Here is a 144,179-nt window from a genome sequence, read left to right as displayed (position 1 = left end):
CTTGGGTGGTGGGGAGATGAGTGAAATAGGTGAGGGAAATTAAGAGGTACAAACTTCCAGTTACAGAATAAATGAGTCACAGGGATGAAATGTATAGCATGGGGAATATAGTCAACAATAATATGATATCTTTGTATGGCGACAGATGGTGACTAGACTGACCATGGTGATTATTTTGTAATGTATATAAATACTGACTCACTATGTTGTGAACCAGGGACTAACTTAGTGTTGTAGGTCAATTATACTTCAAACAAACGCATAGAAAAAGAGACCAGATTTGTGGTTACCAAAGGTGAGGGGTGTGGGGAGGGGAATTGAATGAAGGTGGTCAAAAGACACAAACTTCCAGTTATAAGATAAATAAGTACTAGGGATGTAATGTACAACATGATTAATATAATTAACACTGATATATGTTATACATGGAAGTTGTTAAGAGAGTAAATCCTAAGAGTTCTCATCATAAAGAAAAAAATATATAAAAATTTTGTATGTATATGAGATAATGAATGTTCATTAAACTTATTGTGGTAGTTATTTCATGATGTATGTAGGTCAAATCATTATGCTGTATACCTTAAACTTATACAGTGCTGTTATGTCAATTATATCTCAATGAAACTGGAAGAAAAAAATTAAAAAATAGTAATTGAAAACTAAAAACAAAAACTTGGTTCCTTTTCTGTGCATTCTATTTCAGAGAATATCACCACTGCAATCATCTATCCAGTTGCTTTGGGCCATCCATGTACCTCCCTCTCCCTAACCTGTTTCAGAGAGGAGGAGGCCAACAATGCCAAATGCTGCTGACATTCACATTAAGCATTCTTTGTATGTAACAGCATGGAGGTTATATTAGTTACTTACTGCTGTGTAACAATACCCTAAGGTATTGTTAGGGACCTACACTTATCTAATCATTTACCAAACCTGTTCATTTTAACTCCTGTATATCTAGTAAATCTATACCATCCAAGCTGTCATTCTTTCTCACCAGGAGTATTGCAGGAGCCTCCAAACCTATTTCCTTAACGTCTACCCTAGGCTTGTCGCCAGTCTGTTCTCTACACTATTGCCCAAGGGATATTTTCAAATATTTTAAAAAACACGACACAAATCTGGTCATGTTTCCTTCCTGCTTAAAAGTCTTTAATGGTTTCCTATCACTGTTTGGATGAAGCCCTCAAATTCTTAATATGACCTGCTGGTCCTTTCATCCTTTTATCATAGCTTACGTCTCTAGCCTCATTGTGCCCTACTCCCCACTTGCTAAAATTCAGCCATTTTGATCTTTCAGCCCTTCTAATGTGCCATGTTCCCTCTTGCTCCAGGACCTTTGTAGGACTCTCTCTGCAATGTTATTATCAATGGTAGAAGTCAGCATTACCATCCCTGGGTCAGGGGAGACTCCCCACACTTTCAGTCTATGTGAGATTCTTTTTTAACCCTCCTAGAGAATTGGGGCCCTTTTCTCTAGAGCGTTACCTCAGTTAATTGGGCCGAGAGGTAAGACCCTTTGATTAATATGTGCCCCCACTCCTTCGCCCCCCCCTTTAAATTGTAAGTGCCATGAGAGTACTGAGAGTGCCTAAATTTGTACACTGTTACGGTTCAGTGCCTGGCACAGGACCCAACACCTGGTGGGCATTTAATGAACAGCATGGACTGTTCCCTAAAACTTTGGAAGGACTTGCACATAAAATTTTCTGGTCTGGTGCCTTTTTTTAAATTTAAAAAATTGGGTAAAATATGCATAACATAAAATTTGCTATCTTAACCATTTTTAAGTATACAGTTTAGTGGTATTAAATACATTCATAATATTGTGCAACCATCATTACCATTCATCTCCATAACGTTTTTTTTTTTTGGCCATGCCCACGTGGCTTGCGCGATCTTAGTACCCTGGCCAGGGATCAGACCCAGGCCCCTTGCACTGGAAATGCAGAGTCCTAACCACTGGACAGCCAGGGAATTCCCTCCATAACTCTTTTCATCTTGTAAAACTGCATCTTTATACCCATTAAACCATAACTCTCCATTGCCTCCTCCCCCCAGCCCCTGGCACCCACCATTCTACTTAATGTCTCTATGATTTTAACTAAGTATCTCATATAAGTGGAATCATACAATATTTATGACTCTTTCTGGGACTGGCTTATTTCGCTTAGCCTGATGTCCTCCAAGTTCATCCATTCTGTAGCATGTGTCAGAATGTCCTTCCTTTTAAAGGCTGAATAATATCTCATTATTCAGCCTTTATTTTAAAGGCTGAATAATATACTAAATTTTGCTTATCCATTCATTCACTGATGGACACTTGAGTTGTGTCCATGTTTTAGCTATTGTGAAATAACACTGCTATGAACATGGGTGTACAAATATCTTTTTGGGACCCTGCCTTTAGTTCTTCTGGGTATATACCCAGAAGTGGAATTGCTATATCATATGGTAATACTTATTTTTTAAATTTTTTGAGGAACTGCCATAGTGTTTTCCATAGTGGCTATACCATTTTACATTCCCACCAACAGTGCACAAGGATTCCAGTTTCTCCACATTGTTGCCAACATTTGTTATTTTCTGTTTAAAATGGTGTCTCTTAAGCACAAAAATTTTAATGTTGATGCAGTTTATCGGATTTTTCTTTTATGGATTATGCTTTTTGTGTGATATCTAAGGATTCTTTGTCTACCTCAAGGTCATGAGGATTTTCTCCTGTTCTAAGAATTTTACAGTTTTAGCTCTTTTTTAGATCTTTGATTCATTTTGAGTTATTTTTTATGAACGATGTAAGTAAGGACCTAAATTCATCTTTTTGCATGTGAATATCCAATTGTTCCAACAGCATTTGTTGAAAATATTCTTTCCCCATTGAATTATTCTGGCACCTTTGTTGAAAATCAACTGACCGTAAATGTAAGAGTTTATTTTTGGACTCTCAATTCTGTTCCATTGATTTATTTATCTATATTTATGCCAGTACACTGTCTTGATTTCTGTAGATTTAGAATTCATTTTGAAATTGGTAGCTGTAAGTCCTTTAACTTTGTTCTTTTTCAAAATTATTTTGAAATAATTCTATTCTAGGTCCTTTGAATTTTTATATGAATTTTAGGATCAGATTGTCAATTTCTGCAAAAAAGGCAGCTGGGATTTTGGTAGGATTGCATTGAATCTATAGATCAATTTAGATCAATTTATAGATCAATTTAGGGGAGAATTTTAAAAAGAGTGAGTCTTCTAATGCATGAACATGAAATGTCTCTCCATTTATTAAAATCTTCTTTAATTTCTCTTAGCAATATTTTGTAGTTTTTTTTCTTCCAGTTTCATTCAGAGATATAAGTGACATACAGCACTGTATAAGTTTAAGGTGTACAACATAATGATTTGACTTAAATACATTATATGGGTCTTATGCTTTATTCCTAAGCATTTTATCTTCTTGATATTGCTGTGAATGGAGTTGTTTTCTTAATTTCATTTTTGGATTGCTCATTGTTAGTCAATAGAAGAGCCATTGATTTTTGTATATTGATCTTATATCCTGTGACTTTGCTGAAATTATTTATATTCTACTATTTGTTTGTTTAACTGAGCTGTTTTGTTGTTTAGTGCTGGTGTTACTAGTTCACTTGGAAGCCCATCTGCTCTGGTCCTGACAAATTTCAGTGCCATTTCTGTTGTCAGTGATGAACCCCCAGTTGTCTGCAGACCACTCAGCCTGACCTGGAGCCAATTCAGGGTCAGTTAGGAGGTACAGTTTTTTCATTTATCCTGCTTTTCATCAGGGTTGAAAACACACAGCCAGGATACCTCCTACCAGCGGAAGGGCTAAGATACTGAAAGATTCAGTGGTTATAACTGAGCAGCAACCCCTCTGGCCCTGTTCCATATTTCAGAAGTCCCAAGATCTGGATCCCCTGGGGACCTGTGGATTTCTGGATCTTGTTCCAAATCCCTACTCCATCCCTGGAGGATGGGGGGCTCTGCCTAGTGCTCCAAGTTTGCAGAAGGTGATTTCTTTTGGTAAGTTATGTTTTCCTGGGGGAAGGTAAGGGCTGGACACTTTTCCTGCCTTGTCTATGACTATTTCAGATGGATTTCCTTTAGAGCTCTATTCTGCAACTAGTGGGCAAATTTGACTCCTATCTAAGTTGATGCCAGCCTGTTGTTGTTGCTTTTCTTTTCTTTGGGGAGCCCTTGCTTTTTGGTCACTGGGAGCTGCTGTGACACTTGGGCAGCTTTTTGTTTGGTAATTTAGAAATTGTGCTCTCTGAGGTAAGTAGGCCAGATGGGTAACTGTGGGCCCTCCCAGTGCTGGGTATTAGCATTGCAAATATGACTTTTCAGTTCTAGTTAGTAAGGTGACACCCAGGGAGAGAAGGAATTGTGCCAACTAAAGGAAGGTTCTCTTATTTATAATTTTCCCCACCAGCAGGAGGTTTTCAAAATATAACATCTGTCTTAGAAGGCTCTGTGCTGTCTAATCATCATCATCATTATTATAATCATAATGTGAATTTAAATTTCAGTGACAATACCAGGTGTGCATAATTTTCTTTATTTTTAATACCTCTTTTGTGTGTGTGAGATAAAACGCAAGACATTATTTATTTTTTACTTTTTTAAAAAAATTTTGATTGAAATATAGTTGATATACAATGTTGTGTTAGTTTCAGGTATACAGCAAAGTGATTCGGTAGAATATATATATGTATATGTTACTTCACCAGCATTAGCATAAATGAATTTGTCTCCTTAACACAAGTTTGTTTATGTTATGACAATCACTGCCAGGTAATGAGGGAGCAAAGGGTTTGAAAAGAAGGTGGCAGGTCTGAAGGAAAATTAGTTATAAAAATATTTTACATTTTAATAAGTAAAAAATTTTTCATTATAAAGAAAAAATTTAAATACAGAAAGTAGAAGAAAAAAGAGTCACCTGTGGTGTCATCATCTAGAGACCACCTGTAGTAATGTGCATTTCTTGTTCTTTTTCCTATGTATAAACCTAAACAAATATATTTCTCATGTAATTTAGGGAATTACCAAAATAATTATGCTTTGCTTTTAATAACCCCTGCCCAAAACAAAGCAGAACTTGAAAATGGAAAAATGGGAGAAGAGTATTCATTTTACAAAAGAATTCCCTCAAACTTATTTTTCAATGTGGTTCTATTGTTTTTGGAAATGTCATGCTCTTAAAAAATTTCAAATTATACAGAAAAATACGAGAACGTAAAACACTTGACATTCCCCTATTTAAAATGAACTACTATTGGGATACAGCTAACCCATTGTTTAGAGATGAATTCATGGCTGTAAATGTCTATGTTGAAAGGAAGAAGGAACGTAAATCAATAACTTAATCTTCTATTTTAAAGAACTGGAAGAAGAGCAAACTTAACCCCAAAGCAAACAGAAGGAAGGAAATATTAATGAGCAGAGTAGTAGTAAATGAAATAGAAAAACAATAGAGAAAATCAAGGAAACAAAAAATTGTCAACAAAGTTGGCAAACTTTTAGCTAGACTGACCAAATGTAAAACAGAGAAGACTCAAGTTACTAAAATCAGGAATAAAAGTGGGGACATTGCTATTGGCATTATAAATGAAAAGAATTATAAGGGAATTCTATGAACAGCTATATGCCAACAAATTAGATTATGTAGATAAAATGGACAAATTCCTAGAAACATGCAAACTACTGAAATTGTCTCAAGAAGAAATAGAAAACCTGAATAGATCTGTAACAACAAAAGGTATTGAATTAGTGATCAAAACCTTTTCACAAAGAGAAGCCCAAGACCATATGGCTTCACTGGTGATTTCTACCAAACATTTGAAGAAGAGTTAACATCAATTCTTCATAAATTCTTCCAAAAAAATAGAAGGAGAGGGATTATATCCCAACTCTTTCTATGAGGTTAGTATTACCCTATTGCCAAAGCCAGATGCAAACGACGAGAAAACTATAGACCAATATCTCCTATGAATCTAGATGTAAAAATCTTCAGCAGAACACTAGCAAACTGAATACAGCAACATATAAAAAGATTGTATGCCATGACCAAATAGGATTTACCTCAGGAATGCAAGGTTTATTCAACATATGGAAATGAATGTAATACACATGTTAATAGAATAAAAAAAATCCACATGATCATCTCAATAACTTCAGTTAAAGCATCTGATAAAATTCAATACCCTTTTAAGATAAAGACAATAAACTAGGAATAGAAAGCAATTTCCCCAGCCCACAAATAACATCATACTTTATGGTGAAAGATGGATAGCTTTTCCCCTAAGATCAGGAACAAGACAAGAATGTTTGCTCTATTCAACATTTTACTGGAAATTTTAGCCAGAGCAATAAGGCAAGAAAGTAGTAAAAAGTATCCAGGTTGGAAAGGAAGAAGTAAAACTATTTGCAGATGATATGATCTTTTATACAGAAAATCCTAAGGCATCTACCAAAAAAAATATGAAAGCTAATAAAGGAGTTCAGCAAGGTTGCAAGATATAAGACCAAGATACCAAAATCAGTTCTATTTCTATATACTAGCAATGAACAATCCAAAAATGAAAACAGTTCCATTTATAGTAGTATCAAAAATAATAAAATGCTTAGGAATAAATTAAACAAAAAAGTGTAAGACTTGTACACTGAAAACTGCACAACATTTTTTAAAGAAATTAAAGAAGAACTAAATAAAAGGAAAGACATCTTGTATTCATGGATTTGTAAGACAATATTTTTAAGATAGCAGTGATCTTCAAATTGATTCATAGATTCAATGCAATCGCTATCAAAATCCTAGCTACCTTTTTTTTGTAGAAATATACAGTGGATTCTAAAATCCATATGGAAATGCAAGGGACCCATTATAGTCAAAACAATATTGAAAAAGAAGAGCACAGAAAATATATTTGAAATTTATTGTATGTGAATTTTATCTCAATAAGAAATATAAAGGAAAATGTTAACTACTGTTAAGAATACCATTGTGGTGAGTATTGTCCAGCCATCCAGATCCTTTATGTAACCCTGTGTTCATGTGACACAAGTGTGCTCTCCTGCTGCACTGTGACCTGCTCAACTCCCCCGCAGTATGTCTCAACTTCTCATGGCAATGGCTACTGAGCTCTACTGTCAATTTTAATGGTCATTTAAAATTCTGTTGAACATACTAGAGTATATTTAACTATTCTCAACTAATAGATGATTTCTAATCTTTGCATATAGTAAAGAATACAGTGATGATTATCCCATAAGTACTTCTTTTTCACTTATGTTATCATCCTTTTGGGTAAATCATTGAAGTGGTATTGCTAGATTGAGAGGTATTTGCATTTTGTAGAGCAGTGGTCCCCAACCTTTTTGGCACCAGGGACCGGTTTCATGGAAGACGATTTTTCCATGGACGGGGTGGGGGAGGGGTAGCGGGGGCGGGGGAAAGGGATGGTTCAGGCAGTAATGCGAGCGATGGGGAGCAGCAGATGAAACATCGCTTGCTCGCCTGCCGTTCACCTCCTGCTGTGCGGCCCGGTTCCAAACAGGCCGCAGACCCATACCTGTCCATGGTCCGGGGGTTGGGGACCCCTGTTGTAGAGGACCAAACCACACTGTAGGAAGTTTATTTCAATGTGTGCTTTTAGCACTGGGGCATGAGTTATGTGTTTTTCTCGTGTCATCTTTGTGCAAGTTTAATTATCTACTTCACATAATACATGTGAAATGTGATTTAATTTACATACAACCCTTTAGGAATATATCAAATATGGATGCATTACTTTTTCTAAGTAGTTCAGCATAATACCATTAATATATGATTTTTTCCCCCTATAACCTAGGTTAAGAGTCAGAAAAGAAGATCCTCATAGAAGTAAAATACATGAATATCAGTCACAGCCTTGTTGAATAGCATAAATGGGAGATAGTCTAAGTTCTCATTAGAAGAGGAATAGGTAAATAAGTTATAGTACATTATATGAGGATACCAAAAGAATGAGGAAGAGTTATATGTATTGAGGTGTAAGGTCTGCAAGACATACAGCTGAATGAGAAGAGCAAATAGCAAATCAGTGTATATGATGTGTTCTAATTTAAACCAAAAAACACTAAATCTAAGTGTATAGAAAAATTTCTTCAAGAATATACATCAAACTTAATACATTAGGAGAATGGAGTAGAATGGAGGATGAAAGGTAAATATAATATCTTACTCTTATGGGAATTTTGTGCAGTAAGTATGTCTTCAAATATTACTTTAGGTAACAGAAACAGTATTTGCTCATTGTAGAATATTTATATATGTTGACAGATATAAAGAAGAAATTAACAATAACCTATAGGTTCATAACTCAGAATCATTAAACATTCTAATATATTTTAATATGTTTTTTCTATATATGTATTTTTGTCATATAGCAGGTACAATTTTGGATCCTGCTTTTTTTTTTTAATTAACAGCATACTCTGAGTATTTTTCTACTTTAATCTTAGTCATAATCCTAATATTGAAAATCAAAAGCTAAAGAAATAATATCTTGGGGAAAAATTGTATATTTTTTCAGTGAGCTAAAGAAGTAAAATTTTGGTTAAAAAAAAGTCTATTTGTGAGGCAGCATGGTTTAGTGGAAAGAATTATGGATTTGGAGGCAGATAGAACTTAGTTCAGAATGCTGGCTCTACTGCAAGGTATGACCTTAGTTAAGTCACCTATTTATTTATGTAGTGAGGTTAAAATTAATGCCTTACCAAGAGACTAATTGAAGAGATCAAAGAAGACCTAAATAAATGCAGAGACATATTGTGTTCACGGATTGGAAGACTCAGTATTGTTAATTCTCCTTAAATTGACTTACTAGAGATTTAATGCAACTCAAATCCAAATCCCAGAAGGCTTCTGTGATAAACTGAAGGTTTATATCCACCCTCCCCACCCCCCCACCGAAATTCCTAAACTGAAACCTAATCCCTAAAGTGATGGTATTTGGAGGTGGGGCCTTTGGAAGGTGATTAGGTCATGAGGCAGAGCTGTCATGAATGGGGTTAGTGTTCTTAGAAAAGAGACTCCAGGGAGCAGATTCCAGAGAGCAATCTTGCTCCATCTACCATATGAAGACACAGCAAGGAGACAGTTGTCTATGAACCAGGAAGCAGATTCTCATCAGACACCAAATCTGCTGGTACCTTGATCTTGGACTTCCCAGCCTCCAGAACTGTGAGAAATCAACTTCTGTTGTTTATAAGACACCCAGTCTGTGGTACTCTGTTACAGCAGCCTGAACAGACTAAAACAGATTCTTTGTAGATATAGCTTATTCTAAAACTTGTATGGAAAGGAGCTAGAAAGCCAAAACAATTTTGAGAAGGAACAGAGTTGGAGGACTTTTACTACCTGACTTTAAGACATACTGTAAAGCTATAGTTGTTAAGATAGTGTGATATTGGTGAAAGGAGACATATAGACCAATCAAATACATACACAATATAAAATCTAGAAAATAGACCCTCATAAATGGGGTCAACTCCCTCATAAATGGGGTCAACTGACTTTTGACAAAAGTGAAATGGAAATTTTTAACAAATAGTGCTGGAAAATCCAAATGCAAAGAGGTGAACATTTACCTACACTTAATGTTGCATACAAAAACAAACTCCAATTGGATGATAGACCTAAGTGTAAAGCATAAAACCATAAAGCTCTTAGAAGAAAACATAGGAGAAAATTTTTTCCTATTGGCTTAGACAAATACTTCTTAGCTCTGACACCACTGGCATGATCCATAGAGAAAAAAGTTGATATATTAAACCTAGTCAAAAGTAAAAACTTTTGTTCTGCAAAGAACCCTGTTAAGAAAATAGAAAGCCAGCCCCATAGTAGGGCACATTACACGTAAGAAAAAACCACTCGTATCTAAAATATATAAAGAACTCTCAAAACTCAACAGCATTTAACCAAAGAGTTTTTAAAAATGGACAAAAGATTTTTCACCATAGAGGATATAAGGATGGCAAATAAGCAACTGAAAAGATGTTCAACATCATTAGTAATAATTAAAACCACAATGAAATTTTATTATATACCCATTAGACTGGCTAAATTAAAAAATACTGACAACACCAAGTGCTGATGAGCATGCAGAATAACTAGAACTCTCATTCATTTCTGGTAGGGCTGAAAATGATACTGCCACTTTAGAAAATAGCTTGGCAGTTTCTTAAACAAGGTAAACATACATTTATCATATGGCTTAGCAATTTCACTTCTAAGGATTTATCCCAGAGAAATGAAAACTTATGTTTACACAAAGATTTGTATACATATGGGTATGTGTTTCGTATAACTCATAAGTATAAAAAAATGGAAACCACTCAAATGTCTGTCTGTAGGTGAATGGATACTGGCACATCCACACAGCGGCGTACTACTCAGCAAGAGGAATGAACTATTAATGCACACAACAACATGGAAGCATTTCGATAACGTTATTTTAAGTGAAAGAACCCTTTCTCAAAAGGTTACATAATATTCCATTTGTATGACAAACTGGAAAAGGAAAAAATACCGGAACAGAGACCAGATCAGTGCTTGCCAGGAGTTAGGGTTGGGTGTCTGAATACAAAGGGTCAAGGGAATTCTTTCCCTAGTTGGAATTATCCTATGTTCTGTATGTGGTGGTGGTTACAATAATGCATGTGTGTTTAAAATCCCATAGAGCAGTACATGGAAAAAAAATTTTTACTTTTTGTGATTCAAAAAAACCTCTGCCTTGCTGGATTGTCACTGGCATTGAGTAAAGTCTAATCCATCTGATTCCTAAAGGATTCTCATCAAATAGTAGCTGCTGTTACTAGTGGGAGTGTAGAATAGAGGTTTAGCATGGGCTCTTAAGTTAACCAGCCTATGTTGAGATCCTGCTCTGTCACCTACTGGCTTTTGACCTCTCTGTGCCTCAGTGTTCCCTCTAAAATGGGGTAGTGATTGTACCTATCCTAAAGGGTTATTAAGCAGAAAATAAGATAATATAGGCAAATATGTAATGAATTTACACGTTTATTATTAACATCATTTATTGGTTTTTCTCTGTTAATTTCTGTAGGAGACAACCTGGGGAAGTGCAGCAGGACTCCCTGAACTTATTGTGGGTTGGCATCCCAAAGGCCTCTGCAGGCATTTGTCTTTGTTGATCAAGGTGGCAAGTAGGACAGCAGTCAGAAAGCAGGAACTATGCAGCTGTTTGGGTGTCCTAATGATTACTGGTAGGACGACCTGGCATAGGGAGAAGGCCCTGGCAGAGAGAGGCCTTCCTTTGTATAATTAGTTTGTCTGTTCTCTTGAAGTTGGTGGGCATCTTAGGTGCTTGTAAATGGACTGCCTGAGTATATTTTCCAGCAGCAGGAAATTGTGGACTTCCTCTTTCCCCAGACTGAGGGAGGCCCCTCTTTTGAGATTGGTAGTATAGAGTTACTGTGGGCTGATTGGCTGGCTGCAATATTAGGCTCTGGTTGAGGACCTCTTGAAATTCTATCCCAGGGCTTTGAGAGAGTGGTCTTGTTAGTGCCTCTAACCTTTCCTTAGGAGTGACTTTGTTGGGGTTGCTACTGCTTTGATATATCAAAATTCAGTGATGTGGGAAGGGAAGGGTAGGGATGAATGTGGAGTTTTTGAAATCTAATTTTAATTTTAAAATTAACAAAGATTTAGATATAAAAATCTAAATTTATATATATATATATATATATATATATATATATAATTTGAGAATTGAGCATTTAATAAAAGTGACCAAGTTCTAGGAGTTCTAAAATTATGTTATTACCGGGAGATTTTGTGGTTTTGCATTTTTTTTAAATCTCAGAAATAGAGTTTAAAGATTACTATAATTCTGTCATTCATGTTGTAACCAAGAATTCTGTGAAATACATGAAATATGAAATGCAGTGCATGAGCTACATACAGCAAGTCTTAAAAGTCATTAGTTATTTACATGTATGTGTATGTATACCTGGCCTCATTCTATAAAGGATTTGTGGGGAATTCCCTGGTGGTCCAGTGGTTAGGACTCCACACTTCCACTGTATGGGTTTGATCCCTGGTCAGGGAACAAAGATCCCGCAAGCTGTGCATGTGGCATGGCCAAAAACAATAATAACAACAACAACAAAGAAAAAGGATTTGTGGTGGCTTATGACAAACATTGAGAAAAGTAGTAAGATATAAATAAGAAATACAAAATCAAGATAAGACAAATATAAATTAGAATAGAAATTCAAGATTGGGGCAAGCAGAGAAATTGAAGAGAAATATGCAAAAAGTAAGGGCTTGCTCTTAATTGAATGATTCAACTAAACATTTGGCTCTGAGCTTCCTTGGCAAAGTGAGGAACGGCATAAGCTAACTCTTATTATTAAAAAGAAAAGCACATACCAGCTCCTTAGAGAAAGCAAAGCTTTTGTTAGCTCTTATATCCAAAAAAAATGTCTCATGTAGGAGGTTGTTACATATGAACAACATCATTTTTTTTAATTTTTGAATTTAATTAATTTTTTTTTATACAGTAGGTTCTTACTAGTCATCAATTTTATACACATCAGTGTATACATGTCAATCCCAATCGCCCAATTCAGCACACCACCACCACCATCACCCCCGCCGCTTTTCCCCCTTGGTGTCCATACGTTTGTTCTCTACTTCTGTGTCTCAATTTCTGGCCTGCAAACCAGTTCATCTGTACCATTTTTCTAGGTTCCACATATATGCATTAATATATGATATTTCCTTTTCTCTTTCTGACTTACTCCACTCTGTATGACAGTGTCTAGATCCATCCACGTCTCAAAAAATGACCCAATTTTGTTCCTTTTTATGGCTGAGTAATATTCCATCGTATATATGTACCACTTCTTCTTCCATTCGTCTGCTGATGGGCATTTAGGTTGCTTCCATGACCTGGCTATTGTAAATAGTGCGGCAATAAACATTGGGGTGCGTGTGTGTTTTTCAATTATGCTTTTCTCTGGGTATATGCCCAGTAATGGGATTGCTGGGTCATATGGTAATTCTATTTTTAGTTTTTTAAGGAACCTCCATACTGTTCTCCAACTTACATTCCCACCAACAGTGCAAGAGGGTTCCCTTTTCTCCACACCCTCTCCAGCATTTGTTGTTTGTAGATTTTCTGGTGATGCCCATTCTAACTGGTGTAAGGTGATACCTCACTGTAGTTTTGATTTGCATTTCTCTAATTATTAATGATGTTGAGCAGCTTTTCATGTGCTTCTTGGCCATCTGTATGTCTTCTTTGGAGAAATGTCTATTTAGGTCTCCTGCCCGTTTTTGGATTGGGTTGTTGGATCTTTAACATTGAGCTGCATGAGCTGTTTATATCTTTTGGAGATTAATCCTTTATCCGTTGATTTGTTTGCAAATATTTTCTCCCATTCTGAGGGTTGTCTTTTCGTCTTGTTTATGGTTTCCTTTGCTGTGCAAAAGCTTTTAAGTTTCATTAGGTCCCATTTGTTTATTTTTGTTTTTGTTTCCATTACTCTAGGAGGTGGATCAAAAAAGATCTTGCTGTGATTTATGTCAAAGAGTGTTCTTCCTATGTTTTCCTCTAAGAGTTTTATAGTGTCGGTCTTATATTTAGGTCTCTAATCCATTTTGAGTTTATTTTTGTGTATGGTGTTAGGGAGTGTTCTAATTTCACTCTTTTACATGTAGCTGTCCAGTTTTCCCAGCACGACTTATTGAAGAGACTGTCTTTTCTCCACTGTATATCCTTGACTCCTTTGTCACAGATTAGTTGACCATAGGTGCGTGGGTTTATCTCTGGGCTTTATATCTTGTTCCATTGATCTATGTTTCTGTTTTTGTGCCAGTACCATATTGTCTTGATTACTGTAGCTTTGTAGTATAGTCTGAAGTCAGGGAGTCTGATTCCTCCAGCTCCATTTTTTCCCCTCAAGACTGCTTTGGCTATTTGGGATCTTTTGTGTCTCCATACAAACTTTAAGATTTTTTGTTCTAGTTCTGTAAAAAATGCCATTGGTAATTTGATAGGGGTTGCATTGAATCTGTAGATTGTTTTGGGTAGTATAGTCATCTTCACAATATTGATTCTTCCAATCCAAGAACATGGTATATCTCTCCATCTGCTGGCATCATCTTTAATTTCTTTCATCAGTCTTATAGTTTTCTGCATACATGTCTTTTGTCACCCTAGGTAGGTTTACTCCTAGGTATTTTATTCTTTTTGTTGCAGTGGTAAATGGGACTGTTTCCTTAATTTCTCTTTCAGATTTTTCATCATTAGTGTATAGGAATGCAAGAGATTTCTGTGCATTAATTTTGTATCCTGCAACTTTACCAAATTCATTGATTAGCTCTAGTAGTTTTGTGGTAGCATCTTTAGGATTCTCTATGTATAGTATCATGTCATCTGCAAACAGTGACAGTTTTACTTCTTCTTTTCCAATTTGTATTCCTTTTATTTCTTTTTCTTCTCTGATTGCCATGGCTAGGACTTCCAAAACTATGTTGAATAATAGTGGTGAGAGTGGACATCCTTGTCTTTTTCCTGATCTTAGAGGAAATGCTTTCACTTTTTCACCATTGAGAATGATGTTTGCTGTGGGTTTGTTGTATATGGCCTTTATTATGTTGACATAGGTTCCCTCTATGTCCACTTTCTGGAGAGTTTTTATCATAAATGGGTGTTGAATTTTGTCAAAAGCTTTTTCTGCATCTATTGAGATGATCATGTTTTCTTTTTGTTTGTTTTGTTTTTTGTTTTGCAGTACTCGGGCCTCTTACTGTTGTGGCCTCTCCTGTTGCGGAGCACAGGCTCTGGACGCACAGGCCCAGCGGCCATGGCTCACGGGCCCAGCCGCTCCGTGGCATGTGGGATCTTCCAGGACCAGGGCACAAACCCGTGACCCCTGCATCAGCAGGCAGACTCTCAACCACTGCGCCACCAGGGAAGCCCAATCTTATGGTTTTTCTTCTTCAATTTGTTAATGTGGTGTATCACATTGATTGATTTGGGTATATTGAAGAATCCTTGCATCCCTGGGATAAATCCCACTTGATCATGGTGTATGATCCTTTTAATGTGTTGTTAGAGTCTGTTTGCTAGTATTTTGTTGAGGATTTTTTGCATGTATATTCATCAGGATATTGGGCTGTAATTTTCTTTTTTTGTAGTATCTTTGTCTGGTTTTGGTATCAGGGTGATGGTGGCCTCAAAGAATGAGTTTGGGAGTGTTCCTTCCTCTGCAATTTTTTGGAAGAGTTTGAGAAGGATGGGTGTTAGCTCTTTGCTAAATGTTTGATAGAATTCACCTGTGAAGGCATCTGGTCCTGGACTTTTGTTTGTTGGAAAAATTTTTAATCACAGTTTCAATTTCATTACTTGTGAATGTTTTCTATTTCTCCCTGGTTCAGTCTGTTCATATTTTCTATTTCTCCCTGGTTCAGTCTTGGAAGGTTATACCTTTCTAAGAATTTGTCCATTTCTTCCACGTTGTCCATTTTGTTGGCATAGAGTTGCTTGTACTGGTCTCATAGGATGCTTTGTATTTCTGTGGTGTCTGTTGTAACTTCTCCTTTTTCATTTATAATTTTATTGATTTGAGTCCTCTCCCTCTTTTTCTTGATGAGTCTGGCTAATGGTTTATCAATTTTGTTTATCTTCTCAAGGAACCAGCCTTTAGTTTTATTGATCTTTGCTATTGTTTTCTTTGTTTCTATTTCATTTATTTCTGCTCTGCTCTTTATGATTTCTTTCCTTCTTCTAACTTTGGGTTTTGTTTGTTCTTCTTTCTCTAGTTCCTTCAGGTGTAAGGTTAGATTGTTTATTTGAGATTTTTCTTGTTTCTTGAGGTAGGCTTGTATTGCTATAAACTTTCCTCTTAGAACTGCTTTTGCTGCATCCCATAGGTTTTGGATCATCGTGTTTTCATTGTCATTTGTCTCTAGGTAGTTTTTTGATTTCCTCTTTGATTTCTTCAGTGATCTCTTATCTATTTAGTAGCATATTGTTTAGCCTCCACGTGTTTGTGTTTTTTACGTTTTTTTCCCCTGTAATTCATTTCTAATCTCATAGCATTGTGGTCAGAAAAGATGCTTGGTATGATTTCAATTTTCTTAAATTTACTGAGGCTTGATTTGTGACCCAAGATGTGATCTATCCTGGAGAATGCTCTGTACACACTTGAGAAGAAAGTGTAATCTGCTGTTTTTGGATGGAATGTCCTATAAATATCAATTAAATCTATCTGGTCTATTGTTTCATTTATAGCTTCTGTTTCCTTATGTATTTTCATTTTGGATGATCTGTCCATTGGTGTAAGTGAGGTGTTAAAATTCCCCACTATTATTGTGTTACTGTCGACTTCCTCTTTTATAGCTGTTAGCAGTTGCCTTATGTATTGAGGTGCTCCTATGTTGGGTGCATATATATTTATAATTGTTATTTCTTCTTCTTGGATTGATCCCTTGATCATTATGTAGTGTCCTTCCTTGTCTCTTGTAACATTCTTTATTTTAAAGTCTATTTTGTCTGATATGAGTATTGCTACTCCAGCTTTCTTTTGATTTCCATTTGCATGGAATACATTTTACTCCCCCTCACTTTCAGTCTGTATGTGTCCCTAGGTCTGAAGTGAGTCTCTTGTAGACAGCATATAGATGGGTCTTGTTTTTGTATCCATTCAGCAAGCCTGTGTCTTTTGGTTGGAGCGTTTAATCCATTCACATTTAAGGTAATTATCAATATGTATGTTCCTGTGACCATTTTCTTAATTGTTTTGGGTTTGTTTTTGTAGGTCCTTTTCTTCTCTTGTGTTTCCCACTTAGAGAATTTCCTTTAGTGTTTGTTGTAGAGCTGATTTGGTGGTGCTGAATTCTCTTAGCTTTTGCTTGTTTGTAAAGCTTTTGATTTCTCCATCGAATCTGAATGAGATCCTTGCTGGGTAGAGTAATCTTGGTTGTAGGTTTTTCCCTTTCATCACTTTAAGTATATCATGCCACTCCCTTCTGGCTTGTAGAGTTTCTGCTGAGAAATCAGCTGTTAACCTTATGGGGTTCCCTTGTATGTTATTTGTCGTTTTTCCCTTGCTGCTTTCAATAATGTGTCTTTGATTTTTGCCAATTTGATTACTATGTGTCTCAGTGTGTTTCTCCATGGGTTTATCCTGTATGGGACTCTGCATTTCCTGGACTTGGGTGGCTATTTCCTTTCCCATGTTAGGGAAGTTTTCTACTATAATCTCTTCAGATATTTTCTCTGGTCCTTTCTCTCTCTTTTCTCCTTCTGGGACCCCTATAATGTGAATGTTGTTGCATTTAATGTTGTCCCAGAGGTCTCTTAGGCTGTCTTCATTTGTTTTCATTCTTTTTTCTTTATTCTGTTCCACAGCAGTGAATTCCACCATTCTGTCTTCCAGGTCGCTTATCCATTCTTCTGCCTCAGTTATTCTGGTCTTGATTCCTTCTAGTATAGTTTTCATTTCAGTTATTATATTGTTCATCTCTGTTTGTTCTTTAATTCTTCTAGGTCTTTGTTAAACATTTCTTGCCTCTTCTCGATCTTTGCCTCCATTCTTTTTCCGAGGTCCTGGATCATCTTCACTATCATTATTCTGAATTCTTTTTCTGGAAGGTTGCCTATCTCCACTTCATTTAGTTGTTTTTCTGGGTTTTTTTCTTGTTCCTTCCTCTGGTACATAGCCCTCTGCCTTTTCATATTGTCTATCTTTCTGTGAATGTTGAACAATATCATTTTAAAAAGTATTTTGGTAGGGGCTTCCCTAGTGGCGCAGTGGTTAAGAATCTGCCTGCCAGTGCTGGGGACATGGGTTTGAGCCCTGATCGGGGAAGATCCCACATGCCGCGGAGCAACTAAGCCCATGTGCCACAACTACTGAGCCTGCACTCTACAGCCCACGAGCCACAACTACTGAGCCCATGTGCCACAACTACTGAAGCCCACATGCCTAGAGCCTGTGCTCTGCAACAAGAGTAGCCACCAGAATGAGAAGACCACACACTGCAACAAAGAGTAGCCCCCAGTCACTGCACCTAGAGAAAACCCTCATGCAGCGACAAAGACCCAACGCAGCCAAAAAAACCAAAAAAAGTATTTTGGTATAAAAAAGAAGGCAAAACTGAAACATTTCATAAGAGAAACGTGTAAAAAAGTTTGAAAAGGCAGGTAAGCAAATATAAAACAAAAATCATCCATAATCATAGCTCTATCAACACATTTTGGTGTATATCTTTTCAGGACTTTTTCTGTACTCATATTTGCATATAAAATATGTATTAGTTTGCTTTATCTTCATAAAAATCTTTTGAGGGATAGACAAAGCAAGTATGACATGATATCATGCAAAGTACTCAATACAGTTGTTAGCAATATTGTAGGCAAAATGTAAGCAAAAAGCCAGTAAGTGTTAATAGAGCATTTTCATTTATTAGGCTGGTACTTTATGTAAAGTAGTGTAATAAGTGCTTTATATAAGTTGCTACCCAGTTGTCACAGCAGCTTTCTCTCAAACTGGGTTATTACCATCATTTTATGGTTTCAAGGAAATTAAATAACTCAAGGTTTTTCAATGACAGTGTTCAGATCCAGATTCATCTAAAAACCTATATGCCTTCTATTGCAATGACCTACTCTGTCTCTGCAAGTCTTGCCATTCTCATTTTACAGATTTACATTTTACATGGCTCTGACAAGTTGACTATTGGCCTAGGTTAGCGAGAGATGGACCCAGGTGTTCAGTGTTAGATTCCTGACTTGTGCCTTCCGGGGAACAGCCCCTTCCCAGCTTCCCTGAAGAATGTTGCAAACCAGCTTGCTACCACTTTTTGTTGGCAGGATATTGCTCTTCAGATGCCTAGGGAGCACTTATTCTCAAAGTTTCTGAGAAAGGTCAATGAGAATAAACTTGGAAGTATTTGCAAGTATCCATCATTCTAATGTTTGCTTGTGGCTCCATTTCTGTGAATATTCCCTTGGCATTGTGACCAAATGCAAAGGGTTTTGTCCAGGTATTATTTGACCTATTAACATCCCTTCCCCATCAATATGGGTTCTTTTATTTTCTCCTCTAGATGTGTGAAAAACAAAAGTAGCAAACTTTGCCACTGATCACTTAAACAGGAAGAGGTTCACTACTTTTAACTAAAAGAACAACTGTTGCAATAGGAAAATTATTAATACACACATCAGTGAAGAAGGCCCGGCTTGTGGCAGCTTAGCTGATTGGCAAGATCATGCTCCACCACCATCTTTCCTTGGCTACACAGTCCTAGATGGCTTGCTGTCCAGCCCTAGAGAGCAGGTAAGAAAGAGGGTTTAGAGCTTGGGGCTCTGCCAGTGACTCGGAAGCAGAACTTTATGGTTTGGTTTGTTCTCTAGTTTTTCCGGTCGCATCTGGCCATTTATTAATTGGTCAGTCCAGGCATATCCTACAGTTTCGCCTCTAAATACCAGTAAATTGGGAGGGGTGGTGAGGTTAGCAAGGGGATAGACTGGAGTTGGCCTGGAAAGGCTGAGAAAGGCTGTGCTGATGCTGCATGGCTGTGTTGACTGGCATTTCAACACAGGCATTGCAACACAGGGCTGAGAAACAGTTACGATTATAGTATCATCCAAAGAACAGAAGGGGTCTAATGCAACCTGTTCCTTTTTGGTTGTCTTTGTTCCTAGTTTTTTGCTGATTCCCAAAGTATGTTTGTAGCTTTGGATCTGGGAAGGATGAACTTGTTTATCATGCCAAATATTAAGTTGTGAGGTATATGTGTGTACCTTGTGGGTTACTTCCTTCACCTTAACCTGTGTGGGGTTAAGGCTGTGCGGCGGAGGTCCTGGCTGAGGGCCCTGTGTGGGCAAATGGAAGGCTACGGGAGAGAGTCCTGGCCAGAGGCAGTTACATCCAACGAGCCAGAAGCAGTTAGTTTGAAGGAGCAGGATCAACCGAAAGCAGGCTGAACTCTCTGCAGCAGGAGACTGAAGTATGGAGTACCAGAAGAGAAATCAGGAACTGGCCAATTCTGGGAGTCCCCAGAGCAGTGTGTGTGTGTGTGTGTGTGTGTGTGTGTGTGTGTGTGTGTGTGTAGCTGGTTGGGGCGGGCTCCGTTTAGAATGACTAAATGGGGTAGCCCTTAAGCTCTTTTCTGTTCAGAGATGTTTGTTTTCTACTCTCTAAGGATTTTAGTCACAAAAGGGACCATGAAATGTCTACCTTCATTGGAAGGAGAAAAGCCCACAGATGGAATTAAGAGGTAAGCCCTATCTTTAGAAGGAGTAGAGGGTGTACACATGGAAGTGCAGTGCACCCTCAGGAATCCCATATGTAGGTATCGTTGCACCTTCTTTCCTCCCTCCGACACTGTGCTGCACTGGAAATAAGGCGGCTTCACACTTGAGCAGAATGGGATTTGAATCCTGGCTCCAGCAGTGATTTATCTGAGCTCACTTTCCTCATCCATAAAGTGGGGATGATTAATTCTCTTCTCCTTGGGTCTTTAGGAGAATTAAAAGAGATAAAGGGTTTGTGAAGCATATAGCACAGCACCTGGCACATGGAGATGCTTCATACATCCCTGCCCTGTGAGAAGGACCAAGACTCTTTTTTCTGGCCATGCCACATGGCTTGTGGGATCTTAGTTCCCGGACCAGGGATTGAACCCGGGCCCTTGGCAGTGAAAGCGCCAAGTCCTAACCACTGGACTGCCAGGGAATTCCCAGGAGCAGCTTTTAATGAAAACATGGGCTGCCTGCAGAGACAGGCCATGGAGTCCACCAGGTTTCTCAGCTTTAAATGCCACAGCTGAGCTAGCCAGTTCATCATTCCAGGAGTAGGTGCTGTGCAGGGAGGAGACTTATCCATCACATACCCTGGGCGTGGTGGGAGGTCCAAAGGAGAAATGTTAGATCTGCTATCTGTGGCATCTGTTGGGGCCCATGATGCGCCTGTGAACAAATGGAGCAGAAGCCAGGACTGTGTGTACGAACGGGGGAAGGAAGAGCAGGAGGTGGGTAAAGCTCTTGTTAGCTGAGGTTTCTGGGAAGGGACTGGATGGAGAGGAGGTGGACGCAGCGCAAGTCTTGAATATGGAGGGTGTGAATATTGGGCAGAGGGCGTGGGAGAAGGTGTGCTGGGGGTTGGAGCAAAGCCAAGGTGGCGGCAGGGTCCTGGGATGTGGAGAAGATCAGGTGGAATGTGAGATGGGCTTGGGGAGAAAAGGAAGGGAGGGTGTCTGGATAATTTCAGTTTGGACTGGTTGGTAGTGTGGCTGGATGAGTAGGGCAGAGTCTGATAGACCTGGGTTGAAATCCTGTTTCTGGAAAAATTTGGCCAAATTACTTCACCAGCGTTATTTTTCTTATCTTTAAAATGTACATAATAATAGTGCAACTTATGATGGCCAAGTTGACATATGTAAGGGATCTGGCACATTGTGGACGTTCAATAAATATTGTTTATTGTTATATTGTTATTGTTTATATATTTATTGTTATATAGGTGTTAGTATTATATTTGTGTGCTTTATAAACCTTCTTACTTTATGAGGTTTTCATTGTCCTCGGGGTTAATCACACTGTGTACAAAAGGGAGAGTTGTAGAGTTGTCAGTAAGATAGTATAGCCTTCAAAAAAAAGGAGGTGGTAATTGGACAAAAGAATATTCAAAACTTTTTTTTTTAGTACCCATTTATGGGACTAAGACCCATTGTTAGCATTTAGGGACACTAACTTGAAAAATATTCAGACAATGATTACAAATTTACTAGCAGTTCACATGTTTGAATTTTTGCTTACATGGAGCCATAAACCATGATGCTTAAACGTCATAGCATCCATCACTTCAGTCTTTCACCCCATGGGAGAAGCAGGCAGAGTGTGAAAATATGCCCACCTGACCAGCAGTGTCATAGCAACAAAGTCACTGGGTAGAATTTACCTGGCTGAAACATCACGAGGTTCCTCTTCTGGTAATTAATTGTTTTTGAAAGGTGCTGTAGCTAAAGGGAACAGTGGTCATTGGAGCCACCTTGAGTTTGCTAAGAACAAGTTGCTAAACTCACCTTTTCCCTTCTTGGTAAAGTTACTAGAATACAGGTCAGGCAATGGTGCAGATACAGCACAGAATCTGTCAAAACATCTCAAGATGTCCTTGAGGACCAAAGGAGATCTGGGCAGGGCAAAGGCCAATTAGTACCTGGTCATCAACTGTACCGAGGGGGGATTAAAGTCAACTTGGAGAAAAATTTCTCTCCTGAAGTGAGATATCACCATGGTGTTCGGGTTGAAGATGACCAGGCCTATGATGATTTATTGGACATTTATGATAGACTGTGTCTCCAAAATGGCAGTGGAGATGCTGTGTTCAACACACAGTAGAGGGGAGGCCCTTCTGCCCTCTTTGTAGAAAGGAATCGTTGTTCCTTGATCAAATGTCTGAGATTCCTCTGAGTGCTGGGCCTGGTACAAGAGAGAGGGGAAAATCAGATGGCTGTACTTTGGATCCATTTTATAGATGAAAACTGAGGTTCAGGAAGGTTAGGGAACTTGCCCAGGGTCCCCCGGTCAGTATATTAGTTTGAAGGTTATGTTCTTCCACATGTTATGCCCTGCATGTGGGTCCACAATCCCAACCGTTTAGGTTCAGCCCAGTCTAGATGTATCTTCACAACCACACAAATGTAAAGGTTTGGGAGTCTTTTAAGATTGTTATCCATCAACACAGGGATCTGTCTGGAGCTTCGTGGCAAAGTTGTCAGGATGCTGATGGGCAGAAACCAGAGAAGAGAAGGTTTGGCTTAGTGAACTGAAGGGAAATAACACACGAAAGGGCAAGAAGATCCATTCACTGAGTCACTCATCACCCACTCTGTGCCAGGCCTGGGCTTGGTCCTGAGGGTACAGATGTGAAGATCAGCCAATCTCTGCCCCAGGAACCCACAGCCTGGTATGGAGATGGTGACAATACAATGAGTGGTTTCATAGAAGAACTTTCCCCAGATCTGATCTTCCCAGACCATGTCCTTCTCAGCATTCAGGTCTTAGTTCAGAAGGCACTCCCCTTCCCTTAAAAAAATAACAGCTTTATTATGCACATACTGTGTGATGCTGAATGATGGCCCCCAAAGATGTCTACATCCTGATCCCTGGAACTTGTGAGTATGTTACCCTGCCTGGTAAATATGACTTAGGGTGTGTGATTAAATTAATGATCTGGAGATGGAGATGTTATCCTGGATTATTCAGGTGGGTCCAGTGTAATAATAAGGGTCCTCATAAGAGGGAGGCAGGAGGATGAGAGAGAAAAAGGAAATGTGATGTTAGAACTAGAGGTTTAAGTGACACACTTGGAAGATGCAGTAAGGGGTCAAGAGCCAGGGGATACAGGCAGACTCCAGAAGCTAGAAAAGGCAAGGAAACGGATTCCTCCCTGGGCTTCCAGAATGAACACAGCCCTGCCAACACCTTGATTTTAGCTTTTGACCTCCATACTGTCAAATAATAAATTGGTGTTGTTTAAAGCCACCTGGTTGTGGCAATTTGTCAAAATAGCAATAGGAAACTAATGTGCATGCCACACAATTCAGTGGATCTTCATATATTCACAAACTTGTACAACCATTACCACAATCAATTTTAGGACATTTTATCACCCTCCCCCCTCAAAAAAGCTTATCGCCATTAGTGGCCACTCCTCTTTTCTGCTTATAGTTGGTCATGTGGCTTTGGTTAAGTTTCCTTACTTGTATGAGCCTCAGTTTTCTCATCTGTAAATGGGATACTACCCAATTCCAAAGGATGTTGTAAGAATTCAGTGAGACCATGTGTGTAAGCATTTAGCACAGTGCCTACAGCCAGCGTTCAGTAGGTTGTGTTATTATTCTTGTAAGTACCAGTGAGGAGGCTGTTGCAGAAGCACAGAGGAGAGCTGAAGGAGGGGCTGGACCAGGCCAGTGGCTGAGGGGTGGAGAGGAGGGGATCTGGTTTCTCTCACATGCTCCAAGCTCTGTGATCCTCCCTCATTGGAGAACAGTTTTACCTTCTTTTAGCACTTGGAATTCTATTAAAGCCGGCCTGCTGGTCCCTGTCCGGTCACTAGAGGGCAGTAGAGCCAAGGACACATAAGGAAGGCGGCGTTGGTGCTGGTCTGTGCGTTTATTCCTGTTCTGACGCCTAATTGTGTTATTTGCGTTGGACTGTCCCCTCCCTCCCTCCTTGCTCTGTGTACTTGCTGACATTCTTTTTTCCAAACACTTCACATCTCAGGGCACCTCTGAGTCCCTATACCATCTGTGGCCTGGGATTAGTCATGGCTGAAGCCTCTTACTGACAGCTGTGTTTATTTCTCAAGGGCCCAAGTGGCTGCAGAACATGGGGGCCTGTGCACTGCAGCTCACCAGATCCTAGGATGAACAACAGTTGCTCTTCTGCCAGTTCAAAACTTGGGGCCTGTTCCATCTTGCATTCGTCCTCTGCAATCCAAGGCATATTAATTTCACCCAAATCACACGGACTGACATGGTGATGGTGGGCTGTGGTGGATGTGATTCCCTAAAGAAAATTCAAGTGAGGTCACCAGAGGGAGGAAGAATTGATGTTTATGCAAAATGCACAGATGTCCACTACAGCTACCACATGGGAACAGAATAATCCACCAGTTAACAGTCCTGGCTTGGCATTCCAGTTCCCAGGGATGGAATCCCATTTCCACCATTAACAAGCTGTGTGACCATGGTTGGGTCACTTCACTTGTCAGTGAGTCTGAGTGTCCCTGTCTACAAAATGGGAGTGATGGTCCAGCATTGTGGGCTTGAACCAGTGTGAAAGCACACTGCAAAGGCACCAAGCAGACACAGCATGTGTTACTACGAGTTGGTGTGGCATGAAGTCAGAAGTCTGTGATGCAGCAAATCAACTTCTGGGTATTTAATCAAAGGAAATGAAAAAGCTAACTCAAAAAAGGCATCTGTACTCCCATGTTCATTGCAGCATTATTTACAATAGCCAGGATATGGAAACAACGTAAGTGTTCATTGATGGATGAATAGATAAAGAAATGTGATATATATATATATATATATATATATATATACACCATATATACAATATAATTCAGCCATAGAAAAGAATGAAATATTGCCATTTCCACAACATGGATGGACCTTGAGGGCATGCTAAATGAAATAAGTCAGATAGAGGAAGACAAATACCATATGATCTCACTTATATGAGGAATCTAAAAAATAAACCCCAAACCAAGCTTATAGATACAGAGGACAGATTGGTGGTTGCCAGAGGTAGGGGGTGGGGGAGTGGGAGAGATGACTGAAGGTCAAAATGTACAAACTTTCAGTTATAAAATAAGTGGGTCCTGGAATGTAATGTACAGCATGGTGACTATAGTTAGCAACAGTGTATTGCATATTTGAATGTTTCTAAGAGAGTGGATCTTAAAAGTTTATCACAAGAAAAAAAATTGTAACTATGTATGGTGACAGATGTTAATTAGACTTACTGTGGAGATTATTTTGCAATGTATACAAATATTGAATCATTACATTGTATACCTTAAATCAATATAATGTTATAATATAACAATAACGTATATATTATAAAATTATACGTAAATTAAAAAAGTAAATGAAATCTGAAGTCTCTGAATTGTTACCTGACCAGTTCCAGGGCACCTGTCCACAGACAGGCAGCCAAACTGCCCTGGGTTCAAGTCCTCAATCTGCCACTTACTATGTTATTCTCCTCTATGAAGTGAAGATCAGCATTACTGCCTCCCAGGGTTATTGGCAGAAATGATGAGGTGATATATAGACAGTGCCTGGCACATATTGTTCTGTAACTAATGATAGATGCGTTCTCAGTACAATTATTACCCCAGAGCACACTAGGAGTCCAGGAGAGACTCTGGCAGGACAGAACACGTGCTCTGTGAACAAGCAACCATCCTTCTGGATAAAGGGTGCATTTGGCCAGCAGCCAAGGAGGCTTTGTGTAGCCTGGCCCTTCCTGCCTTCCTTTCAACTTGGGCTGGGTACAGCCTTACGGAGGTTCATCTTTCACTCTTAATTACCCCTCAGGCTCTCCTCTCAGCCTGTCTTTCATTTCCATCACAGGCTTTCAGCCAGACAGTTTGAACAGAATCTCATCTGGAGTGTGTTAACTCTTCTCCACCGTTGCTGGCAGAGATCTGGGATCAGCTCTGCATTAGGACAAGTTGTAAGTAAACACACATTTGCTCTAATGTGGCCTCTCCTCCCATCCCATAGGCTTATCTTATATTGTGAAGCTTCAAATCAGGGAACACAAGAGTGTTTGGAAAAGACCTTAGAAATCATTTAATCCAGTCTACCCATTTTACAGGAGAGTAAATTGAAGATGCTGAGTTGCTCATGTTCACATAGATAACTTGAGGATACGAATAGAGATGGAAATCAGGTCTTCTGACTCTCAGTTCTAAACTCCACAATAACACCGTACCTCAATCTTTCACTCATTCCTTCAAAAAATATGTATTGAGCAACTAACATCTTATGACTGGTCCTTTTGTGGGCACTGGAACAACAGCGATAAATAAGAAATGATCTGCTCTTATGCTTATGAACTCTTCCTCTATTTGTCCATCCATCCATCCATCCATCCATCCATCCATCCATCCATCCATTCATCCAGTGCTTCTATTTGTTCATCCATCCATCTCCCTTTTTTCCTGTCCATCTCTCATTCATCCCTTCATCTTCATCCTTTTGTCCATTTGTTTCAGTCCATTCATTTTGCCATTCATCTCACTATCAATTTGTTGGCTAATCTATTCATCTATTCATTTATCCCCTACCCATCCATCATCTGTTCCTGTTTCCATGAGTCTGTTTCTCTTTTGGTCCACACATTGGTCTCTTCATCCATTCACAATTTCTTGTGTCTGTACAGCTCTAGGTTTTTGGCTGGTGCTCAGGACTTAGATAAGTAAGAAGTATTTGTATTCGAGTCTTTGTATGAACATATACCTTCTTGTCTCTTGGTTAAATACCTAGGAGTAGAATGGCTAGATCATAGGGTAGACATCGGTTTAACTTTTTAAGAAATTGCTAAAATGTTTTTCAATTAGTTTTTACTCTTTTATATTTCTACCAGTTCCTCCACACCCTTCCCAACTTTTTGCATGGTCACACATTAAATTTTATCCATTGTAATAGGTATGGTTTTAATTTTGTTATTCCCCTAATGACAGGTGCTGGTGAGCTCCTTTTCATGTGCTTATTAGTTACCCATATATCATTTTGGCAAAGTGTGTGCAAATACTTTGCCCATTTAAAAAATTGAATTGTTTGTTTTCTTATTATTGAGTGGTATTTTAAAAAATGTACATATATTCTGCATTGAAGTCCTTTATCAGATATAAACTTTGCAAATATTTTTTTTCTCCAGCTGTGGTTTGTCTTTTCATTCTCCTAATAGTATTTTTAAGAGGGCAGAGTACATTAATTTGGGTGAACTCCATTTTATTAATTTATTCTCATATGGATCTTTCTTTATGTGTCATGTAATAAATTTTTGCCTAGCATAAGGTCACAAAGATTTTCTATTTTTTTCTATATGTCTTATTGTTTCAGGTTTTACTAGGTATATGATAGATTCTGAGGTAATTTTTTTTAATTTCTTTTTTTATTGGAGTATAGTTGCTTTACAATGTTGTGTTAGTTTCTACTACTGTACAGCAAAGTGAATCAACTACACATATACATACATCCCCTGTTTTTTGGATTTCCTTCCCATTTAGGTCACCACAGAGCATTGAGTAGAGTTCCCTGTGCTATACGTTCTCATTACTTACCTATTTTGTACATAGAATCTATAGTGTATATATGTCAATCCCCATCTCCCAATTCATCCCACCCCTCCCTTCCCCCTTGGTATCCATACGTTTGTTCTCTACGTCTGTGTCTCTATTTCTGCTTTTCAAAGAAGGCAATCCATACCTTTTTTTTTTAGATTCCACATATATGCGTTAGTATATGATATTCATTTTTCTCTTTCTGACCTACTTCACTCTGTATGACAGTCTCTAGGTCCATCCACGTCTCTACAAATGATCCAATTTCATTCCTTTCAATGGCTGAGTAATATTCCATTGTATATATGCACCACATCTTCTTTATCCATTCCTCTGTCGATGGACATTTAGGTTGCTTCCATGTCCTGGCTATTGTAAATAACGCTGCAGTGAACATTGGGGTGTATGTGTCTTTTTGAATTATGGTTTTCTCTGGCTACATGCCCAGTAGTGGGATTGCTGGGTCATATGGTAATTCTATTTTTAGGTTTTTAAGGAACCTCCATACTGCTCTCCATAGTGGCTGTATCAATTTACATTCCCACCAACAGCACAAGAGGGTTCCCTTTTCTCCACACCCTCTCCAGCATTTATTGTTTGTAGACTTTTTGATGATGGCCATTTTGACCTGTGTGAGGTGGTACCTCACTGTAGCTTTGATTTGCCCTCCTCTAACAATTAGCGATAATGAACATATTTTCACGTGCCTCTTAGCCATCTGTATGTCTTCTTTGGAGAAATGTCTATTTAGGCCTTCCGCCCATTTTTTGATTGGGTTTTTTGTTTTTATGATATTAAGCTGCATGAGCTGCTTGTAAATTTTGGAGATTAATCCTTTGTCAGTTGCTTCATTTGATAATATTTTCTCCCATTCTGAGGGTTGTCTTTTCGTCTTGTTTATGGTTTCCTTTGCTGTGCAAAAGCTTTTAAGTTTCATTAGGTCCCATTTGTTTATTTTTGTTTTTATTTCCATTACTCTAGGAGGTGGGTCAAAAAGGATCTTGCTGCATATTATGTCAGAGTGTTCTGCCTGTGTTTTCCTGTAAGAGTTTTATAATGTCTGGCCTTCCATTTAGGTTTTTAATCCATTTTGAGTTTATTTTTGTGTATGGTGTAGGGAGTGTTCTAATTTCACTCTTTTACATGTAGCTGTCCAGTTTTCCCAGCACTACTTATTGAAGAGACTGTCTCTTCTCCATTGTTTATTCTTGCCTCCTTTGTCATAGATTAGGTGACCATAGGTGTGTGGGTTTATCTCTGGGCTTTCTGTCCTGTACCATTGATCTATATTTCTGTTTTTGTGCCAGCACCATACTGTCTTGATTACTGTAGCTTTGTAGTATAGTCTGAAGTCAGGGAGCCTGATTCCTCCAGCTACGTTTTTCTATTTTTTAAAAAATTATTTATTTACTTATTATTTATTTTTGGCTGTGCCAGGTCTTAGTCGTGGCATGTGGGATCTTCGTTGCAGCATGCGAGATCTTTAGTTGTGGCATGTGCTATCTTTAGTTGCAGCATGTGGGATCTTTAGTTGCAGCATGTGGGCTCTTAGTTGAGGCATGTGGATTTCTTTGTTGTGGCATGAGGACTCTTAGTTGAGGCATGCAGACTTCTTAGTTGCAGCATGCAGGCTCTTAGTTGCGGCATGAGAACTTTTAGTTGTGGCAGGCGTGCTGGATCTAGTTCCTCAATCAGGGATCGAACCTGGGCACCCTGCATTGGGAGCATGGAGGCTTACCCACTGGGCCATCAGGGAAGTCCCCCGTTTTTCTTTTTCCAAATTGCTTTGGCTATTTGTGGTCTTTTGTGATTCCATACAAATTGTAAAGTTTTTTGTTCTAGTTCTGTGAAAAATGCCACTAGTAATTTGTTAGGGATTGCATTGAATCTGTAGATTGCTTTGGGTAGTAGAGTCATTTCCACAATATTCGTTCTTCCAATCCAAGAACATGGTATATATCTCCATCTGTTTGTGTCATCATTGATTTCTTTCAACAGTGCCTTATTGTTTTCTACATATAGGTCTTTTGCCTCCTTAGGGAGATTTATTCCTAGGTATTTTATTCTTTTTGTTGCAGTGGTAAATGGGATTGTTTCCTTAATTTCTCTTTCTGATTTTTCATTGTTAGTGTATAGGAATGCAAGAGATTTCTGCGCATTAATTTTGTATCCTGCAACTTTACCAAATTCATTAATTAACTCTAGTAATTTTCTGGTGGCATCTTTAGAATTTTCTATGTATAGTATCATGTCATCTGTGAACAGTGACAGTTTTACTTCTTCCTTCCCAATTTGGATTTTTTTTTCCTTTTTATTCTCTGATTGCTGTGGCTAGGACTTCCAAAACTATGTTGAATAATAGTGGCCAGAGTGGACATCCTTATCTTGTTCCTGATCTTAGAGGAAATGGTTTCAGTTTTTCACCATTGTGAACGATGTTGGCTGTGGGTTTGTCATATATGGCCTTTATTATGTTGAGGAAAGTTCCCTCTATACCCACTAGCTGTAGAGTTCTTATCATAAATGGGTGTTGAATTTTACTGAAAGCTTTTTCTGCATTTATTGAGATTATCATATGGTTTTTATCTTCAATTTTTTAATATGGTGTATCACATTGACTGATTTGCGTATATTGAAGAATCCTTGCATCCCTGGGATAAATCCCACTGGATCATGCTGTATGATCCTTTTAATGTGCTGTTGGATTAGGTTTGCTAGTATTTTGTTGAGGATTTTTGTGTCTATGTTCATCAGTAATACTGGCCTGTATTTTTCTTTTTTGTGATATCTTTGTCTGGTTTTGGTATCAGGGTGATGGTAGTTTCATAGAATGAGTTTGGGAGTGTTCTGCCCTCTGCAATTTTTGGAAGAGTTTGAGAAGAATAGGTGTTAGCTCTTCTCTAAATGTTTGATAGAATTCACCTGTGAAGCCATCTGGTCCTGGACGTTTGTTTGTTGGAAGATTTTTAATCATGGCTTCAATTTTATTACTTGTGATTGGTCTGTTCATATTTTCTATTTCTCCCTGGTTCAGTCTTGGAAGGTTATACCTTTCTATGAATTTGTCTGTTTCTTCCACGTTGTCCATTTTATTGGCATAGAGTTGCTTGTAGTAGTCTCTTATGATCCTTCGTATTTCTGTGGTGTCAATTGTAACTTCTCCTTTTTCATTTCTAATTTTATTGATTTGAGTCCTCTCCCTTTTTTTCTTGATGAGCCTGGCTAAAGGTTTATCAATTTTGCTTATCCTCTCGAAGAACCAGCTTTTAGTTTTATTGATCTTTGCTATTGTTTTCTTCGTTTCTATTTCATTTATTTCTGCTCTGATCTTTATGATTTCTTTCCTTTGACTATTTTTTTTTGTTTTTTTTCTAGTTGCTTTATGTGTAAGGTTAGGTTGTTTATTTGCAATTTCTCTTATTTCTTGAGGTAGGATTGTATTGCTATAAACTTCCCTCTTAGAACTGCTATTGTTGTATCCCATAGGTTTTGGGTTGTTGTGTTTTCATTGTCATTTGTTTCTAGGTGTTTTTTGATGTCCTCTTTGATTTCTTCAGTGATCTCTTGGTTATTTAGTAGCATATTGTTTAGACTCCATATGTTTGTGTTTTTTACAGTTTTTTTCCTGTAATTTATTTCTAATCTCATAGCATTGTGGTTGGGAAAGATGCTTGATATGATTTCAATTTTCTTAAATTTATTGAGGCTTGATTCATGACCCAAGATGTGATCTATCCTGGAGAATGTTCCGTGTGCACCTGAGAAGAAAGTGTAATCTGCTGTTGTTGGATGGAATGTCCTATAAATATCAACTAAGCCTATCTGGTCTAATGTGTCATTTAAGGCTTATGTTTCATTATTAATTTTCTGTCTGGATGATCTATCCATTGGTGTAAGTGGAATGTTAAAGGGTGTAAGTGGAATGTTAAAGTCCCCCACTATTATTGTGTTACTGTAGATTTCCCCTTTTATGGCTGTTAGCATTTCCCATATGTATTGAGGTGCTCCTATGTTGGGTGCATAAACATTTACAATTGTTATATCTTCTTCTTGGATTGATCCCTTGATCAGTATTTAATGTCCTTCCTTGTCTCTTGTAATAGTCTTTATTTTAAAGTCTATTTTTTCTGATATGAGTATTGCTACTCCAGCTTTCTTTCGATTTCCATTTGCATGGAATACCTTTTCCTTCCCCTCACTTTCAGTCTGTATGTGTCCCTAGATCTGAAGTGGGTCTCTTGTAGACAGCATATATATGAGTCTTGTTTTTGTAAAGCCAGTTTGTGTCTTTTGGTTGGAGCATTTAATCCATTTACCTTTAAAGTACTTATCGATATATATGTTCCTATTACCATTTTCTTAATTATTTTGGGTTTGTTTTTGTCGACCTTTTTCTTCTCTTGTGTTTCCTGCTTAGAGAAGTTCCTTTAGCATTGGTTGTAAAGCTGGTCTGGTGGTGCTGAATTGTCTTAGCTTTTGCTTGTTTGTAAAGCTTTTGATTTCTCCATCAAATCTGAATGAGATCCTTGCTAGGTAGTGTAATCTTGGTTGTAGGTTTTCCCCTTTCATCACTTTAAATATATCCTGCCACTCCCTTCTGGCTTGTACAGTTTCTGTTGAAAAATCAGCTGATAACGTTATGGGGAGTCCCTTTATGTTATTTGTTACTTTTGCCTTGCTGCTTTTAATATTTTTTCTTTGTATTTAATTTTTATTAGTTTGATTAATATGTGTCTCGGCCTGTTTCTTCTTGGGTTTATCCTGTGTGGGACTCTCTGCACTTCCTGGACTTGATTGACTATTTCCTTTCCCATGTAAGGGAAGTTTTTGACTATATCTCTTCAAATATTTTCTCAGACCCTTTCTCTTTCTCTTCTTCTTCTGGGACCCAGAGGTCTCTGAGATTGTCCTCATTTCTTTTCATTCTTTTTTTCTTTTTTTTTATTCTGCTCTGTGGAAGTTATTTCTAACATTCTATCTTCCAGGTCACTTATCTATTCTTCTGTCTCAGTTATTCTGCTATTGATTTCTACTAGTCAATTTTTAATTTCAGTTATTGTGTTGTTCATCACTGTTTGTTCTGTAGTTCTTCTAGGTCCTCATTAAACCTTTCTTGTATTTTCTCGATCCGTGCCTCCATTCTCTTTCCAAAATTTTGGATCAACTTTACTATCATTACTATGAATTCTTTTTCAGGTATACTGCCTACTTCCTCTTCATTTATTCGGTTTTATGGGGTTTTGCCTTGCTCCTTCATCTGCAACATATTTCTCTGTCTTCTCTTTTTGTCTAATTTACTGTGTTTGAGGTCTCCTTTCTGCAGGCTTCAGAGTCGTTTTTCCTCTTGCTTCTGGTGTCTGTTCCCAGTGGGTGAGGTTGGTCCAGTGGCTTCTGTAGGCTTCCTGGTGGGAGGGACTGGTACCTGCATTCTGGTGGGTGGAGCTGGTACTTGTCCCTCTGATGGGCAGGGCCATGTCAGGTGTGTTTTGAGGTGTCTGTGAGCTTAGTACAGCTTTAGGCAGCCTGTCTGCTGATGGGTGGGTTTGTGTTCCTGTCTTGCTTGTTTTTTGGCATGAGGTGTGGCAGGTGGGTGGAGCTGGGTCTTGGATTTGAAATGGAGACCTTCGGGAGAGCTATCACTGATTAATATTCCCAGGGGCTGGGAATTCTCTGGCGATCCAGCATCCTGGACTAGGCACTCCCACTCCAGAGGCTCAGGCCCAACCCCTTGCTGGGGATCCAAGACCCCACAAACCTCATGTCATGGCAATAAAGGGATAAAAAAGGGGCGGGGAAGAAAACAAATGAAAACAAACAGAGAAACAAATCCCAAGACAAATAGTAAAGAAAGAAAGAAACAAACAACAACAACAGCAAAAACAAACAAACAAACAAACAAACAAAACGCCAAATGGTAAAACAAAACCAACCAAACAGAAAAGAAATCAAAGAAACACACACACAGACCCAAAAGAAACAAAAACAAAACCAAAGAAAACAAAAAAGAAGAGAACAACCAGACAAACAAAAGAACCCAGAAATGAAATCAAAAGATTAAAGACAAAACTAACAAAAATACACAACACAAAACCGAAGCAAATGCAAACGAAAGAATAAAGTGAAGAAAACAAAACAAACACACAAAAACGATTTAAAAAAAGGAAAAAACACAGAACAACGAAAAAGCAAAGTACAAATAGAAATATTAAAAACAATATTGAAAAAATTAAAAAAAGAAAATAAAACAAAAAGAAGAAACCCAAACAAACCAAAAAACCCCAAAAAACTAAATAAAATTTAAAATAATTAAAAAAACCAAACCCAACAACAGAATGAATCAAAACATAATAAAAATAATAGTAATAATAATATTTTCCTGGGGTCTCAAGTGTCAGTGTTCTTGCCCCCACTGTGAGCCACAGCCCACCTCCACCTCCCCAGGAGGCCCTCTAATGCCTCTAGGTTGGCCTCTGGACCCGCTTTGGGTACTGTGGGGGTAGCTTAGACTCTGATCTGACCCAACTCCCACATGTGCTTGCCCCCGAAGTCCACAGCTGCCAGAGCTAGACTGGTTTCATTTGTGGGAACACATTGTCCATTCAGATATTCCATAGACGCAGGGTCTACCAAGCTGATCGCGGGGATTTAATCTGCAGTTTGTGCAGCTAATGGAAAGATATTTGTTCCTCTTCCTTAGTCGCCCCACTCCTGGGGCTCAGCTGTGGTTTTAGCCTCACCTCTGAGTGTGGGTCACCCCCAGGAGTCTGCTCTGGAGGCTGCCCTGGAGCACTCAGGTCTGCCCCGGTGAAGACAGGGCACGGAGGCAGCACAGCTGCCTGGGTTACAGGAGCCGCAGCAGCAACAGGTGCGCGGGGAAGCCGGTGGCCATGAGCATGAGAGATCCAGCCCTAGTCAAGCCTATTCTAGTGCCTGGCAGCAGGCGCATGAGGGCCAACCCTGGCGGGACCCTTTCCTAGCATCTGGGGGGGGGCAGGGGCTGGTGTGTGAGGGAAGAGAGGCTGTAATGTCGGCTCCACCCTCTGCACATCATAAAACAGTGGCGCCTTGCTTCCATGGCAGTCTGGGTTTCTTCCACAGGTGAATGCTGGTTGTAGATTTCCTCCCTCCCATCCCCTCAGGCTGTCTTCTTCTCACCCAACAGAAGTTCTCCTCCCAGGTTTGGTCTCCAATCCCCATGCTCCAGCTCCTGTGCACACCAGCAGACACACATCCCAGTCCAGGGCATGCAGGGCCGTGGCACAGACTGTCTGTGTAGTTCTCACTCTATCCTGTCTGCCACAGACCGGCCATTTCACCCTCCTCCAATAGCTTCAGATGCTTCCCTTCTGTCCCACCCAATTTCCCCATCCATGAGGGGGTTTCCCCGGATGTGAGACCCTCTCCTCTGCTTCAGCTCCCCCCAGGGGAACATTTCCTGTCCTGCTTCCTCTCCTCTTCTTTCTTCCTTCTTTCTTTCATCCTACCTGGTTATATGGGGATCTTTATTGTCCTTTCCAGTGCCCAAGATCTTCTGCTAGTGTTCAGCTGGTGCTCTGTGAGATTTGTTCCATCTGTAGATGTATTCTTGATGCATTTGTGGAGAGAGATGAACTCCACGTCCTCCTACTCCTCTGCCATATTGAAAACCCCCAAGGTAATTATTGTATATGGTGCAAGGCATGGATCCAACATCGTTTTTTTGCATATGAATATCCAGTTGTTTTACCATCATTTGCTGAAAGACTGCTTTCTCCACTGAACTGCCTTTGTACCTTTGTTAAAATTACTTGTTAATTCCTATAGCAGTGAGCACACCTAGTGCCCAGATCTTGGTTTTTAATATCATTCTTCAATAAAAGGACCTAGGGCTCCTGGGCTGGTTTTGGGACTGTGGCAGGTAATATACAAGATGAACTTAGAGCATTTTGTAGCACCAGAAAGTAAGGAAGTACTGAAAAGAGACAATCCTATATTGATGGGGGTTTGTCCAAAGAATGTAACAGCCAACTGACAGAGCTCCCAATGGCCAACTTGAAAAATTTAAGCAACAGTATATAAATAAAGTAGTATTGGATTATAACCCAAAATATAAAATAAATATCCATGAGCCTATACTGATATAAGTGACTGAATAAATAAATGGGGGAGAAGAGAAAAATCCCTCTTGTAGAAGAATTTCAAATAATTTATGTATCTATTCCACCTTTAAGGAAGTGGAGCATAACTTCCCACTTATTAAGTGTGGGCTGTGTAGAGTGACATCTTTCTGAAGAGTATAGTATAGAAAGTTGTGTGTGTGGGAGAATAATTTTACAGTGGAAAAAAGTGACAGACACTATCTCAGCCATGTGATCCAAGTTAACTTGAACAGATAAATCATATTGATAGTATATACCTTTGTTAGGCTATGATGAGAATGGCACTGTATCTCTAAAATCTTCCTTCTCCAAACACATACTCCAGTCTAATTATAAAAACTTCAGATGAATCCCAAATGAGGGATATTCTACAAAATACTCAACCAGTACTCAAAATTGTCAGGGTAGTCAAAAACAAGGAAAGTCTGAGAAAGTGTCACAGCTAAGAGGAGTCTATGGAGACATAACAACTAAATGTAATGTGCATAGGATACTGGAGCACAAAAAGTTGTTGGTTAACACTAAGAAAGTCTGAATAAACTATGGACTTTAATTAATAACAATGTATCAGTATTGGTTCATTGATTATAACAAATATACTAATGTATGATGTTAATAGTAGGGGAAACTTGATGAGGGGCATATGAGAACTCTATGTACATCTTCTCAATTTTTCTTCTAATAATGAAGTCTATATTTAAAAATCCATTGTTTATATATGTATGGATCTCTCTATTCTGCTTTATCGCTCTATTTGCTATTTTTATAGTGATACCACATTGTTTTGATTACTACAGCTTTATAACAAGTCTTGAAATCAGATAGCATTAGCTTTCCAATTTTGTTCTTTTTCAAAGTTGTTTTGGCTATTCTAGTTTTTTTTTTTTCCATTTCATATACACATAGAATAATTTTGTCAATTTTTGCAAAAAAAAGCCTGCTGGATCTTCATTGCTATTGAAGTGATAAAATTGGGGAGAAATGACATTTTATCAATATTGGGATTTCAAATCCCTGCACTATCTCTTTTTTTAGAATCAATTTTATTTATTTATTTATTTATGGTTGTGTTAGGTCTTCATTGCTGCATGCGGGCTTTCTCTAGTTGCAGTGAGCAGGAGCTACTCTTCTTTGCAGTGCGTGGGCTTCTCATTGTGGTGGCTTCTCTTGTTGTGGAGCACAGGCTCTAGGTGTGTGGGCTTCAGTAGTCATGGCACGTGGGCTCAGTAGTTGTGGCTCGTGGGCTCAGTAGTTGTGGCTTGCGGGCTCTAGAGCACAGGCTCAGTAGTTGTGGCACATGGGCTTAGTTGCTCCATGGCATGTGGGATCTTCGCGGACCAGCAATCGAACCCATGTCCCCTGCATTGGCAGGCAGATTCTTAACCACTGCACCACCAGGGAAGTCCCCTTGCACTATCTCTTTATTTATTTAGCTCTTTAATTTTTTTCAGCAATATTTTGTAGTTTTCAGCATACGTATCTTTCCCATCTTTTGTCAGATTTATCCCTAAGAATTTAACATTTTTAATGCTATAAAAAGAGTATTTTAATTTCAATTTCTGGTTGTTCATTGTTAGTATATAGAAATGCAGTTGAGTTTTGTATATTGATCTTGTGTCCTGCAACCTTGCTAAACGCACTTACTAGCTCTAGTAGCTTTTTTGTAGGTTTCAGTAAATTTTCTACATAGGCAATCATATTGTCTGTGAATAAAGAGAGTTTTACTCTTTCCTTTCCAATCTGTATGCCTTTTCTTTGTTTTCCTAGTCTTACTGTACCATCTAGAACTCCAGTACAACATTGGGTATAGTGAGAACAGACATTTTTGTCTTGTTCCTGATTTTAGGGGTAAAGTAGCTAGTCTTTCATCATTAAGTGTGACATTAACTGTAGGTATCCTTAGAAGCCCTTTGTCAGGTTCAGCAAGTTCTTTTCAATTTCTAGTTTGCTAAAAGTTTTTATTAGGAATAAATTTTGGATTTTGTTGAATGATTTTTCTGTGTTTATTGAGCTGATTATATGGCCTTTTTTTTTAGTTTTTTAATATAGTGAATTATACTGACTAATTTCAAATGTTAAAGCAGCCTTGCATTCTTTAGATACATCTCACTTGGTCATGAAGTATTATTGTTTTAAAATATTGTTGGATTTGCTGAAATTTTATTTAGAAGTTCTTGCATTTCTATTCATAAGGGATATTGGTCTGCACTGCTCCTTTAATATCTTTGTGTGATTTGCTGTTGGAGTAATGCTTGCCTCAAAGAATGAGTTTGGAAATATTTCTTCCTCTTTAATTTTCTAGAAAAGTTTATGTAGAATTAATATTATCTCTTCCTTAGATGTTTGGTAGAATTCACTGGGGAAACCATCTGGGCCAGGAGTTTTCTTTGTGGGAAGACTTTTAGCCAAAAACTCAATTTCTTTAATAGATGGGGGCTATTCTCATTAACTAATCCTTCTTAGGTGAGCTTGGGTAGGTTTTGTCTTTCAGTGAATTTGACTATTTCATCTAAGTTGTCAAATTTTTTGGCATAAAGTTGTTCACAAAATTCCTTATCCTTTTAATATATAGAGAGTCTTTAGGGGTATCATCTCCAGTATTCTTGATATTAGTAGTGTGTATCTTCTCTTTTATCCTAATTAGAATTTCTAGAGGTTTATCAGTTTAGTGGATCTTCTCAAACAGCTCTTGGTTTCATTGATTTTCTCTTTTGCCTTTCTGTTTTCTATTTTAGCAATTTCTGCTTTGATATTTAGTATTTTTTTTCTCCTGCTTATTTTGGGTAAGCACTTATTTTTTCTAGTCTCTTAGGTAGAATTTGAGGACACTTATTTGAGGCCTTGCATCTTTTCTTACTAAAGGCTTTTGGTGCTTTAAATTACTCCTTAAATACTGCATTGGTAGCATCCCACAAATTTGGATATATTGTATTTTCATTCAATTTAAAAACTATCTAATTTCCATTTCTATTCCTTTATTAACCACGTGGGTTATTTAGAAGTATCTTATTTATTTTTCTAATATTTGGGGAATTTCCCTATTTATTTATTTATTTATGCTGGATCTTAGTTGTGGCATGCAGGATCTTTTAGTCGTGGCGTGCAGACTCTTTTTAGTTGCGGCATGTGGACTTCTTAGTTGCAGCCTGTGGACTTCTTAATTGTGGCATGTGGGCTCCTAGTTGCAGCATGTGAGCTTCTTAGTTGCAGCATGCAAACTGTCAGTTGCAGCATGTGAACTCTTAGTTGTGGCATGCATGTGGGATCTAGTTCCCTGACCAGGGGATTGAACCTGGGTCCCCTGCATTGGGAGTGTGGAATCTTACCCACTGGACCACCAAGGAAGTCCCTCCCTATATTGTTTTGATAATTTGTTTCTAATTTGATTCCATTGTGGTCAGAGAGCATACTTTATATATTTGAATCCTTTTAAATCTATTGAGATTTGTTTCGTGGCCCAGAATTTGGTACATTTGGTAATGTTTCTCATGCATTCTTCTGTTTTTGGGTGGAGTGTTCTAGAAATTTCAATTAGGTCAAGTTGGTGGATAGCGCTGTTTCAGTATTCTATATTTTGATCATTTTCTTTATACCTGTTTTATCAATTATTGAGAGAGGGATATTGAAATATTCAGTTATAATTGTGATTTTGGCTGTTTCTCTGGGCTGTTCTATCAGGTTTTTCATATATATATATTTTTTTTTAAATTAATTAATTAATTTATTTATTTTTGGCTGAGTTTGGTCTTCGTTGCTGCACATGGGCTTTCTCTAGTTGCGGTGAGCTGGGCTACTCTTCATTGTGATGCATGGGCTTCTCATTGAGGTGGCTTCTCTTGTTGCGGAGCACAGGCTCTAGGTGTGTGGGCTTCAGTAGTTGTGGCTCATGGGCTCTAGAGCACAGGCTTAGTAGTTGTGGCACATGGGCTTAGTTGCTCCATGGCACGTCAGATCTTTCTGGACCAGGGATCAAACCCGTGTCCCCCGCATTGGCAGGCAGATTCTTAACCACTGTGCCACCAGGGAAGTCACCTTCTTATATTTTGAAGCTCAGTTATTAGATGTGTATATATTTAAGATTACTACATTCTATTGATTAATTGACCCCTTTATCATAGTCAAATGACCTTCTTTATTCCTGGCAATATTCTTTGCTCTAAAAACTATGTTGTGTGATATTAAAATAATGACTCTTGGACTAGTGTTAGCACAATGTATCTTTCTCCATCTTTTTATTTTGGTATGTATATTTGAAGTACATTTCTTATAAGCAGTATAAAGTTGAGGGTTTTTTTTAATCCAATCTGACAATCTCTGCCTTTTAATTGGGATGCTTAGACTATTTACATTTAATGCGATTATTCATATGGTTAGGACTGAGTCTACCATCTTGCTACTTTTTTTTTCCTATTTGTTCCATCTGTTGGTCTCTTTTTCTTTAAATGGTTGCTTTAGGGTTTACAGTATACATTTTTAACTTATCACAGTCTACCTGCAAATGACGTTATACCATTTCATGTATAGTATAAGAATCTTACTGTATTATAGTTCCATTTCTTCATTCTCAGATGGTATGCTATTATTGCCATATATTTTACTTATACACATATTATAATCCCCACAGTATATTGTTATTTTTGTTTACACAGTCAACTATCTTTTAAAGATATTTAAATAATAAGAAAATAATATATTTACCTATGCAGTTGTCACTTCTGGGGCTCTTCATTCCTTTGTTAAGATCTGCATTTCCATATAGTGTCATTTTGCTTCTGTCTGAAGGACCTCCTTTAGCATTTCTTATAGTACAGACCTGCTGGTACTAAATTATTTCAACATTTCTTAGTATGATAAAGTCTTTATTTCTCTTTAGATTTAGAAAAGTATTTATAATGGGTATAGAATTCTACATTGACAGGTTTTGTTTCTTTCAGTACCCAGGGATAAGTGTCATTCTCTTCTCACTTACATTGTTTATGATGACCAATCTGCTGTCACCTTTTTCTTTGTTTCTCTCTATATAGTGTCTTTTTTCCCCTCTGGCTACTTTAATGTTTTTCTCTTAATTACTGATTTTGCATTTTTTATCATATAACTTGGTTTAGTTTTCTTCATTTCTTATGCTTGGGTTTTGTTGATCTTTCTGGATCTATAAATTTCATTGAATTTGAAAATGTTTTAGTTGTTATTTTTCTGTCCTCCCTGATACTTCCTTCAGGTACTCCATCTACATATATACAGTTGGCCTCCATATCTTTAGGTTCTGTGTCTATGGATTCAACCAACCATGGATTGACTGTTCGACTGTGGTTGGTTGAATCTGCAGATGCTGAATCTGTGGAAATGGAGGGCCAATCGTAAGGGACTCGAGCATCCCACAGGTGGTCTGGAACCAATCCCCTGAGGATACTAAAGGGTGACTGTGTTAGGCTCCTTGAAGTTGTCACACAGCTTACCAATGCTCTTAAATTTTTTTTCCTCTTTTTGTTTCATTTTGGATATTAAATGTTCCCTTGTCTTCAAGTTCACTAACCTTTTCTTCTGTAATGTCTAATCTGCAATTAATCCTATCTATTGTATTTTTTTGTCTTAGACATTATAGTTTTCATCTTTAGAAGTTTCATCTTTAGAAGTTCAATTAAAAAATATCATCCATGTCTCTTCTTAACTTTTTGGGTCTATGGAGTATAGTTATAGTTATAATAACTATTTGATGTTCTTGTCAGCTTATTCTATCATTTCAGGGTCAGTGTAAGTTGATCAATTTTTCTCCTCATTATTGGCCATATTTTCCTGCTGCTTTCTATGCTATTAATCAGATTAGATGCCAGATATTGTGAATTCTATCTTGTTTGTTGCTAGATATTTTAGTTCTCCTATAAATATTAAGCTTTGTTTGGGGATGAAGCTAAGTTACTAAGAAAAACATTGATCCTTTCAGGTCTTACTTTCAAGATTTGTTAGGTTGGATCAGAGCAGCATTTTTTTTTTCCTAGGGCTAATCATTCTCCATTACTGAGGCAAGACTTTTTTGCTTACACTACCCAGGGACCCATGAGTTATTAGTTTTCTGCTCTGGTTGGTAGGATCAGGTACTCTTCTCAGCCCTCTGTGAACTCAGGCACTGTTCTCACTCTTCCTTTTAGATAATTTCTCTCTCACCTCTGGTAGTTTCCTTAAACAGGTAAACTGATCAGTTCTCTGGTGAATACCCAAGGCAGACACTCCACAGATAGCTGGAGTTTTCTTTCCAGCTTTGTCCTTTGTGTTATTCTGTCTTGTGAGCACTAGCTGCCTTGGTCTCCCCAGCTTCTCAACTCTGTCTCCCCACCTCCAGAAGCCTACTACTTCTTGTTTTCTTCTCCCTGTACCTGGACAGTGCTCAAGGCAGTAACCTGGGGCAGTCATAGAGCTCACCTTGACTGTTTTTGGTCTTCCATGGTTCATTACCCTTATTGCCTGAGGTCCACTCTCTTGGAAACTGCTGTTTCATACTTTTTCTGTTTTTCTTTTCAGTTGTGTCAGATAGGAGGTTAGCTCTGTTCCATTACTCCATCTGGCTGGAAGCAGAAGTGTCCATTACCTTTTTATTCCATTATTTTTCTTTTAAAACTCATCTTAGAAGCAATCTTCCTCTGTAACAACCGACGGCTCCAGAAAGTGTGTTCCATCATCCTATGACTGCTTTGCTTCTCAAAGCAAGCCTATGAGGTGGCGTCAGATCATCCCCACTTTACTGGTATGGGAACTGAGCCTCAGAGAAGTGAAGGGCCTTGTCCAAAGTCACATGGTCTATAAAGAATTAAGCCTATGTCCCTACTGCACTGTGCTGCCCTTGTCATTCCCAGGAGGGGAGATAGAGCCACATGAAGAAAGGGTTGGCCTTGTTAATATATTTTAAAGTATTTTGGGTGGGGAGGGAGATAAATAGGTGGACTCAGAGAGTAATATTTTCCAGGTCACAACGCTAATGAGCCTGGTGCTTAGAGAGGGTCAGGGGTCTCAGTGAGTGGTCTTCCTACTGCACCTACCCCTGACTCATTTCCAAGGAAGGGAGTATGTCTTCTGTGTAATGCATCCAGCCAGAGAGGAGAATTGGGCTTTTTTCCAGAGCTGTGGAATTGGGGATCTAAAACCCTCAGGGAAAAGAGAAAGTTACTGGCCGCTCAGTGGCAGGGTGTGTGTGGGTGAAGGGGAGGCAGGAGCACCAGACAGCTGAGGGTGGACCTGTGGAAGCTGTGGGCTGAGGGCACTGAAGTGGGGGTTGTAGGTGCAGTCGGCTCTCCACCCCTCTCCACCCATCTCCTGGCTTGCATGATTCTCCCTGCTCCTCCCCCTCTTCTGAGTGAGAAATAAAGGTGGGGAATAAAATAATTAAGCCGTGAGTAGGTGAGGTGTTAGGGAGACAGCTTTCCAGGGTGGGCAGCACAGATGACTGCAGGGTGGGGAGGGAGGTGGTGGGAGGCAAATGTGCAGATCTGAGCTCTGAGAAACTGGGTGGAGGGGGCTCAGCCTGGGTGTGCAGAGTTGCAGGTGGGGACACTAGAGGGTGACATCCCAGGGACAGGTGCTTCCTGGGAAAAAGGTAATATGGTCTTTTCCTGGCTATGGGGGAGGCTTTGGAATGTTCTTGGAGAATTTCTTTAAAGTGAGATTCTTCTTAGAATCTTTTAAAGCATGGAATGGAATGGAACCTGATAGTTTTCATGTATTCAGTGCTATTTTAGGCTCAGAACCCATTTCACATGCATCAACCCATTTCATATCACAATTATCCTATGAGGTAGGTACTATTATTTATTCCATTTCACAGAATTCGAGGCTCAGGCAGGTGGTGGCTCACTCAAGCATCCTATACACTTCTTTTAATGAGAGAGATGTGAGGTGCTAGAGCCTCACTGAACAGAACTCATGTGAGGGGGCTTCCCTCAGCTTGAAAGACTTGGAGAGGGATGAGAGAAGAAAACGAAGTATTGAAGACTGACACCAAATATGGTATTAGGTACTATATCATATATATTCTGGATGTTTTGACTACTCAATAGCAACTTCCCTTCCATGGGAAGCTGGAACTTTGATTTTTATGTGAACATTCCCAATTTTTAAATGTTGGCATCTAATTAAAAAAACCATGTGAGCCCCCAAAATGTTCTTGACTGCAGGTGAAAGGAGTTTTTGGTAATATAGCTCATATGGTGTGCCAGGCTCTGTGCTGGGCCAGAGGGACCTGAGGACAAGTCAGCCTGGCCTCAGTTCTCCCAGGGCAGCCTGGCTGCAGTTTGTTGTACTGGGATTAGATCTGCATTATTCTTTAACCCCTTGGCCTGACCTGCAGAATGCTTTTTGTTTGGAAATGGAAACAATAAAGCAATTAATGGCATAATTTGTGGCACTCAGAAACTTGGGAAATGTTTCTAGGGCTTCAGTGTTTCCTGAGGGGCTTTCACTGTCCCATTTGATCCATTCTGTTAAATGAGCAATAATCCCACTTTCCGGGTGGGGCAACCAAGGCTTATAGGAAATAAGGGTCTGAGAGTCACATGAACTGGCCTGGACCCAGGGCTCATGAGTCTGTTTCCCCCTTGCTACGTGGTGGCTCAGGTAGAGACAGGGGATGGGGACTGATGTTATTTGAACACTGGGTGTTCATACTGATCTGATTGGATCTTCCCTCAACCCTGTGAGATCAGCCTCATTCTTCGTAGCAGATTGTTCAAGGCAGTTGGATTACTTACCTGGCAGCTCAGGGCCACATTGTGAGTGTTCTAGCCAGCAAGGTGGGAGCTGTACCATCTTTATGATCACTGCTACTGTAGTCACAAGCCCTCTCAAGATTCAAGGAAAGGGAACAGACTACCTCACAATAGGGAAAGTATCCAAGACACATTGTAAGAAGAGCATGAGGGATGGGCGATATGACCTTCTTTGGAAAATGTAACATGCAACAGTGTGCAAAGTTTACCTTGCACTGTGTTCTCCAAATCAGAGGTTTCCATAAACGTTATACTTGAACTTCACATTTTAAATATGTTTAACTATTTAAACATTGTAATAAATGCAACATGAATCCTCAGATATGTTGCATGCTCAATGTTAAAATTTGGAGATGGCCAGCATATTTTTTATGTTGTTAACTCAGTTGTGTGTAAGCTTGACACTAAAGTTTCTCCTCCTATCTCTGTGTAATTAGAGAAAATCCTGAAATTCCGAAGCAAGTCTTAAAATACAAGTAGCATTTCCAACTGATATTCTTTGTGACCTGGAATTTTCTTAGTATTTCCAAAAGAAAAAAAAAAAAGGACTAAATGCAGTGCTGAGGTTGAAACATGACTGCATCTGTCATCCATAATATCTAATTTCTTTTTCTTTTTGATCTAGCCAAACAATATCACTGTTCTCAATGATTAAACCTTATAATAAGTACATGTTATAGAGTTTGCCGCAGAGGCACCAAATTTCTGTAATTTTCCTTTTACTGGAAGAGGACAACTACATTTCCCAGAGTCCTTTGCATCTGAATTGAGGCAGGTGACTGTATGCCGAGGACCACTGGGATATGGATGGAAGTGGTGTATGCTCTTTCTTCCCCTTCCACAGAGGCCAGGGCTTTATCATGGCTGAATCACAAGATTGTTGGGGGGGTGAGTCACTGGGGGGAATGGAAATCTGCTAAGAAGAGTTCCTTGACCTTCACTAACTGTGACATGTGCAAGAAAAAAACCTTTGTGTGTTAAGCCACTGTAATATTGGGGTGTATTTGTTATCATAGCAAATCCTGGTCTACCCTGACTGAATCCGAATCAAACTTTTGAAACAAAATTTCTAATAAAACATAGGTCTTATCTGTCCTATAAGTGTTCCATACATTATTTATTTCAAAGAAAAACAGCTCTCCTAATCTAAAAGATTTCAAAATCAGTAATGGAACCTCATGTCTGAATCTTACAGGTGGGGAACTCAAGGACCAAATAGGAGAAATGACTTTTCTACAGTCACACAGCCATGGCAGGGCTAGAATACAGCATAAGGATATCTGTAGTTTTAACCTGTGTGAGAACATATGGGTGAGGAAACTTCATATCTGCTGCAATTTATTTATTTAGGCTGTGCCGGGTCTTAGTTGCAGCATGCGGGACCTTCGTTGCTGCATGCAGACTTCTTAGTCGTGGCATGCATGCGGGATCTAGTTCCCCGACCAGGGACTGAACCCAGGCCCCCTATATTGGGAGCACGGAGTCTCACCCACTGGACCACCAGAGAAGTCCCTGCTGCAAATATTTTGACATAGATTAATAATGCATCAATAAAGCAACTTCTTCATAATATTTTCTGGTCAGAAGCTCTCATGGCCATTTTCTTTCTTTATTCTCTACTCTCCAGATTGTCTCTACTCCCCAGATTGTCTCAACTCCTCAGTGTTGGAGCCTGTGCTGAAGTTCATCAGATATTCCAGGCAGGGCTTGTCTAGAAGCAGAATATACTACACCAAGTATAGTTTGAGATCAAGTGAGAAAAGGACACAGAGACACTCAGAGAGAAAGTCCTGTGAAGATGTAGACAAAGATTGGAGTTACGCTACTACAAGCCAAGGAAATTTAGACACTACCAGAAACTGGGAGAGGCAAGGAAATATTCTCGCCTAGAGCTTGACAGGTACGTGGCCCTGCTGACACCTTGATTTCGAACTTCTGGCCTCTAGGACTGTGAGAAGATAAATTTGTTTTAAGCCATAAAATTTGTGGCAATTTGTTATGGCAGTCTCGGAAACTAATACAGGGCTGTACATAAAACACAGCTGCCTTGTCATGAAATACAGCTTGAGGAGGCCCCAAGATCACCTTTCTCAAAGAGAGCAATGCCATGTCTGACAATATTCATGCAGATATTGTCTTTGTGCTCAAAGATAAATCCTATACACACCTCTGTGGGAAAAGCACCTTGCCCTCAGCTGCCACAAAGTGGTGGACCTGGGTCTGGTTGTGTGTGTGTGGGTGTGGGTATCATGGTGGAGATGACGAGAACATTCTCATTCCTCCTGCTCCTGGTTCATTCTGTCTCTCCGCCAGTAATTTTCCTTATTTCCCACTCACTCTTCTACTGTTTTCCTCATTCTCTCATTTATCCCCAGGCATGTTGTGGCTTCACCATGAACATTCCCACCATTGATATCTGTCTGAGTCATCCTTCATGGAGATCTCATTATGAGTTGAATATTTCTTCCCAAATATAACACTATAGACATTAATGATCCTTGAGTAGCAACTACCCTTTTTCTGGGTACAAGTTTCTGGCTTCTGAACAGGTGTGGGACATCCCTGGAGGGAGAAGAATAAAGTGGGCAGTAAGCCCTGCATCATGCACACCCATGGGGATCCTACCCTGACTGATCTTGCCCAAGTGCCTGTTCAGGGTGTTTTCCAGTTGCTTCTTTACTAGGTTCTCCCTTGGGTGCCTTGATAAGTCACTCTCTGAGTCACTCACCAACTCCCTCTTTCTTCTCTCTCAAAGTCAGTCCCCTAATAGTGTGTTGGATAGCTTTGTGAGCCCCTTGATAGATGATCTTTTGGACCCTTCCTCAGAATATACTCTAGTTCCCATCACTAGTTTCTTCCTTATCTGGGCTCCTCACATAGAAACTTCCTGGATTCCCTAATCCAATCTTCCTGAAGTACTTGTTGCTTTAGCACTTAAAAACAGAGGGATGTTTGTTGATGAGAGTGTTCCAGGCAGGAGTGTTGATGAGACAGGGTTCCAGGCAGGAGCAGAGGCTGGGCCTTGGGGTAGGGTAGGGGCTGATTCTGGGGAAATTGTGGGGATTCTTTAAACTGCATTTGGTTTTGAGGGGCAGGGGTATTAGATATTCCATTGGATAGAATGGAGATGCTAATGGGGAACAGCTACCAAAGATCGGGACTGTAGCCATCAGGGACTTGTGCCTAGTGAGGAGATTCTAGAAGGCCCAGGCCCCATTTCTGTTGCACATGGTTCCCTAAACCTTTGAGAAATGGGAGCTTGTGATGACTGGGCTCAGGTTTGCCTCCAGTTCTAGAATAGCTGGAGGGCTGTGGTTCTTGTTCATTAGCAAGTGATTCTAAGCTATTTACAGACTTTACAAGTAATTCCTCTTTTTTTCTTTCTCCTCCCAAATTTAGAAATCCACTATCTTTAAAACGTGGATCTTCAGATGCTCCTGAAGACAGATAAGGTGGGGAAAAAGACGCTGCGAGCCTCCAAATAATTGATTATCAGGTCTACCCAGAGGAGGTTGAAGTGAAAGAGGTTCTTGCTGGAGAACAGTGTGAGGAGGTGGGGAGGAACAAGTCCTTGGCAGATGCTGGTCACCATGGGAAGGCAAAACAGGCAGGTGTCAGCGGCTCATTCTTGAGAATGTTGACATAAAGAGGCCAACCAGTAGGTGCTAGCTGGAGATGCGCTCTCTGAAATGTTCAGACTGAGAGTTGGGTGGACTCTAGCAGTGGTAAGAGTAGGGCACTTTAGAAGTGGAGGATGCCAAGTGAATGATTCAGTGGGATTCAAGGGGTGGGTCAAATTCGGTGAGATTGCTATCATGAAGCGTGTGGGGTCAGGTGAAGCCATTCTTTTCTTTACTCTGTTTACACGGGAAAACAAAAACAGAACGAACAGCTGGGAATCACACTATCCCCTCTCCAGGCAAGAGGGGATATTCACGAATAATGTGTCTTCTGCATTGAATTCATGTATCGCTGTGTTCTTTCCCTGTTATTCATTTTTACAGTGGATAAAAATATTTTCCATTGATGCTTCTTTGAAAAATTCAAATTAAAAAGTATTTTTGATATGTGTTCCTCAATGATCTTTCAGTCAGGTATCTTCTGTTTAAGAAGACCCCGAATAGCCAAAGCAATCTTGAGATTGCAAAATGGAGCTGGAGGAATCAGGCTCCCTGACTTCAGACTATACTACAAAGCTACAGTAATCAAGACAGTATGACACTGGCACAAAAACAGAAATATAGATCAATGGAACAGGATAGAAAGCCCAGAGATATACCCACGCACATATGGTCACCTTATCTTTTTTTTTTTTTTTTTTTTTTGCGGTATGCAGGCCTCTCACTATTGTGGCCTCTCCCGTTGCAGAGCAACAGGCTCTGGACGTGCAGTCTCAGCGGCCATGGCTCACAGGTGCAGCCGCTCCGTGGCATGTGGGATCTTCCCGGATTGGGGCACGAACCCATGTCCCCTGCATCGGCAGGCAGACTCTCAAACACTGTGCCACCAGGGAAGCCCGGTCACCTTATCTTTGATAAAGGAGGCAAGAATATACAGTGGAGAAAAGACAGCCTCTTCAATAAGTGGTGCTGGGAAAACTGGACAGGTACATGTAAAAGTATGAGATTAGATCACTCCCTAACACCATACACAAAAATAAGCTCAAAATGGATTAAAGACCTAAATGTAAGGCCAGAAACTATCAAACTCTTAGAGGAAAACATAGGCAGAACACTCTATGACATAAATCACAGCAAGGTCCTTTTTTGACCCACCTCCTAGAGAAATGGAAATAAAAACAAAAATAAACAAATGGGACCTAATGAGACTTAAAAGCTTTTGCACAGAAAAGGAAACCATTAAACAAGACGAAAAGACAACCCTCAGAATGGGAGAAAATATTATCAAATGAAGCAACTGACAAAGGATTAATCTCCAAAATTTACAAGCAGCTCATGCAGATCAACAACAAAAAAACAAGCAACCCAATCCAAAAATGGGCAGAAGACATAAATAGACATTTCTCCAAAGAAGATATACAGACTGCCAACAAACACACGAAACAATGCTCAACATCGTTAATCATTAGAGAAATGCAAATCAAAACTACAATGAGATATCATCTCACACCAGTCAGAATGGCCATCATCAAAAAATCTAGAAACAATAAATGCTGGAGAGGGTGTGGAGAAAAGGGAACACTCTTGCACTGCTGGTGGGAATGTAAATTGATACAGTCACTATGGAGAACAGTATGGAGGTTCCTTAAAAAACTACAAATAGAACTACTATATGACCCAGCAATCCCACTACTGGGCATATACTCTGAGAAAACCATAATTCAAAAAGAGTCATGTACCAAAATGTTCATTTCAGCTCTATTTACAATAGCCAGGACATGGAAGCAACCTAAGTGTCCATCATCGGATGAATGGATAAAGATGTGGCACATATATACAATGGAATATTACTCAGCCATAAAAAGAAACGAAACTGAGTTATTTGTAGTGAGGTGGATGGACCTAGAGTCTGTCATACAGAGTGAAGTAAGTCAGAAAGAGAAAAACAAATACTGTATGCTAACACATATATATGGAATCTAAGAAAACAAACAAACAAACAAACAAAAAGCAGTCATGAAGAACCTAGGGGTAAGACAGGAATAAAGACACAGACCTACTAGAGAATGGACTTGAGGATATGGGGAGGGGGAAGGGTAAGCTGTGACAAAGTGAGAGAGTGGCATGGACACATATACACTACCAAAGGTAAGGTAGATAGCTAGTGGGAAGCAGCCGCATAGCACAGGGAGATCCGCTCAGTGCTTTGTGACCACCTAGATGGGGGAGATAGGGAGGGTGGGAGGGAGGGAGATGCAAGAGGGAAGAGATATGGGAACATATGTATAACTGATTCACTTTGTTATAAAGCAGAAACTAACACACCATTGTAAAGCAATTATACTCCAATAAAGATGTTACAAAAAAAAAAAACACAGAGAAATGGTCAGATGACTGACAGGAAAAGAAATTTACAAGACAGCAGCCTAACTACCAATTCTCTAAAGATTGTCATTTATTAAGGAGAACTAATAAAATATGAAAATACATTGAAAATAAAAAAAATAAAATAAAATAAAGGTGCTTATTTTAGTCCTAAATATGCAGTTTGCTCCATCAGGTAGGATTCTTATCCCTGAGGCCAGAGCTGAGTTTTTGGCATCTTCTCAGAGACTTTTATAGGATCAGCATGGCTCTGCAGATTTGCCCCAACCCAAAGGCTTGGCTCAGAGACCAAGAATCCATGTGGGAAGGTAACTGAAAAACAAGTATTGTAGGGCTCTGCTCTGCTGCAGGTATCCTGAACTTTAATTATCCAGGTTTTTCTCTGGAGCTCTCTATACAACACTCTAGATATGACTGTGGGCTTTGAATAGAAACCCTAATTGCCACTCTACCCCCTGGCCAATCTATCCTCTTCCCCTAGAAGAATGATGATCTAATATTTCTGGAGAATTTCCACCTGAGGTATATGTCTCTGTAAATGATCTAATAATATGGGTAAGAACAGGCAAAACAAGATCAGTCTGTTCTGGAGGCTAGGTCTAGGAATCCATAACCTGATACATTTCTCTATTTTTCACAAATAATGATGAAAATGGATTCCTCTGGAGAGAGTGGAGAAACAGAAAGAGGATCCCACATCATAGATGATCTAGAAAAATGTCTCAAAAGTTAATCTTGAGCTCAATCCTGGGGCACTAAATTTCCTCAGAAAAAAAAGAGAGATGTCTTTATCATCTGAAGCACACTCTGCCTCAGGCAGCTGGGCACTGAGCATTCTTACTAGTAGAGTTCCATACCTGCATCACAGAGCTCTGTATGGGACAGTCACAATGGGTTCTTGAGGCTGGGGGTGGGAGCACAAGAAGCGGAAGAACCCTTAGTACCTCTCCTCACACTCGAGTCTAGCAGACCCCACCACACATCCTGGACCAACTGCATCCCCTCACCCTCCTCTGGGCTTTGTTATTTTCCACTTCCAACCTTTCTGCGTATAATAACAATAATTACCCTAGTACAATTCTCCATTTATTCCCCACATCACCAAAGCTAGGTTCAGCTTTGATCTTACCATTTCCATAGCCTCAAAAGTCTGGAGTTTTGCCAGAAGTTTTTTGTTAATTCTCAGGGATTTACAATCTCAGAATGTCTTCTATTTTCAACTCTGGCTCTGGTTTTGCTTTGCATAAAGCCATGGAACTCAGTTTCCTCCTTCAGATTTCCCCCAAAACATAGACTCTCACAGGAAAGCTTAAGTAAGCAAGGTAGTCTCTACTAAAGATAATTCATGGGTGGCAAAAAGGGAGTGTGGTGCCATGGCAAAAAATATTTTTTAATTTAAAAAATTGTGGTAAAATATATATTTACCATCTTACCCATTTGTAAGTGTTCACTTAAGTGGCCTTTAGTCACATTGTTGTGCACGCATCACCAACACCCATCTCTAAAACTCTTTTCATCTTGCACAGCTGAAACTCTGCAGCCATTAAACAATAACATCCCAATTCTCCCCTTCCTTCAGCCCCTGGCAACTGCCATTCTATGTCTGTCTGTATGAATTTCACGACTCTAGGAACTTTGTATCAGTAGAATCATACAATATTTGTCTTTATGTGACTGGCTTATTTTCACTTAGTATATGTCTTCAGTGTTAACGCAGGTTGTAGCATGTAGAATTTCCTTTTTAAGGCAGAATAATATTCCTTTGTATGTATACACCACATTCTGTTTAGCCATTTATCCTTTGATGGACACTGGGTTGCTTCCACTTTTCGGCTACTGTGAATAATGCTACTGTGAACATAGGAGTACAAATATATCTTTGAGACCCTGCTTTCAATTCTTTTGGGTATATGCCCAGAAGTAGAATTGCTGGATAATATGGTAGTTTTATTTTTAACTTTTTGAAGAAATGCCGTACTGTTTTTCACAGTGGTTGTACCATTTTACATTCCTACCAACAATGCACAAGGGTTCCAATTTCTCTATATCCTCAAGAATAATGTTGTTTTCTGTTTTTCGTGGTAGTAGCCATCCTAATGAGTGTGAGGTGGTATCTCATTGTAGGTTTGATTTGCATTGCTCTAATGATTAGTGATGTTGAGTGTTTTGGCCATTTGTAAATCTTCTTTGGAGAAATATCTATTCAAGTCCTTTGCTCATTTTTGAATTTGGTTGTTTATTTTGTTGTTGTTGAGTTTTAGGTGTTCTCCTTATGTTCTGAATATTAATCCTTCATAAGATATACAGTGTGCAAAATTTCTCCCATTCTGTGTGTTGCCTTTTTACTCTGTTGATAATGTGTCTTTTGAGGCACAAAATTTAAAAATTTTCATGAGGTCCAATTTGTCTGTCTTTTCTTTTGTTACTGGTGCTTTTGGTGTCATATCTAAGAAATCATTTCGAAGTTTAATGTTATGAAGACTTTGTCCTATATTTTCTTCAGTGTTATAGTTTTACATATAGGCCCTTGATCTATTTTGAATTAATTTTTGTATATGGTGTTAGGTAAGTGTACAACCTCATTCTTTTGCATGGAAATATCCAGTTTTCCCAGCACCATTTGTTGAAACAACTGTCCTTTCCCTACTGAATGGTCTTGGCACCCTTATCAAAAATCATTTGACCAGGGCTTCCCTGGTGGCGCAATGGTTGAGAGTCCGCCTGCCAATGCAGGGGACACGGGCTCGTGCCCCGGTCTGGGAAGATCCCACATGCCGCAGAGCGGCTAGGCCCGTGAACCATGGCCGCTGAGCCTCCGCGTCTGGAGCCTGTGCTCCGCAATGGGAGAGGCCACAACAGTGAGAGGCCCGCGTATCGCAAAAAAAAAAAAAAAAAAAAAAATCATTTGACCATACATGTGAGGGTTTATTTCTGGCCCCTCTAGTCTATTCCATTGGCCTACAAGTCTGTCTTTATGCCAATACTACAATGTTTTGATTTCTGTAGCCTTGTAGTAAGTTTCAAAATCAGGAAGTGTGAGCTCTGCAGTTTTATTCTTCCTTTTTCAAGATTGTTTTGGCTATTTGGAGTCCCTTGATATTCCACATGAATTTTAGGATGGAATTTTCCATTTCTGCAAAAAACATTATTAGGATTTTGATAGGGATTTCACTGAATTTGTAGATCACTTTGGGTAGTACTGACATCTTAAAAATATCAAATCTTTTTATTCCATGAGCATGGGATGTTTCCATTTATTTATGTCTTCTTTAATTTCTTTCAACAATGATTTGTAGTTTTCATTGTACAAGTCTTTTGCCTTGGTTAATTCCTCAGCATTTAATCTTTATGAAGCTATTGTAAATGGAATTTCTTTTGGTGAGTTCCATTTCAGATTGTTCATTGTTAGCACATAAAAATGCATCTGATTTTTGTGTGTTGGTTTTGTATGCTGAAACTTTGCTGAGTTCACTTATTAATTCTAACAGCTTGTGTGTTTGTGTGTGTGAGTGTGTGTGTGTGCATGTGTAACCTTCTACATATAAGATTATGTCATCTGCGAACAGAGATAATTTTACTTTCTTTCCAATTTGGATGCCTTTTATTTCCTTCCCTTGCCTAAGTGCTCTGGCTAGAACTTCCAGTACTATATCTTGAATAGAAATGGTAAAGGTGGGCATCCTTGTCTTGGAAGCTTTCTGTCTTTCACCATTGAATATGATGTTTGCTGTGGGTTTTTCATAGGTGGATTTTACTATTTTGAGGTAGTTTCCTTTTATTCTTAATTGTCGAGCATTTTTAAGAGGTGTTACATTTTGTGGAATGCTTTTTCTGCATCAACTGAGATGATTCTTGTCTTTCATTCTGTTAATCTCGTGTACTACTCGATTGCTTTTCATATGTTGAAATGAATAAGTCCCACTTCATCATGGTATATAAGCCTGTTAGTGTGTTGTGGAATTTGGTTTGCTAGTATTTTGTTGAAGACTTTTTGTCAGTGTTCATAGGATGTTTGTCTATAGTTTTCTTTTCCTGTAGTATCTTCTTCTGGTTTGGTAGCAGAGTAATATTGGCCTCATAGAATGAGTTAGGAAGTGTTCACTCCTCTTCAGTTTTTGGAAAAATTTTGTGAAGATTGATATTATTCTTTAAATAATTGGTAGAATTTATTTTAGTGAAGTCACCAGGTCCAGGGCTTTTTTTGTTGTTGTTTTTGGGAGATTTTTGATTATGGATTTAATCTCCTTATTAGTTATAGGTCTATTCAGATTTTCTATAACTTTGCAATTTAGTTTTGGTAGGTTTTGTGTTTCTAGGAATTTGTCCATTTCATCTAGGTTATTCAATTTGTTGGTGTACAGTTGCTCATAGTACTCTTTTATAATCTTTTTTATTTCCATAAAAGTGGTAGTAATATGCCTACTTGCATTTCTGATTTAATAATTTGAGTCTTCTTTCCTTTCTCTTAATTAATCTAGCTGATAGTTTGTTAATTTTGTGGATCTTTTCAAAGAAGCAACTGTTCTTTCTTTTTTTTTTCGGTACGCAGGCCTCTCACTGTTGTGGCCTCTCCCGTTGCAGAGCACAGGCTCCAGACGCGCAGGCTCAGCAGCCATGGCTCACGGGCCTAGCCACTCCGCGGCATGTGGGATCTTCCCGGACCCGGGCACGAACCCATGTCCCCTGCATCGGCAGGCGGACTCTCAACCACTGCGCCACCAGGGAAGCCACAAAGAACCAACTTTTGCTTTCACTGGTTTTCTCTATTATTTTTCTATTCTCTATTTCATTTATCCCTGCACTAATATTTATTACTTAATTCATTCTATTAGCTTTGGGTTGTTTCTTCTTCTTTTTCCAGTTCCTTAAATTGTAAAGTTAGGTTTTGGACTTGAGATCTTGTGGGGTTTTTTTTTTGCGGTACGCGGGCCCCTCACCGCTGTGGCCTCTCCCGCCGTGGAGCACAGGCTCCGGACACGCAGGCCCAGCGGCCATGGCTCACGGGCCCAGCCACTCCGCGGCATGTGGGATCCTCCCAGACCGGGGCACGAACCCGCGTCCCCTGCATTGGCAGGCGGACTCTCAACCAGGGCGCCACCAGGGAAGCCCGAGATCTTGTTTTTTAATGTAAGTGTTTATAGTTATCATTTCCCCTGTAGCACTGCTTTTGCTGCATCTGTAAGTTTTGGTATGTTGTATTTTTGTTTTCATTGGTCTCTATGTATTTTTAAATGTCCCTGTGATTTCTTTGACCCATTAGTTGTCTAAGAGTGTGCTGGTAATTTCCACAAATTTGTGAATTCTCCAGTTTTACTATTTTTTATAATTAAAAAAATTTTTTTAAAGTTTTATTTCTTTCTGGCTGTGTTGGGTCTTTGTTACTGTGTGTGGGCTTTCTCTACTTGCGGCCAGCAGAGGCTACTCTTTGTTGCAGTGTGCGGGCTTCTCATTGCAGTGGCTTCTCTTGTGGTGGCGCACAGGCTCTAGGTGCGCAGGCTTCAGTAGTTGTGGCTCGTGGGCTCAGTAGTTGTGGCTCATGCGCTCCAGAGCGCAGGCTCAGTAGTTGCGGCGCATGGGCTTAGTTGCTCTGCAGCATGTGGGATCTTCCTGGACCAGGGCTCAAACCTGTGTCCCCTGCATTGGCAGGCAGATTCTTAACCACTGAATCACCAGCGAAGTCCCTCCAGTTTTACTTTTGTTATTGATTTCTAACTTCATCCCATTGTGGTTAGAGGAGTCACTTTGTATGACATCTATCTTTAAAAATCAATTGTAGGGGGCTTCCCTGGTGGCGCAGTGGTTGAGAGTCCGCCTACCGATGCAGGGGATGCGGGTTCGTGCCCCAGTCCGGGAAGATCCCACATGCCGTGGAGTGGCTGGGCCCGTGAGCCATGGCCGCTGAGCCTGCGCGTCCAGAGTCTGTGCTCCGCAACGGGAGAGGCCACAACAGTGAGAGGCCCGTGTACCGAGAAAAAAAACAAAAAATCAATTGTGACTTAATTTGTGGTCTAATATATGGTCTGTCCTGGAAGATGTCCCATGTGTACTTGAGAAGAAAGTGAATGGTGTTCTTGTTGAGTAGTGTTCTGTGTATGTCTGGTAGATTTAGTTGGTCAGTTGTGTTGTTTAAGTCTTCTGTTCCCTTATCTTTTGTCTGGTTGTTCATTCCATTATTGAGAGTGTGGTATTGAAGTCTCCAACTATTCATGGAAAGCTGTCCATTTCTCACTTCAGTTTTTTTCTTTATATATTTTGATGGTCTGTCATTAGATGCATAAATGTTTAATTGTTATATCTTCTAGCTGTATTCTAGCTATCTTTTATTAATATAATGTCCTTCTTTGTCTCTTATAACCTTTTTAAAAAATTTAAAGTCTATTTTGTCTGATATTAATATAACCACCCTTGCTTTCTTCTGGTTATTATTTGCATGGACTATCTTTTTACATCCTTTCATTTTCAATCTATTTTTGTGTTTGGATCTAAAGTATCTTATAGACAGCATACAGTTAGCTCATGTATTTTTATCCATTTTGCCAATCTTTTTCTTTTGATTGGAGGGTTTAATCCATTTGTATTTAAAGCAATTACTTAGAAGGAGGGATTACTTCTGTCATTGTGCTATTTATTTTCTATATGCCTTATGCCTTTTTAATCTCTCATTTCCTGCATTCCTGTCTTCTTTTGTGTTAGATGATTTTTGCAATGAAAATTTTAAATTCCTTTCTAATTTTCTTCCTTTTTTTTGGTTTTAAAAAAATTTTTATTGGAGTATAGTTGCTTTACAATATTGTGTTAGTTTATAATGAACAGCAAAGTGAATCAGTTATATGTATACATATATCCCCTCTTTTTTGGATTTCCTTCTCATTTAGGTCACCACAGAGCACTGAGTAGAGTTCCCTGTGCTATGCAGTAGGTTCTCATTAGTTATCTATTTTATACATAGTATCAGTAGTGTATCATAGTGTATATACATAGTAGTGTATATATGTCAATCCCAGTCTCCCAATTCATCCCATCCACTGCCCTTTCCCCCTTGGTATCCATACATTTGTTTTCTATGTCTGTGTCTCTATTTCTGCTTTGTAAATAAGATTGTCTATACCAATTTTTCCAGATTCCACATATATGCGTTAATATACGATATTTGTTTTAAAAGAGAGTATTTTTGGTCTGAATTATTCAGCTTGGCTATTGACAAAACTCAACTGGATAATTAAACAAGTCTTCCTTTGACTAGTCCTATATTGGCCTAAGTTTTAGGTTTGGGATGTGAAATGTTGGCACTGGGAAAGTCAGTAAGCAGTCAAGCCCACCTCATCTGAAGGAGACTCTGGGGGTGCAAAACTTGAGGCACTATTCTCAAGTTGGGGTAAGTACACTCAGCCCTGAGCATGCCTCCTTAAATTTTGTGTCCTAGTCACCTCACTTGCCTCACCCTTGTTCTGGTCCTGAAACTGATGCCCCAAAAGGCCAAGTTCACCTGACTAAGTGGCATCAGAGCTGGAACTAACATAGATCCTCTAACACCTGATCTGGCACCTTCCCCATATAGTGGGCTGCCTCCAGCTTTGCCTATCCTTCCAAGGAAAGACCTTCAAAGCTAAGCAGGAAGTTGTCTGCACAGCTGGGCCAGTGGTCCTCAATCTAGGTGGTACATTAGATTTCCTGAGGGAGTTTTAAATATTCTAAGTCCCCCTCTCTGAGATTTTAAATCAGTTGTTCTGGGATGGACCCTGGAAACATTTTTATTTATTTACATTTTTTTAACATCTTTATTGGAGCATAATTGCTTTACAATGTTGTGTTAGTTTCTGCTGTATAACAAAGTGAATCAGCTATACATATACATATATCCCCATATCCCCTCCCTCTTTTGTCTCCCTCCCACCCTCCCTATCCCACCCCTCTAGGTGCTCACAAAGCACCGAGCTGATCTTCCTGTGCTACGCAGCTGCTTCCCACTAGCTATCTATTTTACATTTGGTAGTGTATATACGTCCATGCCACTCTCTCACTTCATCCCAGCTTACCCTTTCCCCTCCCCATGTCCTCAAGTCCATTCTCTACGTCTGTGTCTTTATTACTCTCCTGCACCTAGGTTCATCAGAACCACTTTTTTTTTTTTTTAGATTCCATATATATGTGTTAGCCTATGGTATTTGTTTTTCACTTTCTGACTTACTTCACTCTGTATGACAGACTCTAGGTCCATCCACCTCACTACAAATAACTCAATTTCGTTTCTTTTTATGGCTGAGTAATATTCCATTGTATATATGTACCACATCTTCTTTATCCATTCCTCTGTTGATGAACATTTAGGTTGCTTCCATGTCCTGGCTATTGTAAATAGTGCTGCAATGAACATTGGGGTGCAGGTATAATTTGGAATTATCGTTTTCTCCAGGTATATGCCCAGTAGTGGGATTGCTGGGTCACATGGTAGTTCTATTTTTAGTTTTTTAAGAACCTCCATACTGTTCTCCATAGTGGCTGTATCAATTTACATTCCCACCGACAGTGCAAGAGGGTTCCCTTTTCTCCACACCCTCTCCAGCATTTATTGCTTCTAGATTTTTTGATGATGGCCATTCTGACCAGCGTGAGGTGATACCTCATTGTAGTTTTGATTTGCTTTTCTCTAATGATTAGTGATGTTGAGCATCCTTTCATGTGTTTGTTGGCCATCTGTATGTCTTCTTTGGAGAAATGTCTATTTAGGTCTTCCGCCCATTTTTGGATTGGGTTGTTCGTTTTTTTGATATTGAGCTGCATGAGCTGCTTGTATATTTTGTCAGTTAATCCTTTGTCAGTTGCTGTGTTTGCAAATATTTTCTCCCATTCTGAGGTTTGTCTTTTCGTCTTGTTTACGGTTTCCTTTGCTGTGCAAAAGCTTTGAAGTTTCATTAGGTCCCATTTGTTTATTTTTGTTTTTATTTCCATTTCTCTAGGAGGTGGGTCAAAAAGGATCTTCCTGTGATTTATGTCATAGAGTGTTCTGTCTGTGTTTTCTTCTAAGAGTTTTATAGTTTCTGGCCTTACATTTAGGTCTTCAATCCATTTTGAGTTTAATTTTATGTATGGTGTTAGGAAGTGTTCTTTTTTTTTTTGAACATATTTATTGGAGTATAATTGCTTTACAATGGTGTGTTAGTTTCTGCTTTACAACAAAATGAATCAGTTATATATATACATATGTTCCCATATCTCTTCCCTCTTGCATCTCCCTCCCTCCCACCATCCCTACCCCACCCCTCCAGGCGATCAGAAAGCACCGAGCTGATCTCCCTGTGCTAAGCGGCTGCTTCCCACTAACTATCTACCTTACGTTTGGTAGTGTATATATGTCCATGCCTCTCTCTTGCTTTGTCACAGCTTACTCTTCCCCCTCCCCATATCCTCAAGTCCATTCTCTAGTAGGTCTGTGTCTTTATTCCTGTCTAACCCCTAGGTTCTTCATGACATTTTTTTTTCTTAAATTCCATATATATGTGTTAGCATACAGTATTTGTCCCTCTCTTTCTGACTTACTTCACTCTGTATGACAGATTCTAGGTCTATCCATCTCATTACAAATAGCTCAATTTCGTTTCTTTTTATGGCTGAGTAATATTCCATTGTATATATGTGCCACATCTTTATCCATTCATCCGATGATGGGCACTTAGGTTGTTTCCATCTCTGGGCTATTGTAAATAGAGCTGCAATGTACATTTTGGTACATGACTCTTTTTGAATTTTGGTTTTCTCAGGGTATATGCCCAGTAGTGGGATTGCTGGGTCATATGGTAGTTCTATTTTTAGTTTTTTAAGGAACGTCCATACTGTTCTCCACAGTGGCTTTATGAATTTACATTCCCACCAACAGTGCAAGAGTGTTCCCTTTTCTCCACACCCTCTCCAGCATTTATTGTTTCTAGATTTTTTGATGATGGCCATTCTGACTGGTGTGAGATGATATCTCATTGTAGTTTTGATTTGCATTTCTCTAATGATTTGCATTTGATCTGCATTTCTCTAATGTTGAGCATTGTTTCGTGTGTTTGTTGGCAGTCTGTATATCTTCTTTGGAGAAATGTCTATTTAGGTCTTCTGCCCATTTTTGGGTTGGGTTGTTTGTTTTTTTGTTATTAAGCTGCATGAGCTGCTTATAAATTTTGGAGATTAATCCTTTGTCAGTTGCTTCATTTGATAATATTTTCTCCCACTCTGAGGGTTGTCTTTTCATCTTGTTTATGGTTTCCTTTGCTGTGCAAAAGCTTTGAAGTTTCATTAGGTCCCATTTGTTTATTTTTGTTTTTATTTCCATTTCTCTAGGAGGTGGGTCAAAAAAGGACCTTGCTGTGATTTATGTCATAGAGTGTTCTGCCTATGTTTTCCTCTAAGAGTTTGATAGTTTCTGGCCTTACATTTAGGTCTTTAATCCATTTTGAGCTTATTTTTGTGTATGGTGTTAGGGAGTGATCTAATCTCATACTTTTACACGTAGCTGTCCAGTTTTCCCAGCACCACAAATCGAAGAGGCTGTCATTTCTCCATTGTATATTCTTCCCTCCTTTATCAAAGATAAGGTGACAATATGTGCGTGGGTTTGTCTCTAGGCTTTCTATCCTGTTCCATTGATCTATATTTCTGTTTTTGTGCCAGTACCATACTTTCTTGATTACTGTAGCTTTGTAGTATAGTCTGGGGCCAGGGAGCCTGATTCCTCCAGCTTCATTTTTCTTTCTCAAGATTGCTTTGGCTATTCGGGGTCTTTTGTGTTTCCATACAAATTGTGAAACTTTTTGTTCTAGTTCTGTAAAAAATGCCATTGGTAGTTTGATAGGGATTGTATTGAATCTGTAGATTGCTTTGGGTAGTAGAGTCATTTTCACAATGTTGATTCTTCCAATCCAAGAACATGGTATATCTCTCCATCTTTCTGTATCATCTTTAATTTCTTTCAACAGTGTCTTATAGTTTTCTGCATACAGGTCTTTTGTCTCTTTAGGTAGGTTTATTCCTAGGTATTTTATTCTTTTTGTTGCAGTGGTAAATGTGATTGTTTCCTTAATTTCTCTATCAGATTTTTTGTTGTTAGTGTATAGGAATGCAAGAGATTTCTGTGCATTAATTTTGTATCCTGCTACTTTACCAAATTCATTGATTAGCTCTAGTAGTTTTATGGTAGCATTTTTAGGATTCCCTATGTATAGTATTATGTCATCTGCAAACAGTGGCAGTTTTACTTCTTCTTTTCTGATTTGGATACCTTTTATTTCTTTTTCTCCTCTGATTGCTATGGCTAAAACTTCCAAAGCTATGTTGAATAATAGTGGTTAGAGTGGGCAAACTTGTCTTGTTCCTGATCTTAGATGAAATGGTTTCAATTTTTCACCATTGAGAACGATATTGGCTGTGGGTTTGTCATATATGGCCTTTATTATGTTGAGGTAGGTTCCCTCTATGCCTACTTTCTGGAGAGTTTTTATCATAACTGGGTGTTGAATTCTGTTGAAAGCTTTTTCTGCATCTATTGAGATGATCATGTGGTTTTTATCCTTCAATTTGTTAATATGGTTTATCACATTGACTGATTTGCATATACTGAAGAATCCTTGCATTCCTGGGATAAACCCCAATTGATCATGGTGTATGTTCCTTTTAATGTGCTGTTGGATTCTGTTTGCTAGTATTTTTGTTGAGGATTTTTGCATCTATATTCATCAGTGATATTATCCGGTAGTTTTCTTTTTTTGTGACATGTTTTTCTGGTTTTGGTAACAGGGTGATGGTGGCCTTGTAGAATGGGTCTGGGAGTGTTCCTCCCTCTGCTATATTTTGGATGAGTTTGAGAAGGATAAGTGTTATCTCTACTCTAAATGTTTGATGGAATTCACCTGTGAAACCATCTGATCCTGGACTTTTGTTTGTTGGACGATTTTTAGTCACAGTCTCAATTTCAGTGCTTGTGACTGTTCTGTTTATATTTTCTGTTTCTTCCTGGTTCAGTCTTGGAAGGTTGTCCTTTTCTAAGAATTTGTTCATTTCTTCCAGGTTGTCCATTTTATTGGCATAGAGTTGCTTGTAGTAATCTCTCATGATCCTTTGTATTTCTGCAATGTCAGTTACTTCTCCTTTTTCATTTCTAATTCTGTTGATTTGAGTCTTCCCCTTTTTTTGTTGATGAGTCTGGCTAATGGTTTATCAATTTTGTTTATCTTCTCAAAGAACCATCTTTTAGTTTTATTGATCTTTGCTATTGTTTCCTTCATTTCTTTTTCATTTATTTCTGATCTCATCTTTATGATTTCTCTCCTTCTGCTAACTTTGGGGTTTTTATTTGTTCTTCTTTTTCTAATTGCTTTAGGTGTAAGGTTAGGTTGTTTGTTTGCGATTTTTCTTGTTTTTTGAGGTAGGACTGTATTGCTATAAACTTCCCTCTTAGGACTGCTTTTGCTACATCTCATAGGTTTTGTGTCGTCGTGTTTTTATTGTCATTTGCTTCTAGGTATTTTTTGATTTCCTCTTTGATTTCTTCAGTGATCTCTTGGTTATTTAATAGTGTATTGTTTAGCCTCCATGTGTTTGTAATTTTTACAGGTTTTTTTTCCTGTAATTGATATATAGTCTCATAGCATTGCAGTCAGAAAAGACACTTGATACGATTTCAATTTTCTTAAATTTACCAAGGCTTGATTTGTGACCCGGGATATGATCTATTCTGGAGAATGTTCCATGAGCACTTGAGAAGAAAGTGTATTCTGTTGTTTTTGGGTGGAATGCCCTATAACTATCAATTAAGTCCCTCTTGTCTAATGTGTCATTTAAAGCTTGTATTTCCTTATTTATTTTCATTTTGGATGATCTGTCCATTGGTGAAAGTGGGGTGTTAAAGTCCCCTACTATTATTGTGTTACTGTCGATTTCCTCTTTTACGACTGTTAGCATTTGCCTTATGTATTGAGGTGCTCCTATGTTGGGTTCATAAATATTTACAATTGTTATATCTCCTTCTTGGATTGATCCCTTGATCATTATGCAGTGTAATAGTCTCTATTTTAAAGACTCTTGTAATAGTCTTTATTTTAAAGTCTATTTTGTCTGATATGAGAATTGCTACTCCAGCTTTCTTCTGATTTCCATTTGCATGGAATATCTTTTTACATCCCCTCAAATTCAGTCTGTATGTGTCCCTAGGTCTGAAGTGGGTCTCTTGTAGACAGTATATATACAGGTCTTGTTTTTGTATGCACTCAGCCAGTCTGTGTCTTTTGGTTGGAGCATTTAATCCATTTACATTTAAGGTAATTATTGATATGTATGTTCCTATTACTATTTTCTTAATTGTTTTGGGTTTGTTTTTGTAGGTCTTTTCCTTCTCTTGTGTTTCCTGCCTAGAGAAGTTCCTTTAGCATTTGTTGTAGAGCTGGTTTGGTTGTGCTGAATTCTCTTAGCTTTTGCTTGTCTGTAAAGGTTTTAATTTCTCCGTCAAATCTGAATGAGATCCTTGCTGGGTAGAGTAATCTTGGTTGTAGGTTTTCCCCTTTCATCACTGTAAATATGTCCTGCCACTCCTTTCTGGCTTGCAGCGTTTTTGCTGAAAGATCAGCTGTTAACATTATGGGGATTCCCTTGTATGTTATTTGTTGCTTTTGCCTTGCTTCTTTTAATATTTTTCTTTGTATTTAATTTTTGATAGTTTTATTAATATATTTCTTGGCATGTTTCTCTTTGGATTTATGGGACTCTCTGCACTTCCTGGACTTGATTTACTATTTCCTTTTTCATGTTAGGGAAGTTTTCAACTCTAATCTCTTCAAATATTTTCTCAGACCCCTTTTTTTTTTGTCTTTTTCTTCTGGGATCCCTATAATTGAATGTTGGTGTGTTTAATGTTGTCCCAGAGGTCTCTGAGACTGTCCTCATTTCTTTTCATTCTTTTTTCTTTATTCTGCCCTGTGGTACTTATTTCCACTCTTTTATCTTCCAGGTCACTTATCCATTCTTCTGCCTCAGTTATTCTGCTATTGATTCCTTCTAGAGAATTTTTAATTTCACTTATTGTGTTGTTCATCATTGTTTGTTTTCTCTTTAGTTCTTCTAGGTCCTTGTTAAAGTTTCTTGTATTTTCTCCATTCTATTTCCAAGATTTTGGATAATCTTTACTATCATTACTCTCAATTCTTTTTCAGGTAGACTGCCTATTTCCTCTTCATTTGTTTGGTCTGGTGGGTTTTTACCTTGCTCCTTCATCTGCTGCATATTTCTCTGTCTTCTTATTTTGTTTAACTTACTGTGTTTGGGGTCTCCTTTTTGCAGGCTACACGTTCGTAGTTCCCCTTGTTTTTGGTGTCTGCTCCCAGTGGGTGAGGTTGGTTCTGTGGGTTGTGCAGTCCCCTTCTTGGTGAAGGGGACTGGTGCCTATGTTTTGGAGGGTGGGGCTGGATCTAGTCTTTCTTGTGGGCAAGGCCATGTCTGGAGGTGTGTTTTGGGGTGTCTGTGAACTTAGTATGATTTTAGGCAGCCTCTCTGCTAGTGGGTGGGGTTGTGTTCCTGTCTTGCTAGTTGTTTGGCATGGGGCATCCAGCAATGGAGCTTGCTGGCCATTGGGTGGAGCTGGGTCTTAGCGTTGAGATGGAGATCCCTGGGAGAGTGCTCACAGATAGATATTACATGGGGCCAGGAGGTCTCTGGCAGTCCAATGTCCTGAACTCGGCTCTCCCACCTCAGAGGCTCAGGCCTTACACCAGGTCGGAGCACCAAGACCCTGTCAGCCACACGGCTTTTATTCTCTTACTTAAAGACCTCTAAGCTCACATTGGCAGGTTGAGTTCCCAGGGAAGCAGAATGATGCAAAGACCAGCATGTGGGATGTTTACTGGGGAGGATCTTGGAATTAACATCTTTTATTAACCAAGGGCTGGAGTCGTCTGTGCAGACAGACACAGGCACACAGCAGTCTTCTCCCACACAAGCCTGGAATGGCAACAGTGTGCTGCTGCCTCTCATGCCCTTTCTGGCCCCTCACCCCATCCCTGCAGCCTCCTCCAGCTTTGGGGAGCGTCTGCATGTTCTCTCCACGTGTGAGCCCCAGGCAGTTTTGATTTTCTTTCTTTCTTTTTTATTGTTTTGGCATATCCTCTAGCTATTTTCTTTGTGGGTACTGTGGGGATTACATTTAAAATCCTAAAGTTATAACACACTAATTTGAATTTATACCAGTTTATCCTCAATAACATACAAAAACTTTCTCCTTTATCAGCTTTGTTCTCATCCCTTTTAGTTGTTGATGTTACAAAATTACATCTTTATACATGATATGCCCCAAAACATAAACTAATACTTCTTTTAAGTGCATTAGTCTCTTAAATTATGTAGAAAACTCTACGTGGAGTTACAAACATTACAATATTAGCTTTTAGACTTATAATTTTTCAAAATGTACTAGTCTTAAATCATGTAGAAAACAAAATATGGAGTTGCAAACTGTTACAATAATAGCTTTTATAGTTGCCCATGTATTGACCTTTATTGAGATCTTTATTTCTTCATATGGTTTTGTGTTATTTTCTATTGTTCTTTCCTTTCATCCTGTAGGATTTTCCCGAAAATTTCTTGCAGGGAAGGTCTAGTGGTAACAAATTCTTTCAGCTTTTGCTTATCTAGGAATGTCTTAATTTCTCCACCACTTTCAAGGACAGTTTTACTAGATGTAGGATTCTCTGTTGACAGTTTTTGTTTGTTTTAGTACTTTAAACATATTGGCCCTTTGTCTTCTGGCCTATAAATTTCTGATGAGAAACCTGCTTATAATCTTATTGACAATCCCTTTTATGTGATGAATTGCTTTTCTCTTGAAGATTTCAATGATTCTCTTAAAGATTTTTTTAATTTAAGTATAGTTGATTTACAGTGTTCCGTGTACAGCAAAGTGAATCTGTTTCTCATATATATGTACTCTTTTTTAAAAAATAAATTTATTTATTTATTTTTGGCTGCATTGGGTCTTTGTTGCTGTGTGCAGGCTTTCTCTAGTTGCGGCGAGCGGGGGCTACCCTTCACTGTGGTGTGCGGGCTTCTCATTGCGGTTGCTTCTTTTGTTGTGGAGCATGGGCTGTAGGTGATCGGGCTTCAGTAGTTGTGGCACACGGGCTCAGCAGCTGTGGCTCGTGGGCTCTAGAGTGCAGACTCTGTAGTTGTGGTGCACGGGCTTAGCTGTTCCACGGCATGTGGGATCTTCCTGGACCAGGGATCGAACCCGTGTCCCCTGCACTGGCAGGCGGATTCTTAACCACTGTGCCACCAGGGAAGCCCCTATATATGTACTCTTTTTAAGATTGTTTCCATTTAGGTTATTACAAGATATTGAATGTAGTTCCCTGTACTATACAGTAGGTCCTTGTTGTTTATCTATTTTATATATGGTAGTGTGTATCTGTTAATCCCAAATTCGTAATTTATCCCTCCCCCACCATTTGTTTTATCCATCCTGGCATTTGAAAGTTTGATTATAATCTATCTCAGTGTGGGTCTCTTTGAGTTCATCTTACTTAGAATTTGTTGAGCTTCTTGGATATTTATCTTTCATCGAATTTGGGAAATTTCCAGTCATTATTTATTCAAATACTTTCTCTGCCCCTTTATTTCTTTCTTCTCCCTCTGGGAAACCCCCCCCCCAACAACACATATGTTGGTACACTTGATAGTGTCCCACAGGTTCCTCAGAGTTCCAAAACAGTTACATCAGACAGATTCTTCTAGTGCAACTGTTGTCTATGTGGGGAGACAGATTCGTGATTCTTTCTACTCTGCCATCTTCTCAGAATCCTCCTTAAACAGTTCATACAATAAGTAATGAGGTCATTTTTTTGGGTGGGGGGATCTGCTTTAGTTTCCAATATTACCTAGGTAATATGATAGAAATGTAATACCTTTATAATTAAAATTCTAAGCTGCTAAAATCAAGCACTGTATCCTTTCCTTAGTTTGATTTCCTCACTTCTCTGACCTTTGTAATGAGTCTATCTTGCCCAGGAGACCCAAACCTCTCCCACCCCATAATGGTCTTTTTGATGTGTCAGCTTGGCTAGGCTACAGTCCCCAGTTAGTCAATCAAACACTAATCTAGATATTTCCATGAAAGTATTTTATAGATGTGATCCATAATCAGTTGACTTTAAATAAAAGAGATTATTTTATATAATCTGGGTGGGCCTGAGTCAATCAGTCGAAAGGCCTTTAAGGCAGCACTCAGACTTCCCTGAGGGAACAAATCCCACCTGTGGAAAGTACCTTCAGCCAGTGCCTGAGAGTTCCAGCCTGTCCATTCTGATGGCCTGCTCTATGGATTTCAGACTTGCCTACCTAACCCCCACAGTGGTATAAAATAATTTCTTGCAATAAATCTCTGTAATATATATCTTTCACTAGTTTGCTTCTCTGGTTAAACTGATACACACCTATACGTTGAAGATTTGCCAGAAGTGACATGCTCCTTCCTGTTTTCTTTTGCAACAGCAGCTTCTCCAAAGTCCCCCACCAACAAAGGACTTATACTTCAAGCCCCCCTCCTTCCTTATCTACTGTTCCTTCACTGTAGGATGTCTCCCTCAGCCCCTGAAAATTCCCTCTACACATCCTGGCATTTCTGGAATTATTATCATTATTATTTTACTTTTTAGATGTTGGGGGTAGGAGTTTATTAATTAATTTATTTATTTTTGCTGTCTTGGGTCTTTGTTTCTGTGCGAGGGCTATCTCTAGCTGTGGCAAGCGGGGGCCACTCTTCATCGCGGTGCACGGGCCTCTCACTGTTGCGGCCTCTCTTGTTGAGTAGCACAGGCTCCAGACGCGCAGGCTCAGTAGTTGTGGCTCTCGGGCCTAGTTGCTCCGCGGCATGTGGGATGCTCCCAGACCGGGACTCGAACCCGTGTCCCCTGCATTAGCAGGCAGATTCTCAACCACTGTGCCACCAGGGAAGCCCCTGGAGTTATTATTTTTGATCTGATTCTGCCCTGAATGACTCAAGTTCCTATGACACCCATATATAAAAACATCCTGCAGAGTCTGAGCAAAGATCAGCTCCCAAAGAGAATTTCTGGGTTGCAGAAGGGACTATAACAATGGTCCATCGACTATATTTTTCAAAAAATGTGAAGATCATAATAGCATGGAAATGCTGGGGAATTTTTATATAGATTCAAGGAGACTAAGGAGACATGATACAGTATAAAATCCTAGACTAGATCTTGTACTGGAGGAAGAAAAATGCTCTAAGGATATTAGTGGGTAAACGGACACAATTGAAATACAGACAGTAGATTAAATTCTATGTTACTGTTCAAATTACCAAAGTTTATAACTATGCTAGGGACAGGAAACAGAATATCCTTATTCTTCAGAAATACTCATTGAAATCTTTAGGTGTAAATAATAATGATGTATGCAACTTACTCAAACATTTAGGCAAAAGAGTAATACATGTATGTATAGACACAGCAAATGGAACAAATGCTAAAACCAGGTGAACCTGGGCCATGGGAATAACAGCACTCTTACTACTCTTGCAACTTTTCTGTAAATTTGTTAGTTTTTCCAAACAAAAAGTTTTTTTAAAAATGGCCCATGCCTCTGTTCCCCTGAATTTTATCTCTTTGAGACTCTCTGACTTCAGTCTCATAGTCCCCAGAAATGTGCTATTACAACTGTCTCAGTGAAGAGCAGTGGGATACACTTATCACAACTGAGGTTCTAACATTTGTGTTTACAGAATATAGAAAAAGAACTCAGGGAAAATGAAATAAAAAACACATAACATACAAAAATACAGAATTAATACAGAAATTCAAAGAATTACATTTATAACCTAGAGGTTTCAGATACTAAGAATCAGAGTGTGGAATTTGAAGTCAGTACCTCTAATACCAGCCATGTGACCTGGAGCAGGACATTTTACCTCTTCTTTCTTCAGTGTCCTTATCTGGGACCAAGAGATATAAATTCTCAGTGTATGTAGGAAAAAAAACATGCGAGCATATGAAGAAGATTCCTGAAAATGAAAGCTAAGGAGGGAAAACTAGATACCAAATAATCTCCCACCCCAAGATCTTAGTGATGTCATCAATAATCTTGGGAGTCTAAAAAGCTTTGAAGTCTCCAAGAATTTCTAGTTTTAAAGGGGTAGGGAAGTGAATTGGGGAAAGAAAAGGGCCTCATTTCCTAAGGCCCCTCTCAGAACCTTGTGCTTTATATGTGGACTCACTTAGTATTTAGGACCTTATGACACTCTCCCATGCAGCTGGTGGAAATGTAGATTGTTAGAACTTCTTCAGGTGTTTTGGCAATATTTATTCAAATAAAAAAGTGCATATGTGCACAATGAAGTTTGTATAGGGATGTTCACTGCAGTATTGTCCTAAAAGCAAATCATGGACACAAAATGTCCACCAAAGGGATCAGTCAAATAAACTATTATGCATCTATATCATTAAAGACTGCATCCATGAAAAGAATGAGACATATGCATATACTGATATGAAATGATTTCTTACAGGTGTTTACCATAGAAAACAAGTTATGTAAGGAATGCTACCATTTTGAGGGGTGGGGTAGGATACACACACACCTATCTACCTCTCCCAAGGTGCTTATTTACACTTAAACTATCTCTGGAATGCCACAAAAGAAATTTAACAATACTTTTTGGAACGTATGGGTGTGAAGTGTGGGGAATAGTCTAAAGGGCATGACACAGGCAGACATTTACTTTTCACTCTGTATCTTATATATTTTTGCATATATAATCATGTGAATATAGCCCCTTCCAAAAACAAAGAATTTGTATATTTAAAAACATCCCCAAACCCCTCCCCAACACCTCCACCTCTTTCCTCCCCTCCCCTCCCCCTCCCCTCCCCTCCCCTCCCCCACCTCCTCTTCCCCCCTACCTCCTCCTCCCCTCCTCCTTCTTCCTCCCGCCCCTACAAACTCCTAGCCCTTTACCCGGGACAAGTTCACCAGCTCGTCCTTCTCCAGCAAGAAATTGAGAGCCTTCAGCTCAGAAATGTGGCTGACAGGTGGGGAGCAACCCTAGAAAAAAGGTGTTTCTGACTGACGGCGAACGGAGGTTTAGAAGAATTGCGTTGGTTTATTTCTTCGATTAAACAGGGATACAAATATATATACCAAGTAGTAGGTAAGGGTAAAATAAACATCCTAAAAACCTCCTAACCGTTATTTGTAAGGAAAACTTAAAGTGGAACCATGACTATTTGAAAAGGCAAAAGCGGGCGCGCGCTGCAGGCTGGGACTTGTAGTCCCTTCTGGATGGTCCACAGTGCGGCTGCGCGGAAGAGTGGGCGCTCTCCCGCGCGCATGCGTTCGGCGGCGGCGGCGGCAGGGCCAACTGCAGTCCCGCAGAGTCAACCCAGCCGGTGTCAGGCAGCTTGGCATGGCGATCCCCGCGGCGTCCATGGGGCCCTCGGCGCTGGGCCAGAGCGGTCCTGGCTCGATGGCTCCCTGGTGCTCAGTGAACAGCGGCCCGACGCGCTACGTGCTCGGGATGCAAGAGCTGTTCCGCGGCCACAGCAAGACGCGCGAGTTCCCGGCCCACAGCGCCAAGGTGCACTCGGTGGCCTGGAGCTGCGACGGGCGTCGCCTGGCCTCGGGGTCCTTTGACAAGACGGCCAGCGTCTTCCTGCTGGAGAAGGACCGGTTGGTGAGCCGCTAGGACCCGGCCCAGGCTAGGGAGAAGGACTGTGGTAAAGCGAGGTGTGGTGGCAAGGAGAGAACGGGGGTGAGGAGTGTGGAGGTGAGGAAAGGGGAGGAGGGTGAAGGGGTGTGGAGACGAGGGGCGTGTGTGATGCGAGACAGAGGAGTATGAGGGTGAGGAGGGGGTGAACGGGCTGGGGTGGTAGGGGGTGAAGATGGGGATGCTGGAGAGGAGGACTGGTGGTTAGGGAAGGTGGCCGTGTGTAGGGAGTGTAGTAGTAAGGAGGTGCGAAGATGAGCGGGGAGTCGCGGTGCGGGGATAGTGAAGACGGGGGTGAGGAGGATGGATGGATGGGCGGTGAGGAGGATGGTGGGGGTGTGGGAGAGTGGTGGGGGGAATTGTGTGGTGGTGAGGGGTGGCTAGGGGCAGTGGTGGTGGGCTCACTGTGGTGGTAAGGAGGGCCTCTCTGAAAATGATAGGGCCTCCATGGCAATGAGCAGGTGGGTTGGGACCCCTTGGTGGCAGAGTAAGGGCAGAAAACCAGAAAGAAGGAGGAAGGCCAGGGAGAGCAAAAGAGTAAGGGCATTGATGTGGAACCCATCCTCAGAACAGTTCAGACTGATTGGGGAGGAAGGGAGGGAGGATATTGGAAGGAGTTTGGGGGAAGAGGCTTGGAAGGATTCGACTCTCTAATTACCCAAACTTTTGTTGGTCACAAGATAGCTCTGTTTAAATAAGGTTGAGAAGTTACATGGGGAGGCAGGTACATATGGGTGAAGTGACATCTGTATTCTGTTCTTTCAGGTTAAAGAAAACAATTATCGGGGACATGGGGATAGTGTGGACCAGCTCTGTTGGCATCCAAGTAATCCTGATCTCTTTGTCACTGCATCTGGTGACAAAACCATTCGCATCTGGGATGTGAGGACTACAAAATGCATTGCCACTGTGAACACTAAAGGTGACTATTCAGATAGTGGGCAGTAGGAAGATAAGCTACTTATAGTCATTCAACAAGCATTTTGCAAGTATCTTCTCTGTGCATGACCCTGTAGGTATAGGACATCCTGAGCTGAATAAGACAGTTTCCAGCTCCAAGGATATTAGGGTTTAGTGCAAAGAGAGAGGCATATGTATAAAAAAAACACTAACGTAATATGACGTGGTCATCCTGTAACAGAGAAGTCTACAAAGTGGATACCCAGAATGGAAATGCTTAAGTCTGCCTGGGGGAGATAGGGAGGGCCTCACAGAATTTGAGCAAACTCTTAGGGTAGCCGTATAGATTTAGTGGTCAGGGTACATTGGGTGAGCAGCTCTAGCAGGGAAGAGCATGTGCAAAGGAATGGAGAATTTGGGAAACTGCTGATAGGCTAGAATGGCTGATCTTGGAATAAATGGCTTTGATGGTCTGGGAGAAAATGACCTGGAAGTTGTGCAGTACATTTGCAGACTGCTTTTCACCATGTATTACCTTATAAACATTGAGGCCCTTTATTAAATTTTATTGACTAAGATGTTATTGATTATAAGATGCATCAGTATTTTATGGACCATTAGGAAAGAAAATAAAGTTTTATTTATCATATAGTCATGATACACCGAAAATTTTGAGATGTATCCTGATGCATTCTAAGATACATTATAGGTAATAAAGTGTGAAAAAATATGCGTCTTAGAATCAGTAAAGTTGATGAAATTTTTGATTGATGTATTCAATGTGGGCTACTGGACTTTGTTGGCAAGACTTGTACCTGGAGGTGGAATGATGTGGTTTCCCCAACTAGACAACTGGTGATATGTGAGTGATTTAGGTGGTATATGGATGAACATTAGAAACTGATTGTGTATATATTTTAATGCCTACTAGAAAAAAAGAACTAGCCCATAGAATTTATTGCTAAAGTAAAGCTATTTAAGTAAAAATTTGGGGGGTCAATTTTAATAAAAATCTTGAGTGAAGAAAAGTATAGCTGTTACATGGATAGTACAAAAATTGTAAAAATGGCATATGAATGACTGGAGTTTGGGAAGTGCTGGTGTAAGAGAGTTAGAGGCTTTGGTGTCAAGTCTGGGTTTAGATCTTGGCTCTGTTACTTCACAGCTTTGACACTTTGGCTCATTTCTCTTCCATTTTTTCTTCTGTAAAATGGGGGTAAAAAGTGTCCCTTAAAGAAACGTGAGAACTAAAGGGGGACATTTGTAGATGAATGTGCTGGACTCCCAGTTGATCTGTAAATGGTAGTTCCCTTCTGTTGACGAGGACCTTAGTGAATGAGCTCTGGCGATAGCTCTAGTTTTTCTATGATAACAAAATAAACTTCTGGAGGATTATGGACTAACATTATCTTGCTGATTGTATTTGGGTTCCCAGGGGAAAACATCAATATCTGCTGGAGTCCCGATGGACAGACCATTGCTGTAGGCAACAAGGATGATGTGGTGACGTTCATTGATGCCAAGACACACCGTTCCAAAGCGGAGGAGCAGTTCAAGTTTGAGGTCAATGAAATCTCCTGGAACAATGACAATAACATGTTCTTCCTGACAAATGGCAATGGTTGTATCAACATACTCAGGTGAGGGGTTCTAGCTGAAGGGACTGTCATATCTTTGCACTGGGTGCTGTGGTGGATACCAAGGTGAATTAGATGTGAGTCTATTCTGAAGGACCCAAAAGGACTAATACAGTTGACCTTTGAACAACACGGATTTGAACTGCTCAGGTCCACTTATATGTGGATTTTTTCAAGAGCAAATATTACAGTCCTACCTGATCCGGGGTTGGTTGAATCTGGGATGTGGAACCTCGGATACAGAGGAACCATGGATACAGAGGACCAACTAAGTTATGTGTAGATTTTTGACTGTGCAGAGAATTGGCACCCCTAACCTTCTTGTTCAAGGTTCAACTGTAGTAATAAAGAATTCTAATCTCTCTTGAGCACCTTTGAACTAGGCCCCTTATATTTTACTGAGTCCTCAGAGAACTCCTAGGGAGTCGATGGTGTGCTTCCCACTTCACAGATGAGGATCAGGGACTCAGAGTCACTAGTCAGCTGGTGAGCACTAGAACTGGATGCACTTGGAATTATAGCTAATTCGTACCCTTAAAGTCTCCACTTAAATATCACTTCCCCTCCAGGGAAGCCATCTTCACCCCCAAGGTTAGAAACTTATTTTGTGTACTTCCTGTTGGAAGCATTTCTCATTCTACATTATAATTGCATGTTTATTTCTCTGTATCTTCCATTAGACTGTAAACTCCATGAAGGTAGGGACTGTATTTAACTTGTTTACTGTTAAATCCCTAGTGCCTAGCCGAGTATCTGCTACACAAAATTAGGATCTCAGTGAATATTCTCTAAATGAATGAAACTGTGGAATTGAAATTGAGATCTGTCTGATTCTGTTCTTTCTGTTATCTTGGGTGAGCAATGCAAGGCAGAGTGAAATAGGCTCTGTGTGAGAGGCTGGGAGTTTGCTGTAGAATCCCAAGGAAAGAAGCTTATATTGATTGTGGCAGTTGGGGGTTGAAGGAGGCAGCTTCTGAGCTTGACCTTGAAAGATTAGTTGAATTTTAAGAATCAGCAAAAGGGAACTGCACAATGGACAAAACAAGTGATAATTAGCATGATTTATTTAGAGAGTAGTTGGTAGATCAGGGTTGCTGGGAGTGGTGGCAGGTAAGGTGTCTGAAGAGAGACGTCCTGAAATGGGAAGATAAAGCTGAAGTATAATTTGAGACCAGGTTATTTGGGTCTGGAATTCTATGCATAGCAATTTGAACTTTATTCTGTAGGCAGTGTTTTTTGTTGTTGTTTTTTTTAAGCTTTTTTATTAGAAAATAAAACAGATACAGAAAACCACGAAATATAAATGTGTAGCTTAATGAACTATTATATGCTTAACACCTGTGTAACTCCACCAGGTCAAGAAATAGCACTTTGCTGGCCACCTCAGAAGTCTTGCCATGGGCTTTGTCCTTCCTAATCAAAACTCCCTCCCCCAGAAACAGTCTTGATTTTTATATTTCTTTGTAGTTTTAGCTACCAAGTGTGCATCTCTAGATACTCTAATTTTGCCCACTTAAAAAAGTTTGATATGCCTTTTAAGTCAGCTAAACTACGGAGTCCCCCTCCATCCCTTTCTTTTACTTAGAACTTAGCTGTTGAAAAAGCAGGCTGTTAACCTGTGGAGCTTGTCCCAGTCTGGATTTTGCTGATTCCAAATGCTTGCTTATTTGTTGGAATTTAAGAGACATTTCCTCTAATCTGTTTGGTTACCCAGGAATATAGTTCATTTAGAGAAAGCAGGATAAATGGTTGATTCTTTCCCTTTGTCATTAGGTAATGAGTTAGTTCTCTATCACCTCCAAAGATGATCACCTAGGGTTTTTTAAATAAAAAAGAATCATTATGGACTCATGGATTTAAGCATGGTAGAAGTGTTTCAGTCTATCGTAATCATTATCCTTATTGAAGCTCAAATTATCTTATTTTTGGCAAATGGGATCCTCTTCAAGTTGGTTCCTGAGTCGTTTTTTCTTTTTTTTTTTTTTTTTTGACATAATCCTATTAGTCTTCAGTTTCTTGCTCTCTGGTATGACAAGATATGCCAGGTTCATCTTGTGTTTTTCCTGCCTCAAATCTTTAATCAGAAAATTCTGAGAATTCCTGGATTCTTCTACTAGAAAATAATATTGGAGCTAGGAATGTCCATATTGTTGGGTTGACTGTTTATAGACCTTTCCAGTGGACAGAGCTAAGAAGTATATGTATTGTATATACCTTAAAGATTAGATACTTTGTGAATTCATACTGATAACTTCCAGTTAAAATCTCTTTCCTTCCAAACTGAGTGTTCTGGTTCTCAGAGATGCAGGGGATTATAGAATTTGAATATCCCATGGTTGCTTATTACCTTCATCCCTTGTTACATATACAGATATTTCAGAGTAGCAATACTACCACCACCACCACCAATATGATTGCTTAAAATAGTAAATTTTGCTTTTTGAATATGCTTTCCTCATTCTTCCTCCATTAAAAAAAATAGTCAATACTATATATTGTCAGATTATACAGCTATTACATATTATACCTTAAACATATATAATTTCCACAAGAAACTACGTATTTAATGCTCATTACCAGCCTGGTAAGTCTCGTACATCTCTAGTCACTGATTGTCAAAACTCACTTTCCAGTTTTGATTCCTCAGGAAGAGCTCAGGGGAACAAGATTCCCTGAGTTCATACTTATTATAGCTTATATACTTCTAAAATTTTAAGATACTTTATGGGGCTTCCCTGGTGGCGCAGTGGTTGAGAGTCCGCCTGCCCATGCAGGGGACACGGGTTTGTGCCCCTGTCCGGGAAGAACCCTCATGCCGCGGAGCGGCTGGGCCCGTGAGCCATGGCCGCTGAGCCTGTGCGTCCGGAGCCTGTGCTCCTCAATGGGAGAGGCCACAACAGTGAGAGGCCCGCGTACCGCAAAGAAAATAAAAAGATACTTTATTATATTGTGCTTATTATTTGAACTTTTTATAATTAATAGTTTTGCTAGATATAAACATTTCAATTCATGTATTCTTGCTGGTGTATCTTAAGTATGTTACTCCATTTTCTTTTCACATAAAGTGTTACTGTCAAAAAGTCTGATGACAATCTAATTTAAAGTCCCGTAATTTTACTACTATACGTCTTCTTGTTGGTTAGTCTGGGTTCATATTCTCAGGTATGTGGTGTTTCAGTGTATTGTTTGACATCTTTTTTTTTTTTTTTTTTTTTTAATAAATTTATTTATTTATTTGTGGCTGTGTTGGGTCTTCGTTTCTGTGCAAGGGCTTTCTCTAGTTGCGGCGAGCAGGAGCCACTCTTCATTGCGGTGCGCGGGCCTCTCACTGTCGCGGCCTTCTCTTGTTGCAGAGCACAGGCTCCAGACGCGCAGGCTCAGTAGCTGTGGTGCACGGGGTTAGTTGCTCCGTGGCATGTGGGATCTTCCCAGACCAGGGCTCGAACCCGTGTCCCCTGCATTGGCAGGCAGATTCTCAACCACTGTGCCACCAGGGAAGCCCTTGACATCTTTTTATTTCAGGAAAGTTGTTTTGAAATTCTAGTCTTTGATATTTGTTCTGTTGTCTTACTTCCATTTTCTTCTTAGTGTCTCCTCTTACCGTCTTAGTACCATGGTCCTCTTGCCCCAGTTTGATTGCTGTTTGTCTTGTTTCTCAGCTACCCAGAGCTGAAGCCTGTGCAGTCTATCAACGCCCATCCATCCAACTGCATCTGTATCAAGTTTGACCCCATGGGGAAGTATTTTGCCACAGGAAGCGCAGATGCTTTGGTCAGCCTCTGGGATGTAGACGAGTTAGTGTGTGTTCGGTGCTTTTCCAGGTAAGCAACTCTGCCAGCACTTTCCTTGTTGGATAAATTTGTTTTATGTCATGTTGGGTGAAACTGGGCCCTCCTCTCACTGGGTTATTTTAATGTCTCCTCTGTCTGCTCTGTTATAGGCTGGATTGGCCTGTGAGGACCCTCAGTTTTAGCCATGATGGGAAAATGCTGGCATCGGCATCGGAAGATCATTTCATCGACATTGCTGAAGTAGAGACAGGTAACTATAATGAGACTCCTCTGTCTTTCATTTCTGGCCATCAGGCCTTCTCCTGTCATGTGTTTTCATCTCTGCTCATTACTACTTGGCCAGCATTAGTATAAATGGGTATTAGCATAAATGCCAGCATTAGCACAAACTCCTTAAGGCAAGTTTGTTTATTATGACTATTGTAGTCAGGTAATGGAGGGAGCAAAGAGTTAGGAAAGAAAGGGGCAGGTCTGAAAGAGAGTGATTAAAGAAAATATTTTACCTTTTATTCAGTTTTAATTCTTCCATTGTAACAAAATTTTTAAAATACAGAAAGGGAGAAGAATGAATGAATAAATGGATGGATGGATGAATGAGTGAATGATCCCACCATTTAAATACAACCTCTTTTAGCATTGTGGGATATTTCTATCTTTTGCCTGTATGTGGACTTAAAAAATGCATATATACATTTTATAATTTAAGAAATTATTAAAATAGATGTGATTTGTTTTAAAAAGCAACAAAACAGAACTTGAAAATAGAAAAATGAGAGGTGAGTATTCATTTTACGAAAGAATTTCTCCAGATTTATTTTTTAATGTAGCTTTATTGTTTTTGGAAATACATGATACTTTATTAAAAGAATTCAAACTATAGAAAACTTCAAAGAAAGTAAAAAGCTTGACATTCCACGATTTAAAGAGTGCCACTCTTGATAGCATTTTGGTGAGCATTGTCCAGCCATCCAGACATGCAGCGCCTTCATGTCCCCTCGTGTTCATGTGATGCAGGCATGCTCTCCTGCTGCTCCGGGGCCCTCCCTCCTCACCTGCAGGATCTTACAGCTTCTTACATGGCGATGGCTGTTGAGCTCTACTGCTGTTTTTAATGGGGTTTAGAATTCCGTTGGCTATACCAGTATATACCTAAGCTGCCCCACTCTTAGATGGCTTCTGGTCTTTACACCATTATAAATGATTCTTTGATGAGTATCATTTTACTTATGTAGTAATCCTTTTGGGTAAAATTGGGATTGCTGAGTCCAAACTGCTCACATCTTATCAGGGACCAAACTTCCTTACAGAAGAGTTATTGCAGTGTTTACTCGCAGCAGCAACGCATGCATGGAGTTAAAGGCCAAAAGGGAAATGGAAGGGGAGTAGCAGCCTCCGACACCATTTTTTATGTCTGTGTAACACAGAAATTTGCTCAGACATGTGGCTATAGATTGCCAGATCCTAGCATTATGAAGAGTGGTTAACTGTCCCTGAAATAGATTACTTAAAAAAAAAACAACTATATACAAAGCAGAAACAGACTCACAGACATAGAAAACAAACTTATGGTTTACTAAAGGGGAAAGGGAGTGGGGAGAGGGATAAATTAGGAGTATGGGATTAACAGATACAAACTACTCTAAATAAGCAACAAGGATTCACTGTATACTGCAGGGAACTATATTCAATATCTTGTAATAACCTGTAATGGAAAGTGATCTGAAAAAAAAAGAAAAAAAACAAATCAAAACTAAATCACTTTGCTGTATATGCTCTACACCTGAAACTAACACAGTATTGTAAATCAACTATACTTCAATAAAAAAATCTTCTTTATACACATACACACACATATATATATGCATATGTGTGTGTGTATATATATATAAACAGCTTTATTCAAATACAATTCACATACCATATAGTTGACCAGTTTGAAGTGTATAATTCAGTGTATCATGCATTTTTAAATCAGCACCACACTGTGAACATTTTACTACATTAATCTTAACTCTAAGGTTGAAAAAATGTTAAGCAGGACTAAAAAAAATGGCTTTGGAAAAATTATGTTTAATTTCCACAAGTAGGAAGAAAAATTTTTGGAAAAAGAAATCTATTTGCAAGTCATTGTGGTTTAGTAGAAAGATCTGTGGCTTTGGAAACAGGCTGACTTCATGTGCTGACTCTGCTGTTTCCCTTTTTATTTCCCCTGCTGCTTCTTTGAGGTGTGACTTAACTGTTCAATCACCTGTTTCTTTATAAAATGGGGTTTAAAATCATTACTTGCCTTGCTGGATTGTCATTATACTTTATTAAGATAAAGTATAATCCATCTGATTCATAAGGGGTGCTCAACAAACAGCTGCTGTTGCCGTTTTTTCAGGAAGGGTAGAATCGGGTTCAGAGCACAGGCTCTTAAGTTAACTGGCCTGCGTTCACATCCTGCTCTGCCACCCACTGCCTCGTGACCCCTCTGCGCCTCAGTGTTCTCTGCAAAATGGGGTAGTAATTGTACTTATCCTATAGGGTTATTAAGCAGATTAAATGATTTAATGTAGGTAAGTGCTTAATGAGTATGGTCTCTTATTATTAATGTATTGATTGGTTTCTCTATATTGATTTTTATAGGAGACAAGCTGTGGGAGGTACAGTGTGAGTCCCCCACCTTCACCGTGGCTTGGCACCCCAAAAGGCCTCTACTGGCATTTGCCTGTGATGACAAAGATGGCAAATATGACAGCAGTCGGGAAGCTGGAACTGTGAAACTTTTTGGGCTTCCTAATGATTCCTGATAGGGGGACCTGATGTATGGAGAAGGCCCAGGCAGAGGCAGGCTTCCATTGTATAGTTAGTTTGGTCTGTTCTCTTGGAGTTGGTGGGCACCTAAAGTATTTATAAATTGGTATAAATTATACAAGTCTTTTATCAGGCTGCCCATTCCAGTCTCCTTCGTATTTGTTATGGTAGCTGTTCCCATTCCTTGCCCCCTGCAGGAGGGCTCTGCAGTGATGACACCAGCATACCTTGTCCTGTCTTTCTGCTTTTGGGGATATGGTGGACTTTGTTGGGCTTGCTTCTGCTTGCCACCTAGTTTGAAGGGGTGGGTGAGGAAGGGTGAGACGGGGATGGAGATTTTTTATAATAAAAAAGAAATACATTTACTGTTGAGAATTGAGCATTTAATAAAACTGACTTTTTAATTATGGGACTTCTAGGACTTTAAAAATTATGGTAACATTATCATTATTATTTTCTTATTTTTTTAAATTTTATTTTATTTATTTATTTTTTTATTAATTTAATTTTTATTTATTTTTTTGTTATACATATTATACATATTAGTGTATACATGTCAATCCCAATCTCCCAATTCATCACAAGACGACCACCCCCCGCCACTTTCCCCCCTTGGTGTCCATACGTTTGTTCTCTACATCTTTGTCTCAATTTCTGCCCTGCAAACCAGTTCATCTGTACCATTTTTCTAGGTTCCACATATATGTGTTAATATACAATATTTGTTTTTCTCTTTCTGACTTACTTCACTCTGTATGACAGTCTCTAGATCCATCCATGTCTCTACAAATAACCCAATTTCATTCCTTTTTATTGCTGAGTAATATTCCATTGTATATATGTACCACATCTTCTTTATCCATTCGTCTTGTCGATGGGCATTTAGGTTGCTTCCATGTCCTGGCTATTGTAAATAGTGCTGCAATGAACATTGGGGTGCATGTGTCTTTTTGAATTATGGTTTTCTCTGGGTATATGCCCAGGAGTGGGATTACTGGGTTGTATGGTAGTTCTATTTTTAGTTTTTTAAGGAACCTCCATATTGTTCTCCATAGTGGCTGTATCAATTTACATTCCCACCAACAGTTCAAGATGCTTCCATTTTCTCCACACCCTCTCCAGCATTTGTTGTTTGTAGATTTTCAGATGATGCCCATTCTAACTGGTGTGAGGTGATACCTCATTGTAGTTTTGATTTGCATTTCTCCAGTAATTAGTGATGTTGAGCAGCTTTTCATGTGCCTCTTGGCCATCTGTATGTCTTCTTTGGAGAAGTGTCTATTTAGGTCTTCTGCCCATTTTTGGATAGGGTTGTTTTTTTTTTTAATATTGAGCTGCATGGGCTGTTTATATATTTTGGAGATTAATCCTTTGTCCGTTGATTCGTTTGCAAATATTTTCTCCCATTCTGAGGGTTGTCTTTTCATCTTGTCTATGGTTTCCTTTGCTGTGCAAAAGCTTTTAAGTTTCATTAGGTCCCATTTGTTTATTTTTGTTTTTATTTCCATTACTCTAGGAGGTGGGTCAAAAAGGATCTTGCTTCATATTATGTCAGAGTGTTCTGCCTGTGTTTTCCTCTAAGAGTTTTATAATGTCCGGCCTTACATTTAGGTTTTTAATCCATTTTGAGTTTATTTTTGTGTATGGTGTAGGGAGTGTTCTAATTTCACTCTTTTACATGTAGCTGTCCAGTTTTCCCAGCACCACTTATTGAAGAGACTGTCTCTTCTCCATGTTTATTCTTGCCTCCTTTGTCATAGATTAGGTGACCATAGGTGTGTGGGTTTATCTCTGGGCTTTCTGTCCTGTACCATTGATCTATATTTCTGTTTTTGTGCCACTACCATATTGTCTTGATTACTGTAGCTTTGTAGTATAGTCTGAAGTCTATAGTCTAGAGTGAGAGGTTTCTATTGATTGTGTGATTGAGAGCTTAGAAACACCTTGAGGCATATTGTACTTACTAGGTATTAGGCACTGTTGGAAGGGAGGAGGGAGAGGAAGAGAAGGAACTTGAACTCCAGAGGAGAAAAGGCTATAGGGACATAAACCTGAAGCAAACTAAGCTATGGTTGATTTTTAATCACTTAAACTTGACACTATAGATGTCCCCCTTTTCAGTGACACACAGGGGTAATGACCACCTATCTAATTTGTTGTCCACACCAGAACACTTCAATAGTGTAAGGAGGTGCTCTAATGCTGTAACATCAGGACAACAGGTATAAACTGGAACAGCCCAAGGTGGCTTGGGGTATGTGGTCACCCTGCACAAGGGCAGTGACACTGACACAGTATGGAACGAGGTGTAGTCTATACACAGAGACACAGTACATCTGCAGTGGGCAATATTAATTTCATTGTAACAATGGCAATACTGTCTCGGTTTGCAGCTTTTATTGTCAACTTGCATGTAATAACAAATAACTAACCTAAACTATACTTAGTATGTATTTGCATTAACTTGGTATGTACTGAAATGTACTAGTATGTACTTAGTATATATTAGGCTCTAAGTGCTTTTGCATATATTAACTCATTTAATCCTCTGAATAGCCTTATGAGGTTGGCGTTAATATCATTCCCAATTTTGTGAAAAGGAAGCTAAGACAGGGTAGGAACTTGCCCAGGCTGTACCTAATTTAGGGTTGGATCGAGGCTTTGAGTTTAGGCTCTCTGCCTATTGTCTTAAACCTTACTGCCTACTGACTCTCAAATAACAGAAGACTTAACTGCACATAGAACAGAATATAAATTTCAACTTTGACAATGTAAAAGCTAGGTTTGGAAGGTAGACAGGAGGTAGAAAAAAGGGAAGATGGTATGAATGTCCTCATTTTACAGTGTGATGTTGAGAGAGTTTATAGTTGATCAACAGTGTAGATTTTTAAGTATATCACTACAAGTCAAAGAGATCATGAGCAGTGGAATAACTAATGATGACAAAACTTTACTGAGCAGTGTAGACATAGGAAGAGTGTAAAGGAACTAAACCCTTAGTAAAATAGAAAGTGAACAGATAATGCCTCCAATTTAGTCAGAAAATGGTCATGTAAGAGTGTTACTTGGAAATGGGGAAGAATTCAAAATAACAAATAGTTGGACCTCCCTGGTGTCGCAGTGGTTAATAATCTTCCTGCCAAGGCAGGGGACACGGGTTCGAGCCCTGGTCCGGGAAGATCCCACATGCCGCAGAGCAATGAAGCCTGTGCGCCACAACTACGGAGCCTGCGCTCTAGAGCCTGCGAGCCACAACTACTGAGCCCACGTGCCACAACTACTGAAGCCCGCCCGCCTAGATCCTGTGCTCCACGACAAGAGAAGCCACTGCAATGAAGAGTAGCCCCCGCTCACCGCAACTAGAGAAAGCCAGCACGCAGCAACGAAGACCCAACTCAGCCAAAAATAAATAAATAATAATAATAAAAAAATAACAATAGTTGACGTAAACCTCATAAAAAAGGAAATCCAAACAGCCAGTAAACAGAAAAGTGTACGACTTCATTAAGTAATAAGAGAAAAGTGAGTCAAAACCAATGAAACTACATGCCAATCATTTTGACAAATACATAAATGAGTGTGGTAGTATCAGGTATTGTAGACCTGGAGTACTATGGGAATCTTCTACCCTGCTTATACTGGAGTACAAATCGACACAACTACTTTGGAAAGCATTTAGCACTCTCCATCAACTGAAGGTATATAAATAGCCTGTGACCCAGCAGCCCTCACCCCCGCCCTGTGTAAATGCACCGGAATAACCGGTACAGCGGGATTCCTGTCCATGATTTGCATTAGCACAAACTGAAAACAAACTAAATGTTCATTAAGAGTCAAAAATTAAATAAATTATGTGTATTCGTACAGTGGGAAAACTATCCAGCAATAAAATTGAATGAACTAGAGCTACAGGCAGCAATGTGGGTGAATTTTTTAAACCAATGTTGAGTGAAAGAAATAAGATAGAAAAGACTTCATATACTATGATCCTCTACATAAAGTTAGATGTTGACAAAACTAAACTCTTTTGTTAGGGATGCATGCAGGTTAAAGGAAAGGATTGTCAAGAAATGAGGATGGTGTTTAACCTGGAAGAGGAAAGGAGATTGTGATGGGAAAAGGATATGGGGGGGGTTTTGAAATGCTGACAAGTATCAATACTTTCAGATTCGAGTACTGGTTATGTAAGTATTCTCTTTTTAATTGTCACATTGACAGTTTTGTTCTCTGCACTTCTCAGTACACATATCGTATTTTACAATTAAAAACCTGAGTAAAGAATCGGTCTCTTCTTGACTGCTGGATGTGGGAGTGGGATGAGACTATTTCATTTTAAGCCCTTCACTACTGTTTGCATTCGCATGTTCATTCATTCAGCATTAGTTGAACATATTCTGTGTACCAAGCACTCTTCTTATTTTATATGTGTTTTAACTCATGTAATCCTCACAAGAGCTCTGTGGTATGGGAGCTTATCTCCATTTTATAGATGAGGAAGTTGAGGCCTAGAGTTATAGAACTTGTCCAAGGTTATATAACTAATGGGTAGTGCCAGGCCCATTTGCCTCAGAGAATCTGAATTTTTACAATACAATCTAAAAGAGAAACTTAATTGCTAATTATAAGAAAAAAAATTGCACATTAAAGAAGATGACAAGTTTTCATCTATCCAGTTAGAGAAAAACACACAGTCTGTCTTTCACACACGTACATCTTGTATTGGCAGGGATTTTCCTTATTAAGCAATTATTTATTGACCGTCTACGTTGTGCTAGGCACAGGTGCTGGGAATAAACACTTAATAAAATACACCCCCAATCTTCAAATAACTTGCACTCTACATGAGGAAATAAGCCAACAGTTATAGTAGAGGTTATATACCAAGTGATACATTGCTGATGGCAGTATAAAATCTCAGAAATCTTTTGGAAAGAAGTTTGGAGATAGATACCTCAAGCCTTAAAAATGTTCATTTGCTTTGACTTCAAACTCATTTTTATGGATTTATTGCAAGAACGTTATTCTCAATATGGAAAAAAGCCTTCATGCATAAAAACGGTTATTTTGTCTTATAATATTGAAAAGTTGGAAAGAATTTAAATGTGTAAAATGGTTAACCAGTAAACCCACTCAGTGGAATATTTTGTAGCCCACACAAAAAAATCAAGGTTATGAATCCCCTGATTATATGACAAATGATGGATTTTAATGTTAAATGGAGAAAAGGTGAACATAAAATTTGATATCCAATATGATGGGAGCTTTGTCCCAGAAAAATCACCCTAGCCGGTGTACAGAAGGGAGGAAGGAGAGCAGATGACAGGAAGGAAAATTATTCCAAAGCCTTATCATTAGTCTTACTTATTTAATAGAATATCAAGCAATTTTACTTTCTAACTTTTTTGGTTCCATATTTCCATGTAAGGGACATGAATTATTAATACTTTGTGGGAGGAGGGTACACTTTTTCACAAAAATTTAACACTGTGTTCTAATTCCCTCCACTAGAGGGAGAAACTATTTCATGTAATTTCACTTTGATGTGCTATTTAGAACCAGTCAGGAAGTTTTACTCTACTTTCCTCTGACTGTGGTGAGGGTTTTTTTGTTTGTTTGATTATTTGTTTAGAAATTCTTTGAAATCGGTTTTAGATGATTTATTAAACCATTATATTGAAAGTAGAGGAATTTTGCAATTTTTTCCCCCTTTTCCCCATTGAAAACTTGGCTGGCTTTAGTAATGAAACATTGAAGAATTTGAAGTTCTTAGACTGTCAGTTTTTTAAACATGATCTGAATATAAAAATATATGTTCATTGAGTAAATTTTTGAAAACAATGAACAACTCATTGAAGGAAATAAAAGCCACCTCTGCATGTACACACACCTAATCTGCTCTTTTGTCTGAAAAAAGTATGAAAAATATTTTGTCTTATCACTAAATACTCTTCTACATCAGAGAATTTGATTAAGCTTATGCACCGTCTCCCAGGAAAAATGCACAGATACATTATGAATGTAGAACTCCTGAAGCCCATTCATTAACTCTGGTTGACACCTGTTGTCATTCTTTTCTTAGTGGCTTCATAGCGCATTCCTTCAGACGGTGAGCTGTTTTTGTTTAACCCAGTCCCAATTTGGAGGCTCTTAGCTTTCTTCTAGGGTTTGGTTATAAACAATCTTATGACATCATGTTGGTAGATAAATCTTTGCCCACATCTTTGATTTCCTTAGGGTAAACTCCTGATGTAGGATTGTTGTTAGGTACCAAGAGCTACTCTCCAGAAAGTGATACCAGTTCCTCTCCCAATGATGGCATATAATAGAGTTCCTCATTCTTTAAGTGATTGTTCAGAGCAGTTAAAAGGTATAAATATACCGTACTGTTTTCATAAGTGTAGGTATTCTGTTTATCGCTGCATAAGAAACCACCCCGAAACAGTGGCCTAAAACAATGACAGTCATTTATTTTGTTCATGAACCTGGAGGTTGAGTAGAATATTAATTCTTTTAGTACACTCTTACTGACTGAAAACAATACCTATTTGACTAGCTCACAGTTCTGTAGGTCAGAAGTCCAGGCAGAGCGTGACTAGGTTTCCTGCTCAGATACACACTGGAACATGTGGGTTCCCTCCCGAGAGTGTTAAAGCACGTGAAATGTAAGACATTGAGCCCCAAACGTTGGATGTTCACCATAGTTTGTGTGGGTCACAGAGCTGAAATCAAGATGTCAGTCAGGCTGTGTTAGCATCCAGAGGCTCTGGGAAAGAATGCCTCCAGGCTTCTTCGGCTTGTTGGCATAATTCAGATTCTGCAGTTGCAGGACAGAGGTCCCCATTTCCTTGCTGGCTGTCAGTCAGGGGACAGTCTCAGCTCCTAGAGGCCTCTCGCTTGCCTTCCCTGCTGCAGCATTTGACTTCTTCAGAGCCAGCAATGGAGAGTCTCCCTCTTGTCCCTTTTGTACTTCAATTCAGGAAGAGTTCAGGTCCTTTTAATGGAGTGCCTGAGTAGGCCATATCCACCTAGAATAATCTCCCTATCTTAAAAAAATCAACTGATTTTGAACCTTAATTCCATCTGCAAAATCCCTTCACTACAGCACCTAGATTTAGAGTTTGATTGGATAAGTGGAAGGTTTGTGTACTTCAGTAAGTAGGAATCTTGGGGGCTCTGTTAGAATTCTGCCTATTGCTAGCAGTGTCCCCAGTTCAAGGACCGAAGTGTCTTAGTTCCTAAAACTCCTAAGAGAGTTTATCAGTGTTCATTTTATTTCAGTGACCTTGGTGAATGGGAAGACTACCACCTCTGTGAGCAGGAATGGCACCCAGCTTCCTGAGTCCACGGTGTGGCTCTGCTACTTAGTGGTGTGACCTTGGCTGTGCTGCTCTACTTACTCTACTTCTCTGCCTCTGTTTCCCTCATCTGTAAACTAGGGCTTCCCTGGTGGCGCAGTGGTTGAGAGTCCGCCTGCCGATGTAGGGGACACGGGTTCGTGCCCCGGTCCGGGAGAATCCCACATGCCGTGGAGCGGCTGGGCCCGTGAGCCATGGCCTCTGAGCCTGCATGTCCGGAGCCTGTGCTCCGCAATGGGAGAGGCCACAACAGTGAGAGGCCCGTGTAATGCAAAAAAAACAAAAACAAAAACATGGAGTTAGTGATCGTTCTTTCCTCGTAGGGTTTTTTGTTTTATACATTTATTTTATTTATTTATTTTTGGCTGCGTTGGTTCTACGTTGCTGCTCGCGGGCTTTCTCCAGTTGCGTCGAGCGTGGGCCTACTCTTCGTTGCAGTGCGGTGGCTTCTCTTATTGCGAAGCACAGGCGCTAGGCGCACAGGCTTCAGTAGTTGTGGCATGTGGGTTCTAGAGCGTAGGCTCAGTAGTCGTGGCACACGGGCTTAGTTGCTCCGCGGCATGTCGGTTCTTCCCGGACTGGGGCTCGAACCCATGTCCCCTGCACTGGCAGGCGGATTCTTAACCACTGTGCCATCAGGGAAGCCCCCTTTTAGGGTTTTGATGATTAGATTATTTCATACCCAGGGAACTCCAGGAACAGTGCTTGACTGTAAATTGCTTTAAAAATGATTACTTTTTAAAAACATGCTTTTGAATCTGCAGTTAGGCAATTCAGGTATGTTAAGCATGTTCATTAATAGGACTTCCTGCTATAAAGAGACCCACAAATAAAAATAGAATTTTTCTTTCTTGGTCTTCTTATTTCTGACTTACTATGTTATACGCATATGCCTTTTATGGTGGGCTGCCACAAATTTATGTTGGAAAGAGTGGAATTTAAATAAATCTTACCTATGCTAATTTGATAGATTTTGATAATTCATTTCACTAGCATGGTATGATATTACCAGTAGCAGACTAAAATCTGAGTTCACTTCTGGCTCTGCCCCTAAATCCTGATGAGACCAATAGCTGGAAAGGCTTTTGGATATTATACTATGAATTAGTTATAATATTGACTCTGTTTGTTTAGGAAAACCTGGAGGAGTGCCTAAAGCAGTTAAAGGAGGAAAGAGTAATAAGTAAGTAATAAGTAAGTAATAAGACTGAAGGCTGATAAACGAGTCAGTGAGGTAAACAAGTTTCTTCTTCTGCTTTAGAGAGTGTTTTGGTTTTATTTTGATTTGATTTTAATCCATATACACATAATTTGTAAGCTTTAAAACTGTAATATGTTGCAAATTGGTTGTATCATATGGACTTTTGCATTTACTGGTATTTAGTGATCATATGATCTATATTCCAGAAAGCATGTTTTTAAAAATGTGAAAATCTGGTTTTGTGTGTGTGTGTGTGTGTGTGTGTGTGTGTGTGTGCGTGCTTTTATATGACATTAGCTTATTTCCTGTTCATGATTCTTTGATTCAAGAAGGCACTTTTTGTGCATATACTGTATATACAGTAACATAAAAGACACGATGAGACTCTTCTGGCAATGAATTAGGAAAGTGAATCCTTTAAATAAATTTAAGATATTGGAAAACTTCTAAGAATGCAATGAAAGATAAAAATATATACTATGAGAATTACATTAGGTAATGTGCATGAAAGCAGGGCATAATCTAAGAAGTTCTATCTAAATATAATTTATCACAGGGTGAGTGTAGGGAGGAATTTTTGAAAGTGCATCCATTGGATTGGCGGACACTCATTCAATAAATGTTGAGCACCTGCTCATGTAAGGCAAAAGGGGCATCATGAACATTAACGGCCTTTCTGAGAAATACTAGAGTTGAGCTTATAGGGGCTTTTAAGTGCATAGATGATGAGCGGAAGGGGAAGAGTTCACGGGGGTGAATATTTTCAAGAAGCCAAAGAAAATATTGGTGATCGTACATTTAATAAATTGGGTTGGGTATGATTTAGGACTTTTAAACGTAAGCATTAGATATTTTGCTCACTAAAGTTAATTCTTAACATTCAGCAGAGTTGTAATATGTTTTATTCAAATCAGATTCTATATTTCATTTTCTAATTTAAGAGAAACTTAAAGCAGGTAATTTTCTAATGTGGAATGAGGCTCCGTTATGAATTGAACTAGTTAGAAATGTGATCTTTTGTGAAAGATCATTAATAAAACGGTAACTTTGGTTTATTTATATACCACCTAAGCGTTATATAAGAAACTTTATTGGGTGCCTGTGGGTTTTGGTTACTATGTGATATGGTCTCTGTCTTTACTGGTGGCGAGTTAGGTTAATTACAAATTAATTACATCTTGAGTGTTTTAGTTTTGTTCCTTGAAAATAGGCAAGACTACTTTTGATGACAATGAGAAAAAATCATGTCAGACATTTTTATTCTTCTTTTATAGCTGGAACATGAAAATGCCCACTTAAGAAATATGAATTTCTCTTTGTCTGAAGCCCTTCATGCCCACTCATTGACAAGCATGATCCTGGATGATGAAGGTGTTTTGGGCAGCATTGAGAATTCTTTTCAGAACTTCCATGCTTTCTTGGATCGCCTTAAAGATCCTGGGTTAGTTCATTTCTCTTCATGGCGTTCTTCTCTTTGCTACTATAATGGTAGTTTGCTGAGGAGCTGGAGCAATTTTCATCACTTTCGTGGCCATATTTAGTGTAATTATAGGTAATATAGTTGACTTTTTAAAATGAGGAATTAAATTTTTCAAGAAATGCAAATAGGGAAGCCTGCTTTGGTAGAGTGGGGAGCTCATTATAAAAGAGTAACCTGTAGATAGAGTAATTAGTAGGTGTAGTTTTTTGTAAAGACTAAATTGAAGGGAGTTTTCACTGCAAATATTCGGGAATGGATAAGAATTTTCCTATCTTTCATTTACTTTGCTTGTTTGATAAGTTTGAATTAAAGTTATTTTTGCCTTAGACATAAAAATTATTATTAATCTGCAGGGGAGATACAGGTCAGTGGTTCTCAACGGGGAGCAATTTTGCTGGAAGACAGAAGTGGAGATTGATAGTTGATGGAGTGGTGTTTTGTCAGTGAATGAATTGGTGTTGGTGTTGGGAAGGAAGGAACAAACACATTCTTGGAAACTGGAGGAAAGGTGGTAAAGAAGTGTGGGAATAGAGGTGTGAGAGGTAATGGACGAGGTGCGTGGTAGATGTTGAAGCTGCTAGTCAGACAGTGTTCAAAATGGAGCGGTAATAGGTAAGGAGATGGGATGTGTCCTAGAGGATGAATCTGGAAAGGGCTGAGAATTTGGGAGAGAGAGAGGCTTGTAGTCTGGAGTAGGATGTTGGCTTTTAAGATTTTAGAAGTACTTCATGATTGTAGGTCTGGGGAAATCTAAACTGCTCTTATGTGATTATAATAACCTTTGTCTTTTCTCCTTTCCTCCTCTGGTCAAAGCTTTGGCAGCTGGCCACAATGGCTAGCATAGATGAGTCAGATTTTCATTTACTAGGTCGTCCCCAGATGAATTCTACTGTTAGTAGTCCACGTAAAGAAGAAAAGAAGGCACTTGAAGAAGAAAAATCAGAATCAAAACAGGATGCCCCAGGACAAATGCAAAATATCCAAGTAAGTGGACAGAACAGCACTTAAGGATTCTAAGAGTGATTAGCAAAAAGGAAATGACCAAGTCAGGGAGAAAACAATAATGATCAGTCTCTAATAGTTCACATGCTCAGGAGCTAGAAGACTCTGGAATCCTTTCCAATCTGAGATTAGTAAATGTGTGCCCATTTCATGATACTGTATTGTTGTAAATAAGGAGACTGGAAGTTCTTTAGAGAATTTATGAGTTAAAGCAAACTATCCTTAATGAAGAAAGAAAACATTAGAAAAAATATTCCAGATTTTAAATTGTATAAATGTCTATTCTATTCATATTTTATCTAGGTTTCTATTTGTATGCAGTCAGCTTACAATGAAGGAACACTAATGAAGGTACACATACTGATATAATTTTTAAAATAAGTAATCCAGACATAGCTAATAGGTAACATATTACAGTGAATCACCTGGTTATGGGAATGGGAGGGGAAAACCTGTCAGCTTTTCCTCTAGCCTTGCTTGGAGCCCCCATCAGCCAATCTCAGACTGGTCTTGGGAACTGACAGCTTGAGAACACAGTCTGGTCACAAACTATATTATATACTGTTTACATGTGCCTGGAGGATAGCAAAGAAATTAATTTTCTTACAGAATAGGGTTTTATTTTTAGTGAGGGAAAGGAAATGGGTAATAACTACCCCAGTCACCAAAGTCTGAAAATGTAGCGGACACAGCCTTGGATATAGCTAGGTTAAGCTGAGAATCACTTGGCAAGATATAATTAGAGAAAAACTGGCTCTGAAATCTTCTGAATATTGACTGTGTTAATAATAAGATCACAGAGTAACATTGAAGTTTTGAACTCTACTTTTTAATGGTTGACTTTGTTCATCACTGAATTTTTGTCTTGTCTTTTGTCTTTCCCTCCAGTTTCAGAAAATTACAGGTGATGCTGGGATTGCTTTGCCTCTCGACTCCTTCCATGTCCCAGTCTCTACTCAGGAGGCCTTAGAAACTTCCAAAGACAACCTGGGGGTGGCAGTCACAGAGCAGCGGCAGGAGTCTTTTGAAGATTTCATTGCTAGAACATGTTCTCCTTCAGCAGATGTCATTTCTGGAACTAGAAGTCAAAGAAAAGAAGAGGAATTATCTAAAAATAGCAGGTCTTCTTCAGAGAAAATGAGCAAAGCAGGTGAATATACGAAAAACTACTCTGCTAAGAAACAACCTGGGAAGGACCTGCATTCCTGTTCTGACTCACCTGTAAAGCAGAAAAGCAAAGGAATTGGGCAAAATAATTCTTTGGTTAATAAACCAATTAAAAGTGAGTCTTCGAAAAAACACATTTCTGTTAAGAAAGAGAGTAGAATAGTGACTTTCATCAAAGACAACTAAAAAGTAAACTCAATCTACTAGAACATTCTGAAAGTGATACTCCTGGATCTGATTGTGAATTTCAAGAAAGCATCCATACTCTATCACACCTAACATAGGTCTAAATCTTTTAAAATTATGTTTTTGCCTTCAAATTTTAATAAATTACTTATGTTTTTATTATAGCATATGGTGGTTTCAGTTACTTGACTGGAAGCCATTAGAGAAAGATTTATCTATACTTTTTTATTATAATGAAAGTTTTGGTGTACTTTTCCTTGTGACAGTTTGCACCATTCATTCAGCTAGTGTTTACTGAGGGCTTCATATGTACAGTACTTTTCTGGGTGCTATTGCTTTCAGCAGTGAACAAAATAAAGCCTTTACTCTCCTGGAACTAGCACTCTGTGTTGGGAGAAAACATAAACAACAAAGCAGGGTAAGGGTTAAAAAGAGATGGGAATGATAAATGGAATAGTTTTACCATTTGGTTAAACATCAAACTATTATAAATCACATGGCCAGAAGCCATTGAGGTGTTTTAATTCACAATAACCAGAGAGCCTCAAACATTTACCAAGGCACTTAACCGTGTTTATGGACTACAGCAACGCTCTGAGGTAGGGAACTGTTACCATCTCCGGTTACAGATGAGGAGTCTGAGGAGACATTATGTGAGTTGCCCAGAATTACACAGCTGTAAGTAAGTGGGAAGCTGCGATGTGACCCGAACCCATGCTCTATTTTTTTTTTTAATGTATGGACTTTATTATGTTTCATTTATGTGAATTTTTTCTTTAAAGATTTTTTCTGACGTCGACCATTTTTAAAGTGTTTATTGCATTTGTTACAGTATTGCTTCTGTTTTATGTTTTGGATTTTTGGCCACAAGGCATGTGGGATCTTAGCTCCCCCACCAGGGATCGAACCCTCACCCCCTCCATTGGAAGGCGAAGTCTTAACCACCGGACCACTAGGGAAGTCCCCCTTATGTGACTATTTTTATGGCAATTTTTTTAAATTTTGTTTTTTTATTGACGTAGAGTTGAATTACATTGTTGTGTTAATTACTGCTGTACAGGAAAGTGACTCAGTTACACATTTATATACATTCTTTTTCATATTCTTTTCCATTACGGTTTATCACAGGATATATAGTTCCCTGTGCTCTACAGTAGGACCTTTTTGGTTTTTTTTAAATACATCCACTTTTTTTTTAATAAATGTATTTATTTATTTTTTTATTTTTGGCTGCGTTGGGCCTTTGTTGCTGCACGCAGGCTTTCTCTAGTTGCGGTGTGCGGGCTTCTCATTGTGGTGGCTTTTCTTGTTGCAGAGCATGGGCTCTAGGTGCATGGACTTAAGTAGTTGTGGCATCGGGCTTAGTTGCTCTCTGGCATGTGGGGTCTTCCCGGACCAGGGCTCGAACCCGTGTCCCCTGCATTGGCAGGTGTATTCTTAACCACTGCGCCACCAGGGAAGTCCCATGTAGGGCCTTTTTGTTTATCCATCCTGTATATACACCAGTTTGCATCTGCTAATCCCAAACTCCCAATCCAACCCTCTCCCACCCCCTCCCCCTTGGCAACCACCAGTCTATTCTCTATGTCCTTGGTTATGTTTCTGTTCACAGACAGGCAGAACCCAGGCTCTTAATTACTTTGTTATCCTGTTTCCTTGTTAAGAGAAGAAGGGTTTAAGGAAGGGTTTAAGAGAGAAGCCAGTGAGCACTAGAGATGCAAAGGAGTGGGGCTGTCAGAAAGCACACCTGTCTCCTTCCCCCATCTGAGCAGAATTTTTAAACGGCAGAGTATGTAAGAGTATGTGATGACACATCTCTGGATTAAATTATGTCTCCCTGGTAAAACATGCACAGATAAGTCTTTAGTTCAATCAGACTGAAAGATGAGATCAGAGGAAAGCTGGAGTGTCAGATTTCTTCTAAAAGGTCCTGCCTGATTGTTACTAATAGGGCTACTACAGTACTAGTTAGTTCATTAGTCATGGATTGGGTGTTAGAGGAGTGAAACAACGAGCAAGATGTAGCGTTGACCCTTTAGAAGTGGAGTGAGAGGGAAGACGCACAGCAGATGTCTCATCCTGCACGTGACATGCTGTGACGGGCATATTCAGGGCGTTTGGTCAGTGTTTGTGGAAGAAGAGGGGGAGCTGTGAGGCATAGAAAAGTCATCTAAAGAGGCAATCCCTAAGCTAAATCTTAAAGGACTCCTGAGAAACTGGTGAGTCAGCAGTGAAAGGCAAGGATACTCAAGGCAGAGTGGACAGCGGAAGTCCAGAGCCGTGAGTGTGCGAGGGGTGTGTTACGGAGCCACAGGCACAGGCTCTGGAGGATCAGTGCAGTGTCCCCAGGCAGTGGCAAGTGCCCCTAAAGGAGGCCGCGAGGAGGAGGAGAGCGGGTCTTAACTACCCATGTGCGTGGAGCTGGTTTCCTCAGAAAACAGCTAAGAATGGAAAGGACAAGTTCAGGTGGCATTTTAGACCACTGACGTCAGCATGGATGAGGAATCTGAAGAAGCCTGGAGACAATTATGCCCCACTCTTCTGAAGAGCAGCGCTTTTTATTTTCAAGAGGGACTTTCACGCTGCCACCTCCTCTGCTGTCCCTACTGAAAGCTTTATAGGCCGGCAGAAGGGAGACCTGGCTTAAGTAAAGTTAATCAGGTTTCTTTACTGTACAGCTTCTCGGGGCTGCTGTAGGCTAGTGTTCATTCTGGATCATCACAGCAGGCGCATGGTACACAGCCATCCTCAAAGCTATTTGACTCTAGCGTCCTCTTTAATAGAAGTGTCTAACAACTGGTTCCACCAAACAGCAATTTGGTAACTTCTAGACCAGGTAATAGCAAGAAGAAAGGGGTCTGAAATAAGGTATAGATGAAGGGAGGAAATAAGTTCTAATTGTATTTGGGAAATTACAAGCAAGCCTTGATCTTGGGAAGTAAGGAAGAAGTAGGAGGCGGAGGCTGAACCCCCATCTGTGTGACTAAGGTTGGGTGGTGCTATCATTGAGTTTGGAAATAGGGGATAAAGAACTGAATTGGGGAAAAGACTTTCGTTCTGGACATGTAGAATTTTAAAGCACCTGTAGAATTCAGGAGACAAACTGGTAGATAACTGGACGTGCACGTGAAGACATGGAAAGATAAAAATTTGAATGTCATCAGCACATATCAGCAGTCATTAAAATCATGAACATGGATGAGATTTCAGAGAATTGTGAGTACTGACAACGTTTAAGTAATAAGGAGAGAAAGAATTCTGGGAAGGAGAGAGGTGATAGAGTTTCAAGAAGGAGGAAGTAGATGACAGTGTCATCCTTTAGAGAATGTGAGTGTCCATTGGATTTGGGCAGTTAGGTCCCCAGTGACCTTAGAGCAGTTCAGTGAAGTGGTGGACAAAAAGCCAGATGGCAATAAATTGAGGGTGTAGGGCTGCCTGTGGGGGCCAGGCGGGCCTAGTGAAGACAGTGGGAATAGGCTACTCTGAAGGAGTTTGGATGAAAAGAGAAAATAATTAGCAAAAAAGAATTTTTTAGAATGAGAAGGACTTATATTTTATATGTTGAATTGAAGGAACCGATAAAGGAGATCCTGAAGATGTAGATAATAATTTAGAGAATTGGGGAAACATGGACATATGAATAAGAAAAAACCTTACACAGTATATAAAAATCACTTGTATCCTTCGAGTTGGATGGATACTGGTAAGTTTGGGAGGAAATAAAGGTAAGAAGAGATAGAAGTTAAATGAGTTTATACTGATAGCCTCAGTTTTCTTTGACACAGATTTTCAGAGACACATATATACACATACATAATTACAGTTTTAAAATTCTTTCATAGTTACATATTTTATTAATCACGTCTGAGAAAAGTCATTGATTTTCATTTTGTACCCCATTATCTTGTAAGGACAAGATACAGTGACAACTTCCAAGCTTTTTGCATATCAGAGCTGAAACGGAAAGTATCTCCATAATTGAAATTTCACTTATTTGTAATAAGTTTATCCTTAGGAGGATACTTTCATAGTGTTTGATCACAGATGAGTTTGGGCATTGCTATCACTCAATAATGTTAAGCATCTGCCAGGTTCTCTCCTATACTATATATTAATTTTTTCTCCGTGAAGCAAATATTAATTGGCGGCCTGTGGGAACAAGATACACCTAGGTCCTCTTTCCTTGGTATATTCACAGAAGCCTCTGAAAGTAAATTTCCAAGTCAGGCCATACTAAGGCCTGGCATAATAAGTTTTCATTGTTAACAGTTTTTTTTGTGTTTGTGGGGTTTTTTTGTTTTTATTTTTTTGAAGCAAGGATAAGACACTGTCTTAACTCAGTAGTTGTCCATTCATTAATAAGTCAAAGAAGACATTGATGAAGCATGGTATTTTGAATATCCTTTCCACAGAATAGGTAATGGGCCATCCTGAAACTCTGGTGAGATGTTTATCATTTTCAGATTTTGGAGTGGCAGAGAAAACCCTATTACACCTTGAATTATCACTAGAAACATAAATTCAGCCAAATAAAAACAGTGCCTCTGCCTACTGAGGTTGTCAATTTCCACCTCAACAAAAGTGAACATTTCTCCTTTAGATTAAAATCAAGAAAATCCCCTGTGTCCAGGATGCAATAATGGGGTGCAAGAAAGAGGAACACTGAAGCTACCCCCTCTTTACACCTGAACAGTGAATTCATTCTGATATCAAATATTTTTTATGATTCTGTTATGACCAGGTGCTTTATTGTTTAGAGATCAAGTTACTGTTCATTCTTGGTAAGTAAGAAAAATCCATATTTTAGGACTCTGAATAGTAACTTTATATATTTTATATATATATTAAAAATAAATATATATATTATATGTAATATATATTCCACCTATTCAACAAAATTGTAATTTTCATCATCTCTTATGAATGATGAACTGTATTCACTCTTTGGAAAGGGCTTATAGGGCATTAAATTCTCCATTTACTTTTTATATAAGACCATGGAAACCAAATTCTCAACTGGGAGCAAACTTAGGTTTTGCTATGAAGGTTTATGCTTGCCTGGCCTTAGAGTGATAGGCCACGAACTCAAGGTGGAGTATTTTTCCTCTAAGTTACTTTCATTGATGCCTCCCTGAACAAATTTGGAGGGAGTATTTTTTGAAATAGCTTTATCTCAGTAACCCTTTAAAAATGCTTCAGGGTATGGGGAACATAACTGTCAAAATGTTCAAGCAACTCTTGTTGATTTAAGTGTAATTGATCAGGAGCAATACAGGAAGGAGCTGGGTACAAAAGACCCGAGGCTATTTCATGTATTGTTTTTGGCTTATTGTACAAAACAGAGAAATTCTCATACACTCAAGCAGCCAAGGTCCCCTACTGTTCTCTCCTTTTAGTAGAAATAAAAGAGAGCTAGTTTCTCAATAGCAGCATTCTATCCTTAAGTGGGTACACAGTGATATTCTAATGGTCTCTGGAGCAGAGAATAATTCCGTGGCAGCTCTGACCTCCAGTCACCAGGTTCTCTGTAACTTAGTCTTTCATGGCCAAGGACTATAACCATTATTTCCATTTATATTTAGCATCTCAAAATTGAAAGGATTCCATGAACAACAAAACAGTAAGTGATTTCATGAAGTGTTTTAGTATGGATAAAATAATAAACTATAAAAATACAAATCATACTAAAACTTTTTCTTTCTGGAGAACTATATTCAGAAATTAATGTAAGCATCTAAGATGCGCATGTGTGTTTTTTCACCCATGATGTTTGTGTGTGTGTGTGCATTCCACTGCTACAGGAGACATGCAAAATAATATCAGATTTGCTACTGTATGAAGTTCTGCTTTCTCACAAGAACTGTGTCCTCGCAGGGTTCGTTCAGGAAGGTGAGTGCCCTACCACCACATCGCAGTCATATCTCATCACCTTCGGAAGGAATAATTTACACTTTAACCTTACATGCTGGCATATTAAATTAGTATTACTCATCAGAACTTGCTTATTAATAAAACAAGCTGAATTAGCCACTGGAGAATCATATTTGGAAATTCAATGACAATTTTACATTTTTAATAAAGGCTCAGAAATATTATTGCAGAGCAGGTAGTACAGAAAACTGTGGTTAAATTTGACATTCATTAATAATTGAAGTGTGGAACGTGACAGGTGAAAATTGACATTGATTTCTTTCCTCTAATATTTGGAAGAGTTCTAAAAGGTAAATAAAATGAGATAACAAGACATATCAAGTCTCAATGATTTCTTTGATCAACTCCTCCCCACATATCACTCCTTCGCCTACCATGTTTTCAATAATTCAATGCCCATAGTCTTTCCAGTTCAGTGCATTATAAAACACACTCAAGCTGGGTTTCAATCATATTAGACTGAAAGCTGAACTTTTTATGAAGGATTATTTAAAACCAAATGCATCTTGAGCCCAACAGCCTTTGAAACCAAACAATCCTGGGAGTTCAGTAAGGAAATGTCAACACTGTGGAGAACTTTTAGATTCAGAAAATTCAGTAATCCTATTTGATGTATGTTAACCGTATCAATATTAACAAACTTCTGCTTGATTTCAGCACTGATTTGAGAGCTGAGTTACTACTGGTCTTGTATTTTAACTAGTTGTGAAAGCACTGAGAGAGTTGTTCTTGGGTTGAACTTGACCTGCCTCTGGGAATGCTCTCTGTTCTATCCGTCTTGAAAAGCTGTATAGAGGTGCATGTCTCTCTCTGCCTTCCTTCTTCTCATCTGCACCACTTGGGAAAACGAAAGATGCTCAAATATAGATGTGAACACTGCAGATGCTCTGTTTGGCAATGGTGTCTTTCAGCTTCCCAATAAAATTTATATTGCTGACCACCCATTTGACTGAAAAGTGACTCATTTTACTGACAGGTATCTGGCTTGAGATGCCAAAAGAAATAGGTCATTTCAAATTTCCTTTTTAAGTCATAGCTTTGTGTTGCAACACTACTTGTTCAAAAGTTAGATCATGAAGGTTCCTTCCTATGACCTCCAAATAATTAATCAAAATGTTCTGCAATGGGCTATATAAAAAGCAAGCAGAATATTCCTAATTATCAATCTTTCTCTTGAGTCATATAGTTCTTGTAATTTCAAGGAAGAGAAACTCAAATGTAAAAATGTAAAGTGTTACAATAGCCAAGCCTACCAGCACTGTTATCTAACCATTCAGCAATTTTTTTTTTCATTCAGCAATTTTCTCTGCCAAGTCACTCTGAACCTTAGACTACTGAGAATGTGTTTTTAATTAATTTTTAAGGTTCTCCTCTTTTGAGTTAAAAAACGGTCACAATTTTTATAAGTAAAATTAAAGAAAAAACACAAAATAGAACATCTGAGATATTTCCATTAGGCATTATATATATATAAACATATATATATATACATAATTTTAATATCTATACATATATAAAGGCACTGGGATAAATCTCCATCTTCTGTGTCAGTCGGACATAGGTCCATTTTCTTAGGAACGGGGAACTCCTTTCACAATGGAAGTGAGGAAATTGGCTGGACCATCCTTCTTGAATATAATTCCATGAAGCTGCCATTTAAGGTCATCTGGATCTTGGTTCCTTCTAGCAATCTACTACTCCAACAGTGTGCAGTTAATCAAATTCAGGTCTTTCTGAAGCCAGGCTAGAAATACAAAGTGAGGTGGACGACTAAGGTAACTGACCAAAAAGGAGGAAAGGAAGACGAGCAAAACAATTTCCCAATTTCATTTTTTCCCATATTCTCTGTGCTTGACAAGGGAAAAAATATTCGGGTCTGAGTTCCTTTCATTCTTAGCCATTGTTTGTTCAAAGTCTGAGAAAAAAAAAAAAAAAAGGTAAAAACGAAAATATGGAGTCCAGAATTCCGTTAGCTCTCTTGCATGTAATATCACAACTTAAAAGGCCTTCCAAAATGGAGGGATAAACTTTTAAAAATATAGCCCAATCTTTTCAATTTAAATAGGTAAACACTAAAAATATATTTTAGAAATCCAGCAAACACACTCACCACAGTCAAAGCAAAGGAAGGCTTATGGCTTACCAAATGACAGTGGCTGTCTCTACAAGAGAGAGAAAGAGAATACTCCAAAATTATATCTGACCTGGCAGAGCTCAGCACAGCTACTATTCTTCTTTCCTAAAATCAAGGCATAAAGAAATTGAATAAAACATGCCAAAATGTCACCCGCTGCCTCCAAAAGCAGATTAAAGAAGGGAGTGTCCAGAAATCAGGATGAAGAAAACTGCTTAGAGAAGACCCTTCTCCTATCAGTGGGCCACCAGGGTTTATCTGGGTAATAAAATGATAATAGGCCTTTCTGTCATCTTCTTTTTATAATTTATACATTTAAATTTCAGTTAACATTTTAAAAATATCCAATCAGAATGTCAGGCATTTCCAGAAGTGTCAGTTTTTTTAATCCTCACCCTTTTACAAATGTGAAAACTGAGGCTCAGTATAGCTGTCAAGGGATTTTCCTAAATCATTGAAGCTGTAAATTTGGGACCTAAGTCTAAATCAGTTTCTCATTTTATCTTGGCGAACTACTTAAAATTCTGTTTAGGGACATGGGGAGGGGGAAGGGTAAGCTGGGACGAAGTGAGAGAGTGGCATGGACATATATACACTACCAAATGTAAAATAGCTAGCTAGTGGGAAGCAGCCAAATAGCACAGGGAGATCAGCTCGGGGCTTTGTGACCACCTAGAGGGCTGGGATAGGGAGGGTGGGAAGGAGACACAAAAAGGAGGGGATATGGGGATATATACATACGTATAGCTGATGCACTGTTATACAGCAGAGACTAACACAACATTGTAATGCAATTATACTCCAATAAAGATGTTAAAACAATATATATGAAAGCTATATTATAAAACAGATACAGTGATAATATATCTGAGAGGTGGAATTATGGCTGCTTTTTTATCTATTTTTGGATTATTTGATTACATGATTTCTCTATAAAGAATATGAATCTCTTGTGTAATAAAAGTTACTGAAAACCAAAAAAACAAAACAAAACAATTCTGTTTAGGAAGAGAGGATAGAATGAAGGCTTGAGCATAGAAATCATGTAGAAATCACTGAAGATAGTGGGTCTGTAGTGCAGTTTCATTTGTAGTGGGTTTGGCTTACATTCTTATATTTAGTTTTATTTCTATACAACTATCAAAGAAGGAGAAAGAAGTTGGGTAATATTTGCACTTGCAACTAATCAAAGCAGCATTGCTTTTAGCTTTAACAAAAAGATCGTTCTGTGATCTCAGATTAACATCTTTATTCTTAAATGGAGCATAAATAACATTTATTGCCTAAGATTATTTGCAATAAACCAGACTGTTTACTGTTTACCACCTAGCAGATGACTATTTGTAAGTCTCACTGAGTATGATAAAAGCTTATACTGAGCTCTCATTTTACCAGAGTGAATTTAAATTAACTGCAGCAGCCAGAATTAATGCAACCGGGTAAATGATGCAAAGATATTCCACAGGGTGTTCTGTTTTAATTAGAGATAGAAAATGTGAGTCATTAGAGGTTTTAAAAAATGTGGTATTGTGGGCTTCCCTGGTGGCGCAGTGGTTGAGAGTCCGCCTGCCGATGCAAGGGACGCGGGTTCGTGCCCCGGTCTGGGAAGATCCCAGGTGCCGCGTAGTGGCTGGGCCCATGAGCCATGGCCGCTGAGCCTGCGCGTCTGGAGCCTGTGTTCCGCAACGGGAGAGGCCACAACAGTGAGAGGCCCGTATACCGCAAAAAAAAAAAAAAAAAAAAAAAATGTTGCATTGTATTACTTTCTCATATTTTGAATCTAGGAATACAGATGAAAACTAAAAAATGTTAGCCACTTCAGTTCAGGTTGTAATGTATATCAGCTCTGAATTTATATTGAGTGAATAGTAAAGAGTCTGAATGAAGAACATAATCTGGAGGCATTCAGGTACAAGTAATAAACTTTATTAGAAGTTGAGTATCTGTTAATTAGCAGGCAGCTATATAACTTAACTGTAAAGCCACTACAATTCAAACATTGTAGCATTACTACATGAATGAGCACATATACAAATTAAACAGAAAAGAATATCCACAAATAGTTCTAAGTATGTCTGGGAAGTTTGATTGTGACAAAGTCAAGGTATAATCTTTAAAATTGATGCCTAGAAAACTACACACCCATTTAAAACTAAAGTCTGTACCTCACACTACATACCAAAATAAATTACACCAGTTGCACATGTAAGAAGCTTGCAAGTTGCCACTTTACCCTAGCAAGATGCGTCTTTTACAAATGTTTTCTCCCACTCTGTGGCTTGTCTTTTCATTATATTGATAGTGATTTTCACAGAGCAGACATTTTCTATTTTAATGAAGTCTAGCTTATCAATTCTTTCTTTCATGGAGCGTGCCCTTGGTGTTATGTTTTAAAAGTCATTGCCATACCCAAGGTCATCTAGGTTTTCTCCTATGTTATCTTCTGGGAGTTTTACAGTTTTGTGTTTTACATTTAGGTTTGTGGTTCATTTTGAGTTAATTTTTATGAAGGATATAAAGTGTGTGTCTCGATTTTTTTTTTTTTTACTGGGGACATCCAGTTGTTTCAGCAGTATTTGATGAAAAGACTATCTTTCCTCCATTGTATTGTGTTTGTTCTTCTGCCAAAGATAAGTTGATTGTACTTATGTGGGTCTACTTTGGGGCTCTTTATTCTGTTCCATTGATCTAGTTGTTCTTTCACCAGTATCACCCTGTCTTGATTACTGCACCTTCATAATAAGTCTTCAAGCTGGGTAGTGTCATTCCTTCAACTTTGTCCTTCAATGAGGTGATAGCTATTCTGGGTCTCTTGCCTCTTCATATGGACTTTAGAATCAGTTTGCCAATATCCATAAAATAACTTGCTGGGATTTTGATTGGGATTGCACTGAATTTCTATAGATTAAGATGGAAAGAACTGACATTTTGATAATACCGAGTCTTCCTATTCATGAACATGCGATATCCCTCCATTTATTTAGTTATTCTTTGACTCCATTCATCACGGTTTTGTAGTTTTCCTCCTATAGAGGTTGTACATATTTTATTAGAGCTATACAGAAGTATTACATTTTTGGCAATGCTAATGTAAATAGTGTCGGTTTTTTTTAAACCTATTCCACTTGTTCATTTTTGGTATATAGGAAAGCAATTTCCTTTTGTATATTAACCTTGGATCCTGCAACCTTGCTATAATCACTTATTAGTTACAGGAGTTTTGGGTCAACTCTTTAAGATTTTCTACATAGATGATCATGTCACCTGTGGACAAAGACAGGTTTATGTCTTCGTTCTCAATCTGTACACCTTTTATTTCCTTTCCTTGCCTTATTGCATTAGCAAGGACTTGCAGCACAATATTGAAAAGTTATAATAAAAGAGGACATCCTTGCCTTGTGCTTAATCTTAGTGGGAAAGCATTGAGTTTCTCTCCAGGAAGTATGATGTTAGCTATTGGTTTTTTTGTAGATTGTATTTATCAAGTTAAGAAAGTCCCTCTCTATTCCTAGTTTACTGAGAGATTTTCTCATGAGTGCATGCTGGATTTTGTCAAATGCTTATTCTGCATGTATTTATACGTTTTTTTCCTTTTTTTGTCTTGGTTGGATTATATTAATTAATTTTCAAATGTTGAACCAGCCTTACATACCTGACACAAATCCCGTTTGGTCATGGTATATAATTGTTTTTATACTTTTTTGGCTTCAATTTGCTAACATTTTGTTGAGAATCTCTGACACACTTTTTATCACATTTCTACTATAAAATGTTTGGGATTCTAATGAATTTAAGCTATTAATTAGTCTTATCAAATTGTGCTTTTTATTCAAAGATACACCATAGCAGAACCCTGAGGGAATGGATGGTGAGTGGTAAGGCCTGAATTTACACTTCTTTTATTCTTTATACCCTGAACCTGTCTCTCAACAATTATTTACAGTTGATGTTTATTTTTTTGGAAATTAGACATAGCTCACTCCATTCATTCATTCAACAGATTGTACAGCAGAAGGGAGGCTTCTAAGGACGTAGGGTGTATTAGTGGGGCTGCAGGTTATTACAGGGAATCCAAGCAAGGTCTCATAATGGAGATGGTGATATTTGAGAAAAGACCTAAAAAAGTGAGTGGATGAGTACTGTAGATAGTAAAGACAACAGCAATTCAGGTAAAGGGAACAGCCAGTGAAAATGTCTTCCTACTATACTTGTTGAACATCAAGGACTGAAGAGTATAAGGTGTTTGGAAAAGAGTGAGCAAGGAGTAGAGGTGGAGGAGATGAGATCAAATATGTAATGTGGAGGGTAATCATGTAGCAACTTTCCAGCATTTTAAGAACTTCAGCTTCAACGATGATGAAGGGGAAGACACTGAAATCACATAATTCTTCTGACTTAGATTCTCAAAGGGTTCTCTGGCCACTGTGTTAAGGACACAGTTCAGAGGGATAATAATTAAGATGACAGACAACGAAATCTTAATCCTGAGTGGTAACAGTGGAAAAATCGAGAAACTGTCAAATTCTGGTTCTATCTCAAAGATAGGGCTGACACATTTTGCTTGTGTATTGGATGTGAAAGGAGAGAGAAAGAAAAACGACAAAGATGAATCACGTTTTGTAACTGAGCACCAGGAAGAATGGAGCTGCGCTTTTCTGTTTTGGAGAGTCTACAGGAAAAGCATGAGTGACTATGTGTGTATTTGATTGCAAGGTATATTAAGTTTGGGATGTCGATTAAATGACAAAACAGAGGTATTCTGTTAGTAACCAGTCTTGTTAGGTGGATCCAGTCCGTAAAGGACAACCATCAACCTACCTAACCTGCTCAATTTGAAGACCCATAAAGGACTTTGGGGCAATAGTGTGAAGAGGGCCTCCTTTTGCCTTTGTGTGTATGTGTGTCATTTGTTTGACACTGTGGTTAGGCTAAAGTAGCACTCTTCTGGGCTTTCATCTTTGGCAACTTTTTTCTCACCAAGAAGCTTTTTTATTGGGTTGATGCCAAATGAGTATTTGCCTGATTCTTCATGTCCTGATTCTTTAATTATTTTCCTAGTTTGGACAGCCACAAATTTGCTTAGTGTTTGTTAATTTCACCCTTCATCTTGGACACACTTGAAGCTAAGTGAAGTCCCACCACACTGATGGTAGACTCCATCTAAGCATGCTCAAAAGAGCACAGAAGGGCTTCCCTGGTGGCGCCGTGGTTGAGAGTCCGCCTGTCGATGCAGGGGACACGGGTTCGTATCCCGGTCCGGGAAGATCCCACATGCCGCGGAGCGGCTGCGCCCGTGAGCCATGGTCGCTGAGCCTGTGCATCCGGAGCCTGTGCTCTGCAACGGGAGAGGCCACAACAGTGAGAGGCCTGCGTACTGCAAAAAAAAAAAAAAAAGCACAGAAGGTTGTCCACGGGGAGGGTACTATCAGAGGCTGATTGACAGTCTCTGTGTTGTAGACCAACTTAAGGGCAAACACATACGGTTCTTACGCTTTCCTACTCCTGATAATAGGCAATGGCAGGCTCTGGATCACAATGTTTGAACCCAGCAGGAATAGTGCCGCACTATATGTGGCATGACTATGATAAGGGGTATGTATCTTATCTAGCATGTATCTTCTTTTTTATGCTACACAAATACAAGGCTGTCACTTTCTGAGACAATAAACTTTCTCTGGTTGTGACAGATTCAAAGCAGATGCCAAGTTAGAAACATTTCTGAATTAGGTGATTTGGGATCCTTGACCAGGTTAAAAAAAACAAAACAAAACTGTTTTTCTTCTTGGTTTCACATTTAAACAATATGAGTTAGTCTAAACTATATGACCAAAAAATCGAACTACTAAAATAACAGGCTCTTATCATTATTATTTTGATATAATAAATAATAGAGGGATATTGTTTTACTAATAATTACCAGCATTTAGTAACGACAAGCCAAACATTAAGCCTTTAGGAAATTTGTGAACTCCTTCATTTCTTATAATAACTGTCAGATTGGTACCAGTATTTATCCCCATTGATGAAGAAACTCAGTTTCAGAGGAAGACACTGAGACACAGACAGGTTAAATGTAACTTGTCTATAATTGCCCTAGCTGCTATGCTAGTCGGCTTCATCAACCACTATCACCACTATCACATTTACTTAATTGCCCTTTAGATTCAGATAAACAATTTTTCCTGGTTGCAAGGAGATCATTTAACAAGCCCAGATTGCAATGCTTGAAATCCAAGTCTGAGCCCAAATCTTAGAACCCTAAACCATGTGATCACTAAAAATACTGAGTATCTATTCTGCGCCGTATAATAGGAGTTTGTTTTTAAAATAACAGGTCCTATTAGGAATAAGTGTACAAATGGCATTCTAGGAGGGAATATATCCAACAGGTGTTTTAAATTCCTTTAGTGGCAGTGAAAAAGTATCAAGGCATTTCCTGCAATACTAAATGAGCTGATTTGCTTTTGGTGGGTGAACACTGAACTTTGTTTACAAAACTTAACCTGAAAGCATTTTCTAAGTATCCTGCTATTACTCTACTCAAAGTTAGCCTTGTTATCTTCTTTAACAAACAAGAATGGTAAGACACAGTCTCAGTTAGTATAGTATGGATAAATCATTTTCGGTCTTGGGTAAACTTGTACCTTAACGAGTGCCTTCAATTTTGGGAAGACATGAATTCAGAATTGCCATTCTCTATGCATATTATTGCCATATAAACTAATTCCAGCAAGACAAAGCTATAGTTAGGTAGATCCTTTCATAAAGTGATGCAGTCACTCAGGAATACTTTATAACCTAAACCGACTGGACAGCCAGTAACCAATGAATTATCCTAATGCTGATTCATCTGAGAGGTCCTTTATTCCAATGACTTTTGCTGCTATCCTTCTCTTTTCCTTTTGGGATTAAGAACTATGCATAAAGTCTTACTTACTCTAAGGTTCACCTTGTACCTCTCCTGTCATACAACTCGTCAGTTTCCCCATCATATGCCACCAAATGCCAAAAAAAAAAAAAAAAAATCTGAGTACTCTGCGGTCATGGCACAGGTATTTCTAAAGAGATGAACACCTGTTCAAAAATCACTAATCTGAGAATAAATATATGGGGAAATGATTGGAATCAACTGAAACTGTGAGAGGCCAGCAGGCCAGATATGTGTGTCTGTATGTGTCTTAAAGAATAATGTTCTCTATGAGAAAAAATGCTTTAGTGCCCCTAACTTTAATCCAATTAATATCCTGGAATATATTTCAAGACCACTTGTATATATGTGTATGTACATAATTTCAGCATTATATATTGTTTGTGTTATGTTCTCCCTTCTATTCATGGGAATATGTTGCCTTTAAAGCTTAACCTTTCTTGTCGATTTTGTACATGGATGAATGTTCACACAAGGATAATAAGTTCAAGGATTTCTTTCTCCAATACCATTGATATGAATTCCTGTTACTTAATTTCTTTTTGATAGATTTGCAGATGACAGTCCAAGATAGTTCTGCCAATGGAAATCACAGGACTACCAAATATGGCAAAGACTTTGGAACACTTACAGTGTGTTTTCATGGTCTGCATCAGAATTCTACAGAAGGCTTTTGGCTGAATTGGCAGTGAAATGAGAATGGAAAGTTAGTGTATCATTTACTTTTCAGTTTGGTATTTTTTCTTTTCTAGTACTCTACTATGTATTAGAAATTACATAAAAATCAGGAGAAGATAAATGGTTAAGAAAAATATAACCTGTCATGTTAATGACATTCAGCACTTACCTAGACTCACAGGTACCATGAGAGAACGTGAGACCTGGGTTGTGAGAGCTAACCTTGTTCCAATTCCCTCATTGTATTGATGAAAACCTTTGAGGCTCAAAGAAGGAAGTGACCCTGCCAGAAGCATACCATGAATCAGTGATGAAAGGGAGACTCCTCGGCTTCTGTAGATCCATGCCTCTGTGCACAAGGTATTAAAGAAGAATTAATTAAGTGCCCCTTTACCTAACAACGTGGAGCTTAATCGTAGGGTTTGGGCTTCTTGTCTCTTCTTTTCTTTTGCTTTCTCTTTTACATCCTTGGGGGCCTTAGTTTGTAGTTGCTCTCTTGAACTGGATTTAGAAGACATTTATTTTCACTAGCCTTTATTTTTTTGGATTGTAGGCTGAATTTTTAAGAAGTTGGGGAAGGATATTGAACTGTCAGAAGTTAACAGATTATTGGCAAAGAAATAACAATAATTATAATGCCAATTTCCCTGGGTATTCTCTGTGTACTTTAGGTGTAGAAATAGTATTTGTAAAGTGATTTCAAAACGTGCAAATATTACCTGTGGGACATAACCTACTGGTTAAGAGCACTAACTCTGAAATTAATTTGCCTGGATCTTTTTTCCCCAGCTCTACCACTTATTAGTGGTGGGACTTCAGGAGTGTTTCTTCTTTGTGTTTCACTTCCCTTTTAAAAACCAAGGGGTTAATAACCTCACCCATTTTACAAAGCTGTGGCATGGAGTTAATACATGTAGAGTGGTTAGGAATCTATGCCACACTTAAGTCTTTGAAAATCAACCTTACTATTGTTGTTACTATTATTATTTCGTTAGCTGTCCTTGCAAACGTTTGCCAGCAGTACTCACTTGCTTTTCTTTTTGTTGTATATTCTCTACATCCCACTTAAGCTTTCTACCAAACCCTAAGAGGCTGGTTTCAGATATTTTACACCTCTTTACCTGTTTGTCACAGCAAAAGTAAAAGGAGTTTGGCTCACCTTGATTAAACGAACCAGAACTTTGGTTTTCTCCCATTCATACACATTGGTGAACAGATGTGAAAAAGCGACTCCATGGGGCTTTCAGTCTGGAGCCAAACATCCAGGTTCTGTGTAACTCTACACTATTATGCACACATGTTGGTCCCTTAGGACCCAAAAGAATCTCAACTAAGCCCATCATTATTTCAGGAATATGAAGAATGCTTTTTGTGAAGTAGTTGAACATAACAGAAATACAAGAAAAGGCAGAGGTGTTTCGTATCACAGCTTTTTGAGAAATGCCCAGAGCTCTAAGATGTAGCTGACAATTTCTGCATGAGGTAAAGCTTTCAAAGTTACCATAAATTTCACCATAAATACATTTTTTCATCAATGGCAATAATGCGGTGACTATATTGCTCAATTCTATACAGCATCAGCATTAAATACATTAAAAGAGTAAGTTAAAATATCTGTATGATTGCTTCTGACATAACCCCTGGATCTCTTTTACTTCTGTACTCCATAAGTTATAATGTGGAACATTAAGACAAATTATTTCTAAACACTAACAAACAATGTAGCAATAAGTGGCAGACAATCAAGGGGAATTTTGCCATAGCAGGGTGTTTATTTTGGTACAAGCAGGAATGCAAATCCAAAGAATGTAATTTAGAGGAAACTCTGTCCTGTCTATTCTCTAGGAACTAGAACAAGGAGACTGAGGGAAGATGATTGTGGGTAAATCAAACCGTTTTCTCCTAATTACAGCTGAATAATTGGGAGCAAACTCCCATGGAAGGTTGTGATCTGCTTGAAGAGAGCTAGGAGGGTGCCCTGGTTAGGGTCTTCCATATACAGTTATTTAAGCTCAGACTTGATCATCTGTCAGGGATGCTACAGTAGGGAGAGTTTTGCCATAGCTGTGAGACTCAGCAAGATCACTTCCAACTGTAAAACCTACAATTTTAATCACCAACACCAGCCGTCATTAAGCGCGACCTCAGATAACTCCAAATCTGTTCATCTACTCACATATTCTTTACACGGTCAACAGACCTCGAGTGATTACTACATGTCAGACACAGTTCTAAGACACAGAATAAGGGATAAGAAAGGTAACAACCTCTGTCACTGTGGGGCTTGAGTTCTTTGGGAAGAATTTCATCTAAATACAAATAGACACAAAAGATAATATTTGTTTTTATTATTACCCTGTGAAAGAAGTAAGGTAATCTGATAAATTGGGACTAAGTTAGGCTAGTAGGACAATCAAGGAAAAAATATCTTTAAGAGATGAGTGCCAAAGAATAGAAAGGAATCATTTATGGAAAATTTTTCTGGAAATAATATTTCCAAAACATGGGAACAGCCAATACAAAGGCTCTGAGGCAAGATGAAGCTTAACTACAATCAAGGAACAAAAAGAAGCTAAAAGGTTAGGTCAGGAGATAACCACACAAATTTACACCAGCTGGTCCCTAACTTCAAGACTACGTGGATATATTCTTGAGGTGAGTTAGATGTATATATCATCCAAAAAACAAAAAAAGTTCACTCGAAAATTACCCTGGAAATTCTGAGTGAGACTCTTGACAACGGCACCACCATCTTAAAGGTCACAGCCATCATTCTCCACAGCTTCACTCTGGCCATCACTTGCAGGCATTTAACGGGGGTGTTTAATATCCGCTCTAAAATATTGTGCAGGAAGCACAAACATCCTAGCATGTCTGCACAGTGCATCTAGTGTCTCGAAATTGAAAATTGGCTGGAGCTCACCCTGCTGACAGCTTTGCCAGCAGTCCAGCATTTAAAGACCTGAGTTCCTGTCCCTTCATCTGGAGTTGTATGTCTCTCACTGAACACACTTCCAACAGTATGTCAACACACTTCTGTGATTCTTTTGATAAGTGAACGTGCAGGTGTATGTTTGACTCTGCCAGGGACTGTGTCCATATCTGGTGTTTATTGCTAAAACAGACATCTTTGAGTATTTGAATCATGGCATATGCCATATTTACTCTTGTGTGAGTAGGCCAATTTTCCTCCAGCTAAAGATTTCTCCCTGCTTACTCCTCCACTTTCCCCCATTGCCCATGCTAAATAATTCAGCTCACTACTCCAGAAGTGACTGTGAGTCACCCAACCCATCTATATTCTTTCAGGGTTAGAGAGGTCAAAACATGAAGAAAAAGGAGTCGACATGCAACAGACATAGAGAAAAACTCTGAAAAACTCTCAACAGATTAAAATAATCACTTCGACTGTACCAAGATTTCATTTTTATTTTGATCTCATTTCCTGGAAAAGGCACACAATTTGGGAAGACTAGTTAGGCAAGGGAGTGAACAATTCATTGCAGCTAGCCTGTTTCTAAAGTCTGCTCTGAAGCTCAGGTTTTGAAACCTTTGCAATTATGAACTGGAAATCCATGTGTTACATAATGCATTTCTGGAAAGATGCCCATGACACATATGTGCTCTACAAAGCTCTAATACTAACATTAATCTAATGAATGGTATGTTACAAAAGTGAATTGTGTTCATCCTAATGGAAAGCATATTTTCTGAGCAAAGCTTGTGGACTGGAATAGCCAAAAAAGAATCCATCCCCTAAAGAGAGCTTCCAGCTAGCGCGTCAACCAATAAGATAAGTTGGTGCACCTTCACAGAATGCTGCTTTCTGTTGTCCAGGGGAAAGCATTTTGTAAATCTTGTGCAGGTGTCTGAGAGAGACTACCTAAAAGGAAAGAAACTGAATTCTCCTGTTTGAGCCTCTGGATGACTCTTTTCATATAGAAGCTTGTTTTTTAATATCAGTTCAGTTTTCAAATGCAGCAAACTCCAAGCCCCTGTTTATCCCAGGGGGTTAATTGGGTTAAACTTGATCCATCACATTGTGACTGCCCTCATATTTTACTCCAAAAGGCATAGCATCTTTTATTTATAGTGATCTTCATATTCATTTCTCAACTGAGGCACGCATTTCAGGGTGAGCTTGCATTGATCTCTAATCTTTTTTTTTCTCTCTCTTTGTAACGTATACTTTTTGGGTCTTAAGAAATAGCTCTGATAGAAGTTTGTTTTTTTGTTCTTTTTTAAGGAAAAGCAAGAGTTTGAGATTGCTGATTTCTTTTTAACCTCCTGAAGAGACAATCAGCCTTTGTCACCCAGTAGGTGACTTGGCTTTAAATAAAATCTGCATCCCACTATTTTTTTAAGTGCATTTGTCTTCAAGAGATGGAGCCTGACTTGAATGTTTCATGTAGCTTACTTCTGATTATTAACAGGTGAGAATGAGGACGGATCTAAAGAGAGGCTTAAATGACGTAGGAGATGAGAAATGCTCTTTTCCAATGACAAATGAGTTCGTGGGTAGAACCTAGAGTCAAGGCCAATAGATGCATAATTGCATTTTAAGGACTCTAAATCCCACCTAGTTGTCCTGAGAAGCAGCCAGAAGGAACCGCAAGTCAAGGTGGAGACATAACTCAGCTGTGCGGTGCGGCCACCACAGCAGCCCCGTGTCCCCTATCTCACGCTGTCAGTAGGGGTGGAGTCCAATTTACAGCTGCACATCCCAGGACTCAGTCACTTTGGGGTTGAGCCATGCAGATTAATGCACACCCATCGTGCACCAGAGCCAGCAGTTGAATTTAGGCTTTTAGATTCAAATGAAATTAAGCCATGACTCTTCAACTTCAGCTCCCATTTCGAGGTCAAGTTGCTCCCCTTAAGGCCTCAGCCAGTGTTCTCCTAATACAAGCGGCATTTTTCTTTTCTTTCCCAAAGTCCTTCTTGGGCTCCACATATCTTTTTGAGTCTGATCATCTGTTCCGTTTCCTCTTCCCCAGGAGAAAGGTGGGTAATGACCTCTGTTATGCTTCAGAAGCAAAGGTGCTCTGCAAATATCTGTCTAAAGTTATTATCACGCTGCACGTAGATCTTTGGTCTTGAGTGCATATTAAGAAATACCCTCATCTTTCACTGTTTCTGGCATGATTACAAATTAGCGCTCTTCTAAGGGAAGGCCTAGAGAGCACAAAAATGATAGCTTTATGAAGAGACTTTGTGATAGGAGATAGCTTGATAAAAAGGATTGAGCATTGGAACTCGGGTCCATTAGCAGCTCCGTCACTAGCTAGCTGCAAATATTTGAGCAAACCACTTAATTCTCTGTTCCTCAGTTTCCTCACGTAAAATAAGGTGTCTAGGGATGAATAATTTCTGCCATTTCTTCTAGCCCTGAGACACTCTGACACAGAAAAGAGAAGGAAAACTATTTTGTTAAGTCTTTCTCTAGTAAGAGATCCTTGCCACATTCCAGCACCATCTCTCTTTCTCAGACTGGATTTCCAGCAAGGTGGTGGAAGGCCCTTACTGGGCTAATTTACTTTGCTTTTGGTTTAGATTCCTCTGGCACATTGTGTCCAGCCTGAATATTTTACATGGTAAGCCATATCATCTTTTATCTTTTATTTATAGTGATCCTCATATTAATTTCTCAATAGCAGCTCATGAGGCAGGAGGGACAAGTCATTGATCTTCCAATTTATCTGCTACTCTTACATATCCTGAGGTCGAGGCAGCCTGGGGAGATTGATGGAGCCCTGGCACCTGCCCAGCATCTGTGTGTTCCTCATGCATGAAAATCAACCACAGGAAACCGAAATTCGACAACTGGCAGCAATATCAGCCACCTCTGTACTAAATATAACAGGCCATTCTTTAATAATTGAACGGGTGTCTGGGATTCGGCAATGAAAAAGGGCCTGTACGAGAGCGCCAGTGGAATTCTGGACTGGCCAGAAGCTGGTAGATTTGGGGAGGGGGGTGGAAGTGGGGAGGCTGTTTGCAGATGTCAGCTTCTCATACGGCAAACATTCTTATTCCTCGATTCTCAAGCAAGTCACGATATAGAGTAAGCAATACTTCCTTCACTTTTTGTAAAGCCAAATCCTTTTTATGAAATATTTTTTTAAATTCTGCGAGAAAAACAACAGATCCCCCTCAGGTCATGTTATTGCCCAACAATGGGAAAGGAAATGGTCCATGGAGCTGCATACACTACACTGGTCACCGATCCCAGGTGAACAGTTGTGGCCAGAGCTCCGAATCACTTACAGGTCCTCACAGGGACAAACCACTAATCAGTTCTTAAAGGAAGGTCCTCATTCCTTGTCATGGCTGAGCAGCGGCTTCCATCAGGCCTCCCTGTGGTCTCACTTGTCTCGAGCCCCCGACAGCAGGTTAACCCTGAGCTGGTTACCTCTTCCCACTGCCTGCTCCTCAGGTAACCTGTCCTGTTAAGCTCAGGTGTTGCAGACTTATTTGATCATCAGCTTCGTGTCTGTCTCGATGAAACCCACCCGCTGAGGCTTAGCTCTCTCTTTCATAATCTGTGGCTGGGGAAACAGGTGCTAAATGTGAAGGCAGAGTTTCCCGTGTGAGGCCACATATATGATGTTGTGGTGGCAGGTCATCAAAGAGCCCACGTGTGGGGCTGATGTGGAGCTGTGTGCAAGCAGAGCTTCCCCATCACCAGCCTGTAAACTACCCTGTGCCCTTGGTTATTACACAGCATGCATACTGTATAGACACACATATTATCTCTGCTTTTTTTTTTTTTATAATAGAGTGATTAATGATGTCCTCCAGGGCTAAACTGGAGTGTCAAGCTGCTCAGAAATTTCAGGCAAGCATTGCCAGGAAACTGTTTACATCGAACAAAAGGTGTTACGAAGATTTGGAGTGTACATGGTGTTTGAGCAATGTTATGATTTTCACGGATGGAGCCTCACAAAGGGTTCCGCCCAGTGTGCACTTTCTCTTCCACTGATAAACAGAGGCTGAGTGGATCCCTTTGAGCGTTGAAATCACAATAAATATATCAGATGACTAATCTCATCTAGGACCATTGTCTGATATAAATAGACAATAAAAATATAGAATTCTTCTAGCAGGTTTGAACCCTTTATACATTTCTTGATTTTGATTCTCTTTGCTCCTTGAATTTAAATACCATTTTCCTTTTTGTTCTCTAATCAGGCTTCATTCCACAGTCATTTATAGGTATTGATACATAAAAATTCAAGTGGAAACTAATTCCTCAACAAAAACGAAGACATATAAAATGTCATATCATCTTGTGCAAAGCAGGTCAGACTCACTCAAGATGATGAGCATATTTTCCGGACAGCACCTCACCCAGTGTTATTATTAGCAGTGTGGTAGAAACAGGAGGAAGAATAATATAATAAAGTAGTAGTAATGATAGTGTGTGCTCCTACGGCACACGACCATCTTCAAAACCTCTGTAAGTGCATTGTTTCCCTTGACCTTCAAAATAATCCTATATGTTAGGCAGGCCTGGTGTTCTGATTCCCATTTTGTAGATGAGGAAACTAAATTCCAGAGATATTAAAGCAATTCACCCAACTAAGAAGCCCAAGAATCAGGGTCTCTAAGTACAGGTCTAGGCTCCTCCTCATGGACTGGTGAGACATAAAGTAACAACACTAATAATCGAGAAAGAAACCAAGAACAACACATCCCCAGAACTCTCCTGGCAGGAGGAGTTTGAAGGTAGCTATTGTTGCATGAGGTTTATTAGAAACTAAACAAGAATTCTGGGTTTCAGTAAAATGTGTCAATCCATGGGGTAAAGTGTAGGTAATTACAAAATGGAATCCATAAGATGTCATACAATTTGAAATTTGCCTGAAAATAATTCATATTTGGAGAAGTAAAGGCCAGATATGTCTTGAAACTGTTTAAAAACATAATCCCTAAAGATGTATCCTGCTTGCCTGTGTTTTATAGCCTTAGCTGCAGAGATTATGTGAACTCTTTGGCTGTTCCCATCTAAAATACTATTTTTTATGAGAGGAGCACTGCAACCTATGACTATTTTATGGAAGCAGAGTTCTGGAGTATTTGGGGCCCATACACAGGAAAATCACTTCATAGTAAGCACATGAATGAGGAATAATGTAGTGTGGAGGGTCAGGATAATTGATGTCAGTCATGAGGAAGGGGGTACTTTCCAGCCATAACTCTCCCTGCTGGGAGACTGTCCATTTCTAGGTGCCTGCTCAGCACTGGCTTCATGCAGTAGAGCTCAGAGGCCCTGCGGGGGAAGGGGGGGTGGAGGGGTGGGGTGAGGGAGGTCAACCTGGTGCTGGACCTGTAAAAACCTTCTCTCTACCTCTGAGAATCAGGAGTATCAGGTGAATGATTTAGGCAGCCAGAGGTTTCTACTCAGTAAAAGTTCAACCATGTTAGCAAATCTTTGAAGCGTGACCAATAAAAATACATAAAATGGCTGGATACAAGTGTGCAAACAGCCTAAGCTTACTGCACACACAATTATCTTTGGTTTATTTACATGCCCTTCCTTAAGATGCAGCCTGATGTTACCAAATGAACAAACTGTAAATATGCCAAAGTGAATCAAGCGGTATAGAGGAGACAAAAAACGAGAAAAGTGATAATACAAATTCAAATGATAAAGAACAAACTCGATGTGCCTTTAAAATGGCCAAGTAGTCCCTGAAGAAGAAAATGAATGAAGAATTCTAAGGCAGAACAGCAAGAAAGAGTGTTTACTACCACTAAGAATATTAATAAGAACCTGAATCACTGGTTATTTAGGAACTCAGTAAATTTTCTTTATCTGAACGAAAAGCTACCTAACATAAATCCCAGAACTGTGGAGAAACATGCTTGTCAAACCTTTGCAACAGCTTGGGACTCTCTTATATAAACTTTGGGAGACTATTAAACTTGAAGTAGAAAGCCCTTTGAAAATAGATACTTATCTGTTCTAGCATATTCATCCCCTGTAGGACAGTTGTGATTCAAAGAAAATTAAATACTGATTTTTTTTTAAAGTAGAGAAAACACAGCACTTCAAAAGGCTTAAATCTGGAAGCATTTCAAATATGAGGTTTAGGATTACTAGTACAGTTGCCTAATCTCCTAATTACTTGAGAATGAGGGCACTTTTATGTATCTCTCTTTTTGGAATCACTGGAAATATCAATTAAACATAATAAATTAAGAGAATCTCCCTTGGGATATGAGATCATATTATATAAATGATGACCTTCTGCCAATGGTTAACAATTCTTCTTTATTCAATCCAGAGAGGTTTCCTAAGCCCAAGAAATTTGGTAGCAATAGTTTAGGGGTCTTTTAAGCATTTAAGAGATGCTACAATCATTAGAACTGCATTTATCTTTGAAAAAAGATGATTTCTGTATATGTCATGTTTACCATAGTGACACCAACAAAATCTTTCAATCTCCACAGAGAACTTCCAATTTTCTTTCCCTCCTGCTCTTGCTATGTTTGCACAGTCTCACTGTGCATGAAGCGTTGAGAAGGTATCTCACCAGAGTCACCAGCAGCCACAGGCAAACCACTTATCACCAGATACCACTGTTGCCATTGGGTATCAGTGCAACCAGAGACATGTACTAGAGCCTCTGATGGGTTACAGTGGGGCTGGGATCCTCAAGCACAATGAAGCCATAGAGGTTCTGGGTAGATGTAAGGTAAGTTTTATTTTCTCCTTTCCTACAACATGTTGCTAGAGGGATATCAAAAACTATTGCTGAAATACCAGTGAATCCTTTTTTTTTTTTAACCTTTTATTAAGAGTCCCATCTCTTTTAAGAACTGGGATATATTTTTTGAGGGAAATAAAATATAGGAAAATTCAACTGACAGAGATCATACTGTACTTGACTTTTCTGTTCTTTGCTACATTTATTTGTTGAGACACACGTCTGTTCTTAGCCTTTTTTTAATGGCTCTGTTAAATAGAATGGACACAGTACACTGCACAAACTTAAAGACAATTTAAGTTCTGAAATATGCATATACCCATGGAACTGCCAACACAATCAAGAAAAGGAACATATCCATCACTTGCAAGTGTTTTTATGCCTCATTCATAAAGCCCCTTTTTATCCACACATTCCACCCCTTCACTGATATGCTTTCTATCGTTAGACATGTGTTTGCATTTTTCTATATTCTTGTGTGGTTTGCCCCTGGGGTGGATTACCATAGTGGGGGGATATTTGAGCCTTTCCCCAAGTCATTAAAAAACCTCCAGAGAGTAGCCCCTTGTCCTCTCCAGGGAGTGGGGGGAAAGGATCTTTAATCATAACAATCCTGGGGGGAGAAATCTCAGAAATAAGACATCTGCTTCTGTGCCTTGTTGTTTTGCAGAATAGCAATGATTGCTTTAGCAGCTTCTATTGCCATGTGTGTACAATAAGTAAATGAACATAAAATTGAATGAACGCATAAAAGAAGGATAAACCCACCCAGCTTAACAAATCCACTCTCTCACCTGCTGTGCCCTGACACATGAAAGAAAGATTCACGGGATCATAAGGATTAATAAAATAACAGTCTCTGTTAACAATATTGACAGGAGGTATAAGGATAATTTGTCTGATGTGGGACCAACAGCTTAACTGCTTAATTCTTTTCTTTTTTTTTTTTAAGGGCAATTCATTCATTTATTGTTTAAAGATTGCAAGACAACATCTGAATTTCTGTAGCACAATTTAAATGTTTTACTTTTTTGATAAAGCAGAGTATAATAGAAAAAACAATTAGTTTCCAGTAATATCTATATCTCTATTCAGAATTAAGTCTTCCACAGACATGTAACCTGGAAACAGAAGCCTGTTACAATAAGCAAAGCTTCAACAGAGCTGCCACTTTTCGGGCCAGGGAAAAGTTCATCCTTATAGGAGGAGGATGTGCTATGTAAAATGGCTGCAAGGTCACAGACTTGAGGGCGCTGGAAGTCTATTATCCTATCCCACATTAAGTAGTTTGGTGAACTTCAAACGTCCGTTCATCTGCAACCAAGCTGGCAAACTTTAACTGATATTTCAAGCAGGTAAAAAATAAATTAAAAGAAATCCTTACACTGATGTTCCTTGATTTACACTGTTAAATGGTTCATTAACATGTAATTCTGGCTAAGAATTACATTTGAGACTCCTTGCTCAGATTTTGGTTAACAGTACAAATCTTTCAGAAATTCAAGTTCTTATTAATCAATAATTTGTCAGCTAGGATACATTCAGGCATCAGCTGCAACTACAGAATAGGTGCACTGCCTCAGCACTTTGGAAAGACATAATCTAGAACACTACTAGCAGACAAAATATCTGTTACTAGACAGCATAGGTGCAGTACAGCAAGACAAAAACATATATTCATGTGTGCTGGGGACCAGCCGGAGAAAGAGGATTTCACCGCCCAGGGTCAGAAGGGAAGGGGTAAGGAACTGAAGTAGCACCGACGAATGGGGTCAGAAGGACCAAGACAACTGATGGTTGCAAGGCAAATTTTATTATGATACAGTTGCAGATTATCTAGACTAGAAAAGGGAAGGCTGCCAGATGGTGGTTTACATTAACCTACAGACTGTCTCGGCTCATGGTTAACTTCTCTGGGAGGAAACCCATAAACCCAGAAGCATCAAAAATAACCTGCATGTGCAGGGGGGAGACAGCTTTGCTTGTCTCATTTTACATTCTTTCTGATCTCTGGGCCCTGGTGATTTATCTCCCATGGAATGGAACAAGGAGGGGAACAAGTAGGGACAGTCCTTTTGAGCAGTGGCGGCATGGCTGGCATGTCTGTAGCCTGCTCTCAAGGCTGACTGCTTCCCACAGGTCCCCCTTTTTTATTTTTTAACTTTTGCTGCAAAATAATTCCATGAAGTTTAGTGCCGAGAGTAGTGTACTGTTGCATGAGGATACGAAACAGACATGAGAAGATTACTATAAATAATAGACAAATTATGGCCAGGGTAATAAATCCTGACAACCTTCCAGTAATCCAAGACTGAGGGTTTAACCACTTTAAATGATCCAGTGAAGTTTGAATTACATCTTCTGGCGAACTATCATCAAGATGTGCATTTTGTATATCCTGAATTTCAGCATTTAATTTCTTAAGATCAAGACTAATATTTATCTGACCAAACACTCAGCAGATGCATTTTTACTTTTTCCCATTCCCAAATAAAGTCATTGTACTTTTAAGGAGTAACACACATCCATGTATACTTTGCATGACAAGCTAAACGCATCCTCAATTTTAATGCTGCCGTCTGATCTCCCATCCCCAAAATTGCATTTTTAAATTCATCTAACTTGTTATTAATCTGTAAATCTATGTGACTTTGTAAAGATAAAGCAAGACTGGTATGTTGAGATAACTGATTAGCAAAGTGAGCATGATGAATACTCCGTGAAAGAACAAGACCGGCAGTAGCCGCGGTAGCAGACAGAGCAGCCGAGGCAAGTAAACTTACTATTAGCCACCCAAGAAAGCGTCTCCTTCTCTGCAAGGCTTTAGAGACTTCCACCCATGCCTGTACTCCAGTATCTTCATACCAAGGTTCTCTCAGATGTACAGGCACCATAACATACATGGGTTGCTTTAGTATAAGCACAGATTGCGTTCCTGCAAAGGGAACATACAACTGCTAAAAATACAATTAAAAAAGCTAATATTATATCCCCCTTTGGAAGAATTACCAATGTTAATAGAACCACACAAAAGTGTATATGGAGGAGCAACACAAGTTCTAACAGGTGTATTGGAATAAGTTAGAGCTAGTTTCCATATATCCCAGTTCTTTTGAAATGTGATAAACCTATCTATGATGGGAATAGAAGAGATAAGAATTGACACCTTGGTATAATCTATAGTACACCATATTTGGTTATTATTCCAAGATGCATTGCAATGTTCAAAATTGGATCCAGGAAAGTTAACGGTCATAAAGGGAGGAAATTGATTTTTTGATTTTCTCTTAAGAATAGTAACCTTATGTCCAGCTATAAGTATCCCTTGTCCTCCAAGTAAACGCTTCATACAGAAATAATTTCCTGAATCTTCACCTGTAACCTTGGCTATAGTAATAGCGGAATCCCTAAGTGGTGAGGTGTATGAGATTCGACCTCTAATATTAATAGCTTGCCCATTTTATACCAAATGATGGTATCCTTAAGATCCTCTCGTCGGCTGGTAGCCGGGCATGTAAGAGTAATGTTGGTTCCTGTAAAACGAAGGATGCCTGGAGAGCCTGACAAACTAATTGATTGATCCGTTCCCTCATAAACATCTGTATGCTCATAACTAATAGCCTTTACACATCCAGTTTCCAGATTCAATGGGCTAAGACAGACAGGATGGGTACTAAACCAGTTAGTATAATTTACAGACATATTGGTTTGTTTTATATTCCCAATAAGAGGCCCATAAACAGTTATCATTGTAAAATACAGGAAACTCTGCTTCAGACCACGATATGGGTTGTAATAGTGGAGGATCAGGTACATAGGCCCAGTAAGTTGCTGCATTAACAGAGGGAACACGTGAAATGGTTGCCAACATAGCCAAAAATAAAGTTACAGGTGTAACAGGATTATTCTATTGTTTCACTGACTCTTGAGCTCATGAAACCAGTTGTTTAATTTGTCCCCAAGTTGGAACATCACTCCTTTGAGTCGTCCTGGCAAGTGGTCTTCTCTTCCTCTTCTCTTTCTGAATCAACACTGTCAAATTTTCGAGAGAGATGCAGAGCTTCTTCATCTTCTGAACTAGTTGTGAGCTGTGGCGAGCCATCTATTTGCTTGACTAAGTGCTCAGGAAGCCAGCAAGGTCCAGGCGCTGATCTGGGAAAGATACACACGTGACCACGTCCCCAAATCAACACAGGATCAGGACCACGCCAAGTGCTGGTTAACGGATCTTTCCAGAGGACCTCCGGAGATTGAGAGGCCAATCTTGGCTCAGCCACCAACCTTTCCCCTGCAGAGCAGCCAAATTTGTCAACAGTGAGAACATTTAAAATAAACAGAGCATGATTTATAAGGTTATGTGGCGTTGTTCTATACAATTCCCCCCTTTTTATTTTTTCAATAGTTAGCTTTAAAGATCTATTTGCACGTTCTATAATACCTTGTCCTTGAGGGTTATATGGAATGCCTGTAATATGGGTAATTCTGTAATGAATTACAAAATGTTGCAAAAGCAGCACTAGAGTAAGCGGTCCCATTATCTGTTTTTTTTTTTTTTTTTTCCATTATCTGTTTTAATAATTTTGGGAAGGTTCATGAAAGCAAAACAGTGTAATAAATGAGTGATAACATGTTTAGTAGCTTCTCCGGTCTGTGCTGTAGCACAGAGGAAACCAGAGTAAGTATCGATAGTGACACGAACAAACTGTAATTTCCCAAAAGACGGGATATGAGTAACATCCATTTGCCATAAATGTCTAGGTAATAATCCACGAGGATTAACAACATAATGTGGAACAGGAAGGTGAGGTAAGCATTGTGGGCATTGCTTAACAATTTGTCGGGCGGCTTCACGAGTAAGGGAAAATTGTGTGTGTAATGTAGCCGCCGACTGACGGTGTAAAGCGTGCAACGGCTGTGCTGCTTGTGAAGCAGTTTGATCATAACTTACCATAATATGAGGGTGTCCAGGACATGGACCATGAGTATCAAGAGTATGAAGATAATGAATGCAGTACATTAGCCATTCTTGACAGCATGACGAACGGAAAGGAGGAGTATGGTAAATTGGGACATGTCCTGCTTTAGGGAAAAGAGATTGAGGAGGAGGAGTAACTTCAACTCTATTCTTGGGAGGAAAATGTACAGGATAAAGATCACGTTTAGATCGAGTTAAAACATCTGCAGTCGCATTAAGTTTAGTCAATGGACCAGGCAAGTTAGAATGAGCACGGATATACAGACCTGCAACAGGACCATCATGGGAACGAATAAGCTGTTGAAGCAAACGAAAAGAGGATGATAATTCAGGGTTATTAGTATGTCCTATGGTCGCAGTCTCCAGAAGAAATCATAAGCTAATAAGATATTTACTATCAGAAAACAAATTAAAGACATAGAAGGCAAATGTTTAAAAGACATAATGACAGCATACAGTTCAACACGTTGAGCTGAAGTCAAGGAAGTTTCTTTAATGAGGTTTGTTCCGTCGTCAATGATTACAGTAGCCACTCCTGAAGAAGAACCATCCGTAAAAACCAAAGGTACATGAGGAACAGGCTGTTGCCTAATTATAGAAGGAAAGATATGAGTTAAGTTTGCTGAACTGGATCAATTTATCAGCAGGGTAATGGCATTCCAAGGTACCTGAAAATCCTGCAAGAGCAAGACCCCATTCATTACTATGTTGAAAAAGCCAATTTTGTTGACTAACTGAATAAGGGATAATAATTTGAGAAGGTTCTATACTTATAGGTTGTAAGCATCTAGTTCTACCTTGCATTACTAAATTATTAATAAGTTCATAATAAGGGTTAATAACTTTAGAGGGTGTAGTTTTCATATGAATCTATTCAATAATTCCAACAGTTTGCCATAAGATGGCAGTAGGCACATGAGGAGTTGGACAAATTATTAAGAAAATTGGAAGGTGAGTATGAATTCTAGTTAATTGTGTAGAACTGATAGATCTATTGACTATTTGTAAAGCTTGAAATCCTTCTGGAGTCATAGAGCGTGAAGAAGAAGGATCTGAGTCACCTTTAAGAATATCAAACAAAGGCTGTAATTGAGCAGTAGTAAGTTTTAAGGAAGGCCTTAGCCAATTAATATCTCCAAGTAATTTTTGTAAAGCATTTAATGTTTTTAAATTATCAACTCGAATTTGCAGTTTTTGAGGCCTAATAGTAGTGTTATCAATATATTTTCCCAAATATAAAAATGGAGATTGTCTTTGAATTTTTTTGAGGCAGTGACCAAGCCAAATGATTGTAAGGACTGTTGTAAAAATGGAAAAGCAGTCTCTAATAAAGAAATATTATCAGTGGCTAAAAGCATATCATCCATATAATGTATGAGATATAACGATGGAAACCTTTTTCTCACAGGAGTCAAGGCCTGAGCCACATATTTTTGGCATAATGTAGGACTATTTGCCATGCCCTGAGGCAATACTTTCCATTGAAATCTCCTCATGGCTTCCTTAAAATTTAAGGCAGGCAAGTTAAAAGCAAAATGTTTTCTATCTTCAGGAAACAAAGGAATAGTGAAAAAACAATCTTTTAACTCTATAACTAAAAGATGATAATTATGTGGTATGGCTGTTGGAGAGGGTAGGCCTGGTTGAAGAGCTCCCATTATTAGCATAGTTTTATTAACAGCTCTTAGATCCTGTAATAACCTATATTTTCCAGATTTTTTCTTGATAATAAAAATAGGAGTATTCCAAGGACTACTGGAAATTTCTAAATGCCCTAATTGTTCCAGTACTGATTGTTCTGCAGCTTCTAATTTCTCCTTTGTGAGGGGCCATTGGTCCACCCATACAGGGTCATCAGTCAGCCAAGTAATTGGATCAGCAGTGAGTGGAGGAGAATCCAAGGCTCCTAAGAAAAACCCAAACCTTGTCTATCATTTTTTATTTTTCACATCAATAGGATGGACAGTTCCTTGTTGATTTGTTCCCAGCCCTTTTGTGGGAAGAAATCCTTGATCCAACATCATATTAGAGACTTGAGAATTTGGACTATAAAGTAATACTCCCATTTCTTTTAATATATCTCGGCCCCAGAGGTTTAAAGGCAGCCCAGGCAAAACATAAGGCTGGAAGTATCCTGAATGGCCCTCACTATCTTGCCATAATAATAACTGACTACTTTGCATAGGAGAAGAACTTTGTCCTATTCCGTGAAGTTCTGTAATAGTAGGACTAATGGGCCAACGTTTAGGCCAGTGTACCTGCGTCATAACAGAGACATCAGCTCCAGTGTCTAACAAACCTGAAAAAACCTTTCCATTAATGGTTCATTTCATTTCTGGACGTTCTTTCCCTATCTTCTGAATCCAGTAGGCAGCATTAGACGTCCAAAAGCCTTTGTTTCTCTCTTTTGATGTTGTAAAATTTGTCCATGAGGTACAAAGGGCAAAAGTAGCAATTGTGCAATTTTATCACCAGGAGAAATAATTGTTGTATTTTTAATAGTTTGTGCCATGACTTTTATTTCTCCTTCATAGTCAGAATCTGTGACTCCTGGCATAATAGTTAAACCTTTCATGGTGACACTACTTCTTCCCAATAATAGTCCCATCAAACCCTTGGGTAAAGGTCCACAGATGCCCGTAGAGAGGGCCTGAGGACCCATTTCAGGAGTTAATACATATCGGGCGGAGGTACTGAGCTCCAGTCCTGCGCTTCCTGGTGTTGCTCTGGAGAGCGAGGATATTGTATGTTTCTGTTTTTGGTTAATGTCTGATTGATAATTTGAGGAGGATACACAGACATTGCCCTTATTATTTGTTGGGGCCAGGGAAGGCCCCGGGAGGAGTTTCCCGACAGTGGTGGCCCATCCTTGTGGGCCACCGAGCAACAATCTTGTGCCCAATGTTTTCCCCTATTGCATTTAGGGCATAAACCAGGGATTTTCTGACCATCTGGAGGTTTCTGAGTAGGGAAGGAAGGACTAGGGTTAGAATTAAAAGATCTACATTCGCTAGCAAAATGACCTGCCTTTCCGCATTTAAAACAAGTCTTCGTTTTCTTTTGATTGTTTTTAAACCCCACTTTAGTTAATGCTGCAGCCACAGCAGCACCCTGTATATAAGTAGGCCCAATGTCTGCACAAAGGCGAATATAATCCTCCAATGTTCCCCGTTTTCTCCAAGGTCGAATCGCAGCCTGAGACGCATTATTAGCATTCTCAAAAGCAAGTTGCTTAACTACAATTGTACCAGTGAGTCCGTCCACAATGAGTCTCCCCACTGCCTGTGACAACCTATCTACAAAATCAGCATATGGTTCATCAGGTCCCTGTCTAATTGTTGAAAGATCCTCAGTTTTGTGTGTAGAAGGTCATTTCCTCCAGGCTTGTAATGCCAAATGATTTATTTGAGGATAAGCAACAAAGGGATAAGTTAATTGATCTTGCAAAGAAAGATACTGTCCTTCCCCAATCAGCATATGATAATCAACTGGAATATTATGGGCAGCATTCTTTTCTGCTTGTTCAGCAGCCCGTTCATAAAAATCAAACTTCCATATTAAATAATCTCCACCATTTAAACAAGCTCGTGCAATAGACTTCCAATCAGCGGGGGGAAGAGCTTCTCCTGTCAACCATAGCAGCAGTAAAAGGAGCAGTGGGCCCATATTGAGCACAGGCAGATTTTCAATCTTTCAAAACTTTCAAAGGGAGAGCCTGATGCTCCCTAGTAGCTTGTTGAGGATTATTAGGACCAGGTCTTTCTATGACGGGACAACAGAAAATAGGATCTTCTCCTCGTTTTATGGCTCCTTGTACAGCGCGCTGCAAGGGACTGAGCATTTTTACAGATGTAGATTTTTGAGCAAGACAGTCCTTATTAACCTGCAGCTTTTTCACTGACTTATCTATCACAGCCATTAGAAAATCATCCTCAGGATAGTTCTCTCTTTTATGTTTACAAGCCTCATCTGTTAAGTCAAAATGTTCCTCTTCATCTAAACTATTTAAATTAATTAGCTCTTTCGGTTTAGGAAGTGGCGACACAGTAGCTGATAATACAGTCTCTCCTTCTGTCAGAGGCTTATGTTTTTCTGACTTTACATTCAAATCAACACTATCATGAGAAGCAGCTAAACATATTTTTATCAGATTCCACAAACTATATGTAACAACAGGAGTATGAGTAGGCCCTCGAGACTCTTAATAATTTTTTAAATCTTCTCCAACTTTCTGCCAGATTTCTATGTCAACAGAGCCGCCATCAGGAAACCAGGGAGATACACCATGGATATGCTGTAAAAATTCAGTCAACTGTGAGGTAGAAACTTTATTACCCCGAGCTTTAAGCATCGAAAGTAAAACCTGAGCAAATAATTCACACTCCTTTGAGCCCTTTGGCCCCATCTTATTTTACTTCTGACTATTGCCTTATGCCTCTATTAGTTTCACTTTTACTGGTGGCCACACATATTTTGCATAAGGGTTCTCTTACCTGCACTTTCTTTTTCTTTTAATTGCCTTCATGCTTCAGGTCCCTGTTCGAGTGCCACTTGCCGCGGACCAGCTGGAGAAAGAGGATCTCACCGCCCAGGGTCACAAGGGAAGGGGTAAGGAACTGAAAGTAGCAACGACAGATGGGGTCAGAAGGACCAAGACAACTGATGGTTGCAAGGCAAATTTTATTATGCTACAGTTGCAGATTATATAGACTAGAAATCGGAAGGCTGCCAGATGGTGGTTTACATTACCTACAGACTGTCTCGGCTCAAGGTTAACTTCCATGGGAGGAAACCCATAAACCCAGAAGCATCAAAAATAACCTGCATGTGCAGCGGGGAGACAGCTTTGCTTGTCTCATTTTACATTCTTTCTGATCTCTGGGCCCTGGTGATTTATCTCCCATGGAATGGAATAAGGAGGGGAACAAGTAGGGACAGTCCCTTCGAGCAGCGGCCTCATGCCTGGCATGTCCTTACCTGCTCTCAAGGCTGACTGCTTCCCACACATATGTTGCCTTGTTTAAGCCTCAAGCCCTCGATCCTTTGTTGAAATACAATAATTTCACTCCTATGGTTTTCAATACCAAAAACTCAACCTCCAGGAGGGCTAAAGTCTAATTTGTACTCCAAACCAAGTAGCAGTGCAGTTCACTACTACTGAGGCTGGATCCATAAAGACTTCAAGACCACGTCCAGAAGACAAGTTATTATATATAATACCCTAGAAGGTCTGAAACATAATTATCATATACATAGCTGGTCCTTCAGAGCTTTTTACCTATAACATGTTTTTTGATGAAAGTTATTTAATGTACTGGAGATAACTGTGACTTACTGATCAAATATTTGAATACTTATACTTACCTGGGATTTCAGTTCTGCTGAAAGAAAAAGGAAGAACAGGACTCACTAAAAAAAAAAACAAACTTTAGAAATGAAAGTAACAATCTTAACACACACTATCACTTTTGGAAGCAGCACAGAGGGGCAGTCAACGGTAAAACACTGGTGAAATAGGTCAAAACTCTGGGCCAAAAATCCATTGTCGTTATCATCAGTGACAGTACCACAACTGTGCCCTTCAGAATTAATAATCACTCCTAAGGATCTTCATTTGGCACCAGATGATGCATTTAAGAGAAACGCTCTGGGAGGTTTTGAATCAGACTTGGTTTTTTGTTAGCCAAGTTACAGGAGAATTTTTAAAGTGGGGGGAGGGGACGAAGGAAACGGACCAGGAAAAGAATTTAAGCCATCATCTATAAACCAACAAGGCACTGATCGTTCCAAACATTATGTCAGAAACTAAAATGACTGATATAGGCTCAAGTGGTTTATAAAACCTATAAAAAGACTACACCAGCAAAGTCCCCATTTATCTGTAGAGTTCAGAAACTAAAACAAGGAATATTTTAGCTTAAAACCTTATCTCAAGAGAATCATATACACTTCACATGAATAAAAATACCTGAAACCAAACATTTTTAAAAGCTCCAATACCCCAAATATAAAGAAAAATATTAATCCAGAAGACTCAATCAATCCATGATAATCACAGAACGGCTGGGCAATCTCTATCTCCCTTCCACACTAACCATCCATCCCATGGAAGACCAAGGGAGATCAGACCTTCCACACTTACCTTCCAGACCTTCCAGACACCTGGCTGCTGCAAAATTCTATGGAGACTCCTTGTGGAACAGCAGTTTCCCATCTCTTGTGTCTCTCCCTATCGTGATCATGATCATGCAGGAAGCAAGTCTGGCTGTGCTATTTCTTATCATTGTCTGTCACCCATCTGCAGCATGGTATTGTACAGATAAGGAAAAAGTAGTTCCCTTTCCCCCAGAAGGTTGAGGCTCAGGTACAGGGTAATTCTCCTGTGCACACAGTCATTATTTAGGCCGACTCAGTGACTTCAACAGGCTTAATCATGTGATCAGGTTTGTTGCCAGCTGCGTAATGCTCCCACATCTGTAGATAGAGCCGCTCTAGGTCCACTGTGTATTGTTTGGTGTTGAACAGAGGGCTAGATGTTCTCTGCTTCCAGACTTTGCCACGAATTTTCTTCAGGTATTCTAGATCAGTTCCCAGTTTCACAGCTATGTCTTCATATTCTTGTCTATTTTGAGCAATAAGCTCAAGACAGCCTAAACAAGTGAGCTGGGAAGCTGCAACTCGGGAAGCAAGAGTCTCTCCTGGCATAGTCACCATGGGTGTCCCTGACCAAAGGACATCCATCCCTGTGGTGTGTCCATTACAGAGTGGAGTGTCCAAGCAGACATCAGCCAGCTGGCCTCTCCGAACATGTTCCTCTTTAGGAGCAACAGGTGAAAAAATGATACGGTTCTGGGGAAGGCCCATGTTTTGTGCATACTGTTGAATATTAGGTTCTCCTACTGCTGGAAAACGCAACAGCCACAGTACACTATTGGGAACACGCTTCAGAATATTTGCCCACATCTGCAAAGTAGATGGGTCAATTTTATACAACTGATTAAAGTTACAGTACACAATGGCATCTTCCGGTAACCCGTACTGAGAACGTGTGGTTACAATAATGGTACGGGGAACCTCCTCTCCAGTGGCAGCCTTAATGTTGATCTGGGTAGTTGCCAGTCCATTGCTAAGACTGAATCCATTAATTGTTATCTGAATTTGTCCTCTGTTAATCATTTCAATAACTGCCTCTGCAATAGTATTCATAGGAATGACAGGCATATTAAGAGCTGTATTACTGCTGTCTGCATTGTCTCCTCCATCAGGACATTTCATCTTGACAATCTGCACATCTGGGAGACTATCAAGAAATGCTTTGAGGTCGATGCCATTCAGCACAATCCGATTGTCATAAATGTGCCCATTGGACTGAAAATCGATGACTGCTTTCTTCTTCAGGTGAGGGAACATATTAGCATGATCGCCAATAAAGAAAGTATGGGGCATATAAGCCAGTTTCTCAGAATACTGCTCAGCAACTTCAGCAGGTGAAGTTTCCTGATCTGTGATGATATAATCCATGAAAAGCACGCCACTGGTCCCAGGGTAGCCCAGCCACATTGCCTGAATAGGAGCTGGCCTGAGAGCAAAGAGTTCATTTCGAGCACCCCTGGTATAACCATTCATATTTACAAGGATGTGTATACCATCTTGATGGATGCGATCAGCTGCTTTCCCATTGCATGGAATCTGAGAAAGATCAATGAAATGATGGGCTTCTGCCATCACCTTCGCTCGGAAGTTTGTGCCATCATCTGGGCTCAGGGCATAACAGAATACCTCAAATTTATCAGGATTGTGCATGCCTGGAATAGACTGCATAAGATGAGAAGTAGGATGATTCCCAAAGTCAGAACTCACGTATCCTACACGCAGTCGACCATCACTGAGCTTCAAGTCTTTTGGATGTTCGTACGGTGGTTTATGAAGGACACCGATCTCATCCAAGCAGAGGTTCCCGTGGCTCTCAGCAATAGCCTTCCTGAAGCCATGAGAAAGAGGATAGAGCATACTATGATGAGGCTGCACAGAAGGCAACCTATTCTTCTCCAGCTGGTCAGCCACAATGCTCACCAACTTCTTCATTCGCTCATCATAGTCTGTCCAATCACAGACAATCTGCAGGCAATGAGCCAAATCACAATAAGCGTCAGGAAAATCAGGTTCAAGCTTCAGAGCAGTGCGATAAGAAGCAATTGCTTCTGGAATATTCCCTGAATACTTGTGAATGGAAGCCAGATTGCTGTGGGCATCCGCAAGTGCAGGGTTAATCTGAATGGCACGAGTATAACACTGCAAGGCTCCCTGAACATCCTGCATCTCCTTTAGAGTGTCTCCCATGTTACAGTAGGCATCAGCAAAGGTAGGACTGATTCGAACAGCCTCCTTATAATGCATCAGAGCTTCCTGCAGTTTTCCCTGCTGCTGCAATACACTTGCTAAATTTGAATGGGCAACAGCAAACTCTGGGAAGACTTCTAATGCTTTACAATACAAGCGAACTGCCTCTTCAATGTTCCCCTGGTCTCCTTTGATATTGGCTAGGTTATTCAGAGAGTCTGCATGGGTGGGACACAGCCGCAGAGCTGTATTATAACAATCTTCTGCTTCGGCAACACTGCCCTTCTCTTCCAGAGCGTTGGCTAGGTAGCAGTAAGCATCAGGGAAATGTGGTTGCAATTCAATAGCTCGCCTGTAGGTGTCTATTGCCAGATCTATCAGGCCTTGCTCATAGTATACACAAGCCAGGTTGGCATGTACCACAGCATGATTTGGGCTCAAGCTTAGGGCACAAAGGTAAGCTGCCACAGCTCTGTCAAAAATCCGTGCCTCTTTCAAAACATTTCCTAAATTGATATAAGCATCCAGAAAACTGGGGTCAAGGGTGACAGCCTTTTCAAAGTGATGAATTGCAAGCCAAATCTCCCCTTGTGCATTGAAAACACAGCCAAGATTACTCCAAGCTACTGCAAAGTTCGGTTGCGTCTCCATTGCTTTCAAATAACATGCCTTGGCTCCTTCCAAGCGACCCAGGGCTTTGAGCAGGTTCCCCAGGTCACTGCGAACACAGTACAAATCAGGATTGCACTGAAGAGCAGAGACGTAAGCTTGTACTGCCCCTTCCATGTCGCCTGCTGCTACCAAAGCGGCTGCCAGGTTAATATAACCATCGATGAAATCTGGTTTGAGATGCAATGCATGCCGGTAATGCTCAATTGCTTCCTGCAACTGCCCTCTTTCCTTGTACACATTCCCCAAATTCGAATAGGCTTCTGCCAGAAGAGGGTTCTGTTTAATTGCCAGAGTACTAAAGTGGGCAGATCTGTCCAGCCTTCGACACTGCAAGTGTAGAGATGAAAGTAATAAAAGTACTCCAGTATTGTCTGGCTCTTGTCTCCACAGCTGCATGCAGTGTTTCTCAGCTGCCTCAAAATTTCCTGCCTGATATTCTCGATGTGCCAACTCAGCTAACCCTTGGAAGGAAAGCATACGTTTCGTTGGTTCTGTGCTGTCGGCCACGTTGCCCACAGAAGACGCCATCTGGAGCTTCTGCAGAGAGTGATAAAAGGGGGTAATTGAGTCCCGCTGCCGCCACTACTGGCAAGAATGTTTCTAGAGGTAGCAAATATGAGGGCAGCAGCCGTACCACTGCTTTGGCAGGCTTAAGCGGCGGCAACAGTTACAGGCACCGAATCTTAGGAACTCTGGTTGGTCGTCTAACTGTCACGCTCTTGAAATCTTAATTCTTAACCCTGCCCTCTTCCACCATTTTTCTCCTAATCAGGGAATAAAAATTACCTATACACTTGCCTTAGAAGAAATCAAAAGTCAGTAGTCCAAACACTTTTCAAAATTTTGTTTTCTGCCTAGTTGGAAAGGAAATACATGATTGACTTTACTTCATCATTCATATAGTCAATGTGGAAAACATTAGGGCCGTGAATTTCAATACAGTAAGATCAGAAAATTTTAAATTGGCCTTCCCAAACCACTAATAAGTAACCGATGTTGTATATAATGCTAAAATCTTAGAGACTGAGTTTGATATTTTAAAAGTTCTGAAAGGATTAGCTAATTTCTCCTCATCATATTTCTCATGCCTCAAACCTGAGTATTACTTTTTTAAAAATAAATTTATTTATTTTTATTTTTTTATTTTTATTTTGGCTGCGCTGGGTCTTCAATGATGCGTGCAGACTTTCTCCAGTTGCGGCGAGCGGGGGCTACTCTTTGTTGCGGTGCCCGGGCTTCTCATCACAGAAGCTTCTATTGTTGTTCCACAACTCTATGGGTTCCTTTTTAGGTCCTATGAAGAACCCTAGAAATTAATTCATGGAATTATAGGTTTTTGCAAAATTGTCAAAAGTGAGATATTTTCACTTCCATCAGGTAAGACCAGCGTCTCTTTCTTTGCCAATTTTCCTTCTATCATATTCCACTATGTTGGATCATATTGGAATGGCCACAGGCTTTTTTGAAATCTGGCTAAGGAGATTTTCTTTTGTTCTGTGGTATGCGGACCTCTCACTGTTGTGGCCTCTCCCGTTGTGGAGCACAGGCTCTGGACGCACAGGCTCAGCGGCCATGGCTCACGGGCCTAGCCGCTCCGCGGCATGTGGGATCTTCCCGGACCGGGGCACGAACCCGTGTCCCCTGCATCGGCAGGTGGACTCTCAACCACTGCGCCACCAGGGAAGCCCTAAGGAGATGTTTTAAGTGAGGCTATTATGTGATTTTCAGACACCACCATATGTAATTGACTATATACTATCCCATTACAGGAATAACTTCCAGTACTCATACTGACTACTCTACTGACTTAACTAGCACAAGACACAGAAGCATAAGGACAAAAACCACCTTACAATATAGCCATGTCTTGCACTTCACAGCTCTCAAAGCATGTGCGTTTGAAGAAGAAAAAAAGAACTGAAAAGTACAAAACCAGAAGCTATTCTGTGGAAAATTATTTCAATCATCAGGCATGTGAAAGATAAGTCAAAGATTCAGTTCTCATCAATGCTTAGTCAAAACGGGAAATTTTCTTCTGTCAAGAATATACTCCAGGGGCTTCCCTGATGGCGCAGTGGTTAAGAAGTCACCTGCCAATGCAGGGGACAAGGGTTCGAGCCCTGGTCCGGGAAGATCCCACATTCCACGGAGCAACTAAGCCGGTGTGCCACAACTACGGAGCCTGCGCTCTAGAGCCCGTGAGCCACGACTACTGAGCCTGCGAGCCACAACTACTGAAGCCTGCGTGCCTAGCGCTCGTGCTCTGCAACGAGAAGCCACCGCAATGAGAAGCCTGTGTACCGCAACAAAGAGTAGCCCCCACTTCCTGCAAGTAGAGAAAGCCTGCGCACAGCAACGAAGACCCAACACAGCCAAAAATAAATAAATAAATAAATAAATAAAAGAATATACCCCATCAACAATGTGTGTAATGGAATGGTGTGAATGAGTATTTTATCAGAATTCCTGTAATGCACAAACCTATAGCAGTACTGAAATCAGTAATGCATTTATAATAGTAAATATTTATGAGGAAGTAATCCATAGAGGTTTTCTCAAAGTTAACAATGAAAATTAATGTGACATTATCAATAATAAATTGTGAAGCTGAAATAAACTTTTCTAAACTATTAATAACTAGAAGCAAATTCTAATCAACCATGTTACAAGAAATCTATGTCTATAAACTACAAAGTTTATTTCTTAAAATTTTATTTCGAAAATACATAAACTGTCGTATGAGGAGGCAGTTAAAGAATATATAACTAAAAGAGTGGGGGAAAAGTTTTATAGAGACACATCTGGCAGTAGTTCATTTTTAAATGTCATTTTTCTAGATTTTGTGACACCTATAGTATTGATATTTGAAAGCATTTAAAACACTGTAATTTGAAGATTTGCTACTTCCAGGTAGAATAAAATATTTGGAAGCAAAACAACGTTTCCACTGAGAAAAACAAAAAAAGCCAAATAAAATAGCCAGCATTCAATCAAAAAGTTCTAGACAAACCAAGAGATAGAATCATATGACTAAAATTCTAAGAACAGATAATACAAAAATATTTATATAAGATATTGTGTATCTTTATCAGGAAAAGTCTTTCTCAAGAAAAGACTTTAAAATCATCAGAATTAATATTATATTTTATTTGTATATTTATATATAGATATTTATATATTTATATAAAGAACTTAAAGATAAAGCCCTAGTTAAGGCAGTGACAATAGTAGCAGTGGGAGTGAAAAGAAATGGTTATATTCAAGCACATTTTGTCAGGAAAAGTCCAAGATCAAATGTCTGACTGCATACATGGGATGGATAGACGGAGTGGGAAAAATCAAAAGTTAACTATAGAGGTTCTAGTGAAGATGGGGTTGCCGTCACCCAACCCAAGGGGTTGTGATCATCCCCAAGGTCTAGGAGACTCAAAGGGAAGGTCATGGTCAGAGGCAAAGTTAATTGGTGGGAAAATAAGACTTCCAGTCTCTCCATCTCCTTATACCAGTTTTTTTTTTTAACATCTTTATTGGAGTATAATTGCTTTACAATAGTGTGTTAGTTTCTGCTTTATAACAAAGTAAATCAGTTATACATATGTCCCCATATCTCTTCCCTCTTGCATCTCTCTCCCTCCCACCCTCCCTATCCCACCCCTCTAGGTGGTCACAAAGCGCTGAGCGGATCGCCCTGTGCTATGCGGCTGCTTTCCACTAGCTATCTATTCCTTACACCAGTTTTGTTTTTCTGCTCATATATGTAGCAGCATTTCATTCAAGGGGAATGTCATTGATCTGACTGGTCAAATTAAACAACATAGTTCAAGGCATATTTACAGTGGTTAGTTCCTCCACAATTTAGAAAGTCACATTCACAATTTCCCTCTTCCTACGCCGCGGAACACATTGGCCATTCCTCCGAAGTTTCCACTCCACAGAGTGGACCAGAGATGACGTTAGCCCAGAACTGAGAGCTTGGCATGAAATGGTGTCAGCCCCACGTAGAGCTCTGGCATAAGTTATAACCCAACCCAGCTCTACAGAGAGCTCTGCATGGAATCCTGGGAGTAAACTCAGCCATAATAATGGGATTCTGTTTTTCATTTGCTTTTCTTCCTTGCTTAACTTTCCCTGGCCACTCTGACAAACAAACTTTCAGGCATTCCTGGACCACTCACTAACTTTATTCCATTTAATCTCATCCAGATTCCCAAGAAAATTACTAACTATAAGGAGGGAAATTTGGAACATGGTGAGTTTTAGATGCCTGAAATATACAGGTCATTGAATCCAGTTAAGTAGCAAATTATCTGGATCTCAAATATGCCAGTAGAATAGCAGACTAAGCTCAATTTAATGTACTCTTACTGGAGACACATGTAAATTCTGGGTCAATTTTGAAAAAGTTAAAAGCACATAGCTGAGATTAAAAGAAAGAAAGGAACACCTGCGTGTTTCAGAAAGTAACAGAGAAATTAAATCCAGAGAAAGAGCGGACTGATGTCTGTGGGTTCCGTTCCTTAGTATAGGCCTTATGTAAATAGGGGCTGGAGCTAGGAATCTAACATTACCTTGAGGCCAGGAATTTAGACTCAGGATGGAACAATATTGAGAAGTTGGTACAGATATCCTACAGAAATTTCATGAGGAACTGCTTAGTCCATTAAGAGGGCCAAGGGAGGTGGTGAGGAAGACTGATATCTCTTGAAAACCTTCAGGTACGGAAAACATCAACACCTCTGAAAAGTAGGCCTGTCCTTCCCAGCGTTGTGATGGCCAGGTTGTCACTAACCTGTAAGGCCCTGTATGAATCAGAAACTGCAAGGAGAGTAATTCAAAGAAAAACAGATGCAGGATGGGCGTGGCAATAAATCCTAGGACCCTATCAGAAACAAAATTAAAACCACTCTAAAGCGAAATGTTAACAAACCAGAGCAGAGAGTATCCTAACCAGAATAGAATAATAATTCTGAGGAAGTTACTTTAGTTATTTAAGTAATATTCAATGCATTTCCATGGCCAGGCCCTTTTGAAGAATTCTAAAACATATACAAACAATTCGTTTACATCTTATATAGTCCACCATCCAGAGCAAAATTCACTTAAGTACTGTACTGGTGGAAATCGGGCAGCACTATGGAGACAATAAAAAGGTGTTTACCATCAAAAAACGTCAAGGTAAGAAAGATAATGTCTAATTTTTAATTATCCTGTGGTTTATTGAAATCTTTTGGAAACCCAAAATGGAGAAAACCTGGCAGGCAATGAAGACTTAAATATTTAGAGATTTATCAACTCATCTATAAAAGCTTTATTAATCTCTTCTTTTAATACCATTCCTGAGAGGTATAAACGTGTCCAGAGATAGGGTTGACGAAGCCTGAGAGAATTTCAATTGTTTACTATTCTTGGTCAGCTATTAAGACCGTTCAAGGAGCATCTTGATTTTCATGGCATCATCCAACAAAAAGCAGGATATTTTACAGAAAGTCCTGGTCCACTTTTTGGCTTGCTTTTGTGTTTATGTTTTTGGTTTTCTCACATTGGGCGGTACATTAGGCTACCTATTGCATACTCCCTCATTCATGCATGCATTCATTCAAACAATATTTACTGAGTTGAGATATTTAATTAACACCCAATAAATGATGTTTAGATGAATGAATGCGCTTTTTATCAAAGTAAGTGTAAGTACTGAGAAAAATTACAGAATGTATGATCCCAGCCCCACAAAAGCGTATAATTGTGTTGAGGATATAACATATGCTGGTGAAATAACTAATATATCATATTGGACAGTTTCTAAGTTCAAAAATGAGTTTTTGTAAATAATCAGAGCCTAAGGAGGACAAAGAAGGGACAGTTCATTATGGGTTGAATCTATCAATAAATGTACATTTCACATGAGATTTGAGATTGACCTTAAAGAAAGAAGAGGACTTAGATATATGAACAGAGAACAAAAAAGGCATGGTGATAGCATGTGCATAGATAGTGTGGCCAATATTTATGTTCTTCGTTAAAGATAGTCAGAGATAACCCAAATGTAACTGTTCCCATGGGTCCATTCTCAGTATCCAAACAAAACGGCAAATCCTATCTCAGTAAAACTAATGAAAAACACAGTCTTTAACAAAGACATTGTGAAGGAAAGGGGGAGAGAAAGGCTTGCGTCCCACACCACACAACAAAACTTATTTAATTATTTGTTTCATTTTCTCCCTCTGAAAATTTCCTCTCCCTCTCTCTGTATGTCTCTCTTCTCCCACATCTGGCCACACTCTACCAGCCACCTTTCCAGATCTTTCCAGAACTCTCCATCCTAGTTTCATTATGCCACAAGTTGAACATCTCACAGGTCTCCAGGATGCATCCTCATCACTTATTCCACAAAGACAAACAAAGGACACTTCTCAGGATCACGTTTCTTGGAAGGAAGAAGTCACGAGGAGTGATTATAAATAATATAAGGTGGAGAGCAGTGACTTAAAATACCATTTTTCCTCTTAGAATGTGAATACAGGGAACTTTGGGAAACTAGAAAATCTAGAAAGGATTCATTGATAATTATTTATTTTCAATGAATAAAATAAAATGTAATAATACGGCTAAACTCTGACAGATTAACTTTTTCAAAAGTTGCTTTCACACACCTTCACTATTGGGATGTTTGATAAACACATCTTTCTTCTTTCTTTGCAGATACTGGCACCAAACTTTCAAACAATAAGAACCTTCCCATAAGTCCCTTGCCAGGCAAGATTAAGGTATAACAATCCAAACAGATTTTTGAAGAAGATAACTGGTTGAAAGCACAGGAAAAGAGCTGGGTTGCTCTTTTTCAACGGTCACATAATGAGTAATGTGGGAATTGGTTTACAAAGTCTCTCTCCATGAGGGGCTAAGGTTAAGATTAGAACTTCTGAGGCCAGAAGAGCAAAATAACTACAACAACACACATATTTTCAAGAGCCGCCCTTTGGATGTGAGGGATTGATTTTTCCCACTCTTTTTTCAGCAGCCCAACTGGTGTCTTTAGTAAATGACATAAGAGAATACAGTGTGGCCAAGAAGGCTTAGATTTCCTTAGCCCCAAGTCAGATATTCTCAAGTGACTGTCCACTCAAATTAAAAAGAGAGATTTACAAGAGGAAACTGGATCCAACTGAGTGTACTTTTATTTCAGCCCTTTACCTGAATGTTTTGTTTTGTTTTCAGTTCTCCACTGAAGTTGCCTACATTAATATATTTTTAAGAACATTTCCTTAAGTTGAAGTATTCATTCAGTCTACTCATTTACTATAATTGAGAAAAGCCAAATGACTTAGGCAAATTCATTTCTATATTGCCACAGCAGTGTACTGTGAACTAAATGACACCTGGCAGTTCTTTACTCAGATACTAACTCAATTAGAAGGCAGAACAAGGATACCTACCCATTCAGGGAAGGAAAGGTCACTTAGCCTCTGTAGCTGTCTTAGGTCTCTTATCATCACAGTAACAAATTGAAGACTAAAAACCATACGATCATCTCAATAGATGCAGAAAAAGCTTTTGAAAAAATTCAATATCCATTCATGGTAAAAACTCTCCAGAAAGTGGGCACAGAGGGAACATACCTCAACATAATAAAGGCCATATATGACAAGCCCATAGCTAACATACTCAATGGTGAAAAGCTGAAAGCATTGCCCCTAAGATCAGGAACAAGACAAGGATGCCCACTCTCACCACTTTTATTGAACAGAGTTTTGGAAGTCCTAGCCACAGCAATCAGACAAGAAAAAGTAAATAAATAAAAGGACTCCAAAATGGAAAGGAAAAAGTAAAACTGTCACTGTTTGCAGATGGCATGATACATAGAAAATCTGAAAGACACCATCAAAAACCTATTCGAGCTCAAACATGAACTTGGTAAATTTGCAGGATACAACAGATTTCTATATATAAATTTTGTATTTCTATACACTCACAGTGAACTATCAGAAAGAGAAATTAAGGAAACAATCCCATTTACAATCGCATAAAAAAGAATAAAATACATAAGAATAAACCTGCCTAAGGAGGTAAAAGACCTGTACCCAGGAAACTATATGACACTCATAAAAGAAATGAAAGATGACACAAACAGCTGGAAAGATATACCATGGTCACGGATTGGAAGAATTAATATTGTTAAAATGACCATCATACCCAAGGACATCTACGCATTCAATGCAGTCTGTATCAACATATCAAGGGCATTTTCCACAGACCTAGAACAAATAATTTTAAAGTTTGTATGGAAACACAAAAGATCCTGAATAGCTAAAACAGTCTTGAGAAAGAAGAACACAACTGGAGGAATCATGCTCCCTGGCTTCAGACTGTGCTACAAACCTACAGTAATCAAAACAGTATGGTACCGGCACAAAAACATCCATCACTGGAACAGAATAGAGAGCCCAGAAAGAAACCCATGCACTTATGGTCAATCAATCTATGACAAAGGAGGCAAGAATATGCAATGGAGAAAAGTCTGGGCTTCCTTAGGGATGGTTTCATCAATTAATTTGTTTTCTTAAATGGACCATACTTTTCCATGTCTTTGTATACCTTGTGAGTTTCTTGGTTGAACATTTGGCTTTCAAATATTGTAATGTGGTGTCTATGGAAATCAGATTCTCCCACTTTCCCAGGGTCTTCTGGGCTTTTGATTGTTGAAGGCTGTAGTAGTCTGTTTGTTTAGGAACCTTTCCAAACTAGTTTTGCAATGACTGTACTCCTTATCGTATGTAGGCACTGAAGTCTCTGTTCCTTTAGTTCATGTTTAGCTAATGTTTCGACAGAGATGTCCTTGAATTCCTGCACCTAAGACAAACAAAAACAAATATACACAAGCACATCCACATGCACACTCAAAACCACACACCTCTCCCCATTGTGCAGATTGCTGGATCACTCCTTCAACATTTAGCTGACCTGCACTGAGGTCAGGGCTCAGCCCATGGTAAAAGCTTAGAGACTCCTCTGGTGTTTTCAGAACATGCATCTGATCTTGAGTATGCATGTGGCTTTCTTAATTTCTCTGGACACATGTGTACTTTTTGTATGTTCTAAGTTCCCAAAGAATCTCCCCCAACTTTTGCTCCTGCATCTTATGTGGTCTATTGTATATCAATGCACAGTCTTCTGCCCCAGCCATCTGTGCTTTGTTAGTTCACCTTGCACTTTTCTTGAGCAATGACCACTGCTTTTCCAGACTGTGTTCCAGGTTAGCTAAGACAGAGATAAGCATCTTGTGTCAGTCCTTCAGGTAGCTCCCAGACAGGTTAGAACAGATACACATAATAATCCGAGAGTATGGTCTCTTCTGCTCCCTCCTGAAGCAGGATTGAGGGTCCCATACTAGGAATGGTCTGCTGCTACTTTAAGACTATCACTGCATTAAGACCCCAGCACTTTAAGACCATCACTACACTAACAGTAGATGGGGCAAGGGCAAGTAAAAATGCCACAAAGCTTTCCTGCCATTTTCAAATTGCCTCTTCCCGGGTTCAGTATGTGTTTGGTTGCTGTAAATCTTTGCCTGATTTCAGGACTAAGAGAAACTCAAGGAACGCCACAACAAGAAACAGTATAATCAAACTCTCAGATGCCGAAAGACAGAGAAAGAATCTTTACTCCCAAAGGAGAAAGAAAAAACAAATTTGTTACAAAGCAGGGATCCTCAAAAAGATTCATAGCTAATTTCCTATCTGAAACCACGGAAGAAGCCAGACATATTTAAAGTGCTGAAAGAAAAAAATTGTCCACCAAGAATTCTATATTTGGCCAAACTGGTTTCAAAACTTAGGGAGAAATTAACACATTCCCAGATGAACAAAGGCTGAGGGCGTTTGTTTTACAACTTCCTAACACTGCCCTATGACAAATGCTAAATTGAACCTTCAGGTTGAAATGAAAGGACACTAGCCAGCAACTCGAAGCTGTATAAAGAAATAGAAATCTCCAGTAAAGATAAACACATGGGCAGATACTAAAGCCAGTATTGCGCTACTGGCTTGTAACTCTACTTTTTATTTCTTACATGATTGAAAAAACAAATGCATAAAATAATCATAAATCCATGTTATTGGGCTCACAAAATATAAAGGTGTAATTTGTGACAACAATAATGTAAGGAGGAGGAATGGAACTGTAGAGGAACAGAGTTTCTGTGTGCTATTGAAGTTGGTTTCAATTCAAATGATATTGGTTGAACTTTAGAAGGGTGAATGTAATCTTCTTGATAACCACAAAGAAAATATCAATAGACTATATGCAAAAAGAAATGAAAAAGGAATCAAGAGTTCACTACAACAAAATCGGCTAAGCACAGAAGAAGTCAGTAATGGAGTAAATGAAGGGCAAAAAATGCATAAGACATACAGAAAACAACCAGGAAACAGACAGAATTAAGTTCTTCCTCATCAGTAATTTTTGAAAAAGTGGATTAAGCTCTCCAATAAAAAGATAAATATTGGCAGAATGGACTTTAAAAACATCCATAATCCAAGTATATGCTGTCCGCACAAAACTCACTTGATTTCAAGAGACACAAGTTGGTTGAAAGTTAAAGCACAGAATAAAATATCCCATGCAAATAGTAACAAGAAGAAAGAAAGAGAGGGAGAGAAAAAGGAAGGAAGGAAGGAAGGAAGGAAGGAAGGAAGGAAGGAAGGAAGGAAGGTAGATCTGGGATGGCTACGTTAATATCACACAAAATAAACTTTAAATCAAAAACTATCACAAGAGGAAAAGGAGGCCACTATATGTTGATAACAAGTTCAATCTATCAAGAAGATATAACAACTATAAACATATATGTACCAAACATCCCCCAAATATGTGACGCAGACATTGACAGAATTGAAGGAAGAAATAGATAGTTCTACAATTATAGTTGGAGATCAATACCTTGCTTTCAATAATGGATAACACATCTAGACAGAAGATCGGTAGAGAGGTAGGGGGACTGAATAACACATTTAACCAACTAAACCTAACAGCCATATATAGATCACTCCACTCAACAACAGCAGAATACACATTTTTCTCAAGTACACATGGAACATTCTCCAGGAAAGACCATATGTTACGCCACAATACAAGTACCAATACATTTTTAAGAAACTGAAATCATACAAAGTATCTTCTTTAGCCACAGTGAAATGAAGGTAGAAATCAATAACAGAACCATTGGTAGCCATTTCCCATCATGCCTGCCACACATGATATAAAGCAATGAAGGGAAAAACATACTTGACCATTTAGAAAAGTGGGAAAGAGGACATATCATTGACACAGAGTGTGTGCTGTTTCCCGTTGTCAGGGATAGAAATAAATTAGCATCATTTATTCATTAGTGTGTTAATTTCTTGGTCAATCATTGCGCAGCCAGTGTTTCTGCCTGATGGGAAGATTTCCTATACTCAGTGTTGAGTGGAGACAACCTTGAAAGGGACATTTAAAAGGATTATACTGTGATGGGCCTAGCAGTACCCTTCCTCCTATGCCAGCATTTAGGCTGGGGTATTTCCATGCAGTGTGTACAATCGTAGGCCCCAGGTCACCAGAATTTAGTTGGATTCGTTTTGTTAACACATTCCCTCAGTACTTTGTCTTTTATTTCACTGTTGCATTTACTTCATTCTTTATTATCACTGCGAAACAACTGTTTCCTGTTCAGATGCCAAAAAGTGGGTATCAATACCTCCTGAGTTTTACACATCACAGATCTGT

At 39.2% G+C, this 144,179-nt stretch overlaps 2 protein-coding genes, 2 long non-coding RNA genes and 1 pseudogene across 10 annotated transcripts; 3 read left to right on the top strand and 2 right to left on the bottom strand.

Moving 5' to 3' along the window:
• Positions 1-25,822: 25,822 nt before the first annotated feature.
• On the top strand, positions 25,823-48,769 carry LOC141278233 (uncharacterized). The gene is made up of 3 exons (XR_012330583.1): positions 25,823-26,282; positions 46,416-46,688; positions 48,188-48,769. It is a non-coding gene; the product is annotated as an uncharacterized lncRNA (long non-coding RNA).
• A 22,403-nt stretch (positions 48,770-71,172) lies between these two features.
• THOC3 (THO complex subunit 3) lies at positions 71,173-81,069 on the top strand. Its single transcript, XM_033853586.2, has 6 exons — positions 71,173-71,500; positions 72,299-72,455; positions 73,869-74,073; positions 77,730-77,891; positions 78,011-78,111; positions 80,490-81,069. Exons 1-6 carry the CDS (start codon positions 71,234-71,236, stop codon positions 80,651-80,653), a joined length of 1,056 nt encoding a protein of 351 aa, XP_033709477.1. The 5' UTR covers positions 71,173-71,233; the 3' UTR covers positions 80,654-81,069.
• Positions 81,070-81,196: 127 nt separating this feature from the next.
• On the top strand, positions 81,197-93,424 carry LOC117311670 (centrosomal protein of 78 kDa-like). Of its 5 annotated transcripts, none has more exons than XM_033853583.2 (5): positions 81,197-89,195; positions 90,488-90,654; positions 91,562-91,677; positions 91,999-92,046; positions 92,584-93,424. In XM_033853583.2, exons 2-5 carry the CDS (start codon positions 90,576-90,578, stop codon positions 93,046-93,048), a joined length of 708 nt encoding a protein of 235 aa, XP_033709474.1. In that variant the 5' UTR covers positions 81,197-89,195; positions 90,488-90,575; the 3' UTR covers positions 93,049-93,424. The 5 variants fall into 5 exon arrangements, with proteins under 5 accessions (XP_033709474.1, XP_073658912.1, XP_073658914.1 ...); XM_073802811.1 differs by having other exon boundaries at positions 91,507-91,677; XM_073802813.1 differs by lacking the exon at positions 90,488-90,654.
• A 26,007-nt stretch (positions 93,425-119,431) lies between these two features.
• LOC117311669 (uncharacterized) lies at positions 119,432-128,845 on the bottom strand. 3 transcript variants are annotated; one of them, XR_004525969.2, is made up of 2 exons: positions 127,901-128,845; positions 119,432-123,704 (listed from the first exon to the last, which is right to left on the bottom strand). It is a non-coding gene; the product is annotated as an uncharacterized lncRNA (long non-coding RNA). The 3 variants fall into 3 exon arrangements; XR_012330990.1 differs by having other exon boundaries at positions 119,432-122,720; XR_012330989.1 differs by lacking the exon at positions 127,901-128,845 and adding an exon at positions 123,864-127,891.
• A 705-nt stretch (positions 128,846-129,550) lies between these two features.
• On the bottom strand, positions 129,551-132,953 carry LOC117311667 (UDP-N-acetylglucosamine--peptide N-acetylglucosaminyltransferase 110 kDa subunit pseudogene; annotated as a pseudogene).
• Positions 132,954-144,179: the final 11,226 nt, after the last annotated feature.

This window comes from Tursiops truncatus, chromosome 3 (genome assembly GCF_011762595.2).
Source record: "Tursiops truncatus isolate mTurTru1 chromosome 3, mTurTru1.mat.Y, whole genome shotgun sequence".
Taxonomy (NCBI): Eukaryota; Metazoa; Chordata; class Mammalia; order Artiodactyla; family Delphinidae; genus Tursiops; species Tursiops truncatus.
The sequence above is the reverse complement of the archived record's forward strand: the minus strand, read 5'-3'. Positions and strand labels throughout refer to the sequence as shown.

Bases quoted from the DNA above. Each gene is read 5' to 3' on its own strand.
- THOC3 (XM_033853586.2), top strand. From the start codon at position 71,234: ATGGCGATCCCCGCGGCGTCCATGGGGCCCTCGGCGCTGGGCCAGAGC. The intron at 74,074-77,729 runs GTGAGGGGTTCT...CTTGTTTCTCAG, and splicing joins GGTTGTATCAACATACTCAG to CTACCCAGAGCTGAAGCCTG. The intron at 77,892-78,010 runs GTAAGCAACTCT...GCTCTGTTATAG, and splicing joins TGTGTTCGGTGCTTTTCCAG to GCTGGATTGGCCTGTGAGGA.
- LOC117311670 (XM_033853583.2), top strand. From the start codon at position 90,576: ATGATGAAGGTGTTTTGGGCAGCATTGAGAATTCTTTTCAGAACTTCC. The intron at 91,678-91,998 runs GTAAGTGGACAG...TATTTTATCTAG, and splicing joins GACAAATGCAAAATATCCAA to GTTTCTATTTGTATGCAGTC. The intron at 92,047-92,583 runs GTACACATACTG...CTTTCCCTCCAG, and splicing joins ATGAAGGAACACTAATGAAG to TTTCAGAAAATTACAGGTGA.